General features: G+C 37.4%; 8 protein-coding genes and 1 non-coding gene across 15 annotated transcripts; 4 read left to right on the top strand and 5 right to left on the bottom strand.

Annotated features, from left to right (window-relative positions):
- Nucleotides 1-1,294: 1,294 nt before the first annotated feature.
- On the bottom strand, nucleotides 1,295-6,622 carry LOC104591209 (uncharacterized). The gene is made up of 9 exons (XM_088887317.1): nucleotides 6,473-6,622; nucleotides 6,070-6,192; nucleotides 5,008-5,088; nucleotides 4,777-4,865; nucleotides 4,607-4,681; nucleotides 3,886-3,947; nucleotides 3,748-3,804; nucleotides 2,553-2,747; nucleotides 1,295-1,730 (listed from the first exon to the last, which is right to left on the bottom strand). Exons 2-9 carry the CDS (start codon nucleotides 6,190-6,192, stop codon nucleotides 1,645-1,647), a joined length of 768 nt encoding a protein of 255 aa, XP_088743443.1. The 5' UTR covers nucleotides 6,473-6,622; the 3' UTR covers nucleotides 1,295-1,644.
- A 9,729-nt stretch (nucleotides 6,623-16,351) lies between these two features.
- Nucleotides 16,352-28,815, top strand: LOC104599937 (polypyrimidine tract-binding protein homolog 3-like). 4 transcript variants are annotated; one of them, XM_010262692.3, is made up of 15 exons: nucleotides 16,352-16,604; nucleotides 17,170-17,238; nucleotides 17,343-17,414; nucleotides 17,612-17,688; nucleotides 18,023-18,107; nucleotides 25,710-25,842; nucleotides 26,162-26,226; nucleotides 26,310-26,359; nucleotides 26,476-26,517; nucleotides 26,633-26,684; nucleotides 26,767-26,821; nucleotides 26,905-26,918; nucleotides 27,458-27,565; nucleotides 27,657-27,800; nucleotides 28,187-28,815. In XM_010262692.3, the coding sequence occupies exons 2-15, from the start codon at nucleotides 17,182-17,184 to the stop codon at nucleotides 28,574-28,576; spliced, it is 1,344 nt and encodes a 447-aa protein (XP_010260994.1). In that variant the 5' UTR covers nucleotides 16,352-16,604; nucleotides 17,170-17,181; the 3' UTR covers nucleotides 28,577-28,815. The 4 variants fall into 4 exon arrangements, with proteins under 4 accessions (XP_010260994.1, XP_088744518.1, XP_010260993.1 ...); XM_088888392.1 differs by having other exon boundaries at nucleotides 27,657-27,830; XM_010262691.3 differs by having other exon boundaries at nucleotides 26,764-26,821.
- A 1,283-nt stretch (nucleotides 28,816-30,098) lies between these two features.
- COG0212 (NagB/RpiA/CoA transferase-like superfamily protein) lies at nucleotides 30,099-34,425 on the top strand. The gene is made up of 6 exons (XM_010262693.3): nucleotides 30,099-30,615; nucleotides 30,886-30,976; nucleotides 31,875-32,101; nucleotides 32,617-32,692; nucleotides 33,729-33,854; nucleotides 33,934-34,425. Exons 1-6 carry the CDS (start codon nucleotides 30,184-30,186, stop codon nucleotides 34,083-34,085), a joined length of 1,104 nt encoding a protein of 367 aa, XP_010260995.1. The 5' UTR covers nucleotides 30,099-30,183; the 3' UTR covers nucleotides 34,086-34,425.
- Nucleotides 34,426-35,631: 1,206 nt separating this feature from the next.
- TRNAN-GUU (transfer RNA asparagine (anticodon GUU)) lies at nucleotides 35,632-35,705 on the bottom strand. The gene has a single exon. It is a non-coding gene; the product is annotated as a tRNA-Asn (tRNA).
- A 10,466-nt stretch (nucleotides 35,706-46,171) lies between these two features.
- On the bottom strand, nucleotides 46,172-49,808 carry MEF7 (Tetratricopeptide repeat (TPR)-like superfamily protein). The gene has a single exon (XM_010262694.3). The coding sequence runs from the start codon at nucleotides 49,672-49,674 to the stop codon at nucleotides 46,618-46,620; it is 3,057 nt and encodes a 1,018-aa protein (XP_010260996.2). The 5' UTR covers nucleotides 49,675-49,808; the 3' UTR covers nucleotides 46,172-46,617.
- Nucleotides 49,809-55,738: 5,930 nt separating this feature from the next.
- On the bottom strand, nucleotides 55,739-73,676 carry LOC104599943 (protein LIKE COV 2-like). 2 transcript variants are annotated; one of them, XM_010262697.3, is made up of 9 exons: nucleotides 73,512-73,676; nucleotides 73,206-73,416; nucleotides 69,811-69,863; nucleotides 69,590-69,699; nucleotides 67,247-67,414; nucleotides 59,466-59,563; nucleotides 58,282-58,408; nucleotides 56,114-56,235; nucleotides 55,739-55,989 (listed from the first exon to the last, which is right to left on the bottom strand). In XM_010262697.3, exons 2-8 carry the CDS (start codon nucleotides 73,317-73,319, stop codon nucleotides 56,135-56,137), a joined length of 771 nt encoding a protein of 256 aa, XP_010260999.1. In that variant the 5' UTR covers nucleotides 73,320-73,416; nucleotides 73,512-73,676; the 3' UTR covers nucleotides 55,739-55,989; nucleotides 56,114-56,134. The 2 variants fall into 2 exon arrangements, with proteins under 2 accessions (XP_010260999.1, XP_010261000.1); XM_010262698.3 differs by having other exon boundaries at nucleotides 73,206-73,401.
- Nucleotides 73,677-88,155: 14,479 nt separating this feature from the next.
- Nucleotides 88,156-94,085, top strand: LOC104599944 (ribonucleoside-diphosphate reductase large subunit). The gene is made up of 17 exons (XM_010262699.3): nucleotides 88,156-88,565; nucleotides 88,776-88,837; nucleotides 88,952-89,039; nucleotides 89,576-89,839; nucleotides 89,916-90,156; nucleotides 90,303-90,379; nucleotides 90,477-90,647; nucleotides 90,745-90,837; nucleotides 90,919-91,068; nucleotides 91,167-91,253; nucleotides 91,394-91,558; nucleotides 91,644-91,763; nucleotides 92,059-92,261; nucleotides 92,350-92,499; nucleotides 92,596-92,743; nucleotides 93,498-93,581; nucleotides 93,687-94,085. The coding sequence occupies exons 1-17, from the start codon at nucleotides 88,338-88,340 to the stop codon at nucleotides 93,780-93,782; spliced, it is 2,427 nt and encodes an 808-aa protein (XP_010261001.1). The 5' UTR covers nucleotides 88,156-88,337; the 3' UTR covers nucleotides 93,783-94,085.
- A 21,601-nt stretch (nucleotides 94,086-115,686) lies between these two features.
- LOC104599945 (uncharacterized) lies at nucleotides 115,687-117,801 on the top strand. The gene is made up of 2 exons (XM_010262700.3): nucleotides 115,687-116,587; nucleotides 116,893-117,801. The coding sequence occupies exons 1-2, from the start codon at nucleotides 116,095-116,097 to the stop codon at nucleotides 117,669-117,671; spliced, it is 1,272 nt and encodes a 423-aa protein (XP_010261002.1). The 5' UTR covers nucleotides 115,687-116,094; the 3' UTR covers nucleotides 117,672-117,801.
- A 1,489-nt stretch (nucleotides 117,802-119,290) lies between these two features.
- LOC104599946 (26S proteasome non-ATPase regulatory subunit 12 homolog A-like) lies at nucleotides 119,291-136,296 on the bottom strand. Of its 3 annotated transcripts, none has more exons than XM_088887675.1 (12): nucleotides 135,675-136,296; nucleotides 135,360-135,551; nucleotides 133,938-134,045; nucleotides 133,733-133,837; nucleotides 133,384-133,440; nucleotides 133,077-133,273; nucleotides 125,936-126,035; nucleotides 125,752-125,864; nucleotides 125,480-125,633; nucleotides 125,303-125,380; nucleotides 120,578-120,820; nucleotides 119,291-119,624 (listed from the first exon to the last, which is right to left on the bottom strand). In XM_088887675.1, exons 1-11 carry the CDS (start codon nucleotides 135,675-135,677, stop codon nucleotides 120,602-120,604), a joined length of 1,326 nt encoding a protein of 441 aa, XP_088743801.1. In that variant the 5' UTR covers nucleotides 135,678-136,296; the 3' UTR covers nucleotides 119,291-119,624; nucleotides 120,578-120,601. The 3 variants fall into 3 exon arrangements, with proteins under 3 accessions (XP_088743801.1, XP_088743802.1, XP_010261003.1); XM_088887676.1 differs by lacking the exon at nucleotides 119,291-119,624 and adding an exon at nucleotides 120,386-120,437; XM_010262701.3 differs by lacking the exon at nucleotides 119,291-119,624 and having other exon boundaries at nucleotides 120,386-120,820.
- Between the last annotated feature and the right edge of the window lie 7,883 nt (nucleotides 136,297-144,179).

Below are 144,179 nucleotides of genomic sequence, written 5' to 3'. Positions count from 1 at the left end.
CAGGGGTCCGATTACCGTTTCGAACAGTCTGACCGTTCGACTTGAACGGCCGGCCCATTCTGAAAAAAATAAAAAAACTTAAAAGATTGGAGAAAACGGTAAACCATTCAAACGGTTAACCGGCCGATTCAGCGATTTGCTGACCAAAATCAACGATTTTGGGGGAAAAGCAGTTTTAGAGGAAAACAGAACCGGTCAGCTGACCGGTTCCCGGTTTTTCCGGTCTGACTTTGAAAACCATGATTAACGATGCACTAACGGAAGGTGAATTTTGGAAAATAAAAACTTTAAGTTTTAGACATTTTGAAAAGTTTTGAGTTTAAGAGATGTTGAAAACTCATGGTGAATTTTAGACAATTTCCTTTCTGTATGACCTTAAAAAAAATGACCAGTAAAACTAAAAAGTAAAACAGTCGGCTCCTTTAAGTAAAACTGACGAAGTTTACTTTTTCCCAACCTTTATAACATGGACACAGTACAGAGATGGTTCTGACCAAATATGTGAAATTTTCTTTGCCATAATACAATACATGGACTTTATAACAATGGCTTTCACCAGGAAAAAAAAGTGACATTTTCAAAAAAGGAAGCCGATTTTAAGAAAGCGAAATTCTTAAAAAAATAGTGACAGATATTTAAATTCTGAACTTGCCAGCAAAATCAGTCGTGAAATACTGCGACAACTCCCATGTGAAAATAAAAGACGGAGATCTCTCTAGTCAAATCTCAAGACTGGGCCACATGGTTACAATTAATGGAAAGTTGAAGAGTTAAGAGTCTTAAGACTTGAGACTCCATACACCTTATATAACTACCATGCATTCAAACATTGGCCCCAGTTCAAAATTTAAAAAGCCAGAAACATTACATCAAGAGTAAAAGTTAGAAGAGATTGGAGCTTTACGTACTATAATAGCTGGCGTCCCTTCAAGAGTTCGGCATCAGTCAGGGCAAAGACCATTCGGGCAGCTTTTACTGCCTTGCATTGGGCTGTTCCTTCAAGAATTACTCAGTATACGCTGCTCCTCCCATACAAAGCATCTTCTATTACCAAACTGTCAATTAGAATTAAGATAAAGAGTGGGACAAGCACAGTGAGATCCAAGAGTAACCTGTACCATCGATTTCTTTTCATTACAACAATTCTGCATTTGAAGGTGTGCTTATGAAAAACTAGTGACCAACTTGGTACACGGCAATGGGGCATGTGATGTGATAATTGTCCAATGGGGTGGGGGTCCAAGTGAAGCAAAACGATGTGCTGAGCATTTATTCCTTCCAAAGTGCACATCAATTTTGAACCCAGGAAGAGAAGCGAATTTTGAAATTAAGAATGAAAGAATGTACTGCTCTATTATTCCTATAAAAAGCATCAGACAAATTGTACAATTTTTGACGGGTATAATAAACCAGCATGGTTTTTCTTTCTTTTTTTTTTGTCGACAACAAATCAATGATAATCCTAGAAACCTAACTACAAAAACACAGCTGCTACAGGCAACCATTGCAGCAGCTTACCACTAACAACCGAATGGCATCTCCTAAACATATATCAGTGAAGTCCATTCTCTTAGAAGAAGAAATAACACGACGAGCAGAGCAGGCATCCAGCAGTTCTTTTTTCCACTAACAAATGTTCTAGGTTCAAGCAGTTGCCTGGGCTGGCCCATCTGATCTAAAATAATCCCTTCCACGACCACCACGGCCCCTTCCCCTGCCACGACCACGCCCTGCAGAACTCAACACAGCAATGGTTACCAAATATTTCCATTCTTCAAGTAAATTGCTGCATGAGAACCAAACAGAAATATAGCAGACAAAATTGGAACTCATTTGATACCTTCACATATGCATGATTTTTTATCACTGATATTGATATATCCATGATTTTTCTTCATTAAGGCAATTCTTTAGCAAGTGATTGGTAAAATCTCTCACCACTCACCAGACCCCAGATACACCTCATCTGGCCATGAATTAGCCTTGAATTTTGAACAAGAAATTTACTATATTTTAGAGTTTTAAACAAGTCCAGTTTAAGGTTGAACCTATAAGGTTGCAACCTTTCTGTTAACAGCATTGATATTTTAACCAATTGAGTTAAATAGATGTTGAAGTATTTTCTTTCTTTAAGAATATTAATTTTCATACTCATCTTTGCTCAAGCATGCACTTCATGCTTCAGGCCCTAGAAACCCCTTTCTGCTTTAAGTTACCCTTCTCACTTCTAAAACACTCAGAATTCTATGATTCTTTAAGTTGTCAGTACAGACAAACAAAATATGGCACACCTTCCATTATTATTTTTTTTTGTGCAAAGATCAAATGATCTTGGGGGGAAGTAGATTGGAGTAGTTTCTTTTTCTAGGCAACTAAATTAGGTTCGAAGGAAATGCCATAGACAGTAAATGGTCCATTGACATGGAATCTCATTTGTTACCCCAGGAAACAAAAACAAGAAGATGAAGAGGCTGTTTGATTGTATTTGAATTGTTAGTCGACAATCAAAAGTAAAGGAGAAATAATAATCATAGCTCAATGCAAGAGATTACCACGGCTTTGCACAGATGGTGCATCAGATCCACCATATTCATTGTAACCACCTGATTCATGTTGTACATCACCACCATAACCTCTTCCACGCCCACGGAAATTGCGGCTTCTTCCACGGCCTCTTCCTCTTCCACCATATCCACGTCCACCATCCCAACCTCCATCTCCATAGTCCCCCATTCCATTGCTATTTCCTGTATACACAAGAGCATGAGATAAATAAGGGTTGCATAGCTTCACATTAAGGCTAAAGTAGAATTTCAGTAATGGACTACAATAGGAAATTGAACTAAATATTAGAAGCATAATCATTTGACCCCTAGAACTTGAAAACCATCGCAAGCCAATTTAGCATCACAAACACCACTGTAAGTGCTAATGTAAGGAAAAATTAAGGAAATCAAATTTACCATCAATTCACTGTGACAGCTGATGGCTAATGTTACTAATCAAAAAACACCCTCCTAATTTTTATCAACTTTAAATCAAGATTTGCAGCACACTGCTTTGAGTGGAGATCCATTTTCTCCTTTTTTTGGTAGATCAAGGAATATTTATATCAGCTATTAGGCACATAAACATACATATGAGCTTCGAGCCATTCAGGAGGCTCACCACCAAAAAACAGCATCCACAAAAAGCTTAGAGCAATAGTATGTGCACCAGTATTACAAGACCTAGGAATATAAACAAACTGGAAACTATCAAAATGCTTCTCCTTGAGATCCTGCATTAGCAGTTATCTGATACTTTCTCACCCTCCTATCATGGATATAACTATGCCTTAGATTTTGTAGAGGCATCTTATTATATGAAAGTGTAAAAAATCAAATATAACCATGTGCACCAGTATTACAAGACCTAGGAATATAAACAAACTGGAAACTATCAAAATGTTTCTCCTTGAGATCCTGCATTAGCAGTTATCTGATACTTTCTCACCCTCCTATCATGGATATAACTATGCCTTAGATTTTGTAGAGGCATCTTATTATATGAAAGTGTAAAAAATCAAATATAACCACAAATTCTGATGATAATATTAATAACAAGTACTTGGGTCAAACTATTCAGCATAATCCTTCATGCATTATGTAAAACATCAGAGAACAATGGTCCATCATTACAAGTTCTGAATTGCCAAAATCTTGAAGAAGAAACATCCAAATGCTGTTTTGAAGAGATAGACAATACCTCTACCCCTACCCCTTCCTCGACCACGCCCTCTGCCCCTCATGCCAGGAGAGCCCTCTGGGTTCCATAAGATCAACGGTAAGACTTGTAAGAGACATTTTTAAAAGGAGAATTGAAAATAATGCCTTAATGCCTTACCTCCTTCATAGTCAAATTCAGTCCATGGTTTTACTTGATCAACAGGAATGGGCGGTTGATATCTGTATTAGGGAAAAAAGAAAAAGTGTCCAGAAGTTACAAGAGCAGATCATTCACCAAAAATAATGAACCACATAAGAGAAACATCAGGCCACAGCCATTATGACATTTCCAAAACGGAATAGCAGCCCAACAATAAATATGTTCTCAAACAAGTGACTACGAGTTTCCTGAAACATAAAGTCTAATTGCTAAATACCATACTTGTCAAAAAGTGCCATGTAATTAATAATATTAATTGCAAAACAAGGGCATACTTTAAAGAACATTCCAAAAGAAATGTTCAGTCTCCCCCCACCCAGGAAACAGAAAAGGAATTATTTTAGTAATGTATTCTAAAATAGCCATGTTGTTCCTCAAAAAGCTAACAAAAACCTGATCCGATTTCCCCATACATACATACACACACACACACACACACACACACACATATATATATATATATATATATATGCATGCATGCATGCAGACACATCAAAGAAACTTCTTAGATTGTCTAATTGTAAAAATTGGTTAAGATTTCAAAATTTATAAGTCCTACCAAACAAAGTTTTATATTAGTTGAGAACCAAACAGCAATCATCAAACCAGGGGGAGAGGGGGATGAAAAAGGAAAAGGATAATGCCATTCATCTCCATTGAAACTTTAGTTCTCATTTACCCAGTAGAGGATGTATCTAGCTCCTTCTTGGACAAAGTGATTGTGATCATTGAAACATGGCGGGTAGTTTCTAGGCTGCAAAAAGGGAGAAAGAGAATCATCCTGCATGTTTATAATATTCTTTATGGAATGCATGACTTGGAGCCACTAATGGATCCTTTTGTCCTTACGGAAGTAAGCCTTCTTCAAGTGGCTCCCACATATCAGTTATATCAGTAGATCCAATTGATGTGTTCTGGTGGAGGCCAGCAATCCTTCTCTGGAACAAGAAGTGCATTTTAATCCAAATCTAATTTGAAGAATACCACTCTTGTAGAAGAGTATCATATTAACATAATCAAATACTAGGGCAAAACAAACATTGGAAAAACAAAATAAATGGTAGTGCAGAGACTACCCACCTTAATCAATTCAGCAATCATCACAGTCTTGTTGATGGCTCTACCCATGGCTTTAAGGACAATTTCATTAGAACCCTTATCCTATAGACAAAAAAAAAAAAATTGTTTAGCTAGACAAGCATACCCAACTTCACTTGTGCTCATGGGCAGTGCAGCAAATGGAAGTAATATTCTTATACGAAAAAGATAAACACTAATAAAAAATGGTATGTTTCACCTTTTACTTAAGGACGTAACATTAGGGAGAAAATATAATAAGAACATTCAAATGCCAAACAGGTTGATGCTTTAAGTGCAATACCAAAATGGAGAGGTAAGCCACTAGAGGAAAAATGATATAATAGAAAATGAGAGCATCCACTAATGACTACGAGTAACCAAGACAAGATAGAAAATCTAAATTCAATCAATTAATAACCGGTAGGAAATAATAGCATGGTATATAATGAAACAAAACAAGAAAACTGAAATAAAATATATATATATATATATATGATAGTTGAATTCAAGACAGGAAAGCGTGCAAAAATAGTAAATTTTACAGTATTGCCTATTAAAAAACATAATAAAACTTACAGGTTTTAACTCAACTGAACTCAAATCAGCCTTAATCCCAACTATTTGGGGTCAGCCATATGAAAACCTGAAGTTCCCTACTTCATAAAGACATGATATCTAATTAAATGTTAACAAAATACATCATACTCGTCAAGTATGATCTACCACATTTAACTAATTACTTCGTGCTGGATATTAGTTAGGAAATCGCATCCATTATAAGAAGTGGTGGTTAGTTTTGATGAAATAGATAGTATTTAAATTTAAAACATGAGTTGGAGGAAGATAAGGAATCTTCCAGAAAACTGTTCTTCTTCCTCTTTTTAAAGACTTACATTTGTATTGTTTATTTTCCTTCCATAATTTTTAACTCACATAACAAGTAAGGAAAACCATTCGCGTAAGTAATGTAGTTCAGACATACTTCGGCATAAACTTATTTCAATTGACAGTACAAACAGCTCAACCTTGCCAAAAAAAAATGATAAAGGAAAAAAAAATGACCTGGAGCAAACTGGTCGCGTAAGTAATATAGTTCCTCATCCTCCCCTGAGTGGTTATCCGAATCTCGTTCTCATTTATCGGCGTCTCTGCCCTTGGCTTCTCCACCCTCTGGTATCGATCCATCTAACATCCCGAACAAGGAAACACAAAAAGCAATCAGGAGAGCAAATCACTTCAGCATCAAAGCCTAACTAGTAGGTTTTTCAAATATAAGAGGAACAAAAGGGGGGCGAGGAGTGTTAAATCCGCAACAGTAACCCTCCAAAACCTTAAAAAACAAACTCCGAATACAAGGAAAGCAGATCTGAAACAACAGAAACACTATAAACAGCGAAGAAGCAATTGAGTAAAAAACACAAAACCAGTAAAGAATTAGAGTTAGGGTTTAGGGTTTTGTTGGCACCTCTGTGTCTCAGCGAGTTCGAAGCGAAGGGTATGTCTGACTGACACAGTGAACCCGCTCTAACTCTCCGTTCTCACTCTCTCTCTCTCTCCTTCTCCCGCCGATAGCACACTCTCTGGCTATTTCTTTCTTCTAAATTCCGCTCCAAAAGCCGCAACCGACGCCCTCTCTATCCATTTTATAGCGGGGAGACAGAGACCGCACCAGACGGTTAGCCGGTAGGGCTTGCTTAGCAACGCGGTCGTATCGCCCTCGAGACCGCCTGCTTTCGCTGCCTGCGTGGACTGACGACGTGTTCTACACTCTGATAGGGTGGGGCCCGCATAGTCGTTAGAGAGAGAGTGAGAGACCACAGGAATAAGCTCAGTTTCGTGGCGTGGGTGTGAATGAACGAAGGGAACCACCTAACGCTATTTGCCAGGTGTCATATCCAGGTGTCCCGGAATCTGTAATTTTTAATTGCTTGACCAATTATTATTATCATGCGCTAAACGTAGATTGATTAGGGTTTTTCATGTTGTTGTCCCCATCATCAAGAGTTTTCAAATTAGGATTTAAAAAAAAAAAAAAATGCCTTCTAAAAATATTAGGATAAAGAGCGGAGAGGACAGTAGCGGCGGGTGGTCCTCGACCGTTGTAACGGGGCAACGTCCCTCATTTCTTGAAACAGTAGACAGATTATCCATTATTTTTCGGTACCCTTGGTTTTTTATATTCTACAGATGCCCCTCAACTTTTCTGAAATTACATTTTTATTTTGAAAAACTGTAACGAATTTTCGTATGTAAGGTTTTAAGGTTTTTTCTCATTTACCCAGAAAAAAATGTACCATTCTGTGTAGGTTAATTTTTCACCTTATAAAAAGAAAACAAAATTAATCAACCTATAATGTTCTTAAAAAACCATGAATAAGTGGTTGGAGTAATGATAACATAATGGTAATATAAAAAAATATATAATAATAAAAGAATATGGATAAATACATTTATCAAGAGGAGTGTTATATAAGAAATGCTTACTTAATACTCAATTTAGAAGGAGTACAAATACAAATATCTAGATTCTAGGGTGCAATACATGGTATTTTTATATTATTTTGTATTTATTTATAATTTATTTGTAATCTTTCCAAACTGAGCCCTAATCAAGTAAATAATTTATCAACAAACAATGAGGCCAAAAGGTAGCCAACCTTAAGCTTAGAGCGGGTTGATCAGGTTGGGTTAAGTTCTACCAAACTTTCAAAGACATTCTAGAATCATTTCCTTTTTTCACTTTTTTTTTTTATTTGGTGAATTGAACATTGAACCAAATGGCTGAGCCATCTAAATCATACTCCAATCATAAAAACAGTTCTACGTTAGGTCTAGGCCTGAGATCATTGATACAACTACAAGGGTAATGGATGAGGGTAGATTTGTCCAACACATCAACCCGAATCCAGACCAACTCTACATTGGGTTGGCATTCTAAAGCTGTAAGCCTTTAAACCTTGAATGATATTAAGTTGGATTTAAGTTAGGGTTGTACATGGGTCAGTTCAGTTTGATTTCATTTATTTGTGTCTACCCAATCCAACATTACAACATTGTGAAGTTGATTATTAGGCCAATCAAAACTGAGCTTTAGAACTCACCACCTTGGGTTGTGCCACTCTGGTTTGGTCGGTTTGTTCCATTTTATGAATAATTCAGGTTTATTTGACCTGAATCCCCCATCAAAGCGGATGGCATACCTCTATTTTCAGGTTACCATTATTGAATATTGACTCCATTCTTTATTTCGTCTCTTAGCCAAAAACTGAAAGTATTCTATCATCTTCAATGTCAAAAGATGTCTAAAAACTGAAAGTACTCTATCATCTTCAATGTCAAAAGATGTTTTAACCTTTGGCCAAAATTAAATATCTCACAACAATGACAAATCCAAGGTCTTTGATGAGTGGAGCAGTCATTATCATAACATCATCAACAATGACAAAATTAAATATCCCAACCTAACCCCAATTTTAATATATATATTAAAATTTTCTTTTAGTTTAAGTAAATTTATGTTTCAAAAAATCAGTTAATTAAAAATTTTCGGGGATTCAGGTCGTCACGGTGAACCCGCTTCCATTAGGGATGAGGGATGAAGGACAACTTTCATCCCAAGTAGGAATTGGGGTTGAGGACAAAGACTTATCTCAAAATCGGGTCAGGATGGGGAATATCATCCTCCCCCTAGGGGTGAGAAAGAAAATTAAAAAAAAAAAGAACGTAACAAAAAATTCTGGTTAATCGAAACAGTCAGTTTGGTATTTTTGAAAAACCGAAAGTATCGATTCGTTTTTGGTTAACCAATATAAAAAACCGAAGGGTATACATATATTTAATGTATATTGTGTATATATATATATATATATTATAAATTAATAAATGGAAAAATTCCTTATTAGTACGTTGTACTTTGAGCATAGTGCCACTTTGATCCTCAAGCCTTAAAATGTGACAATATAGTATTCGAACTTTCAAAACGTGCCAATCTATTACCTACTGTTAACTAGCCCATTAACCAATTGTTAAGTGGCACTTGAAAAGACACAAATACCCTTCAAATGTCATCTAGTTCGCTTTAACAACCATCCAAACGTTGACAAAAAATTAACAGACCCAAATCCTTGCCTCTTCTATTCAAAAAAGTTGGGGTCAAGTCTTAGTGGGCAAGGATTTAGGACTGTTCATTTTTTGTCAACGTTCAAATGGTTGAGAAAGAGAATTAGATGACATTCGAAAGGCATTTGTGTCTTTGCAAGTGCCACTTAACGGTTGGTTAATGGTAGGTACTAGATTGGCACATTTTGAAAGTTCGGGTATTGAATTGTCGCATTTTAAAATTCGATGATCAAAGTGGCACTATACTCAAAGTACATCACACTAATAGGGAAATTTTCCTTAATAAATATGCATTATATATAAATATAAATTTATAATAAATTATTTATTATTTAAAATAATATTATATATATTTATATATTTTCTTATAATATATACTATAAATATAAAAAAAAAAACAAAAAACCAATGGTTAATCGATTGACTTCAGTTCGATTTCGATTACTAGTTTTCCAAAAATCAGTAATATTGGTTTGGTTTCAAAAATAGGCCCACGATTTGGTTACCGTGGGCACACCTACTTGCCTTGAACCCACCACATTGCCATTCCTATGTATTTTTACTGTACTCTTTCCAAATTGAGCCTTAGTGAATAATTTTAAGGGGGTTTTGAGTTCATTAAGGCTGAGGTTGAAATCAGGTTAATTACTATTTCCTTGATTTCTTTATTTATTTAAATATTCTTACCAATCAATTAAGTCATTTAGCCACTTTAATTGTTATTAAACAACTACTTAAGTTATTTTTCGAGCTTCCCTATCGGCTTTTCTTTGATAATTGAAAATCCATTCATTAGCCAAAAAGATTACAAATGAAATTAATGTTCAAACCAAACAAGGTCTTAACCCACCAACACCAATAACAAGCATCCTCTTAAGTTGTGGCCCTCTTAGCAGGAATATGGGCCGCTTTATTATAGTTTCTAGCTTTATATACAAACTTAACATATTTGAAGAGTTTGACCACCATATCCAAAATTCTGTCCAACTGGTTCAAAAAAAACACCAAGACCACAGGATCCATGACCATCCATTGCATCAATTGTCAAAATTGAGTAAAAAGGGCAGCCTAGTGCATGAGGCTCCCACCAATGCAAAATATGAGGAGAGAGATGTACACAGCCTTGTCTTTACACATATAAAAAGGTTGTTTCCAATATTGAACGTTGGTCATAATAAAGCAACCCAACCATTGCTCAATACCCATCCTCAGAATAAAATCTAACACTATAAGAAACGAGGCCCATCCTTGTTTCTTTGTGAAAAGAAGAGCTTCATCAATTGGATCTCTTGTCATCCTTCCCAAGATGACCACCTACAGCCGTAATAAAATTTTGTGAGGTAGAGTGAAGACAAAAAAACTATATATTCCTTGCTTTTGATGATTATCTATTCCACCATCACATTGAATTAAAAAAGAATGAACGTCCAAATGAGGAATATCTACATTAGCCTCATTACTTAAATTATTCAGCTCAATCACCTATTGTGAGCTCCATATTGACTGGAGCTGAAGTTAAGTTTGATATTTTATTATTTATTTATTATATTTGTCAAATGATAAAAAATAAGTCATTCAGTTCAGCCATCAAATCATTAAGCTGTGTTTGGTTGCAATGCAAATAAATTTGCACTGATGTAAAGTTGTGGCAGTGCAAATGATTTGAGTGTAAATTCTGACATTTTTTTATTTCAAATCTTAACTTATTTTGTTTGATTGCATTAAAAATTAAGTAAATTAAGACATGATGCAGATAAAACCCAATACAAATTAAATGAGAATTTTCATTTTTTTTTCATTTGCACTCTCATGCATTTGTACTAGTGCAAATAAAATTGCACTACAACCAAACACAGACTTATGAATGACATTTCAACTGTTATAATGACCATTATGACCCTTTAAATATATGTTACACTCAACCCTTTTTAATGGCCAAATTGCCTTTTTTCGATTTTATGTTTTATACACCAATCGATCCATCTCAATAAATATATATAAGAACAAACATTTAGAAGAAGGTGATGCATCAACTCATTAAATATAAGGAAGTCACTTGGGACTTTGAAAGGCCCAAATCAAATATTGAATTTTCCAAGCTCGAACAAGATTTAATCCATCGATACACTTAATTAAAGCACACTATTCTATTATTCACACACCAACAAGAGGGTTGCATCTTTGGCAAGCCAATGGAATATTTCCAAGGAACCTAATAAGCGATGAAACGAGATACAATGTTAATATGTTTTAGATGGAAAAACAATTTATTGCAAGTTGAAGAGGGCAAATCAAACAAAGAGATGGGCTGAAGTACTAAAAAGTTATTTAAGCACTCACAATTTAATAATGAATATGACATTAAACGGAACAGTCGAAAAATGGTGAAATAAGGTCCCATATTAGGGGTGAGCATAATTCGGTTAAAACCGAAAACTAAACCGAGTTTTTGATTTTGGTTTAATTGCTTTTTCGGTCAGGTTCAATTTTATTATTTGGTTATCTGTATTTCGGTTTCGGTTATCATAATTGATAAATCGGCTAACCGAAAAAAACCGATTTAATTTTACTCGCTGATAAGATTAGGGGGCATTTGCATCATTTGAATCTATCATTTACTCAAGGATTCTGAATTCCAATAGCACTGCCAATCTCAATGATAACATCACTCAACAACCTCCCCTAGAAAGCTTCTCAAAACAAAACAAACCCATTCAATGTGGGTCCCACTTGATCCTACACATTACGCCTTCATAAATGATAAACCCCCTCCTCAATCAGTTCGTCACTTCATCTTCTTCTCTCCTCTTGCTCCTTTCTCCCCTACAAACGATAGGAACCAACCGCCCATCTTGGAACCGCCTCATGCCTCCCGGAACTGATCTCCGACACGTTGCAGTGTCAACCCCTTAAGGTTTCCTTGTCCTGTTGAGTATCAATTGCCGAGTGCCATGGCTATGGGCTACGGGTTGTCGACTGTCGCTGCGTCTTCTTTGCCTCTATCAGCTATCGGCAACCGCTGAGGGCTTCTTCTTCTTCTTCTTCTTCTCTGTTTTTGATAGAACACAAAAGGCTTGACTTAATTTCGGTTTTACCCAAAATATTCAAAATAGCCGAAAATTTCCGGTTCAGTTTAATCGATTTTGGTTTGGTTTGCCATCTTGTTAAATCGGTTTTGAAAATTTTGGTTCAGTTTTGAACCGAAAAAAAAAAAAAAAAAAAAAAAAAAAACAGATGCTCACCACTATAGTTGGGACAAGGGTTAGAATATGGAGATAATGATCTTGGCAAGTTATATGAACTGCTAAATAAAGACCCTAAACATTGGCACACCTACTTTGCTTAGATTTTTAGTTGATATCGTTACATCATTTTAAGTCTATATTGGTAGTTAATCTTGGCACATGGCCCAAATCAATCATCTGGTCTTGCAACTCATTTGGATAGTCTAGGGTGGTGTTTGGTGTCATTGATGTTTTCTCAGATATACAACAACCACACATTTTTTTAGTAAATACGTAATTCATTAAAGCATAGAGAAAAAAGAGAGAACAACAACCGAGGAACACAAACATCAAAAAAATAGAAGAACCATGAAATAAAGAGAAAAAAAAATGAACAAAAACAAAAACTAACTACAACCTACTAAGTCTTTCTTTAAAACATTAGTAAGACAAAAAGGGAACATTAAGACCAGATTTTGCAGCAACATTGTTCACTTTCCTTGGACAAAATTGAACCTTAAACTGTCTTCTAGTAACAACTTCTCTGATAGCTTGGCAGATAAAGAAGATTTATGGCATCACCTCTTCATTTAGGTTGTTAATAGCTCGCACTAAACCTACACTATCAAATTCAAAAAGAGCTTCAATAAGGTCCATTTGATCACCTCCCATAATGCTTTTGCTTCAACTGTCAAAGGAGAGGATGTTGTAACCGACCCAAAGCTAGCTACCCAGTAAACACCCAAGTGATCACTCAAAATAAAACCGAAGGTTGCTTTGGACTTTAACAAAAAATCTCCCATCAGAATTGAACTTCAAAATGCCCTGTTGCAAAGGCTTCCGAAACTTAATCTCATTCTTTGAATTATTACTAGAACAACCTTCCATTCTCTACTGCCAAAGATTAGATTTCTCCACCATTAACCTATGAATGGCATGAATTACAACAAAAGGACTTACATTCTCATTTTCAAAGCAACAAATATTCCTATCCTTCCATATTTCTCACAATGATAGAGAAATGTTAGTCATAAAGTTCATATTGTTCTTCCCCAACGTTGTTATAATATTCTTAAACCACTCCCCAAAAGAGGAAAACATTATGCCATGCTCTGGATTTAGGCCAAGTCCTGAGCCCGACCATATACATCTAGGTTTGTCACAAAGCAGGAGAGAATGGAGGATTAATTCCTCTTCTTTCCCACACCTGTCACATATATCAGATTCAACCAAACCTCCTTGAAACAAAGATTTTTTAACAGCAAGAGCATTCATACTGGATCTCCATAAGAAATGTTGAATTTTTTGTTCGATTGGGATGCTCCATAAGCAATTTGAATAGTTTTAATTAAGCACTGGTCTAGGAGGTCAGATGATTTTGTTTCATGCAATTCCTTTGGCAATAAAATAAGCAGCTTTGACTAGAAATTTCCCATTCTTACTTCCTACCCAACACAATTTATCATCCCAAGTGTTTGGAGGCATATCAATGTCTATTATTTTTTGGGCCATAGTCGGAGGGAATAAATAATTTATTTCGAGGCAATCCCACCTCCTATTTTCTTGGTATATAAGTTTTGCAACCACCATTTGGGATGAGGCTTCTAACTTGTGCCCCATCAGTGTAAAGCCCTCTAAATCCGGGATCCAAGGGTCATCCCAAACTCTTATTTCTAACCCACAACCAACTTTCCAACAAATACCCCTTTCCAATATTTTTCTTCATTCGAGAATACTTCTCCATCCCCAATAAGGCTTACTTGACATCTTTGTGTGAAGGAAATGAGAGTTATTATAATAGGTGGCTTTTAAAACTTTTGCCCAAAGACTATAAGAATCTTTGCATAAGCTCCAAGCAAGCTTTGAAAGGAGAGCTAAGTTAAAGGCTCTTGGACCCCTGAAGCCCAGGCCCCCATTAGATTTATTTTTTGACACTTGGTCCCAACTCACCCATCTTATCTTTTTCTTTTCACCTCATTATCCCCCCATCAGAAATTCTTTTGACTTTTACACATTGATTTACAAATTCCTTTTGGGAGAAGAAAACAAGACATGCAGTAGGCAGAGATAGCTGTGAGGATTGATTTGATGAGAACCTCTTTTCCAGCCCAAGAGAGTAAGGAGCCTCTCTAGCCTTTAGCTTGGCTATTCACTCTCTTAGCCAGGTATTCAAAAGTTTGGTTCTTCTTCATACCTATGAGAGAGTGTGAACCCAGATAGATTGAAGGGTTTTCCACTTTTTTGATATGCAGGCAATTTAAAACCAACCTTTTCAGCCTATGATGCATGTTGGAACTAAAGAATACTTCAGATTTATGGTAATTCACCTGTCGCCCCAAAGCTCTTTTAAAGAGGGAGATGGCATCCAAAAAAGGTTACTTGCCCCTCTAAAGTCTACTTTAGAGAAAATATAATTGTCATATGCAAGGGAGAAAGAGAGAGAGAGAGAGAGAGAGATTGTTGGAGCTTGTTTGCAGATTTAAATTCCAGAGAGCTCATTGTTGCTAACCTTGTGGTTCAGGATGACAAATAAAACATCAGAGCAAAGGAGGAACAAATAAGGAGAGAGGGTGTACCTCTGTCTCAAACCCCTCTAAACGGTAGATTTTCTTTGTGGGAGAACCATTCACCAGGATTTGATAAGACACGGAAGTAACACAAGTCATCACCCATGTCATCCATTTGTTACCAAATCCCATTTTTTCCATAGTTGCTTTTAAAAAATCCCACTCAATTCTATCATAAGCCTTGCTCATGTTCAATTTTGCTGCCGTAAGGCCATTTTTTGTTGCTTTTGTATGGGTCATATAATGAACCACCCCATGAGCTATAAGGATGTTATCAAAAATTGCTCTTCCCGGAATGAAAGCACTCTAATTTTCTAAAATTATTTTGTCTAGGACTGGTTTCAACCTGTTGGTCAAGATTTTTGTAATAATTTTATATGATGTATTGCACATGCTAATCAGCCTAAAATGAGATGCTTCTTCAGGATTCTCGACATTGGGGATTAAAGCAATAAAGGAAGAGTTTAAGTCTTTGTTTAGAACTCCATCAAAGAAATACCTGATTTCCCTAGTTAGATCACCCTTAACTACATCCCAACACTTTTGGAATAAGAGATTTAGAAACTCGTCGGGTCCTAGGGCTTTCTTTAAAGCCATATGAAAATAGAGCATCGTTTATCTCCTCTTCCAAGATGTCCTGAAGATCTTCATCAATTTCCCCACTTATTACTTCATTTGCCCCTTCTAAACCCACACTTATATTAGATGGGGAGGAGGAGGAGAATATTTCTCAAAAATGATTCTCTAAGATTCCCTTTATGTGGTCATGTCGTTCAATCCATTCATCATTTTTGCTTTTAAGCTTTAGAATTATATTCTCTTCTCTCCTTTTAATTGTTGAGTTATGAAAAAAATCTAGTGTTTCTATCCGCATGTTTGGACCAATTTATCCTTGACTTCTAACTGTGATAGGCAAACCGGTATTTGGGATCTGGTGCCACATCCCATGAAAGACGATGATCCATTGAGCTACTGTGTGTCTTTCCTCAAATAGTTCAAAGGTGATTTGGGTTTGCTAGATTCCTTTTTAAAAGAGCATTCATGCTTTACTAGGCCTTCTTCTACCCAACTAGGGTTGTTGATTGGAGAGAGTGGGAGTGAGAGAGACAAGTTGTATAAAGGACAAAATGGGAAAGAGATTACAGTTTTTCAAAATTTTCATCACTTGGGTTTTATTTTGAAAATTTGAGGAACAATGAAGGGTAAATTTGATTTTTTTTTCCAATTAACACTTAATTAATTGTAAAAAAACTTAAAGGTACTTTAAGACGATATACAACAAAAATCAGTTGGTTTTCACCAGTTTTTTAAACATAATGGTCATTGGGATGTGACTGAACCGGAAAGGTCCCAGACCATGGTTTAACCGGCCCGACCGAACCGGTTTTCTAAACACTACTTTCTCGAAATAAAAAACCAAATGAAAAGTAGAACTGGGTATATCTTATCCTACCCATGTCGACGCTCACGCTCGAAAACAAAATCCATAGCTAGGGCATCCTGCATCTAAATTAATCTCAATCTCTCCCTCTTTTTCGTCCTTCCTATCAAATTTTCATACACAGAGAGGATTTCTGAAACCTAGGACACGAGAACGAGAACATGCAAACTCGTAGATCTCTATAGCTTTGATTTGAACTCAGATCCCTCTTTAGTGACCTCTTAATCCCGAAGCAACTCTCCCCAGGTAAGCTGCTATTTACTACTGATTTCTGTTAATTTCGTTTTGTGACCTGGTTTTGGATCGTCACTGTGCACCATGCGTGCTCAGTTTCAAGTAAGGTAGTGGTTTCTATAGAGTGTAATTTGAGGCTTTGGGCCTCCAAGGTTGACTTTTTGATCGTTCTAGAGATTGAAAACGATGTTCATGTTTATAATATGTAATTACGATATGTTGTCGAAAAGAGAGACCTTTCTTTCATCGTCTTTCAATGAAACTCTATTCTCATTGATTTTGGGTGCTTGGCTAAGTTGTGGTTTGCTAAGGAGGACATTTTTTAGTGGAAATTGTCTATGCAATTATAATGTACAAGATCTTTTCCTCTCTCCAATTTCATGCATTCTGCCTTGGTAAGAAGAAACTGAATGAGATATAAGTGACGCTGACGGTGTTGGGAAAATGTAGTTACACTTTTCTCGAGCATCTGTTAATTGGAATTTATGCTGGGTGCTAGTTTATCTGCACAAAACTCGAAAACCAAGAAATAAATATTTCAAGATTGAGGATTCACCTACTTTTGGGTTTGTTACAGGGTTCCGCAAAAATGACAGAGCCTTCCAAAGTTATTCACATTCGCAATGTGGGGCACGAAATATCTGAAGTATATCCCTCTCCTTTTCCTGCTTAGCACAGAATCTTTACTACTACTCAAGAGTTGCCTTGCACTTTTAAATTTTAATTCTTTCTTTTTTCCTTTTTTTTTAGAATGATCTGCTTCAGTTGGTCCAGCCTTTTGGTGTCGTCACGAAGCTTGTGATGCTACGTGCTAAAAACCAGGTTTTCCTTTTTGTCCTCATTGTTGAGCATTCCTAGTTTGTAAATGTCTTTCCTCAGTCAGCTACTAATTTGGCTGGGCATTGTTTTTTACTTCAGTATTGCATCTGTGGGCATGCGTTTTAGTCTTGGTAGTGAATGCTTTTTTAATTCAAATGACTCAAGGCTAACCCTTCTTTTCCTCTATCTGTGTTCTATAGGCTCTTCTCCAGATGCATGATGTTGCTTCAGCTGTCAATGCACTGCATTACTATACAAATGTTCAGCCAAGCGTTAGGTATTATGCTATTTAAAATCTTCTTTATTTTTTGTTCCTTTAGATCCTTTAAGGGAAGTGCTAAGGAAACTTGAGTGTCACTACTCAAGTGGGCCTTTTTGTCAGTGCCTTTACAAAAGGACAATGTACCAAGGACACTTTGGTCAATAAAAGTGACTGGAGCTTTGTCCATTTCTTTAGGTGTCATTGAAGTGGTTCAAGTGCCCCCACATGAGTTTCATTAGTACTACCTTTTTGCAGCATCAGTTCTGACAATCTTGTTCTGGCATATTTGCCATCGATGCCATTATGTATTTTCTGTTAAGATCTTAAATTTGGGAGCTTGCCATTTTAGGGGGAGGAATGTATACATTCAGTTCTCTTCGCACCAAGAATTGACGACAATGGATCAGAATGCTCAAGGACGAAAAGGCGACCAGGTTGGTTGTTTGACATTTAATGGATGGCAAAGTATGTTTTTTTATTTGCTTTTGTTTATTCTGAAACCGGTGATAGGGGATGAGAAGAAACCCATAAAAGGATTAGTCTTTCTTGAGCTGAACTTTAACATACTTTTAGATGATGTCTTGTTGTGGTTACATCTTTAAAACCAATAGCAGCTTGTTATCTGTTGATATCCCTTAGAGGTTCCTATCAAGGTTCTTTGTTTAGAACACTTAATCAATTGAAAAGTTATCATATATTCTCATGTATTTCTGCCTTTTCATCAAGGGTGCAAATTTAAGATAACCGTGAAAGAGAACTATAATAGTTCATGAAAGATGAGCAACTGTTTTGAAAGACTGACAATATAGCACTAAGTGAAATGAAATTATTTTTTGATAAATAAAATTATCACATTACTAGCAAGTAAACCATCGAATGCATGTGGTTGAATAGAAATTTGATTAGGTTTGGATTGGCAAATTTGGGTTCTGAGTTTTTTGCATCCAAGCAATGTGGGTTTGAGTCTAAGAGCAGCCACTTTGTTCTTAAAATGCCAAAGGTTAGGACCCTATCCAATCTACCCCTTGCAAGATCTCATATAGCTAGGACCAACATTGGATAATGGCTTTTTTTTTTCTTTACTAGAGACTGACCCATGCACTAAGTACGAGGCCAGTATTCTGATTTTTATTTTGATATATTTATAAAAAATTAAATGTTGTTCGACACCAAATTTCTATGTTATAATTTTAGGTGATTATTTTATTTGATTTTTATGTATATATTTCTTACTTAATTTAAGAGACTAAATTAAGTTTTATTTCTAAATAATACCCCACTTTATGGACCCTACATCATTTGAAATGAGTTTTTGTTTTTTTTTTTTTCTTTTAAGTGGAGTAAACTACCACTAACTTTTTTGAGAATGGAGGTAACTACTATTTGAGTGGGTAGACACATCACACGTGTTTGAGGAAGGAAGCTTTTGTTTGAGAGTGGGAATAACCACTTTTGAGATGCTCTTGAGAAAATAAGATGACGCTTGTTTGAGGGAGAATGGAGATGTTCTCTATTATGATATAGATAGATAGATAGATACTGTGAGAGGACTCTTGGCCTCCCTCTTTTCTCTATATAATATAGATATAGATTTGTATATGTGAAGGAAATTATTTATAACTATGTCATGATAGTAAGTGCATATAGGGCACTAGCTTTAGTGCAATTAAATGGGTACCATAACACCACCTTCCAATAATGAGAACGCCAACATGATATCCCTCCTAAAATACTCTTACCAATGGATGCTTCACTTTCCAACTAAATCCTGAAATGACAGATGGACCCACCGAATTCTTTTTTTTTTTTGGCTCAGAAAAAAAAAACTACTATCACTTTTCAACTAATTGAGAAAAACGATGTTGATAAACGACTTTGTGAGGAAGTGTTGGTTGGGAGGTTAGGTGCGGATCTAGGAATGAGAGTGACAGACTGTTACAGTTATCCTGTTGAAGAGATTCACAAGAAATCCCGTGGGGTTAGGAATACACACATTGTTCACATAACCAAGGTTTTCTTTCGGTTGAAACTTGGTTTGGTTGGAGCAGGGCCCACAAAAAACTTCAAAAGGGTATATAAAAGTAGAGGGGAGAAGGTAATAGCTCAAGTTTCTAAAGAGGCAGGAAAGGAGGATTCTTGGGCTCTTAAGAGTCCTGACTCTAAGGTGGAAACCATCCAACACGAAAAAGAAAGTGAATCTGCTATCAGCTCTGAAGTAAGAATTCCTGTTAGAAGTCTTGAAGAGGAGGAGAGTTCTAGAAGAGTTCCTATCAAGAAAATTGTGGAGAGAGAAGTTGAGATTGGTAAAAGTCTTGGCTTGTTCTTTTTTTGGGGGGGGCAAGGAGTTTGCCAAGAACCTTTATTTTTTATCAGAAATGGTAACTTTCATTAGACAGATAAAGAGAATACACTGTCACCACCCAGTTAAGGGTGCTTACCCCAAGAAAAGTACTTTTTGATTACAGAACAGCTCAAAACAAGTTTTCCCTGAAAGTTGTGTCAGCTAGTCCATTCGCTGACCTCCTTGTCCACTTGAATAGTGCCCCAACCTCCCTTGCTAAGCAGTTTATTTCCCTCATGAATTGTCGATGTACTCAAGCCCCCAAGTTATGTGACTGCAACCACCCTATTAATAGTTTAGAGTCCCCTTCTACCTCAATCTGGTGTAAGCCCCATTTTTTATCCAGCCTTAGACCTTGTAGCAAGGCCATAATCTCTGCTCTCAAAGAGTCTCCATCACCTATCGGACCTGAATACAGTGCAACCAGTCTGCCCTCCCTGTCTCTGAAGGCTCCTCCCACCCTAGAGGGACCCGGGTTTCCTAAGGAACTCCCATCGAAATTCAGCTTCACCCATTGATGTGCAGGAGGGATCCATTGCTCCTTTAACACAGACCTCAATGAAGAAGAGTTTGGCACAGTACCATCCTCTAAACAAATCATCAGCTGAGTAATCTTTAAATAAAGGGGATGCTTTAAGCCAATGAATGACCTTGGTAGATATGTAGTCAATGATTTGCTCCTTAGATCTTTCAGAACCCTGGAAGATCCTATTGTTTCTTTCTTCCCAGATTGACCACAAAACAATTGATCTTGTTGCTCTCTACATTGCTCTCCCCTTCTTCTTTGGAGGTCTAAAGAAGTTTGGATCAAAGAGTCTTACTACATCCGAAGGAGGGGTCCACTTGCATCTGAAGAGAGAGGAAAACCAATTCCAAACAAAGGATACAAAATAGAAAAGGACAGGATATAAATAAGTGTGTAATGGTCTCGCCACAAGCCAAGCAGAGGCTACACATGTGGGGTGAAAGGCAGCAAAAGGCCCTTATTTTTGGGGGTACAAGGTTACACCAAACCTCCTTTGTTGGGAAGGTTTGGTGCAAGTGGCGAGACCATTACACACTGTATTCTGTTAATTTCGTTTTGTGACCTGGTTTTGGATCGTCACTGTGCACCATGCGTGCTCAGTTTCAAGTAAGGTAGTGGTTTCTATAGAGTGTAATTTGAGGCATTGGGTCTCCAAGGTTGACTTTTTGATCGTTATAGAGATTGAAAACGATGTTCATGTTTATAATATGTAATTACAATATGTTGTCGAAAAGAGAGACCTTTCTTTCATCGTCTTTCAATGAAACTCTATTCTCATTGATTTTGGGTGCTTGGCTGAGTTGTGGTTTGCTAAGGAGGACATTTTTGAGTGAAAATTGTCTATGCAATTATAATGTACAAGATCTTTTCCTCTACATGTGTAGGAGGAAAAGAAAGGAGGAAAGGAGGGCAAAATGCCATGGATAGCTTTCCCAGGATACCATAGGGTCAAGACCAGCATCCCACCTGTTTTCTGCCACCCCGTGTATACTCACTATCACTTTGTGCCACAAGTTGTCCTGTTCCAGAGGTAGTCTCCATAACCACTTTCCCAACAAGGCTGTATTCCTTAGCTTTATGTTTCCTATACCCAACCCTCCACTATCTCTACTTCTAGAGACCACCTCCCACTTCACCAGGTGATCTTTCTTTGTATCCCCTGGTTCCCATAAGAAATCCCTCATTAGTTTCTCCAATTTAAAAGCCACACTAGTGGGGATCTTGAAGGTAGAAAGGAAGTAAATTGGTAGGTTTGCCAAAGTCGATTTTATTAGGGTAATTCTTCCTCCCAGAGAGATGTAATTTCTCTTCCATCCTGCTAACCTCTTTGAGAATCTTTCCAAAACTGGGTACCAGAAGCTTTCTGACTTTGGATTCCCTCCTAAAGGCAATCCTAGATACTATAACGACCAATCACCAGCTTCACATCCCAACGCTCTAGCAAGGATTCCTACCTCTTCTTCCGATTTATTAACTCCTACCACACAGTTCTTTCCCCAATTAATTTTGAGATTAGAGGCCTTTTCAAACTGGTCTACCAACCTCTTCAAATTGATTAACTCCTCTTGCTCCCCTCCACAAAAAACAATAATATCGTCTGCACTTCAAATTGCCAAGAAGGCCTTTGAGTAGTTCAAGAGAAAGAGGATGGACGAGAGGTTGAAGAAAATGGAAGTTAAAGAAAGAGGTGATATGTGGGACGAAGAAGATGACAGGCAGGATGAAAGTTTCGGGGAAGAAGTTTAGGAAAGTTGGGCGTTTGGGTTCTGTTTATGGTCAATTGAGTTGGAGTCAGGTAAGGTGGTCAATTTGGAGTTTATCTCTTTGTTCATGTAATTCAGTGTAGGTGGGTTAAGTTCTTTTAATGTCTGTCTTTTCTCTCGGGCGATTTCTTGTCCCCTTTTACCCTTCAAAAAAATTGTTCTATTTCTATCTAACATGCACAACTTGACACATTAGTTGCATGTATTCATGTAATGTGGAAACAAACCGGCCTATTTGTTTTCCTCTTCTTAATGGTAACTACAAGAGAATGATAAAGATTTTTTTTTTTCCAAAATATCAAGCGACTCAATTTAAGTGGTCTGTCTCTTTTTAATTATTTGTTTATCTTTCTTTCTCCCACCCTTCCTGTCTTTTTACTCTTTGCCTTTTTATTTCTATTTATTCTTTTGAGGTTGATTACATTTTATGGAAGTTGAATGAATCAGATGATTAGTTGTTCCCTTAGACATTAGGAAAGAATAGAAAGCAGGTGTATGGGGGAGAAAAATTTTAGATCATAGTCTTTAGTTTTAGAATACATATGTCATATCTTTTCCCTTTATCTTAGTCACTTAAATTTAGAGTGGGCTTCTAGATAGGGCCATAACCCAATGATTGTCCAAGCAATCCAGGGTCTTGTGGGCGATAGACTAGATATGAACCTAACCTTCAGCACTTTTTTTTTTTTTGGGACAAAGTGGCATTTTCAGACTTGAACCTGCATTCTTATGTTTATCAGTTTGGGATTTTGTCTATTACTTATACCATAAATTCTTTTTGAGCTCAAGTCAACAAGATTTGATAAGCTGATAAGCAAATAGCCATAGCAGAGGGTATTTTAGGAAGGAAATTTTGTCTGTGTTTATTGTTGGAAGGCGGTGATACCGAGGCTGTTACATGCTCCTTAAAAGCAAGTGAAATATTCATATTTCCTGTCAAAAGAAAGTGAAATGTGCATATACATGTTAATGAGGGTGGTTGGAGGGATGATTGTTTGATTTCATACTGTTCTGTGGGCACTCAATCTGGTATCAGTATTCTACACTATATATTGTTATATCATATTATGTTTTATTTATTTGATTTTATCATATAATTTATTATTATATCATTTTCCAGTTCTTTTTTATTGAAGATAAATAAAGAAAAAAAGTTTATTACTGAAAAGAAGAATATAACTTAAACAGGTGACAAGGAGTCACCCCACCAAGCAAATACAAGAAGCAATTAAAGGTTTCACTGATCCAAAAAACTTCAGAATACATAAGCCAGAAAAACAATAACTCTTGATTAGTCATTCAGAGTGCGCCAGAAGTCAGCTCCAATGCCTTCTTTCTTTAGGCCTTCAAAATCTAAAGAACCAACACCCAGCGAAGGGAATACAGAAGCCACCCCAACTTCTTGTTTCTCCTAAAAAATCCTCTTGTTTCTCTCCTTCAAAAATCCTCTTGTAAAAATTGTAGCCTATATCCAACATACAGTGAAGGGAATACAGCTCCAGATAATTTTTTTCCATATAACTTCCATGAACCCTTGGTCATCAGCAAAAGATTCCAGCAGTGTCCAATTGTGACCAGACATCCACCTTGAAGAGCTTGAAGTTGGACCAGATTCCTTTCATTAAATTGCATTGGACCAGCAGGTGCAGAATATTATCCTCTTCAGCAAAACACAAAACACATCTGTTTGGAAACTGATAGCCTCTTTTCTTCAATATATCCTGTGTCAGAATGCAACCCCTTGAAATCAACCAAGAAAAAGCTTATACTCTTGGGGGGACTGGTTTCCCCCAAACACCTCTAATTGGTTCAGTCTCCACTTGATTCATTATCAAAACCATTATTACATAAATTTGACTGTGAACCTCCCATGTTTACATTCTTTCCACCATTTGACATTTGAAGCCAAGGGGTCAATCTCCACTGCCTGAAGCCTTGCCAGCAACTCCACACACTCCTCTAACTCCCAATCAAACAAAGGTATTCTAAATTTCAGGCACCAAACCACAAAACCATTACTAGTTGTTTCATAGCAATCAGAAATAGGAAGGAAATTGAACATCATGATCCCCTTCCACAAACTTACCCCATAAGATGACCTCACTTCCCTTGCATCCCACCCACACCACCCCATACTTACATGCCCCTTCTATCCTCCAAAGGGCTTCCCCTCCTTCACAAACCTCCAAACCCACTTCCTCAATAAAGCTTTATTAAAGAAAGATAATGACAACAGTTGTAGTTTGCTCTCAAGAATGAGAAAAGAGTTCCTAGTTCATTGTTAAAAAAGGATTGTGGTTCAATTCGAAATGACTTGTCTAAACATGTCAATGGAAATAAAAGGATTTGTAATTTCCAGAAGAACTCAACTGCAAATGGAGAGTGGTATTAAGATTGAATTGAATACATGCTTATTTTTATGCAACTGTACTTGCACATTGTTGACTCTTTTTTCTTGAGATTTTTTCATGTCAGATCTTGTTTCTATGTCTTATAGGAACAGTGATATGCCTATGAAAGCATGACTATTACACTTGCATGAAGTGAGTTATGAGTAAAATATACTCTTTGTCCTTTCTAGTGATTAATCTTAGGATCCTAAGCTGAAACCTTGAAGGTTTTTAATCAACAATGATCATGGTTATGATTCTGTTTAAATGTCAATGCTAGGGGTGGATTCCTTGCTTCGAGGTGTTCATGCAGGGTTAATTTATTTTAGATAAACTCATAAAAATTCATTTTAGATAAGTTCAATACTCTGTTGTAATACCTATAAAAATTCCTCTGTTGTGATAACAAAAAATTCCAACAGAGCACAGGGCCTATCTTTTCTTTGTAAACATGTTTGCAGTTTGTGTTATGTCAATAGAGATGAGTTGTCAACTCCTGAATGCTTGTTTTGCATTATCTATATATGTATATGTAGCAGAAACCTTCTCTTTTGATTCGTTAACAAATGTTTTACTGAAAATGTCTGAGGTATGAGATGAGTTCATGCAGCCTAGTTTTCTTACCAGAGGAGAAGACAAGAACAGACCAGAACCTGGTCATTATAAAAATTGAAAACAGTGACTTTCTAGCCATTTGTTTATATTGAGAATAACTAACTCTTCATGCTTCATTATACAAACAGTGATGACCGAACTATACATTTAGCAAAGAGAATGATGGAAACTATTTATGATTTTTTTTTCTTTATTCCTTTCCTCTCTTGCTTTTCCTTTTACTTTTTCTTTCTATCTGAACTTCAAATTCTTGTTTTTTTTTTGTTTATTTATTAACATATAATATCATGTAATCTCATTTTTTTTCATTATTCTTTCTCCTTTCCTCTGTATATTCTTCTCTATTCATTCTCTCTGTCTCTCTCCTGTCTCTATGTTGGTCTGCTGTCGGGCACTCTCAGGATACACAGCCCAATCGAATTCTCTTAGTTACAATCCATCACCTGCTCTATCCTATAACAGTGGAAGTGCTGCATCAAGTTTTTTCTCCTCATGGATTTGTGGAGAAGATCGTCACATTTCAGAAGTCAGCTGGTTAGCTTCTTCAAGTCTTCTCTTTCTCTCTCTTAAATTTCAACTCATTTGACTTGGGAAGATTGGCTGGATGGGTTTTTCATTAGTGTTAATTTTGAAGGTCCTTAAATGGTTCTTCCTCTCTTTGCATAGTGTGTGTGATAGTTTTAATTAAAAAATTGTTGTGATGTAAAGGTGGCCTTTCCTTTTGTCTTGAACTGTATTGGAAAATTTCCTTGTTGCTACCCTTCTAATTATTCTAGATCACATTCACAAAAAAGAAGAAGTGAAAGAATTTGTTAATTTTCTTTTCTTTTCTTTATTTGTGTGAAATTCATAGGTTTTCAAGCACTTATTCAGTATCAATCACGCCAGAGTGCTGTTTCAGCAAGAACTGCTCTTCAAGTATGTAAATAGTTTACCATTCAAAAGTTAAAATTGTTACAAGAAGACTAGAGGAGCTCTAATTCCTGATCATTTCTTTTCAGGGTCGTAATATTTATGATGGTTGCTGTCAACTAGATATTCAGTTCTCAAAGTAGGTCTTTAAGACTTGAGCAGTACATAATTTATTGGTGTGTTTTTTTGGGGTGGGTGGGTTGTTTTAGCTGCCAGGAATGAACTCATGTTAATTGCTGCTTTTTTGCAATCCAGCCTTAGTGAGCTACAAGTGAACTACAATAATGAGCGGTCAAGGTGTGTCCACAGTGTCATGTAGAATTAAAGTGTGCTGCTTTGAAAATCACCTTTTTTTTTGTTTTTATATGAATATGCTGTTAAGTTGGATTCTTTTTTATATATATGTGCACAGGGATTTCACAAACCCATCTCTGCCTTCAGAACAGAAGGGAAGATCCTCACAAGTATGTTGTCTAGCTTATATATATTCTGTAGTTTGCCTTTGGTCTGCATTTAATAATCTTCTTTTTTCTACTTGTGCAGCAGTCTGGGTATGGTGATGCAGGGGGCATGTATTCACTTCAACCTGGAGCCAGGGCAGGTACTAATTGTTTTTCTTTACTTCTTGAGGGTCGCATTGTTAATTTTCTGATTATTTACTAATGCTTATATCATTTTTTTCAGTTGCATTCCCTCAGGTGAGTGGTCCTTGGATTATGTTTTTGGACGTGTCAAGGTGGACTTGTTTTGAACTGTGGGTTTACTACCTGGTTGTCTGTTTTAGAAGTGCTTTTGATGTTTGTACAAATGACTCTTGCTCATTGTTTTATGTATGATTTACATGTCATACATACGATGTGGATTGGGGTCCACCAAGCCATGGATTTCTGCTGAGCGAAAAGTTGGTCTTGTTATTCACTTTGGTATACCATATCTCCTGGAGTTTCCATTGGAAAATTAAAATAAAAAAGAAAAAGAAAAGAAAGAGGCAATCTGTGAATTCAGTTAAGATAGCTCAAATGGGTTGAGAATTGCTTGGACTTTATGTGTGGGAAATAATTGGATGGTGGGTCTTGATTTTTGTCACATGCTCCAAGTATGCCCACAGGGAGTGAGTGGGGGCAGTGTGGGACCTCTGATTTATGTACTTTCTATAATTACTGGCATGTTAAGTATGCTTTAGGTGGAAAGATCATCCCACATGTGTGAACCATTTTTCCCTTTTGTTTCATTCTAGATGGGGAATGCGGCAGCAATAGCAGCTGCATTTGGAGGAGGATTGCCTCCTGGGATTAGTGGTACTAATGACAGGTGCACCATCCTGGTCTCTAATCTAAATTCTGATGTAAGCCGTCTTTATTCTTGTTTTTATCGCAATTATTTATATCAATGCTGTTCCATTTAGTTCATGTTTGTTAACTTTTACTTCATCTCAGAAAATTGATGAGGATAAGCTCTTCAATCTGTTCTCCATCTATGGGAACATTGTGAGGATCAAACTTCTTCGTAATAAACCAGATCATGCACTTGTTCAGATGGGAGATGGTTTCCAAGCTGAATTGGCAGTTCACTTTCTGAAGGTCTGTCATGCTGCTATTATTTTATTTCTGGTATGAGCTCAGTAATGTTGTTATTCCATCGTGTAATTGCATGCACCAAGTTGCCAATACTTGTATAGTTGTCATTTGCATTTTTGGACACCTAATTATTGGGCACCTTTGGTAATTCTTTTAGGAGATACTTTGTTGCTTTGTGTTGGTTTGAGACAGTTTATGTCTGAGAAATGGTTTGATCAACCATGCCTCCAATGTCTGCATCATGGATGAGCGGTTTTGTTTTGGTTCAGCTTTGTTTTGTTAGATTTGGCTATTTTGTACTTTATTATTGCCTTCATATTTCTAATGATTTTTCCAGTTATTGATTAAAACTAAAAATAGAAAGCATTGAACTATTTTCTTGGATATAGGGAGCAATGTTGTTTGGAAAGCGATTAGAGGTGAACTTCTCTAAGCATCTAAACATTACAGCAGCCCCAGACACACGGGAGTACTTGAATTCAAATCTTAATCGCTTCAACCGCAATGCTGCAAAGAACTACCGGTACTGTTGCTCTCCAACCAAGATGATTCACCTGTCCACCCTACCCCAGGACATCACAGAGGAAGAAATCATTGCCCACCTGGAAGAGCATGGAAACATTGTCAACACCAAGCTCTTTGAGGTGAATGGGAAAAAGCAGGCTCTGGTCCTGTTTGAAACAGAAGAGCAGGCCACGGAAGCTCTTGTGTGCAAGCATGCCAGTACCATTGACAGATCAGTTATCCGGATCTCCTTCTCTCAATTGCAGACCATCTAAAGAGAGCCCAAGATACCTTGGGAAGATGGAAGTGGTCCTATGTATGGAGAAGATAAGTGGGCAGCAGATCTTCTCTTTAGTATTCTGTGTGTGTGTGTGTGTACTGGTGGGATTTCTTTTATGTTTTTCTTTGTCTCCACTCTTGGTTGGTTTTTAGATTTCTCTTTGTATCGCACCTGTTGCCATGGGGCAGTGGAAAATAGGCCATGAAGTGAATCGCTTTTCTGGCTTTCCCTTTCTTTCTTCACTTGTAGTATATACCCTGCATACCATATCACCATACAAATTTGTCATTTTGCTGATCTAAATTAATTTTGGTCTATAGAGTTACATGCTCGAACATCTGTTTGAATCCCTGTAGTACTTACGTATTTCTCGTTCAAACGACCATTTTAGTAAGGCTGCGTTTGGGAATGCCTTTTTTATGGCGAAATGGGCTTCTTAAAAAGCCACTTTTTGAAACGTTTTTTTAAGTGTTTGGCTGGTTGCCAATTTTTTTTGTTCAAAATAGCTTCATGCAAACATGAAAAAGCTAAATGGAGGTTTTTTTTTAACCTGTGCTTCACTGGCTTTCGGCTTTCTTAAAGTAAAAAGCACAAAAAGGCTATTGAAAAAGCACTACCCAATGATAATTTTCAACTGTAATAAGAGATTAACAGTCGTGCCTATTGGCTAGGCCGATATACTCGGGTAAGCAGCAGCCCATGCGAATGCGAGGAGTCAAGAACTCCAAACCCCAAGCTCAATCATCTCTTTCTCTTATCAGATAGTTGAGACTTGAGACTAGAGAGGGCTCTCTTGCAAATGACACTTCTGTTTACGCAACTTCTCTACCTCTCTGACTCCGATGTATTGGATTCTTGATATGAGCTTTTGTTGGAGTGCAGCCCGAGTTATTCATGATACAGACAGTTATCAACGGTTGATCTCTATGATACAGAATTCGTAATTGAGACCATGGTTTTTCATTCTTGATCAGTTCTTCTCTCCCAAATCCCAATGGGCTTACGAAGATCTATGAAAGCAAGGTGCATCAACCAACCACAGAAAACATCTTTAATGTTATTAAAATAAATTAGAAGAAGTACACCTTATAAAAAACACGAATCAATCAAAATAAGTAGACCATATAACATTTTTAATATAATTGATTGAATGTATCGCAAATATTCACTATACTACTATAAGTAGACTTCACCATCATTATCATCCACGCCTTATGCCAAGTGCTGTATCATCAATCTATCTGTTCTATTTAAAACCATATCACCTCTTAAACGTTTTAAGTTATTTCTACCGATGTCCCTTTTGTCCACCCTTAGCTCTTCTAACGGTCTAACCCCTTGCACTTCTAGCAAGTAGCAAGTAGCAAATCACTTCTTCTAACGAGAGTTGTTGCTGGTTTTTTACCCACATGACAAATTGGACTAATCGGGTCGGTTTTACCCACCCGTTACTTCTCCGTTCCATTCAACGTCACCAGTAACGTGATACTTAACTTGCCACACTAATCTAGGCCGTTGACACCTTAAAATCTTATCCTTCGTTCTTGTCCATGCATAAGCCCGGCATTTGCTTCCAGGTGCTTGAACCGAATTTACACGTTCATGGACGCAAATCACATTCGATTTACCTCTGCAATTACGTTCAGAGAATCCCTTCTGAAGATACCCCAGAAATACTCTGCTCTCTCTTTCAGCTTTCACTCTGATAAGAAGAAGAATTTCAGAAACCAGAGCTTGAATTCTCAAACTCGGAGGTTCTGCAAGCTGGGCAGTGCCAGCACGGAGAACTTCGACGAGGCAGCTTTCGAGGCCGAGAGGCTCAGACTCGACTCAAAGGCTCGAGAATCAATGGCGGAAAAGGCCGAGAGGGAAAGGGAAATCAGCAACGACTCGGAGGACGACCCGAAATCCTGGAAATGGACAATTCGTAAGAGAATTTGGGATATGATGGAGGCAGAGAACATCGCCCAGAACCCTCGTCCTGTACATCATCGAATTCCCAATTTCGTTGGGGCTGCTGCCGCTGCAAAAAACGTGAGTTGTCTTACGGTTGCATTCTCTAAGTCCATAGTGCAGTAGTGCTTGTTCTTTCTTTCTTTCCTTTTCCTCCTGTTCATTTATTTGGGTAAGTGGACATTTGGATCATCTTTCAAGTTTCCCTGATACTGGAAAACTATCCTTATTGTGACTCGGTCGAGTTTGAGTTAACTCGGTAATTTTACTAAACATAATTGGCCATGGTATAGTTGGCAGGTATCGTATCCATTCTGACTGGTTTTCTTGCTGTTGTGTGTATTATGAAAGTTAGGTGGACTAGAAGTGTTTCGAGTGGCAAATTGTGTGAAGGTTAATCCAGATTCGCCGCAGAAGCAGGTCCGGTTTTTAACACTATCAGGTTAGTGGGAATATACCTGTGGCTGTGATTCACCAATTCCTGTAGTAAGCTTTCTTCTTAATTCCTTGTATCTGCTGATTTAGTGATTGATTCCGTTTTGCTTGAACGTTGGAGACAAAGTTTGATTACAGATCATATTCGCTTTGCTAGATTAAACTCCACTCTGAACTTGTTCATTTAGAGTTGTTTTCCCTATTAGCTTTTGTCTGTTGAATTTGCTAATAGCCTGCTTGGATGCCACTTAAAATGAAATTATTTCATTGTGGTTTCTTTTCTCTTTCGATAAAACAAATCACCATCTAAAATTGGCAATTTCCCATTGTTGATGAAAGATTTGAATGGGTTCACTCTGGGTTTTCAAGAAATGAGCTCATTTGTAGTTTTGCTAGTTTTCATTTCAACGGCAAGTGGATAAGAATTTTTCATGCTGAAATATTTGAGTTGCATTTTCACTTCTTTTACAATGAAAAGTTTTCATTGTTATTTACATTCTTGATGGGGGTGGAAAACAAAGTTTTCACTGTAAAAGAGGCAGAAATAATAGCTGAAATATTTCACTGAAAAATTTTCCATCTATTTCATGGAGAAAATTGCAGCCCATGGAATGGATTATGGAAATGAAAGTATATTATATGATCACAATGTGATGCAAAATGATAATGAAGTGATTCCACCTTCACGTGGCAACTGAACGGGCTTTAAGGAAATATATATTTGGCGGTTTTGGTTTTAAATAAAAAAATATTGTACATTGAATCGGTGGAATGATCCCTCCTCTTTTTCACATATATCATGCTTCTTCTTGCAACCATTGATGAATAATCTCTTTCATGAGTTCCTCAACTTCGTGTAATATTATTTTGATGTAACATCTATGACTTTTTCTATCTGATTGTAGGAGGAAAGAAGTTGTTGACCCCTCAACCCCGTCTGAGGACCGGATTTTTCTCGGTGCTGGAAGCACAAAAGTTATCTCCTAATACTATCAATGAAGCCTGTACCTCTGTTGGGGTTGCTAAGTATGGAAAGCCAATTGGTCTAGATGAGAAAATCAAGGTGGATCTTATAGTTATCGGTTCAGTGGCTGTGGACCCAAGGACTGGTGCACGCCTTGGCAAGGGTGAGGTAATTATGCACATCCTCCAGGTTCCTAGTAATAGCAGCCATGCTATTTCTTTCTCTTCTTGTAAGATACAAACCCCTTGGCAAACATATGACAGTATGAGTAGAAAGGGGTAATTAAGAGAACTAACATCCTTATTGTTTAATTATAATATCATTGTTGTGCTACTAGGAACCTAGTATTCCTTTTTTTTATAATAGAGGTTTTGGTATTGCTTTTGTGCCTATATAAATATGATAATTTGAATAAGAGGCATTGCAAAGTACAGAAGCATGCTTTTCATGGTTGAAGGAGTGCAATGTTGTATTAATATCCTAGACTAAACTCTCCCATATTACAAGAAATTATTATCAGTACTCTCCTATGATCTTAAGATATTCAATTTTCTTCCATGAAGCCCCAGGTCCCTCTTTCTTTTATGTCTACAATAATTGCCTTAGGATGACTTTACATTTGTGACCATCAAAGAATAAACCTGATTTTCCACGAGTCAGTAGAATCTGCTTTTGTGTTGTAGGGTTTTGCTGAACTTGAGTATGGAATGTTGCGATATATGGGAGCCATTGATGACAATACCCCAGTAGTCACTTCTGGTAATTGGAGTCTCTCTTACTTCCCTCTATATATTTATTTTATGATTTACATTTTCGCTACCTCAAAAGTGAGCTCCGATCTACCCACAAACTGTTCCTACAACCATACTCACTACAGGCACACATTGGGAATTTTTCCCTTGCATTCATGGGGAGATGTTCCTAATACACAGTGGTAATGTCTTGTGGGTATGGATGGATGTGGGAACAATTTGTGGGTGGGATCAAAAGCAGGATCCAGCAGGTTGAACATTTTTTTTTCTTTTATCAGGGTTGGAATCCTGTTGGTAGGTGGTGCATATCAGGCAGCTTTTTTTGAGGGTTGATGTTTCTCCTCAATACATACGAGGGGCTCAGCAGTAACCTTACTTATCTGAAACATTACATTTGCATCACGAGATATATATTTTTAAGTTCACCTATTTCAAGAAAGTGGTAGAATTTTGACAGAATGTTCTGTTTTGTACCTCATCTCACTAATTCTTTGCATCACAAGTTGCACCCGGTGGACTGAATACAAGAAGTTGAACAGGGTTGCATGATAACAAAAGGTTGATGAGAAAAAGAGGGCTGATCATGGGAAAAGTGGCTTCTCAACATTGTTATACAATATTATAGGAAGAACAAAATGTTAGTAACCATTTTGAGCATCAATAAAAATCACTTGATTGGATTTCAGGTCTTTCTGACCTTTTTGTTTGGTGTCCTCTGAGGAGTTTCATACATGTTCATCAGACCCTAGAATCTGTTCTATTGGAAAGAAAAGGTCTATGGATTATGCGGTTACCATTGTCCAATCATGTCCAGTTTTGGTATTGGATGCACCTTCTGTGTGGAACCTCTTAAAACTTTGTTTCCCTGTTCCTCTTACTACTGCATCTACAAGGCTGTACATGGCTGTCCCACCCATGATTTGTACATTTTATTTTAGTTCAGAACTACCCATTTGAGTATGCTGTACAGTTCAAATATTTGATCAGTCTTTGATAGTCCATGTTACTGTATGTGTCAATCTGATTGTTTAAAACTGATGCAGTGCATGATAGGCAACTGGTAGATGATATTCCCGTTGAGAAGCTGTTAATACATGATGTTCCTGTTGACATTATATGCACTCCTACGCAGGTGATCTTCACCAACACATCAATACCAAAGCCTCAAGGTGCACTTTTCTCTAATTCATCACAATACTCTTTGGATCATATTGGAAGCTATAACCTCATTCTTTGAGTTAACTGTAGGAATTTATTGGGACAAACTATCTCCAGAAAAGCTTGGTCAAATCCGAATTCTCAGGGAGCTCAAGAGTAGGGTTGAGCGAGAAACTGGCCAGAAACTTCCTTCCGGGCCCTCAGAAAAGTTACCTCCCACTTCTCAAAGGAGGCGACGCTAAGAAGAACTGCGTAACCATTCAAGTCTTCAAAATAATTTGTTTCGTTTTTCTTTTCTTTTTTTTTTCACCTTCCAGTGGGGTGTGGGGTGGGGTGGGGATATAATCAACTGTATGCGTGGGGTTTTTTCATCTGTAAGTTAGCTCCTATCATGTTCATGCTCTATGCCTTGTTATAGCTTTTCCCCTTCCATTTTTTGTTGGAATATGACCAGAGGGGTTTTATTGGGAGGCAGCCTGTAATTAGTATTTGGATTATGCAGGAAGAGAGAAACAACTACAAAACATGATCTTCTAATGCTCCTGATTTGTTCATTAAGAAGACCCATCTCTTGTCTGCTCACTTTTTTACTTTTCATGCTTATTATCACCCAGAATTCCCTAGAGTACGAGATACTTCATTTCATACACTATCTCAAGGAAATTATCCGAAAAAAATAAATAAAAGCAAAGACTTCATACGTTATAAAGGACAAAAGCTCAGCCTTGACCAAGGTTCAGACTTCAGAGTATTGATAAATTGCGTATCGGTAGTTTTCAACAAGCCATACTCAAGGTTTTTAAAACCGGACTGTACAGGGAACCGTTATGGGGACCGGTTCCCGGGTTCAATGGTTTGACCATTCGGTCTGAATGGATGGCCCGTTTTGACAAAATAATAATAAATGGCCAAAAATCATTGTCTAGGTCAATGGTTTGACCGCCTAGGTTTACAGTTTGCTGATTAAATCAATAGTTTTTGGCCAAAAAAAGCAGTTTTGGGGTGAAACGGAATTGGTTACCTGAATGATTCCTGGTTGTTCTAATCTGACTGCCCAGTCTGGTCTGGTTTTGAAAACATTGACCATATCTTTCTTTTGCTTTATATCTTTTACTTTTTGGTAGATTACTGAAACATCTCCTAAAGTTTTTGACAGTTGCTTAAACCTCCTCTAAAGTTTGGTAATTGTAATCACCTCCCCTGAACTTTTTGACTAGACTTGTTCATGGGCCGGGACAGGCTTTCACTCTTCATTAATGAAATTTTTTCTGCCCGAGCCTGGCCCTCATAAAAAGCCTAAAGCCCGAAGCCCAACCTAGAATACAGAGAGAGAGAGGGCGGACCTGGTCGGGCTTGCTGCCGCCACTGAACAGAGAGAAGGTGCACATTGAGATGTTAGCCTAAGTTCACCAGAGAAGAAAACGATTGAGAGGGAACAAAGAACTGAGAATGAAAAGTGAGAACTGCTGGTCCATTTGTTGGAGAATTTGAGAAGACATGCTGGGCTGCTAATCCGTTGCTAGGGTTTTGGGAGAATGAGAAATGGAAAATGATGACTGCTGACTGCTGAGAATGAGAACTGAGAATTGGAAAACAATGAACAGAGAAGAAAGGGGAAAGTCAGGCTCAGGTAGGTCTTTGAGAGTTTAGAAATTAGAAAGTAGGGTTGTTTCATAAGAATGCCCAACCCGACCAACCCATGAAGAGGTCTATTTATAGCAGTTATAAGTAGACCCCTCCCTTAAGAGAATTTAAACTTGTAACTTTGAGTGATTAATAGTTTAACATCGCTAGAGAAAGGGCTTGAACCTTTGACCTTGTGGTTAACAGCCACACGCTCTAACCAACTGAGCTACTCCAGCTTATTAATTTAATAATTATCATTAAATTTATTTCAACGGTATTTAAAAATGTAAAATGCATTTTTTTTTAACTCACCACTCCTGTACTCTCAGCATTGATACCATTTATAACTCAATATGCGAAAGCTTGAAGAAAGAGAAACGTGCTGAAATAAGTCTCCAAAATAAGAGTTCAGATTGTGCCCTATAGAGCACGTCCCACATTCACATCTCAGCGTGCACGTAGAACATCTTCCCATACATGTCATGAGAAGATATTCCCCATACACGGTTGGAAATTTGGGATGTGCTCTAGGACACACATGCAAGGTTCAAAGTGGGTATTTGGCATCTGATGTAACCATTTTCGGTCACGTATCATTTTTTCGTGATGTGTCAATTTTTTGCCTAAGTACCTCGTTATCTTGTCTGCTTCCGTGTGGTCGGTGACTCAGAGGCTGAAGTGGAGCTCCCTGGTGGCGAACTGCCTGGTGGTGAGCTACTTGGTGATGAACTGCTTGGTGGTGAGCTATTTGGTGGCAAACTGCCTGGTGGTGAGTTACCTTGATGAGCTACTGGGTGGTGAGCTGCCTTGATGAGTTGCTTGGTGCGCTGCCTTGGTGGCGAGCTCCCTAGTGTAGTGCAACCCGACTGCTCTCTGCATGAAATGATCTGCTCCTCTTTGTAAACGGCGGCAATTGACGTAACCTGCAAGAACTGAATCAGAGAACCCAGGGGTGTCTACCCGGCGAGGTCACTCCGATGGCTAAGTTAGCACTCTGATGGTAGAGAGCTTGAAGATGATATTAGAGAATGAGAGAGCTAGAGAGCAGGGGTTACCATCATTTTTCCTCCTTTTCCCCTCTGGGGGGTGAGGTCTTTATATACTGGAGTTCTCGTGGGTTAGTGTAACAGTCACTGGATCCCTACTATGATGGGACCTGTTGCATGTTAGGTGGGTGAAAAGCCTTCAAACGGTAAGACTCGTCACATCCCGTCGAAATCGGGGTACAGTGGTGAGCTCCTCGGGGTTGTCAGGCTGGCGCTTGTGTCAGGCGGCCAGGTCGGCGCCTGGGCCGGGTTGTCAGGTCGACGCCTGTGTCAGGCGGCGGGTCGATGTCTGGGCTAGGTTGGCGCCTGTCAGGCCACCAGGTCGGTGCCTAGGCCAGGCTACCAGCTCGCGCCTGTGCCAGGCCGTGCCTATGCCAGGCTAAGGGTGAGCTACCTATGGCGAGCTGTCTAGTTGTCAAGAGGCTACACAGTTGGCATGAGGTGCGAGGTGTCACAGTTTCACTGGAGGTCCAAATCCGCCCTCATCAGCATCGATGCCTTTGTTGAGAAAATGACACACATCAAAGAAAGCAATGCTTCAAACAATGCCCTTTTGTTTGGTACCATTTTTTCTAGAAAAAATATTGCTCTAAACCATGCCTTAAAAATCGGGAAAGTATAATCTTGAGCAACACCAAATTCAATATTTTCTGATAAAAGGACATTACTGTCAGTGGTGCAATGATGTGGCATCATCCTAGTCGTTGGATAATATAGAACAATTGTTGAAAACGTTGCTGCTAGTACTAGTACCAAACAAAACCAATGCTATTTTTTTCAGAAAATGCCTATGTGGCAGCACCGGTTCCAAACAAAAAAAAACTTACAACTCCACATGACCAACACCATTTTTATGAAAAAACGGTGTTTCGAGGTTTAACCCAGTTCAAGGGGGTAGAAGGACCTTATACCGACCCCTCTAAATCAGTTTCACAAATACAAAAAAAGAAGAGCGAGGGCCGATACGTCCCCACCGGCATATCAGGCTGTATCAATATTTTGAACTTTGCACCCATGCAAATTCATGAAATTAATCAAATCAATGCAGCTTTGCAGAATTGCACCAAAACAAGCAGGATGTCAATTGGCTTATTGGCAATTAAAGTCTTTGGCTGGTTGTGGGAGAGGCTAGGGATGAATCACACCTGCACCAGGGTTTATGGGTTTGGAGATGGGTTACCCCATGAAGAAGGAAAAAATATAAAAAAGAAAATAAAATTAACAATTTCACTCATGCAAAAGGCTCCTAACCCTTTTAAAGGAAAGTGAACCTTGTGTTCAAATTTATGTACAAAACCTTGTATTTTATATTATATTATTTTGTATATATTTGTAGTGTAAAAATTTATATTCATAATCTTAGGCTCAATTGGAGGAACACAAATACAAATATATAAAGTGCAAAATCTTATATTTTATATGTATTTGTATAGCACATATTTGTATTTATACTCTTATGCTCAGTTTGGAATACAAATACAAATGTAAAAAATGCAAAACCTTGTATTTATAAACAAGTCTTATGATTAGTGGGAGTGCTGAAGATGCAGTTGGTTTGGCATAGTTGCACAATATTGAAGGTTTACTTGCTTAAATTTGAAGTTATCCCGCTTCTGGTTCTGGCTGTCCAGTGATTGGTTTTAGTGCCCACCAAGTACATAGTTCTAATCTTTCTAGAGATATTTACGAGGTATTCATCTCCAAGGAAAATAGAGAGAATGGTGGTTCAGCATTCCGGCAACTCCTGTTGTTCTTGAAAGAATTAAAGATAAAAGATGAAAAGATGTGTATAGATGATTTTAGGGGCCATAATTACTTGATAAATTCTCATGAGAGCATGTATTTAAGTATGAAAAAAATGTCAAAGTTTAGAACTGTACCCAGTCAGTGTACCCCTCCTAAACCCCCACATAGCTTGGCCATGGATTTTTTTTGTTCACACTTCGCAGTAGTAATATTATCAGAATCACGAGTAGGGCTCTATAGCCTTGAAATTGAATATATTCCATTCATATTCTCCCATTTGGACAGTTCCTAGTGAATCACGTGGGCACTTTGACACCCAGTTAGATTACACTCCCAATTTCCTACCCAGTACCCACATCCATACCCAGACAACACTATAGCCATGTATTGGGAGCATTTCCCTATGAACTACAGTAGTGCCATGTGTATACCCATTTTAGGAAGAGATCCGCTTCAGTAGGTGCAAGGCCCGTTTGATTAATTCGAACAGCCTTTATAGCCTTGCATTGGAAACATTTCCATATTATTTTTATATTTTATTTCATGGAAAGATATTCGCAATGCAAGGCTATGATGGTGGTTTGAACGGGCTTTGCACTGACTGAATCCCATTCCTTTTAGGAAACTCAGGTTTTGTCCTAGTGACTAGTCATTTTCTGTCTAAAGTCATGGCATAAATACATAATGGTGGTCTAAATTATTATATTACATTAGGAATTTCTCTCATTCTTGGCATGAAGCTTGGTCAAGAATATCGCTTTGTCTTGATTCTGGGTACTGGGTACTGATGGGTACTGATTGGACCTCACGTACAGTGCACCCTGCTCTGTCCCCACCCCATGAGCCCCCCTGTAATGTGTGTGTGTTTTGGTAAGAAACCGGATTCCGTCAGTGCAAAGCCTGTTCGAACAGCTATTATAGCCTTGCATTGGGAATATCTCCCCATGAAATAACACATAGAAGTATGGAGATGCTCTGTTCAAACGGGCCTTGCACTGACTGAAACTGATCTCGGTTGATAACATGCAATATGTGTTATAATACCAAAAAGAATAAAAAAAAAATGTAGGTATATGTGCCTCCAAATAAGATTACCCGGTACCATATATCCATCCATATGGGCCTCCAAATGGAGTCAAATTATAGGCTGTGTTTGGTTTGAAAGAGAAAGTAGGAAAAGGAAATTTTGAACCCAACAAAATCAAAATGTATTTGCTTGATGAATTATATTCGTGGGATGCAGTCAAGAGGAATGTAAGATAAAAGTTTGGGCTACACTTGTTTACAGTGTTCTCTCTTAATCCAATTCAGTTTCATAGCTTCGGCTTCACTGCTCAAAATACTATTCAGGCTTTCTTTGTTGTAAACCAAAAATCTGCATTGTCAATGGGAACAAAACCCATGGAGCTTCAAAATGTTCTGATGTCGTGTTTTTGTTAATACTTGTATCTCGTTCACCTTAGACGGTCCACTGCCTTCCAATGGCTGAAATTCTTCACTACTACATGACCTATAGACAGCCCAGCACTGCTTTGTAAACTATTTCATAACTTCAAGCCCCAAATATGCAACATTTAAAATTGCTTGTGGATCCTGTTTTCTGAAATTGGGATATGTAGCAGGAAAGTAATAAAGAAACAGAAAAGGGTCCATACAGGCTACCAAAATGATACCGCTTTTTTACGGATAAAATGCTACCAAATTTGGACAACAAAGTGTAGACCCCCATCATGATGTAACTGTTGCCACTTGCAAAAAAAGAGGAACACTCTAAACAGAATTCATATTTCGCACATTTCATGTATAAGATGAAAAGATGTCTACTAGCAGTCTGGCCAGCCAGACATTCATTTCACGGATTCAAAACCTACCTAAGCCAAAATATTTTAAAGAATTCCTTAGTGAATCCTCATTTACGCACTGCCTCTGAACTTCGATTCATACTCATGGGGTTGCTGCAAGAAAGACAATATTATTTAAGACATGACCAGAAATACAGATAAAACAAATAGATTATAGCAGTAGCAGTACGACAAATACAAAAAACTTGAGAGAATGGGTATTACTGAATATAAATGCTCAAACTCGACCTCAAGTTTTTTTTTTTTTTTCTTTTGAGTTTTTTTTAGATCATAAACTTTTGGTATTAGATTTAGCTATGCTTTTTACGAAACTAGGAAAGTATTCCCAATTCTGTCAAGCCTGAAAGGGAAGATTAGAATATTACAAATGCAGTGGCGTATTAATCACTGAGGTTCTTGGAACAGGTTCATATGGACTGGCCACATTGTTCTAGCTATTTTTAGATAAGAAACAATTTGAGCAACTGAAAAAGATGGATAAAAGAAGATAGACAAAGGAAACCAAAGGAGGAAATAGGAGGCAAGCATGATCCTTGGAAGATTACCATGAACACAGCTGATATCAAGCTACACGCAAACCATCACATATGCATTGAACGTTGTGTACTAGCTGCTGCTGCCACAGTTTCAAACCGCAAGTAATGTAACCAGCACTTCTACTTGCGGGAAGTGCAGCATCACTTCCTAACAAGAAATTTTAGCAGGCAGGAATTAAAACAATGTGCGATGGCATTAGTCCAATCCATCCCAAAGAGGAACAGTGAATATTGAAAAATACTTGCACATGAACATTAAAAATAGAAACCATATCGGGAATGCAAATGCATGACAATACTCACTTGTCCACATAGATGTGCTTGACAGGGCCGAATTTGGAACATTCTTCTTGAACTTCCTCTTTGATGTCCAAATCAAAATCAGGATCCGTCTGCATGGTGAATTTGAAGCTAAATACTTCCACAAGTAGAACCACCAAAACAAAACAAGTAGATCACAAACCTCAGTAGCTGGATCAAACATATTCTTCAATAGCAAGCACTTGCTAGGATTTCCAATGGGTTCAGTAAATGGGGATGTGACAACTAATGCTGGAAGAGCTGAAGCAAGAGTTGCTGCTTGCCCAATCATAGGCAGGCTGACAGCTTGTTGATTCGGAGCCAAGCCATTAAGTAATGGCACTCCAACTGACCCTGCAATACTGCAAGCAGGCAATATGAATAACTTCTAAATAAGGAATATGTCACTAAGCAGAAACGTAGAAACAAGCATACTGATCAAAAGAAGAAAGGAAAAGGAGGTAAACCTTGTGGCAGTGCCAGTACGATCCAATTTTTGCATAAACACTGCTCTAGATCTAGCATCTAAAGCAACATTTTCAGAAGATTATTCCTATTTAAAGACAAGTAGCCCTACAGCATAAAAATTCAGACCTAATCCTATATAAAGTGATTGATGACATGGTTAAAGACCAAAGAATCCATATTATTATATACTAGTTTAAGAGCATGTGCTATGCACGTATGCAAGTATTAGCCATATATGATATTTGGTATTTGGATTTAACTTTTTATGACCTGCGAGGAACCAAAGGCAAGTATCTACTTTATATAGTATATAGATTAGCATGGGATTGTCCAGTGTCTTGGCCTTTCTAGGTTCATAGTATTAACATCAGCTTAGTTACCCTTTCCAGGTTATTATTCAAGTAAAAACTAAAGTCAATTCAAGAAAACTATGAAACACTTAAGAATAGTGGGGAATTACAAAGCATTTATGATTTATCCACAAGTTAACAATGAGGCTTATGGATCAACATTCATGATTCCTACTGGTTTAAAATTGCATGAACACTTTATTGAGAATAGCAAATTGTAGCCTTCTATTGTGATTAATTGACATGGATACCAAAGCAATAAATGTGCATCAGAAATTATCCTGAAAACCATCCTAATTTAGGCAAGGTGAACCAAATTGACCTCTCAAGAGTCTACCATAAAACTAACATCTCCCATATTCAGAAAAACAAAATAACAGGAATGTTTTACTTACCAAACCACCTCCATCATCATCGTCATCATCGAAGTCAGTAGCATTTGTTCCAACATCCTGCACTGCAACATGATCTGTGACAGCTAAAACCTGTACATGTGGACATGTAAGTTCTTGTTGGCAACATCTACCTTCAGAATGAGCTAGATGACACAGTCATACAAATAGTATTAGTAGCATTCAACTTGGAGAAGAAAGACTAAAATTACTAAATACTAGCATGCTAAAGGAGGTGAAATCCTTGCTTCCAAACAACTAATTACCAACCTTGATTGTTCGACCAGCATTCTCCAAATTCCCATTCAAACTTTGAGCTGCCTTTGCATGTTCAAGCTGTGCAAACTGGAAAACAAATAAATAAATAAATACCATGTCTAGGGAATTGGGAGGGAAGGAAAACAAGTTTTTGGTTACCAAATCTTCAACTTCATATGCACACTTACTTGAACAAACCCAAAACCTTGCATTTTCCCATCTCAAGATCTAATGGTAGTTGCACAATCCCAACAGGAATGGTTCAAAAACCTGACACCATCCATCATGAAAATTTTGTACATGTAGGAGAAATAAGTACTGCAAAATGCAATCAAGGGATAAAATAGAAAGAAAAGGAATTCCAGCATGTGCAAGAATACTTGTATAAAGGATTAGGCATGAAAAACAAGAGCAATATACAGAGAATGCTCATTAGCAATGTACATGGCATACAGATCAGCTACAACATCGGTAATCCAGTTAGTACTTCCAGTATAATTTTCGGTTATTTTATTGATTTCTTGCCTAAGTTGTAAAACTTGGGGTAGCAAGGACCCTCTACTCCACAGGTTTGAGAAAGTAATCAATGAGGATTATTCTCTGTTATTGGGTAGATTTACATGCCTCATAGAATTATGGATGAAAGTTAATCAGGGAGGCTAAATTTTCAGCTATTGGATTAAACCATTCATGGGAAAAGGTGTGAGGACCGGAAAAGATTGACCTGGCTAACAAGATTAGCTAAAATTTTTGTCCAAAGAACAGAGCTAAGTTTTTTTTTTCCAAAGAAGGTAAGGTAAATTTATTGAATTAAGAATAATAGTACAATAGGATCCCCCCAAAAAAACAACTCTTGGGGAAGGATCAGACAGACCATACACCATTACAGATGCCAGAAGTTCCTAGAGATCAGCCTAGCCCCAAGATGAGAGACCTGAATTCCCTTTACAGCCAAGACCCAAGAGAGCAATTTTCCAAAAGAAAAGGCAAACAGCTCTTCTGGATCTTTGGAAATGCTGTGGAAAAGCCTTTTATTTCTTTCTGCCCAAATAGTACTGATTACGGCAGCCGCAGTAGATCGCCACAGACTTCTAGCAAGCTTTGACAAACCCTGAACCAGGCAAGACCCAGAGCTGAAAAGTAGTGGTTCCAGATCTTGGCCGAGATAGAACAGTGGAGAAACAGATGGTTACTATCCTCCAAGCCTTGGCCACATAACACACATAGCAGGTCTTGGAGCTGTAAACCTCTTTTTGATAAATGAACTTTGTTTTCACTCAGTTGCATTACTTCACGTAGTTAATGTAATGTAAAACATATTACATTCCTGATTCTACGAGCTGCCTTTGTGCCACACCCCTCAAGGCAAGCCTAAACAAGTCCACGTTAGCTCTTAAATTCTTAGTTTTCACACAAAAAATTATGTATACAAGTACAAATGGCAAGGGCGGGACAAGGCAAATTTGGGTATCTCCATTCCTTACAGGGATAATGGGTGGGTTTAGAATTTCTTGTCCCATCGAGGTTTGGGGTGGGGCATTTGAGTTCAGGGTTAGGGACGGGGCAGGCAAAACCCGGCCCCTGCCCTACCCTGTTGCCATTCCTACTTTTATGGTTGCAATTGGTATGTGGTTACAAGTATAATCCAAATTTGATTCATTCATAATTAGATCAAATATGAATACATCCCTATTCCATTCAATATAATCTAATTCGATTCAATTTAAATATATATGCTCACATATACTTAAAATTTATAATATATGTATTTTTGAAGTTGGTCTTAATGTTGTATTTAGAGATGGCAATTTGATCCGTCCCCATGGGGCGCTGCCCCGCCTCGGTCGGGGCAGGTTTTTTGGCCATTAGTTGGGGTTTGGGGAAAACCCGAAACTCTAGAGGTTGGGACAGGAAATACATATAAATTGTTACTATATGCTAATATATATTATATTATAATATATAAAATAGTTCTAGGTAGGTTTCAAAAAAATAAAAAAATAAATTTATAAGTATACAAGTAAGAATGATCAAGGCGGGATGGGGCAAAGTGGGGGATCCCCATTCCCCACGAGGATGGGGATGGGGTTATGATTTTTAGCCCCGCTAGGGTTCAGGGCGGGGACGATGTGGGGAATTTCATTTCGGGGTCAGGTACGAGACAGGCAAAACCTAGCCCCACCCCGCCCCGTTGCCATTCCTAGTTGTATTTTCACTAAATTATCATATATGCAAGTTGTATACAAGTAATTTTCAATTCATTTTGTTCATAAAATATAATATTAAAGTCATTTTTCGTTCACTTTATTAATAATATATAATAATTTGATCATTTTTAGTCTAATTTATTTATACTATTTAATATCTGACTATAATCCGAATTCAATTTGAATCTGCTAGATATCTGAAGGATATGATCTGATTCAAATTTGAACATAAACGAATCAAATTTGGATGTACCTATATCCAATCCAATTCAATCCATTTGCAGCCCAACTTCCTTTCTCTTTCTTTTCTTTCAAACCAAACACAGCCTAACTGTAAAATATTAAAAAACTATAAATATAAAGTCAAAACCCTCCACCTCACGTTATGGATAAAGTCAAATTTTAATGCTTTTACACTGCTAGTGTGCTACTTTGACAATAATTTTTAAATGAAAAAAAAAAAATCATTAAGACACAAGGGACTATGGGAGTTGCAATAGGCTGATCATTTTCAGCCCAGCCCAGAAAAATGGACCTGGGCTCAATAAAGATGTCACCAACTCCAGTTCCCCTAAAGATATTATCAAATGAAAGCTTGATTCTGGAAACTAATGGTGGATGCAATGGCATTGCAATGCAGGTTCTGAATGAGAAGAATGAAGACTTTTCTAGCAAATGCCTGCTAAGGTCATCAAGGGGAAATGCTTCTTCTGAATTCCTTGGCAACTAAACTGAATGAACTTCCTGTACTTTATCTTTGACGCTCATGTACTTACTACATATGGAACAAGTTAATTGTTTTATCCCATCTGGTCAGCTGAGCTAACCAATCAAAACTTCTTTCTTGAAAGTTGAAATCAACAAAAAAAGTAAAATATTTATAGCGTCTCTTTATGGGTTTAACGTTTTAACTAGCTAGGTTGACCATTCAGTTTCAATGATCTGGATTTTTTTTGTGTAAAAAGGAGCTTCCATTAACACAAATGTAAGCTACAACCAGGAAACAACAACAAGACAAACAAACAACAAAACCAAAGGAGAGGAAAAATAAAAAAGAGGAAACAAACACCTAACTACCAGAGAAACAGAAGCTAACATCAGACTTCAAAACTTCAGAAAGCCAGAGAGGGGCTGCATCAAACCTCTGGAAACTACCCTTCACACCACGAAAACAAAGAGTTTTATTGCAAAGAGCAATTTGCAAATAAGGAAGTTATGCAAGATTTCTTCCCCGTGGATTATGGGTGAAAACGAGATGTTTGATAGGAAGCAGTGATGGTGTAATTAAATCATATGATTTAACAGTATGAAGTTGTCATGATTAATCCATGACCTAATGACTTTTAACTCCAGTAACACTTAATACTGAAACCAGTATATCGCCAATAAAACCCATACAACACCAAGTCCCAAGTTCAAGTACATCAAATGGTTGAGACCGGAGAGCTCTTGCACAAATGACAAAATAGTACCATGTACAAAGGAAGCAGAAGTTTAGAGTGCGAAGAAATATTAGAATAGATACAATAGACAGCCATAACAAAACTTGTTTTAGATTAGGCAACAAAAATGTCTGTCACTCAGATAATTTACTGTACAACAAAGCCAAAATCTTCATCTCTTACATCAAAATCCATTGAAAAATAAAATGGGGATGACGGAAACTGTAATTCTACAACTTGTCTTTCATCTGTTTTATCTTCAAATGGAATGGCTTTTGTTCAAAACTCAATTTACTGGGTTTACCCAAAAATAATGTCAATGCCCATTCAATTAATCAATCAATTACCAGTAGTCCCCACATGAACACTTTCCATCACTAAAATGATGAAACCTGTTGGAGTCACGTAAAACTATTTAGCGCCCAACAATCTTGGATATGTATCTGAAGGCAGAGTGACAATCACCACAGACACGAAGGTTCTTCATGATCCTAATAGGCAATGCTGATGTCCGAATGAGAACAAAGGAAACTGCAAGTTTCTAACTGTGACAGATAAGCAGTTCTTCTTTGTTCTCTACTTCAAGATCATACAGGGCATATTTTGTCTGAGGCACATAACCAGCATTTCTCATTTTACTGTTCAATTCCTGCAACTTTGCATAAATCTCCTCTGAATCTGGGTGAGATTTATCTCCAGCTACAAAAACATGAACCCCATCCTTAATGGTCACCCAACTACAGCCAGCTTCTTTCTTCACTGCTGCCTCCCTCATTGCAGCCCGAGCCTCTGCAACATCTTCCCACTTACCACCAGAAGCATACATGTTAGAAAGGAGGACATAATTCACTGCATTTTGAGGTTCCAATGCCAAAAGATTCTCTGCAGCCCACCTCCCCAGATCTGTTTTACCACCATTTGTGCGACAGCAAGCCCCTAGTACAGTTCTCCAAATAAGAACATTGGGGCTCACTGGCATGCTTTCAATGAAGTCCTTTACCATACTGAGCTCTCCAGCTCTGCTAAGGAGATCCACCATGCAAGAGAAATGTTCCATCCTTGGAGTCAGACCATATTTCTTGCTCATGGACTCAAAATGCTCAAAACCTTTGTTAACTAACCCCACATGGCTACAAGCTGACAAGACACCAACAAAAGTAACATGATCTGGTGGTTTTCCTTCCTGCAGCATCCTATCAAACAGCTCTAGTGCCTCCACGCCATGCCCATGTCTTGCATAACCTGATATCATTGAATTCCAAGAAAACTCATTTTTCATAGGCATCACCCCGAAGACCCTTGAGGCATAGTCTATCCTTCCGCATTTAGAGTACATATCAACAAGTGCACTCTCAACTACAACATCAGATTCCAGGCAAGCCCTTATCCATCGAGCATGAATTTCCATGCCACGCTCTAATGCTGCAACAGAGGCACATGCACTGAGAACTGTTGCAAAAGTGAAACCATCCAGTCTCTGTCCCTTCTGTATCATAAACGAAACCAAATCCATGGCCTTTGTCAAGAGCCCATTACGTATATATCCAGAAATCATGGAGTTCCAGGAAACTTCATCTCTCCTATCTGACATTTTTGAAAATATTTTCTCACAATCATCCATTTCCCCACACTTCCCATAGCAAAAGAGAAGTGCATTCTCTATGGTGCTATCATCTGCAATACAATGCTTTAGCACTAAGGAATGAACTTGACGCCCCAGCTCGTGAATTGAAAGTGTTGTTATTGCTGCAAGAACATTTAGGAAAGTCACTCTGTTTGGACTCCAACCAGCTCGCATCATATCCAAGAAATGCTCTATGACATGGGGAACATAAGCTTCTGTATCAGCTAATGCCCCAATGATGGAATTCCATGAAACTTGATCATACTCTGTCATAAGAGAAAACACTTTCCGGCAATCAGTGAGATGGTTGGCTTCTGAATAGAAGGCAAGAAGCGAATTTGAGACTGAGACATCCAAATCAAGACCTGATTTGATTCCTTCAGAATGAATTTGTGCCCCCAGTATGATGTTCCCCAAGCTTGCACATGAACTCAAAGCGCTAATTAATGTAAAATTTGAAGGCACGAATCCACTTCTCTTCATTCCTTGAAAGTTCATCACTGCCTCTTTGAAACATCCATTTTGATCAAGACCAGAGATCATGGAGTTCCACGACACCAAATCTTTAACACTCATGAAATTGAAAACCTTGCAGGCATCATCAATGGCAGCACATTTGGCATACATGTTCACCAGCCCATTTTCAATGGCAACCTTTACATCATTGAGGCCTGTTCTGAGTACAAACGCATGGACTTCTCTACCCTTCCTTTTCCCTTCTTCTGGCACCTTAAACTCAGCACAAGCACTAAGAAGAACTACATAAGAATCACAGTTTATCCCCACCAAGTCTTTTGTCTCAATGAAAACCCGGGTTGCTGCTTCTCCTCTTTTCTGCCTCACCAAACCAACCATCAGTCCATTCATGGAAACCACATTTCTCTCACTCATTTTTTCAAAAATCTTTCTAGCTTCATCAAGTAAACCAACCCTCGAAAATCCACTAACCAAAGCGCTACCTACATACAAATCACTAGAGAATCCAGATTTTACAGCTCGGGCAAACATCTGCTCAAGTAAACACAAACTACAATCACTGGAAGTTGAATGAGCCGCAGTTATGAGGCTGCCAAAAGTATATTCATTAGGTTTAGAACTGAACCCAGAATCCTCCAACTGCATTTCTGCGAAGAGCTCAAAAGCAGAAAAGGCATATCCCCTTTGAGAATAGACAGAAATAATGGAATTCCAAGATATTGAATTTTTTATCTGTATTTCATCAAAAACTCTGCGAGCATATACTACTGATTCCAAGCAGCAACTGCCATACATTGAAACCATGGCATTTGAAACTACAACGCCCAGCATGTACGGGGTTTTAGAAATTAGAGCATGGACTTGCATTCCAAACCGAAGCTTACCAGGCCCAGAATCCTGACAAGCTCGGAGTACACTACCAAATGTATAGTGGGTTGGAAGATATCCGGCACAAATCATCGAGCGCAAAAGAGCACATGCTTCATCAGGCATGTGCTGATGGGTATAGCCAGATATCAAGCAAGTCCACGTAACCGCATTTTTCTCCGGCATTTCACCAAACAACCGGTGGGCCGATGCCACATTACTCGTTCGAACATATAGATTAATGAGCGTATTATATAGGAATAAATTACCGACAAACCCATTCTTGATGATTTGAGAATGGAGTCGTTCAGCATCTTCAGGATTAGAAGAACCTTCACACTGACGAACTAGGCACTCGTATTTCTCAGAATACGAAAACGAATCACAAAACGGTTCTTCACTTGGAGCTGGTGAAGAGGTCGAAATTCGAAAGCGTAATCGAGACTTTTTGTACCGGTCAATCAGCTTCTGCAGAGGGATCAGTGAAGACGGTGAGGTTTCAAAACTCTGATTATGGATTTTCAAATTTACAAGGTTTTCTGCTGGAACAGATGAAGTTGAAAGGCTAAGGTTGTGAGGATTCAGATTTGGTTTTAATCTGAAAGCGAGTGTAAGAAACCTGCAAATCATAGTAAGGTAAGCAGAGAGGATTTGTTCATGGTTGCCGCGCCTTTTTCAATTTGGGTTGGTCGGCCATTGATGAGCTAAGGCAGGCTCAGCCTTCTTGGCTAGTCGCGCTTGCTCGGTTCTCTCCCAAAATTTGCAGGCTCAAGCTGGTTTATACTAACCCGATTTTTAAAACCCGGTCCTAGTCCACTCCATCCTGAACCTGAAGGGAGGTAAGGTCCCGGCTGGTTGTAGGCTTGTAGCGGAGACTCGGAATGGATCGTGGAGCTCCGCCTTCACCCGGGTTGGGGTTATGGGCATGGGTGATGAGCTATCCCCGCTTTGTGCCCCATAAAAAAACACAGGAAGGTGCTAGTCTAACTCATCATTGATTCTCTAGGGATCAAGCTGTCATGGTCATGGACCAAATCAATTCACCCAACTAGCCAACTTTCATTTTCCTTTCTATTTTAGGTTTGGATTATGGGTGCAAGTTGGATGGGCTGGGGTCGGGTTTATGTCTTTATGGCCAATCCATGCCCAATCTTAAGATTTGGGCCTAAGGCCCGAGGTCAAGCCTAATCTTTTCAATTCAAACCTAATTCACACTGTAATTTGTACTTTGATGCAGTCAGGTTAGATTTGGCTCAGGTTGAGTTCAAATTGTTTAATGAACTCACTCTAAAATTTAACATATATATATGTATTTATGCATATATATATATATATATGTGTGTGTAAATATGAATATATATATATATAGTTGAATTGGACTCAAGTTGTGATAAGGTTGAATTGGATCCAAATTACCTAAGGACTAAACTTGGGGTTCAACCTAAAAGATAAAAACCTAAAATTTTAAACCCAAGGATCAAAAATTCAAGCCCAACCCATGTAAAATTTTGGGCTGGACCAGTCTGGGCTTGGATTGAACCCGCCCTAGCACCCCTACTTTGGGTACGGCAACGTCCAAAAAAAAAAAAAAAAGTGGTCACTCTCGCACTTAGAACCTACATTCTCACCCTTCTCAGATTGAGACTTTACCATTACACAAAAAATGAGTAATGTGATTCAATTAATTGAATTTGAGAATCAAAGCGCTGTAATGATAACAAAAGTTGTTTGATGGCCTCGAAGAAAATTAATCTTCATTGTGGGGAGAGAGGAAAATAAATAGATTAGATTTTTTGTATGGTGATTTGAATGTGAAGGTGAAGCCAAAGGCAACAGGTATTGGCATAATAAAGGTACTAGCGGAGGGACCCTACTTCGCAGGGGCTGGAATGAAACAGTTGATCCATTCATCTGTTGACTTGGTCTTTGGCCAAAAACTGTTGAATCGGTCAACGATCTATTGATTTGAGTGGTTGAACCGTCAACCCATTAGTCAGTTCAATGGTTTTTGGATTTTTTTTATTTTTTCAATGAGAACCATTCAAGCAACCAAATCTGTTTTATCCTAATCTCGGTCTTTAGTAAAAAATCGTTGAACCGGTCAATAATCCATTGACTCAGGCGATTGAACCGTTGACCCATTCAATGGTTTTTAGTCTTTTTTTTATTTTTGTTGTCAGAACATGCCATCCGTTCGAACCGAACAGTCAAACTATTGACCCGAAAATCAATGGCCAGAACAGCTCCGTCTTCAAGTCGTATGAGTCACACTCTCGAATGACATAACACGTATGGTACTGCTTAATGGACCTCAAACACTCAAATTTTGCCTATAATTTTTTTGTTAGAACAAGTCATCCGTTTTTTTTTTTTTTAATTGGGTACCGTCCAGGCAACCAATTCTGTTTTACCCCAATCCCAGTCCCTGGCCAAAACCCGTTGAATCAATCAACGACCCACTGACCAGAGTGGTCAAACCGTTAACCCGTTGACCCATTCAATGGTTTTTAGCCTTTTTTTTATTTTTGTTGTTAGAATGGCCCATCAATTCGAACCAGACAGTCGAACCGTCACCCCGAAAACCAATGGCCAGAACGGTTCCATTTTCGGGTCGTATGAGTCACACACTCAAATAACATAACATGTATGGTACTGCTTAATGGACCTCACACACTCAATTTTTTGCATGTAATATTTGTTATCAGAATGGGTCATTCATTCGAATCGAACGATCGACCGTCGACCCGAAAACCAGTGGCCACAATGGTTCTGTAATTTTTTGCTTGTAATTTTTTGTTGTCAGAACGGGCCGTCCATTCGAACCGTCGATCCAAAACCAGTGGTCGGAATGGTTCCGTTTTCAGGTCATATGAGTCACACGCTCGAATGACATAACACGTATGATACTATTTAATGGACCTCACAAACTCAATTTTTTGCCTATGATTTTTGTTGTTAGAACGAACCGTCCATTCAAACCGGATGATCTAATCATCGACCCAAAAACCGATGGTCATAATGGTTCCATAATCTTTTGCTTGTAATTTTTGTTGTTAGAACGGGACATCTGTTCGAACTAGATGGTTGAACTATTAATTGTCAGAATGTTATTAACAACATTTATCAAAAATAGTAAGTAATTATACTATTTAATAAATAATTATTAGTGATAGTTTTAATAATATAGTTTAGTTATTTTTAATATAAAAGTAAATATTAAATTTATGAATAGGATTTATTAATAATATTCATTAAATTAATAATTACCAAAATTAAATTAATTAACAGTATTTATCAGTAATAGTAATTATAATATTTTATTAAATAATCAATAACAATACTTTTAATAACATTTTTAATTATTTTTAATATAACAATAATTACTAAATTTATTAATAGTATTTATTATAACAATATTTATAATTTTAATTTAAAGTAAAATTAAAGTAAATATCTATTTATTAACAATACTTATAATAATAGTAATTATTAATTATAATCACTAATTGTATATTTATTAAATTACTGTAATAATCAGTAATTTATAACAGTATTTATAATTTAAAGTAAATATATAGTTATTAACAATATTTATAATAACAGTAATTATTAATTATAATCATTAATTGTATATTTACTAAATTACTCTAATAATCAGTAATTACTGTTATAATAGTAACAGTAATTACTGTTATTATAATTAATAGGATAGGGGTGCTCTCATGTGGGAATCTATTCGTACGAGTAGATTCCATTTGTTGCACGGAGAGAGCATCCCAATCGTGTGTGTGTGTTTGTGTGTGTGTATATATATATATATATATAAAAGATCATTTGGAATTATATAATAAAGGTTCATGGTCCAGGCTTGGGCTTGTCTTTTGTCAAAATCGGAATGAGCCTGGCCCAAAGCCCAAATTCAACATAGTATTAGGCCTGAAACCCAGCCCGTAAAAAGGTATAATTATATAACTCCTAAAAGAGTAAACATGGTTCAGCATTATTGGTGTTTCTTGTGCCTCCCAATGATTTCCCAACTATGGTACCACTGAGAAAGTAAAAGCAAGGTTCAAAATATCCATACGCCCGATACACCAATATCGATACTTTTTTCATAAAACCGATTCAGGGGACTGGTTTAAGGCTCCTCCACCCCCTGAATCGGTCAGAACCCCGATACACCCTCTCTAGAGGCGTATCGGGGAGCTCCCAGAATGATACGTATCGGCCAATACGTGTCGATACTTTGAACCTTAAGTAAAAGGTAAAATAATAACAGGGTGATATGCAGATGGATTTAGCATACTCTTTGGGTTTGAGGGGATTTACAAACTTCAGGAGAAAGCAGTCTTTTTACAGTAACTGTTCATGACCATTACATGAAGACAAGCTACTAAAGATGCCAATAGATTATAGAGATAACTTCAAGATTACCCATGGAGAAAACCTTCATCATAAAATATGATAAATGTGCTAGTGATTGAAAGGGGCTAAATTCAAAAATGTGAATTTTAGTCACTATTTTAAAAAATGGACTAGACCGGATAGTCGAACAATTTGGCCTAGGAACCGATCAGGTCATCAGTTCCGTTTTTTGCCCTAAATTGCTATTTTACACCAAAAAAAAAAAACGTTCAAATGGTCAGAGAACCACTGACCCAAACAATTTAATCGTTAAAATGTTTGACCCAATTAACGGTTCTTAGGTTGCTTTTACACTAATTCCAATTTTTTTATTTATTTCAAAATAAAAATTGGAAAAAAAAGAAACTCCCATATATCATAATCTTATTCGGTTATTCCCATTGGCCAAAATTAGTTAGGATTTTTAGTTTTCCATTTTGATTTTGAGTTTAATCATTTTTGTGATTCTTTTAAATTGTAACAGTTAAAAAAAATTGCAACTCCAATGAAAAAATCGAAAAATCAATGCAAAATATGAGAGATTAAACACCAATCTTATATTGAAATATGAGATACATCAATAAAGCAAGCAATCTGGGATTTGAAAGAGATTTAGAGAGATGAAAGATATGTAAAAAGAGGGCAAACAATATTGTAGCGACGATGATTATGATGAACATGGAGATAGTTGTCGTCAATTGTCCCTTTCTTATTCTTTCTCACTACCCATATTTAACCAACCGCCCCCTTCTCAAAGTCCCACGCTCCTCTCTCATATATATATATATATATATATATATATATATATATATATATATATATATGTGGTTAAGATAAAAAGTTACACTATATTTTATATCTTACCGATTTGACCCGCTCAAAATGGATGGTTCAACCACTGACTTAAAAACTAGAAGCCAAAGCGATTCCATTTCTAGGTCGGTTTTTAAAACCTTGATTTTAGTCAAAAAAAAAGTTCTACAATCTTACTCATATTTTTAATAATAGTGTGAATATGAAACAATAGATATATTCAAATTTTTCTATATTTTTTTCTATTTTTGTGTGTAAAAAAATAATTCTAATGTCACACTTACTATTTGTTTAATATTATAAATACATGATATTATACGTGCCCGAATGTTTTTTTTAATTTATGTATTTTTATATTTTATTAATTTCTATTATTTATTTATGACATTAAAGGTTAACACATTTAAATTACAAGTTGAACCATTTATTATTAATTTTTATATTTCAATTTTGGTCAGTTATAAATTATGTATTTCATTATCACCCAACTATGACGTTATAGGTTGATCAATTTGATTTGAATGGTTAAATTGCTTAGCCACCACTTAGATAAAGAATGATTTTGATTTTTTAGTCAATTTTAAAATATATGGGTTTATATTGTTAAAAAATATTGACATAATTCTAATTAATAACATTTATTAGTGAAAAATAACTTAAAATATAGGATTTAATAAGAGGAAACGAGATTTAATACCTTATGTGTAAGATTTAACGAGATTTAGCATTCTTTCTCAAGCAAAAAAATAGAGGGTAATTTTAATCCAAAAAAAGTTACACACTTCATCCACACTTTTATATAAAATATAGATAAATAAGCATTAAATAAAAAATGTAAAATGACATTTTGCTATAGTTTGTTTTCCAATTACTGAATAAAAGAAGTGCTTTTGTGTCTTTTTAATCAAATAAGCATTACTAAATGAATATGTAAAATAGCAATCTTGCCTTTGCTTGTTTTCCAATTTAAACTTGAGAGATGGTGCATTTATTGTCCAGTGAAATTTCCATAAGCCAGGGATACTCATTCGCACTTTAATACATAGTATAGATATATATAGATATCTGTGCATAGTATTCTCTCTCACTCTCACTATAGTATTTTTGCCCTTGATTATAAACTCCAGTTCTCAGTAGAGATGCCTAATCCTACTCCCAGCTCTTACATCTTAGGAGTTTATGCACACCATCTAATTCTATGCAACATTTCTTAAGAATGAAGGTATTAAGGTGGAAGATGAAAGATTTTAGAGTTTATTCTGATCGTTACCAACCCAGAGAAAAAAACAGTTCAACCTCAGATCGATTTTTAAAACATTGCTTCGGAACAACAAAAAAAATAAATTTTGATTTGATACAATCTGTTTGAAGCCGAATTTGGCTAGGCTAAGCAGTTAGTGCTGCAATGACCAATATGGAACCGCGGCTCATCCCACAAATGATTACAAGCAATACGAGAGAATACTACTATCCAGAATTCAGTGGTAACTGGTAAGCTTTCCTTCTTCTCCAGCAGGGAGGTTTTGGGATTAAACAGAACATTTCTACACGAGCAATGAAAACATCGACTCCAACATTTAACTATCCTCTACACTACAAACATATGATAAATGATACAACATCCAACAAGATATAGAAATGCACAAAAAAAAAAAAAAATGAACCCACCAAGGAAATTCCCATCAATTACAGAAGTGAATGACTTTGTAATATTCTAACCCTGTAAACCTGCCACAAAGAAACTACATAAGCATCGGTATCATCACTCATCAGATAAGAGGACAAGCTTCAAAGCAGATATTATCATACTCGCAACTGAAGCAATGAGACAGAAACTAGAGACTAGAGTTACCTGAAATGCTAATGCCATATATTATATTATTCTGTTAAGAGGGATCCGATCGGCCTGACGAGAAATCCTTTCTAGGGGAGATATCACTTGTGGCATTGTCATACCTCCAGAAACTATGATCTCTGAATTATTGAGAAAGGCATCCGAATTAAATTATATACCCTTATAACCATATAATATAGTCTCCTACTGGAACCAAATGAAAAAATTTACAGACCTAGAATTAGAAAAATTTAAATTACAGATTATGAAACAGGGAAGTGTTCAAAAAAGGATGTCAAATGGATAAGACGGCCCTCTTGGTGGATCAGACAGCCTTCCACCAAAAATCCTAATTACATGGTAGCCAGCAAAGCTATCAACCAAATTTGTTTGCACTTTTTCTTCAGATTTTTTTTTAACCAGTATTTTGGTTATGTACCTTTTTTTTTCCTTTTCAAATTTTTATGCTTCTTCTGTCAAAAGAGTTTAGTTTAGGGCTGCAAACAGATCAAATCAAATCAGATATAGCCATATAGGAAGATCCAAATTTGATTCATTTATATTTGAATTCAAATCAGATCTTATCCATCGGATATAATATTGGATTTAAATTGAATTCAGATTGCAATTAGATATTGAATAGTAAGGGAAATTTATGGTTTGCCCCACCTCGTAAATTTTTATTAGTTTTTTTGTTCTATTTACCAAAACCCCCCACCTATGATACAGTACCACCCCCACCCCCTTGTATTTTGATAGATTCCCCCACCTGTCACTGCTCCGAACTGTATAAACCAATAAAAATTTATGAGGCGGGGGAATCAAAAAAAAACCATAAAATTAAATAAACTAAACTAAAAATAATCAAAATATTATATAATTATTTTATTAATGGGTTTTTTCATAAGATATTTGAGTTTATAGTAATCAACCCAATTTTAGTTTCAGTCATTAAGGAATATGCCAAGTGGCTAAATTGATAAGGTCTTTTCCGTCTACCCCCTAGCCTTTCCAGCCCCTTCAACTTGCGACAAATAACTACTTACAGGTGCAGTTGTTGGTCTTCCATGCACGTGACCAAACCACTTAAGTTGATTTTCTATCATTTTGTCAACTATTGGAGCTACTCCTAGGTTCCTTCAAAGACTTCATTACCGATCCTATCTTCCTAGTTTTTCCACTCATCCATCTCAGCATGCGCATTTTTTGGACATGTTTCTTGATTGCCTTGCCCAACACTCTGCCTCCATACAGCATAGTTGGCCTTACAACTGTTTTATAGAATTTTCCTTTTAATTTAAGTGGAATTTGCCTAGCACATAAAACTCCAAATGCACCCCTTCATTTTTCCCATCTTGCTCCAATGCTAGATGACATCCTCCTCTATCTCTCCCTTGTATGAATTATTGAACCAAGAGTACCAGAAAAGGTCACATTGAGTTACCCCCCAAGGAGATTTCAATCTTCTAAATAACTTATTCACTAAACAACAAAGCAATAAGTCATTCGGTTCAGCCCCTCTAGCTGTTACCAAACAGCTCTCTATACTCCTTCCCAGTGAGGAACAGAGAAATCAGTAAAGCAGGGGCTGAGTCAACAAAACAACCTAATCCAGTATAGATGTTAAGTCAGATGGGAGTGGGTCAGAGTTACAAATTGTTATCTAATATTATCACTTTTCAGAATGGTTTGAGATTGGCATCAAACTGATCCAGTATAGATACATGTGCGCATGTATACAGGATATGAGAGCAATATATAGGTGTTGCAAGTGGTTCCATGTCTATACATTTTTATTTGGCACTGATGGAATTGGCCAAGAATCAATGTCAGTCCCACCGAACATGTGTATATATGACATGGTCTTGGAAAGGAAACTATTATTCACAACGAATAGAACCTGGGTCTCATTTATTCAGGTTGTGTAGTGTTCAGATCATCTCCAGGTTAATACTATCCAGTTCAACCCAGCTGTTGATAGCCCTTTTTGATGAATTTTAGAAAAGAAGCAATTATACAGCATTTGATGGAAGCTATAGGTACAAACCTATCCTCTCTTTCCTTAAAAAAATGAAACATGAATACAAAGTACACAGTACAAGCTGGAAATGAAAACCGCCATTACCAAAATAACCATGGCAACAAGATAACACTTGTAGCCAATTAAGAAAAAAAAAAAAGCATACCTATTCCTTCTCGAATGGATAGATTTGGTCTGATGATCTCCTCAGAGTTGACCAAGAAAATGTCGCCAATGTATAGATGATTTGTTGGGACATAAACACTACATAGCTCTTCATCACCATTATCTCTCTGCAAGCAGAAACAATCAAAATGAGCAAAAGAGATAACACATTGAGAAATCCTCATACTTTTTCCACTCTGTTTACTTCAAAGCAATCTTGGGATGACAGATCAACAGAGAAATGTCAACATTCAACAACCATGCCAATTCCGTGTCAGTAATTAAGAAAGGGATAAAGTCCAGATTTCCAGTTTCATACCATTTGAGAAGTGTACAAATGGGTGTACAATTAGTCCACAATGTGCTTTGTGAAATATGGAATTAATTTGTGAATTAGAGATCTCATTATACAACAAGAAGAAATTATACTCGTGATCCATCTTTTTACTAATTTAGTACCTTCATCAGTACTAATATTCTCCATGGATGGTAACACATGGCTTTAGCATGGCACTTTGCTGCAGTTACTACCTTTCACTATCTGCTGGAACATTTTGAGAGGAAATGAATTGCCAATTTCTCTATGTTCCACATTTAGTGCAGGGAGAATATACTTTGTTTCTTATTGCAAGTATTCCCTCGAAAACCCAAATATGTTCCTTTTACAGGTAAATATACTAACAGAAATAAAGAATGATCATCACCCCATGTAAATTGCATGTGCACAACACTTTTAGCTTAGAGATAGGTAACTTCTATAGGCATAAAAAATTATTAACTTGTTCAATAAACCAATAGGCAACATTGACACATACTTTCAATGATCATTTACAATAGAAGATAGTTCAGCCAACACATGAAACCAGACATAACTTCATTTCTACCTTGAATTGTTTCGAATGGATGTCTGATTTCATCTATTATAATGTCAACTACATTATTGCAAAAGGATGAAACATGGATTACTTCAATACCAAAACAAGGTTATCCCCTCAACAGTTGGCATGAACAAAAAAGTCATTAGACCAATAAAAAGGCAAACAAGAAGTGGCAGGCATGATATACTATAAATAATATGGGACAATCAAAAAAATTGAGTATCATATGAAATTCAAGAAGCATCTTTAAATAAACAAGTACAGAATATTTTAACACATAAATTTTTATGATATATCTAGCAACTACCTGAAGGACAACGGACGATGTGATAAAACCAAATGCATATTCACCAACACGTGGGTGACGAATGATTGCAACCTCTTTAAAAGCAGTTGTGTTTTGGTCTGAGAAAAATAGGCATTATACCACGTCAGCTTAAACCACAGGTTAGTCCAAGTCAATTATATCAATTACTTATTCCACACAATATCCATTATCCACACAAGTAAAGAGGAAAATGTGACAACAAGGAACAATTACATCAGTTTCTATGAACTAAGAAAGCATTCCCTTTTGAGCAAGGCAACAGAACTTAATTCATGATATGGTGCATCCTCTGATTTTATTATGGTAGAAAAAAAAGGGAAAAACAACCAAGCAAACAAAAGAAGTAGATGCCTTTCAGAAGCAACAGTGTAGATAAATCTAAAGATGTAAAATTTAATAATAGCATGTTGAGATATTTAATAAAGAGATTGAACAAAACCAGCAATAATTCAAGTTAGTAAGATAAAGATGTGTTGAGATCATTTATGAATTAGGGTTCTGAGAACTGATAATTTTCCACATTGAGGGGTTGAGCACAATATTTAGTTTTCCGTCACAAAGATTACACATGCTCAAATGTCCTCAAATTACTAATTGTAAGATTTTATTACTGCTTTTCTTTATTTCATAACCTACGGGAACTTGCTGAAGGAAGAATACACAGGATGAGAGAGAAAGAGCCCCTCTAATACATGCTTTTTCATTTGCATTCTCAACTTAAGACTAGCTTATGCCATCCACAAATCAATAAAAAAAAAAAGAGATCCATTCATGGGAATGGAAGATAAAAAATGCTAATCTGTTATGGACGCCTTCCTCGGGAAGACGTACCATCGCCGCCGGCAGCAACAGGCCCCGGGCCCACCGCCAGCAGCAGCAAGGATTCAGTGATGCTCATCCTACCCAGTTCAGCAACAGCAGCCTTATCTAGATTAGATTAGCTCATTTTGCTTGTTCTTATCTCTTATCTTATCTTGTTAATAACTTATCAGATTAGGATTAGCTTAGCTTAGCTTATCTTGTTAGTAGCTTATCAGATTAGGATTAGCTTATCTTATCCTTAACAAGATAGAACTGGAAGTCTCCCTATTCAGCAAGGAGACTCCCTTTGATTAGGACTCTTGTATTCTCCTATTTAAGGAGAACCCATTATTGAATGAGATATCAAATTATTCAGTCAAGAGTGAGTTAGGAGAGTTGGTGATCTCTTGGACAAATCACCAAAGGCGCCAAGATAGGTTCATCACGAGCAGGAAGGAACAAGGGAAAACAGGAGGTTTTCCGACCCGTGACGAGATCCTATTCCCGGGCCCTCAACAACTTGGTATCAAAGCAAGGCGTCATGGGAGATCTGGAGCAGCTACCTTCCAGGGTCCACGACCTCGAGCACCAACTCGTGGAGACCAACTCCGAAGTTCATGAGATCAAAGGTGAAGTGCGAGAACTGCGACGACTAATGGAGATGTTTCTTTCCAGCTGGGAAAGGAACTCTGAGAGAGGGACAGCAGCTAACGACCGCCGGCCAGATCTTTCGGAGTCTTCCGGCGAACAGCAGTCCGTCGGCCATGGAGCAGCCATCATCCCCAAGTACAGCAGGCTGGATTTCCCATCGTACAACGGCAACGGAGACCCCCTAGGCTGGCTGTATCGCTGCGAGCAGTTCTTCCGGAATCAACGAACAAATGACCAGGACAAGGTAAGCCTAGCCGCCTTTCATTTAACAGAAGAAGCACAACTTTGGTTTTATCGGTTAGAGCAAGAAGAACCCAGGCTCAATTGGCCCCAGTTTAAATCCTATTGCCTTCTTCGGTTCGGACCCCCATTGACCAGCAACCCACTGGGTGAGCTAATTAACCTTAAACAGACCGAAACAGTTGCTGAATACCAGCGACAGTTCCAAACCCTCCTCGCGAGGGCATCCTCCGTGCGACCAAACCAGCAAGTGGATATGTTCACAGCAGGGTTAGCAGAACCCCTGCGAGTGGATGTCGAGATGCAGAATCCCCCAAATTTGGTCACAGCCATGAACTTAGCCCGCGCATTTGAGCGCAAGCTGCAGCTCAGCCGTGGAAGTTTTAATGTGGGTCGTCCACCGAACTCGTGGGTGCCCCCAAGACCAGCAGCAACGACCCCCTCTTCTGCTACCAGTCGGGAAATGAAGCCTCCCACGACCACCACCTCTAGAGCAGTGACAAGTACAGGCAGTAACATGGTCACTCCTCCCATCAAGCGCTTGACCAGGGCAGAAATGGCAGAGCGCCGAGCGAGAGGTCAATGTTTCAACTGTGATGACCTCTACTCGGCAGGACATAGATGCAAGAGGCTTTTTTGCCTTCTCATAGATGAGCAAGAGGAGGAGGAAGGGGAACCCGTCACATTTGAACCAGAGATCTCTCTCCATGCGATCACTGGTATTAAATCCTCTTAGACCATGTAGTTACAGGCACAGATCGCAGGTCAGCCGGTGCGCATTCTCGTCGATTCAGGGAGCACACACAACTTCATAAGTGAACATGCAGCCCTGCAATTAAAACTACCAATGGAACTCCGGCCACGACTACAGGTAGCCGTCGCAAATGGTGAAAAAGTTCACAGTCCAGGGATTTGTAAGGACGTCCCAGTACAGGTCAATTCTGAACTAAATCTTGTTGATTTATTTGTACTCTCATTGGATGGGTTCGATATTGTTCTCGGGGTCAAATGGTTAATTACCCTAGGCCCGATTTTGTGGGACTTCAGCGCACTCACCATGACCTTCCACCTGAATGGCAAGCAAGTTTCATGGCACGGCTGTAGGGTTAAAGAAAAGACACCGCACACTCCAGACAGAACCGGCAACCATGGAAAAACTTCTCACCGAGTTTTCAGATCTGTTCCAAGAACCGAAGGGCCTTCCCCCTTCCCGAGCTTGCGACCATCGTATTCCTTTGGTGGCGGGTTCAGCACCAGTCGTTGTCAGGCCTTATCGCTACCCTCACTTACAGAAGGATGAGATAGAAAAACAATGTACAGCGATGCTGAACCAAGGGATCATACGCAAAAGTCACTCCCCCTTCTCTTCGCCGGTTCTGTTTGTGGCGAAGCAGGATGGAACGTGGAGGTTCTGTGTTGACTATAGAGAACTCAATGACCGGACGATCAAAGATAAGTTCCCTATTCCCGTTGTGGACGAACTGCTGGACGAGTTGCATGGTGCCCAGTATTTCTCTAAGTTGGACCTCATGTCCGAATATTCCCAAGTTCACATGGCTCCCGGTGACGTGAAGAAGACTGCTTTTCGCACCCACCATGGCCACTTCGAATTTTTAGTCATGCCATTCGAACTCTCCAATGCACCATCTACATTTCAGGCACTAATGAACGAGGTATTCCAGCCCCATCTGCGCAAATTTGTTTTAGTTTTCTTTGATGATATCCTCGTTTACAGCAAATCATGGGTAGAGCATGTCCACCATCTGAGGACCGTTTTCGTACTCCTACGCCAACACAGCTTATTCCTGAAACGGTCCAAGTGCTCCTTCGGGGAACGACAGGTTCTTTACCTCGGCCACATCATCCATGGGCAGGGTGTAACAGTTAATAGTTCCAAGATTCAGGCTATAACAGAATGGCCCAAACCTCAATCCGCCAAGGCCTTACGCGGGTTCCTCGGTTTAACGGGTTACTACCGCAAATTTGTACAGAACTATAGAGTGTTGGCAGCCCTGTTAACCAACCTGTTGAAGCGAAACTCCTTCCGGTGGAACGACGCAGCTGATGAAGCTTTTCTGTCACTGCGAAATGCACTGTCTTCCACCCCTGTCCTGCAATTACCTAATTTCGCCCTCGAATTTACAGTCGAGTGCGATGCTTCCAGAGTGGGTATCAGGGCCGTACTACAGCAGCACGGGCACCCGATCGCTTTCTTCAGCCGCAGATTGGCCGACCGGCATCTGAAGCTGCCAGCTTATGAGCGCGAACTAATCGGCCTTGCCCGAGCCATCCAGCACTGGCGGCCGTATTTGTGGGGGCGGTCGTTCATCGTCAAAACTGATCATTATAGCCTCAAATACCTATTAGAGCAGCGTGTCACCACTTCCCCTCAGCAGCATTGGGTTAGCAAACTGCTCGGGTTTGACTTCCGGGTGGAATATAAGGCGGGATCCTCTAATCGCGCAACCGATGCCTTGTCTAGGCGAGAAGAAGACGCGATGGTTCTATGTAGCATTTCCCAACCTCGGATCTCTCTGTTTGACGACATTAAGAAGGCAGCACCTCAGTCCCCGGAATGGTCGCTCTTACTGCAGAAGATCCAGACCAGCACGGCCAACCCCAATTGGTCACTTCACGACGGGTTGGTACTGTATAAGGGACAAGTCCATCTTCCAGCAGACTGCCCGTTGATTCCCACCATCATCACCAGCATCCATAACTCCACCTATGAGGGCATTCAAAAAACACTACACCGCGTCCGGACTGATTTCCATTGGCGAGGTATGAAGACTTCTATTCGAGATTTTGTCCAGAATTGCTCCACATGCCAACAACACAAATGGGAAAACCTACACCCAGCAGGCCTCCTCCAGCCCCTTTCCATCCCATTGCAGATCTAGGCCGACATCTCCATGGACTTCATTGAGATCTTCCCAAGGTAGGGGGCAAATCAGTTCTCTTTGTGGTAGTCGACCGCTTCTCTAAATACGCGCACTTCATTCCTCTATCACACCCGTACAGTGCCACTTCGGTTGCCCTCGCCTTCTTTACACATATCTTTCGCTTACATGGGTTGTCGGAATCCATCGTCAGCGATAGAGACCCGGTTTTCACTAGTGCCTTCTGGAAAGAGTTATTTCGACTACACGGCACCACCCTGGCCTACTCATTAGCTTACCGGCCACAAACCGACGGTCAGACGAAAGTGGTTAACCGCACTATCGAGATGTATCTTCGTTGTTTCGTAGGTGATCAACCTCGACGGTGGTTGGAATGGCTTCCTTGGGCCGAGTACTGCTACAACACAGCCTACCATTCCTCCCTCGGCATGACTCCCTTTCGCGTCGTTTACGGCAGGGATCCTCCCCGCTTGCTGTCCTACGAGCCCAGATCTACTCGCTTGGATGCAATCGATCACTCCGTACAGGACCGTGATGCCCTCCTCGCCGACGTCCGCATTCGCTTACAGCAAGCCCAACTCCGCATGAAGCTCCACTATGATAAGCACCACCGGGAACTGTCGTTCGATCCAGGACAATTTGTTTGGTTGAAGCTCCAGCCCTACTGGCAGCGCTCCTTGCGCCACAAGGCTGCCCCGAAGCTGGCCCCTAAGTTCTATGGGCCCTACAAGGTTTTGCGACGGATTGGCAGTGTGGCCTACCAGCTAGAATTGCCAGAGACTAGCCGAATTCATGATGTCTTCCACATCTCCTTGCTGAAACCATTTACGGGTGTTTCCCCGGACCAAGTTCCCTCCCTGCCACCCTTGAAAGATGGCAAACTGGTCCCCCAGCCTAAAACTGTCACCCGCTCTCGTTTCAATCGTGGAATCCTTGAAGTCTTGGTGGAATGGTGTGATCTACCACCAACAGAAGCCACATGGCTCCCATTGGCAGAATTCCAAGCCACATATCCAGCTTTCGAGCTTGAGGACAAGCTCGTAGTCCAGGAGGGGAGTAATGTTATGGATGCCTTCCTCGGGAAGACGTACCATCGCCGCCGGCAGCAACAAGCCCCGGGCCCACCGCCAGCAGCAACAAGGATTCAGTGATGCTCATCCTACCCAGTTCGGCAACAGCAGCCTTATCTAGATTAGATTAGCTCATTTTGCTTGTTCTTATCTCTTATCTTATCTTGTTAATAGCTTATCAGATTAGGATTAGCTTAGCTTATCTTATCTTGTTAGTAGCTTATCAGATTAGGATTAGCTTATCTTATCCTTCGCAAAATAGAACTGGAAGTCTTCCTATTCAGCAAAGAGACTCCCTTTGATTAGGACTCTTGTATTCTCCTATTTAAGGAGAACCCATTATTGAATGAGATATCAAATTATTCGGTCAAGAGTGAGTTAGGAGAGTTGGTGATCTCTTGGACAAATCACCAAAGGCGCCAAGATAGGTTCATCACGAGCAGGAAGGAACAAGGGAAAACAGAAGGTTTTCCCTGTGGACCGACCCATGACGAAGCCCGGGAATAGGATCTCGTCACGGGTCGGTCCACAAGGAAAACCTCCTGTTTTCCCTTGTTCCTTCCTGCTCGTGATGAACCTATCTTGGCGCCTTTGGTGATTTGTCCAAGAGATCACCAACTCTCCTAACTCACTCTTGACTGAATAATTTGATATCTCATTCAATAATGGGTTCTCCTTAAATAGGAGAATACAAGAGTCCTAATCCAAGGGAATCTCCCTGCTGAATAGGGAGACTTCCAGTTCTATCTTGCTAAGGATAAGATAAGCTAATCCTAATCTGATAAGCTACTAACAAGATAAGATAAGCTAAGCTAATCCTAATATGATAAGCTATTAACAAGATAAGATAAGAGATAAGAACAATAAGATAAGAACAGGCAAAATGAGCTAATCTAATCTAGATAAGGCTGCTGTTGCCGAACTGGGTAGGATGAGCATCACTGAATCCTTGCTGCTGCTGGCGGTGGGCCCGGGGCCTGTTGCTGCCGACGGCGATGGTACGTCTTCCCGAGGAAGGCGTCCATAACATAATCCACATGGACGTATCCCAGGAGTGAAACTTCAAGATCTTCAAAAGACTCTAGAAGTGCATTTGTGTGTGCTTCTTTCATGGTTCAAACTCAGAGAACCCATTAGAAAGGAAAAATGCATTCTGACTAATTTTGATCATTCTCAACAAATCCAATCCAAGGTTCTAAGATGACCTAAGCGGGTTGTGATAACTTTTCACTACCAACAGTTGGATTTCTCTGAAATAGTTTTTACATTCATTTGGATCTTCTTTGGTTTATATAACCACACAATGCTACAGTGTTTTGCATCTTAAGACTTGAGACTTGAGAGGTCAAATCCATTTCACCATAGACTTGAGAGGTCAAAGTATACATTGATTGGCTGAATGGATGGCAGATGCCATATAATGCCAGTGAAGCATCAGGTATGCCAGCAAGGTACTAATACTTCTGCCATATATCAATGGAAATCACAACAAAGTCTGTCACTGTGTTACATAGATAAGTATATAAATACCCTTCAACAGAAAACATTATGATTACAACCATTCATAGGAATGAAAAGCATTAGAATTAAAATTTATCTTTTTCTTTTTTTATTGGAAATGGTAACTTCATTAAATAACTTTAAAATAACTTTCCAGATTTAAGTACAGCTGTCAACCCCTAAGTAGGTGTTGAGCCCCAGTTATCTTTCTTACAAAACTGCCCAGAACATACTCTCCCTCACATTCCCTTGTTTAGCCAACGTGTCAGCTAAACCAGTAGCTGATCTCCTTGTCCATTTGAAGCATGCACCGATCTCCCTTGTTGTATTGTGGATTTCCCTTATGGGCTGTCTATAAATCCAGGCTCCCAACTTACCAGATTGCAGCCACTCAATCAACAATTTAGAGTCAGAATTAAAATGTATCTCATCAAACAACAAATAGTAATATTCTGCAGTTCCTAAAGCATCCAAGACTGATATGAAGTCAGTGGATTAATTGGCACTTGGTAGGAGTTATAAAAATGAACCATGTAAAAGCCTTAAAGAAACCAAATTTGGATAATCAATAAAATAGTTAAATATAATGGTATGGTACCTGGAGAAATAGCAGCACTGATTTGTTTTGAGGCTGAGTATATATGCCTGACAAAGGGCATTCGCTTTATAAACCATTCTCCAACCCAAAAAACAGTGGCACCCATCCATGACGAAACAAATACCCCAACAAAAAACACAAAGAGTAAAGATGTGACAAACCCAAGGCCTGCAAATATAAAATAAAATCCTCAATATGTTTTATCTTTGAAGTAGAGCTTAAATCTTAGATACAAAAACCTCTCTTTCAAACATAGCAAGGTTTTAAAATCGCTGTTGACCCGGATGGTCAGACCATTTGGTCCGGAAACCAGCCAGGGATCCACGTTCAGCCCCAAACTGTTATTTTCCCGTTCAGTTTGACCGTTCAGTGCCCCACTGACCCAGGCAGTCGAACTGTCAACCCATTCGATCTAGACTACAGTTTTCAGGCCAATTTTTATTTTTAAAAATTTTAAAACGTCACAGGCTGAACTATTTGGACTGGATGGTCAAACTGCTAACCCAACACCAGTGACCAAAGCAATTCTGGTTCTGGGTCGATTTTATATATATATATATATATATATATATATATATATCAAATTTGATATTAGTGGAGGGGGCAATGTGAGGTTTTAGGAGGATAACTGGTGGCAAGCAAGGTTCATCAAATTTATTCACCCCTCTATGATCCATTTTTATTTTATCAATATTTTCCCCCCTTTCTTTTTGGCCCCTTGTTATTTAATTGGATCTTCTTGTTTTTCTTTGATTTCCTTGTTCACTTTTCTTTGTCATTCCAATAAATTTTTCTTACCAATTGAAAAGAAATAAATCATCTCACTAACCTAGATGATTAGATGTTTGGATCAACTTGATAATGTTACTCCTGGATCGACTTGATAATGTTACTTGGAGTAGGGGGGGACCAAGAGATATGCACTTTTACACTTTCCATAGAACTAGATGCCACTACTAACCATCCTCCAGGATACCATCTGAAGAGAAGCACGAAAACTCCTCTAGAATCTTGATCCAATAAATTAGTCGGTCCAATCTCAATCATATTATTGTATCTTTAGATTGGCTTTTGTTTAGAAAATTTCTGGTATTTCTTTCTTTTCATAACATCCACAGAATAGCAGATCACATGCATCTCCATAACATTTCCCCCCTTTCCTTCCAAGAGAGTAGAAGCTAGTTTAGAACAAAGCATCCACCTCTGTTGAGGGAGCAACCTACAATCAAATTAATTAAAGAAATGCTCCCAAATACTGCTCAAAGAGATAGTGGATTAATAAATTAATTGTGGTTTCACAGCTAGCCTTGCAGAGGAAGTAGCTTTTTTGGCGACAAATGCCAATTTGGTCTTCTTTTCTGCGGAGTTTTACTAGTATTGGTCTTCTTTTTTCATTTATCAAAAAAATGGCATACTTCCCAGCAGAAAGCTCTAATTTTGGGAAGTGTAGGCCCAACCAAATTGCTTTGACTGGTTGCTTGACGGGACTTATGTCTTAAAGTTATGGCCCTAAATAAGAAAGTGCAGGGGATTAATACAAGATAGTTCACCCTCTAAATTCTCCTATCATTTTCATTGTGGTAAAAGCAAATACCATTTAAAATTTCTAGCAAGAGAATGGCCCCTACAGCTTCATGGTACTTAAGCCCTCTACAATACTCGAAGTCCCACAAAAGTTGTGTAGATGAAAATGACACAAAGCAGTCTATTTAGAAGGTTTTTATATGAAGAGAAAGTATGAGGAATTTGAGCATCAAAGAAATAGAAAGCAAGCATGTATTACAATTAAAATTGATTTTGAATAACTTCATGGAATTAAACCAATTTTTAAAAAAAAATGATAATTAGCAATGTGAAATGACTTTTTTTCTCCATGGTGATAGGTCAATGCCAATATGGAGTAAAACTTCAAAATTATAATGAACCATAACTCCCCATTTTAGGCTAAACATCAGCATGGTAAAGATCCTACATATACATAGATACCAAGGTACACATGATAGGTCAATGCCAATATGGAGTAAAACATCAAAATTATAATGAACCACAACTCCCCCATCATAGAACTGAATGCATATTCATTCACCAAAGTACATGTGGAAAATTTCCCCAATAACATATTAGAACAGCCACTCAAAGCCCCACGTAGATTCAATAGAACTAGATTAGCATCTCCTTTTAAATTGATTAAATTGAGCCCAATTTATAACAAAACATTGTTAGTTCAAGTGGCCTAGAATGAAGAAAAGGACGCGAGAGCTTTATTTTTTTGGATCAGCAAAGCAAGAACCATTTGTCACAATATATATCTTCCAAGAGGCAAAAGATCCCAGCTAAACTTACCAAATATGTCAATGCCAAGCCTGGCATATATTGGACTGAAGAAACTATCAACAAACTGGATAAACCACCATGTAACAAAAAAAGTAACTGCAACAGGAAAAAGAACTACACTGCAATTGCATATGAAAATTTGAAGTTAGGCTTTTCTTTCTTGATAAATAATTTTAAGCAACGTTTGGGGAAAAAAACTGTAATGAATGCCAAAGAACTGCACTTATTACCATCCAGTCATGAACTTTTTTGAGACCCAACTCTGAAGAACAACAAGGCAAGCCTGATGAAGTGCAAGATCAATAGCATAAACATGTGATTAGCCAGTTTTCCATATCAACATGAAAAATAAGGCAATGAAGTAAAAGAGAAAATGCCAAGTCACATTTACACCATATATACACATGTATACAGGATGTTTGTTTGAGCTCTCTTCTTATTTTGATATATATGTCCTCTCTTAATTTTTTAGAAGGTGAATATATTCATTAAGGCAAAGTATCAAAGTGTAAACCCATGTACACTAAAGATCCCTCTAGTGGGACCATATAACCGTGTAACCCAGTTAATCTTGCTAGTTTATAAACAGAGTCTCCACTTTAACAATTGAATTATGGGGTACTCCATGGAAATTCAGTGTACATGGATAAAAAGAAGTGCAAATGCATTGGCGATGGGCTAGCTAAGCAGGGGGTGAATAGAAGCTCTATCTTTTGGGCTGTTTCGTAATTGTTCTATGGTTGGGTGTACATTGGACAGTAGGGAGTTAAGATTCTTTAGCACCTTCCCTTGTAATTCTGAATTTCTCAATCATTAATAAAATTCATTGTTATTGGTCAAAAAAAATTATGGGGTACTCCATTAAAATCTTTATGAACAGACAGCCAAGAGAACAAGGTACCAATTGCTCTCTTTCCTATTGCCTCCTCAGAGCTGTGTAAATTTTCAAAAAAAATAGGCATTCCTCACCCTCCAAATACTCCAATGGATAACTGCTGGAATAGCCTGCCTCTTCCATAACCTTTCCCCTTTTGCTCAACAGTAAACTTTACTAATTATACAAAAAGAGTGGTATAATCAATAAGAATGTTACAAGAACCTCCAAAATTAGGCCTAGACTTTGCCCAATCCATTATGCTATGAGGATCCCCTTCAACCATAAGCTCTCCAGAAGTCACTCAAATCCATTCCCCATCCAATCTGTCATAACCAGAGAATCTCCTAAAGCCCATAGAAACTGTCAATCTGTAGTGTTACATTGTCCCTCCTAAAGGACCTAAAAAGACATAATTTCTTTGTCAAGCATATATCAAATTTCAACACTCTCGAGGGGCACATTGCATATGGCATTATTCCTCTTCTTGCAAGTTTGGTATGAGAAAACGCACAAATTTTTGATAAATGTATCATCGTCATCAACCATGATTCAATGCCTTATCCCAACTATATGGGGTTGGCTACATAAATCCTGTTTCGCCAATCCTTTCTATTTATTAGTGCTTAAATCATTTCTTACTACTTCTACCATGTCCTTTTTGGTCTACTCCAAGCTCTTCTAGCCCCTTCAATGCATAACAAATCACTTCTTCTAACAGGCGCAGTTTGTGGTGTTCTATGCATGTATCCAAACCAACTTACAGCCCGTTTGGTTCATGGGAATAGGGGTTTGGAATTGGAATAGGAAAGGACCATTCCGCTTCAGCTGTTTGGTTGGGCGGTATCGGAATCCCATTCCCATTCTTGGTGGAATCCATTTGAGGGAATGGGCATTCCCTCCCCCTCCACTGGGAATGAAATCCCATTCCAAATCCTGTCTGAACCAAACAAACTATGGAAATAGACCATTCTGATTCCGATTCAAAAAGATTTTGATTCTGATTCCGATTCCAATTCTGGCTGCGACAATGGATTCCATTGTCACCTATCGGAGCTACTCCTAGGTTCCTACAGAAAACTCCATTCTTAATCCTATCCTTTATAGTATCACATTCTGCCACATTAATTTTCTGCACATGTTGTTTCTTGCCGCACTCATTTATAGAATTTTCCTTTTAATCTAAGTGGTATTCGCCTATCACATAAAAGTCCAGATGCACCCCTCCATTTTGCCCATCCTACTCTAATTCTTTGGGTGACATCCTCCTCAATTTCTTCTTTGTCATGAATTATCGAACCTAGGTACTAGAAATGGTCACATTGAATTACCTCTTGGTCTCCACTCCTAAGTGCATCTATATTTAATATTAAAAAAGGTGGGCAGGGGCAACCCCCTATAAAAGTAGGTACAATTGAGTTCCATCTTGGGCATCTAGAATACATAACAAATTCTTCCTTCTCCTGTAAATACACACACACACACACACATTTGCTTCTACCATTTATATGATGTTGGACCTCATAAGAATGGTAAAAACTATCTTCGGAGATGTCAACAAAGTATCTATATTTTTCAACTTGCCAGATCAGAGTCCCAGATACATGTCAGGTTCTGATTCCCAAATCCCTGATCTAAAAATTCAGGTTGCCAATAGATTATCCCTCAAAGCTTAATTTAATGGAATTATTTTGAGGCAATCACAACTACAATTGATTTCTGGAAGGTTAGCATCTTGCAACACTCTCAATACCAGTACATCACCGTGATAATGAGACCAATGGATACATCTTCCAAAATCTCAAAATTACAAAGGCAATGAAGAACTCCAAAATAAATCATCTCATACACCACAAAGATACATCACCACCTTATTTTGCAAGATTCTAGCATTTTCCTGACAGGCAATCTATCCTTCTAAAATAGCAACAACTCGGCATCATTTGCGTTCCTCTATCGTGGTTAGGCCATACTTTGGCAATAGTTGCTTTGTTTCTTCTAAAAAAAAAAAAAAAAAACAAAAGAATACTACCCAAGGAGGGTCTAGGTTCCCCAAAAATAACCATTAGAATTGATTTTACATTCCGAAGCATTAACCGTTCGTTTCCAACCCCCTTCTCAAGTCAACTTTTTTAGCCTTTATACTATTACTCTTATCATTTTCCTGTACTAGAAATGCATGAGACATAAAAACAGCATAATCTGCTCCAGGCTCCTAATACCAAAAATGAGCACATATGTAAGCAGATAAAAAAAAGCTCCGCTTTCTGGGCCTTAATTCTATTCTCTTTTCTTTCAAACAGACTGATATATTGCTGCCACTACTTGACCCTTTATCTCTTTTTCTTCAGATGTATCTCTAATGTCTATTTATGTGCACCACCACCCCTGCGAATCCATGGACTATAATTCTTCGGGAACTCACCTTCTACCTTTCAACAATAATAATCTTAGAACAGCATTGTCCCAGCCCTAGCAAATCTACACTTTGATTGGTCAAGCCCAACCGACCAGAAGCCTCTATACCTTCTCAAGTAAAATACAGCCACATTGTATATTTTGTAGTTTAAGAATATAAGGTACCTTCCAATTTTAGAAAAGTTATCAGATTCAAAGATAGGAATAACATACAAATCCTGTGTTTTAAAAACAAAAAAAAAAATACTTATTGTAGAAAAGAAAGAGAGGAAAATTGAATATTCTTGGTTGGTTCTCCAGTAGAGGAGATACAACGAAACACGTCAGACTAACCTTTCGAGTGGAGGAGTTGGGGGGATTTGGAGGAGACTTGGCAGGATCTTCGGGATCTTCGCCACCGCCGCATTGACTTAGAGGAATCGACGTGGAGTCCTTTTCTTCGGCCATTTTCCGTTGCAGGGAACCCAATCTACTCCAATCTACCCCCTCGAGAGAAAATTTAGGCGCAGAGAGAGAGGGGGGGTGGTTTCTGCGATCGATAAAACTTGAGACAAAAGAGAGATAGCCAGATAGTGCTGTTTGAGAAAGCAAGTCGTAGTTGATACTTGATTAAAACCCACTACGAAAAATACGAATTACCTCCGAAGTTGTGAGTTGTCAACGGACTCCACTAGCGAGGGAAGGAGGGAAGAAAGCGTCTAATCCAAGTCTTCGATAGGTCACATGACTGACGAAGGCCCGAGTCCCCTCGCGACGTGTCGCATCCCGCTCTCGCCGGCCGAATCGAGCTGTATATAATGTGGTAATGCCACAAAAATGAGTCTAGCGAGTATAATGAACACTTGTGGGATCCGTGCGATTCACGAACTTTATTATGGATAAATTAATATTAAATTTATTTTTTTGTTAATTTAAAATTTAAAAAAATTCTTACATTATTAATTTTATTAATAAATTTATAATGGTATTTTGTTTTATTCATTTTTATTATTTATATTAGAATTTTAATGTTAATACTTTAAACGGATTTTAAAATCAATAATTTTTAATATATTTATTACTTTTATTAATTGTACTTTTTAATTTATTATTTTCATATTTGTTAGCTTTTATTATGATTTTAAATATAATTTTAAGGATATTAAATTATAAAAATTAGGAAAATTTCTTGATTAGTACCCTCTACTTTGGGGGTTGTGTCAAGTCAATCCCCAAACTTCAAAATGTATCTATGCAATACCCTATACTTTCAAATTGTGTCTAATAAGTCTCTACCGTTAGTTGACCGTTAGTCAACACCGTCATGTGACACCATATGTGCATTAAATAATTTTAAAATGGCAAAATTACCCTTTATGGTATTTTTGTGACAACTTTACCCATTTCGTTGAGTGTTAAAAGAATGAAAGGGGGAGAACGGTTATGAAACCGAACACCGAACAATTGTTGAAGCTCCCTCTCCCCATACATGCAAAAGAAGAATACGGGAACTCAACATTAACGAACACAACAATTCTTTGCCACTCACTGCATCTAAAGCGCTACTATTTCAAGTTGCTCGGCTCTTTAATTAGTTTGTGTGGAACTGGTAGACAACGAAAAGGGTAAATCTCTTAAACTACCCCTATTGTTCACGAAATTGACAAACTGTATCCTTACTGTTTACATATTGTCTTAAGCTATCCTTAAGTTTTATGACAATTGACACCCCGATAAACACTAACGAAAAAATGAAATACCAAATTTGCCCTTCACTATTCATCAAATTTTCAAAATAAAACCCAACTAATGAAAAACTCCAAATTTCCATTTTTCTTCCAAATGCAAACAAGGGTTTTGTGGAGGGGGACACCATGCTCTTGTTCCACCCATTTACAAGGAACTTACCTAGTGGAGCCAGCCCATATCGTTGTTCGCCATCATGGGTTTCCTTGGTGAAGATCTTCATGTACACCATGTAACGCATTAACTTGTGCAGGTGTTTACCGGTTGCACAGGAATTTGAACCCCCAGTTCAGAGAGTGTATGGTTCTCCATGAATCAAATGTTCAGCCAGGTCTTCTGTACCAACATATACATTGATAAAAGCTTTTGGCGTCAAACTGTGTGAGCCTCCAATGAACTTTGATCCATCAACAAAATCTCCCATACATTCAAAAATATCATGAAGAACATTTTGGCTAAAAAGAGTGTAATGAGGGCCCCTCATCTTCGTGACTCTATACCTCCCATTGCTGGAAGGAAATCCTGTCTCCAACGTCGGTGATGGCGTCCGTATTTTGGACCCTTGTCTCCATCTATCTATGCAAATATGTTGATTCGCCTAGGACTTGAAAAGACCAAATCTTCCATACATTCAGAAATATCTTGAAGAACATTTTGTCTCAAAATAGTGTAATGAGGGCCCCTCATCCTCGGCGATTGCAGGGCTTTGGTTGTTCGTTCCTTTCCTTCTCTTTCCTTCTTTTGGAGCCTTCGATCGAATCAAAGTGGGGGCCTTGATCGGTTACTCTACTAGTGGCATGTTTGTTCATCAATTGGGCGCACAGGTGAGAGTTTTAATTTATTGCAAAGTATCTGTTCAATCATTTGGTCCAACCTCTTTATTCTCTCTAAATCCTAAAATGGGTGTATGTGAGTTGTGTTGCAGGGGTCTCTGGGCTCTTAGCAATCCCACCAGCACTGCTAGTTCTTAACGATACCAAAATCACCACCGCTGCAACTTCCAAAAGTGACGGTGAACAATAAGGGTATTTTAGAAATTTTTAAATAATTACCACTCACGTGATGTCACATGTGAACTGAGTGTGACGGAAAATTAATGGCAAATGAGGTTTTAGACAATTGTCAAAAAACTTAAGGGTAACTTAAGACAATATGTAAACATTAAGTGTATATTTTGTCAATTCCGTTAATAGTAGGGGTAGTTTAAGAGATTTACCCTACAAAAAATTAGATGACACCCGATGGGTATTTCTATCATTTCACTTATCCGTTAATGTTTGATGACAGATAGGGGCCTATTAGACACAATTTGAAAGTTTAGGGTATGCAGAGACACATTTTGAAGTTTGTGAATGACTTGACACAACCCCTAAAGTACACATTTTGAAGTTTGTGAATGACTTGACACAACCCCTAAAGTACACATTTTGAAGTTCAAATACACGTTTTGAAACTAATAATTTATTACTAATGTTTTTATATTTTATTAATAAGCTTGTATTAATTAGAAGGGAAATTTTCTTAAACTACCCTTATGGCATATCTAATTGACAAACTCTATCTTTATTGTTTACATATTGTCTTAAAGTACCCATTATGTTTCTGACAATTGTCTAAAACCTTCATTGTTGTTAATTTTTCGTTACACTCCGTTCACATGTGATATCACGTGATTGCTATTTTTTTAATTCATAAACTACCCTTTGCATCCCCATTCCCCTCCTCTCATTGTCCCCACTATATGGCCTTAATGGATTCCAAGAAATCAACTACCAATCGAAGTTGCATCGTTCTCAAACTTCCATAAGAACTCTGTTAATGACTTTGAATTGGGGAGGTCACCAAATAATTCCTCCCATAAATACCCAAAAACCCATAAAACACACACACACACACAGAGAGATGGCGTTGCAGTCCTCTATTAATGGATTATGAAAAATTAATTGCAAATCGAAGTCGCATCGTTCTTAGACTGCCATAAGACCTCTATTAGTGGTTGTGAATCAGGGAGGTCGCCGAAGAAGTTCACCCATAAATACCCATAAACCAAAAAAAAATACTAGCGAGAAAGAGAGAAATGGCTATGAATCAAGGAGAAATACCCAGAAACCCAAACGATGCACTATCTTGTCGTGAAAACCAAATTAGGGAGGCAACGATGCCAAAAATACTCAAATACCCAGGTATAGCTTTGAATTGGCAATGCCAAATCAGGGAAGTTGCCAATCACCGAGTGAGGGTAGGGGAAGCCCCCAAAAAATAGTTTTTTTTTTTGTTCCTTACGGTGGAAAACAATGATGTTTCAGGAGAGAGATCATGAGAAGGAGAATAAGCACAATAATGTCGTAAGCTTTGATTCAGTGCTTTAAAGGGATTATGCTAGGAACTTTGTTCGAACATTATGTCAAAAACAAGTTGTAAGTTGCAATAAAATTAACCTTACAAATTAAAGGGACTCCCCTTTGTTTTGGTGCTTTAAAAGGGGAAGTGACAGAACAGGGGAAGTGAAAGAGAATGGGATAGAGAGACAATGAGAAAGAAAGAATGGGAGATATGGAGATAAGAGCGAGAAAGAGGTTACCAAATTTGTAGCAGGAAATAGAAAGTTGTGTCGTCTGAAGGAGCTTTAAGTGAACCACCGTCACTGGTTTGCCACTGTCTCAAATCAATTTCCAATTGTGGTGACTCTCTCATTGCTCTCTCTCTCTCTCTCTCTCTCTCTCTCTCTCTCTCTCTCTCTCTCTCTCTCTCTCTCTCTATATATATATATATATATATATATATATATATATATATATACATGTGTGTGTGTGTGTGGAATGGGACCCCTAATTTGGCATCGCTACCTCCATGAAAACCTATATTATTTCTTCACACTTTGAGCTACCCAAAGGGATGGTGGTGAAGGGGGCAATATAGTTATTGGGTTTCGACCATTCAACCTATTGAGCATATTGATAATAAGCATTATGAAAATGATGCATACAGTTGCAGCGGAAAGTGGATGGGCAAATTTGACATTTTGTTTATTTCCGTTATCATTTAACGACAATATCAATTGTTAGAAACAGTAGAGGTACTTTAAGACATTATGTAAACAGGAAGGATTCCACCACATGTTATAAGGCTATAGCCTAGGTCTAGGCTTGACACGAGTTCCAAACAAAAAACATAAGCCCACACATAGCCCTACATGGGTCTAGGCTAGGCTTAGCAATGTAATAGCCTAGGCTCAAGTAGCACCAAGCCTAGTTTTGAACCTATGAATTTTATGTATAAACTAGTGAATGCATACAATATGTATATAAAAGTTATTTTATACATTGTGTAATATAAAATAGGGCAAATTTCTTAAACTACCCCTATTGTCTAGCTAATTGATAAACTCTACCCTTATTATTTATATATTGTCGTAAAGTACCCCTACAATTTTTGATAATTGACTAGTTACTCCCCTACCATCAGGGTTCCGCCACATTTCGCTAACATTCCACACCATGAGAATGTTATATTTTGAGAAAATTGACAATGATACCCTTGCTAGTGGATGGGAGGATTTTTGGCTATTTCTCAACGAAGATTGCAAATTTTAGGCTCACTCGGTTGAAGACTAACGATGCTTGTGAAGCCCTGCTAGAAGTAGCCAACTCTCCTACAGCCAAGATTACTAATGACTCCTAGGGGAAGAAGAAAAAAGGGATTGGAGATTAGCAAGGAAGGTGCAAGTGGAGGGGAGGATTTTAGGTTATTTTTTAGCAAAGATTTTGGAATTTGGGTTATTTCTTAGCAAGGGAAGTGCTAGTTGTGGACATTGTTGGATGAGGAGAAGATTCAAAAAAGTGCAAAATACCAGGGGAGTTGTGGTAGGAGGAGTTCTACGAGGAGCTTGATCTGAAAAAGTGTTGATTGGTGGTTAGACGGACTTAGTAGGGAGCTACGGAATGGTCATCGCAATAGCTAGGATCGGGCAAGTGGAGAGATAATAGGCAAAACCAAGAGATTAACCCATTTGGACTATAAAATGTTTGTCTTTTGTTTACATTCCTAACATGGGAACTGAACGCAAATATTCTCTACAAAAGCCGAAATCATATTAATTGAGCGCTATTAATAGGTACTGTATAATGGCTTTCCAACATGGATTATTCAACCACGCAATTAGAATCCATTGTTGCATGATTAAAATTACATCACGTATAATTTGGCGATGTATATGTTTTGTCATACAAAATTTTTAAATAAATTATTTAGTATATTTTTATTGCAACAAACCATAAAAAATGATTGCATTTATGTGGTGTGGTTTGGTCAATGGGATTTAACCATGGAGGATGTGAAGTATAAGGTGGTGTTTATTTGTGTAATCATATTGTAGATCGATCCAGTTTACAAGTGACTGTATTGCCATTTATATGCCCGTGGGTAGTTGTAGTCCATGATATATTGTGGAATAGGACCGTCCATAATCAAATTTATCCTCATCATTATTATCTCATGGACAATAATCATCTTAATCATCTACAGTTGTTAAAATTGAATAAATCTGATTCCATGCATTACAATTTGTCTCAATCTATCTCTCTCTCCCTACCATTTAAGCCCTAACATCTCTATAGTTATTTCATACCAAACACAAGGGAAGCCACATTTCTCCTATGTTAATCTACTATATTATTTTAATTTGTGCTACTAAGGTAGATGCCATTATAAAGCCATTAATTTAGTCGATATCGGACAAGTATGTGGATTGCTCTAATCTCTCTTGCTTTCCATCTACAAACAAGAGTCAAACTCGATTATCTTTCAGATTAGTTCCATCCTACATTCTCTTTCGTCAATTAACCACCATTACATCACTCCCATCCACCTTTCTCAACCATGTATATGTATTGACAATGCCCAAATGTTATTTGTTTGGAATTTGTGGTGTTTTCCATTATTATGCACTAGTGTCTTGCATGATAAATACGTAATTAGCTTGAAAATTTTTGTGTCTTCCATGACAAACTATTACATTGGAACGGTGAAATGATATGTTCTTTATGATTAACATGCTATTATCTTAAAACTTTTTGTTATTTCCATTGAGTAGCCACCTCCATACAAGCGAAATGACACATAAGACATTGTGAAAAATATAACATAAATTCAATGATAATTTGTTAATTATGATAAGTCATTATTTCTATTGTCCAAAATGATAGAATCATCCAAGTTTATTTTATTTAATATATGAATTTCCTAAACATGATGCTTATATAGTCTCACACACGGATTATATGACATCATCAACATAGAGCATTATACATTACAAAAAAATACACATAATTATACAAATCGAACATTACATTACTTGCATGTCATGACTTCAATATACTCTGTACCACTTTAATTTCATGCCTCACTATAGATGGTTTATTCATATTGTTTAAATATTGGTTGTAATTTCATTTTTTTCATATGTTTATTCACACACCAGTATATATGGCCAATTGAATCAATATTTCGATGTTAAACTTGTATTGGACCAACCTTACTCAAAACTAATAATTAGTATATAACTTTTTTGTTACACTTCATCATAGTTAATATTTTTCCTATAATTGGATTTTTTATTGTAAATTTTCTTTTAAATAATAAAGATTTCCCATTCTTTTCATAAATGTTATCGACTTTCATTCATTTATCATTAACCTTGTATCGGATTTTAACATTTCAATGTAATATTATGATGATTTTTTTCACAATAAACCATTTTTTGTAATTTTATTATTATCTTCTGTTAATAAAAATGATTTTTACTATTAAATAAATTCATATTTGACATATTTTATCCACTAATATAGGTCATATATGACACATATGTTTTTTTTTATATTTATTATTAGTTACATATTAATGTTTTATTTTAGTAATTATTATATTGTTATGATTTTTCTTGTTTATTGTGTGTTTAAATATATGATTTTTTTTATTTATTTATGATCAACTATATACATCATCTCACAATGTGTATATTTGTTCACACTACACTATTAACACCCCTTTAGTTGTTTATATAGGTGTGGACTTTATCAATCCACACATTTTGTCTACAAGTTAGAATATCTACAAATAGTGGCATGGTATAGATTGGTAGTCCATCTCATTTAATATGGTGTGAGCTAACTTAGACCACCCAGTATCTCATTCATGTAATAAAACACCCCATAAATTGTGATGTGCCCCAATTCAGTCAATGTTATAATGTAGACTTGTTAGCTATATCTCAAATAAACGTTTGTTACAACCCAAACTATTTATAAATGAGCACAATATACAACAACCCCTTAATATTTTTACAGAGCAACTCATTTGCAATCATGGTTCAAAAAATGCTAATGTTATCTCATAAATCCATTCAAACAATTAAAACACGCCAACATAAATCCACCATTTTACTATTTATATTTTTAGCATTTTTTTTGGGGGGGGGGGATTCTCTCAAAAAGTGAATAAGTGTTTACAAAATGACACATTTTTTAGACTACTTTTGATGTTTAACTTATTGAGTAACTATACTCTTATTGTTTAACTATTATCTTAAAATACCCATACTATTCTTGACAATTGACATCATTGTTGAGTGATGAGGGAAAAAAACAAAATGTTAAATTTTCCCTCCACTACCACAATTTTTCAAAATAAAATCCAATTAATGAAAAATTTTCAGGAAGATAGGAAGCACATCGCTACTCCTTCTCCGGCTCTGTGTTCGTTTTCATATCCGTCTCAACCTCCGTTTCTATTTTCATTTTTCGTTTCCATCATCGTCCCTGTCTTCGCTTACATCTTTTAAGTTAGAGCCACCGGATTTTGAGATTGGATGGAAAATAACAAAAGAGATTCAGTTGGAGAAGCCGAAATGATACGTGATTGTCAATTTCCTATAGAAATTTGAGGGTTTGATGGAGAGAGACTATGGGTCGTTAGAGCTTCTAGCAAAGACCGGAGGAACTGTAGCAGATAGAGTGCGAGAAAAGTAGGAGGTTTTGAGAGAGGAATGCATATTTTGTTGTGGTTGTATTTGTTATATATATATAACAAAATTCTAAATGACTTTAAAGATATCTTGGACAATCAAAAACTACTAAAACGACCTTCTAACGGAGATGATCCATGTGGCCCTCCTTTATGGGTGCATGTTTTATAGAAAACAAGGTTTCACATATTCAGGTTCAAGGCTTGGGGTTGAAGGGGCCTCTCCCTCAAAACTTTAACTAACTCAAAATGCTCTCAAATTTGGAGCTTTAAGGGAACAACTTTAGAGGGAAACTACCAACATTCAATGGATTGTCTCAATTAGAGTATGCTTACTTGGCTAATAATGAATTGACACGGTCCCTTCCAACTTTGTCGATGGTTTTACTAGTTTGTAGGTCTTATCCTTGGATAACAATCCATAAAAGGGCATCTTATGGTGGAACCGTCTTGCCCAAATTGAAAAGGGAAATTTTCGGCCATAAAAGGGTAAGTTGGGGATTTTTAAAAAATACAACAACCATATGATGTTACATTTTAACGGTTTATGACGAACCATTAATGATAAGGGTGGTTTTATGCAATTATTATAAATAGTAGGATTGGTAAAAGATAATGGTGAGCTTTCATTTTATTTGGTTAAAAACCGAACTGAATAAACCAAAAAATTTAAAACAAAAAAAATAAAAATAAAAACCAAATTACAATAAAAACGAAATTTTATATTTGGTTTTCGGTTATTTTGGTTAAAAATCGAATTTAATTAATATATATATATATATTTATATATTATAACCTATAATATACATATATTATTATAAAATATTATGAAATTTAATTTCATTATAATACATTATATATAATATATTGATATATAAATATATAGCATATTATATATTATATATTGTATATTATGTAATCAATTTTAGTTAATTCGGTTTTTTCGTTTAAATGAATTTCTAAATATGAAAACCGAAACCAAAATTTTCGATTCAGTAATTCGGTTTTAATCAATTAATGCTCACCCTTAGTAAAAGACAATAGTTAAACATTAAGGGTATATTTAGTTAATTAGCTAAATAGTATGTGTAGTTTAAGGAATTTTCCCTTTACAACATGGGGCATTAAATTGTTTTTTCCCTCCAAGTGATAATTTATTGGTTGTTTGAATACTTGTCTTATAATTATTTTTCTAATGCTACATTATAAACATTTTCCCTTGCTTTTAATAACCTATTTCATACACCAAATCGCCATTTTATTTTTACACCCGACACTATATGTATCATAATGTACCACAAATTAGTTTTTCAACTCACCATTGCCCAAGTGGTTGAATGGTTTAAAATGTCACTCGATTTTAATTTTGGGTCATGTTTTCCTAAAACCTATACATTGACCAAGAAATCCATTCACTTGGTTCGAAAAAAAATAAGAATTCAACTTTTGGTAGTTAAACCATAACTAGTCACAATTCATATGTTATACATTATATGTACTGAAAGTTTTTAAATGCCATAACTTTGCGTACAAATACTTGATAAAGATGATCTTTATGGTGGTGTTTGAAATCATTAGTGTTTATTGAATAAACGTTTTCACATAAGCACAACTTCAATATTTCCCCATTATGTGGATTTGTATGCATAGAGATTAGAGAATTGCAAAAGTATGCATTGATTTATGTGCATGCTTATCGTCGGAGAATTTTTTTTAGTGCTTCCCCTAATGATTAGGCATTTATTCACTGTTTTGTCAATATGTTGCATAAATGACGCGTAAGTATCAACAAACAAATTCATTATTGCTTTTATCGATTTTACAAACAAAACAAATACAAACGTTTAGCGAACACCCACAGTTCTAAACACATAGTATATCATTTTAGGTAAATTTTTGAGATCTATGTATCCTAATAATTAAAGGCACATCGCTTCATTTTTTATTAAAATATTGTTTTTTTGCCTCAAAATCCAACCGTTTAGTTTTCTGCATTTAAAAACCTATAATTTGAGATAAAAATATAAAGTAAACATAAAAATAATATATATATATATATACATATATTATGTAATTATATCATATTTTATTATTATAATACATATATTATTTGTATAATATAATTTTATGCTTTTTAAAATTTTGTTCCAAAATGATATTGACTAATCTCACAATCTCTTACATGTATGCTCATGTGTTCATACACACACACACACGTCATCACTCCTTTATATTTTGTGTCTATCTCTTTCGTATTTACTTTGTTAGCATATTTTTTCATATGTAAAAGTGATCATGGGCATGATCAATCTTGACCCTGGACTTAAAATAACAAACATTCATATTATGGTTTATAATATTTTTGACACAATTGTGAACATGATTCAAAATATAAAGTAATGAATATTGATTTATCTCATTTTAATGTCAAAATCATGTCAATGCATTTAACATGATGGATAAACATGCCACTTTTGAATTTACCTACTTAATTCGAAATAATTTGTTTTTATTATGAATGAAAGCTTTAACTATTTGTTTGTGTATATATATTTGGATTTAATACTATTATGTTATATAATGATAATATTTAATGTTTTTTATGAATTTGGTTAACTAACTAATTAATGATCACATGTTCATATAATATTTAAGTTTGTTTATTGTTTAATTTTAACATGTTAATAAAATTTATTATTTTATTTTTTGTGTTAAATTGGATTATGTGTGTCATTTTGTATAGATTTAAACAAGTTAATCATAATAATTCAGCTTATGTAGGTTGTGTTATATTGGTAAGGTTATTCATGTTAATTGTGTAATAAATAGGTTGTGTGTAATTTTACATGTATGCATATAATATTATACAAATATATTTTTCAATTCTCCTAAAGAATACATTAAAAACTCAAATAAAATCTAGAATGTAAACCAATCATATTTTTATTTGAATATTGGTTTGACCTTAACAAAAAAAAAAATAATGAATGGTTTGAAAGATTTATCAGCTCGATCATATTTCAAATCAACCATTTATTGACCGATTTGACCATTTTTTTTTATATATTGTTTAGTTTAAGTTTAGACCAAACTAACATAAATTGCAAGTGATGGAGGGAATGGTTTAGTATTTTGTGTCAACGACATATTGAAAAATAGTATTATCAAATTATAAGTCACTTAAACAAATTTTTTGCTAGTTTCACCATTTGTGATTAACTTTAGTATTGAAAGTGTGATAAATAAGGTGTTTTGGCATATAGGGCATAAACAAATGTTTAATGAAGTTATAAATACATGAGTGTTTTTGTGCCAATTAAAAGGCGATATATGGTGCATGAGGTAGGGCATTGGCAACTTGAAAATATCATGGCATTTTAGTAATTTTTCTTAATCAATTAAATAATGGATTTGTACCTTGTAATTACACATCTATCAAACACTCCAAACTCATTTAATGTCCAATGTAAATCTTGTAAGGTCCACCTCATAGTAACTGCTAGAACAACATGAATAATAAAAACAATTTGTTGTGGAAAAACGTTTGAATCATGGATTAAATAACCATATTGCATATAATAGTTAAGGAGATATAATGTACAACATTCTTAAACACTTTTATCTACTAGTTATCATTTTTCTTTATCATGGCATGTTTTGACTTATTCACCTTTACTAACATTACTATTGAAGTGATTGCCTTTATAATCAAACTCTAGGGCCTTCAACAAATGTGTATGTGTATGCGTGTGCAAATAAGATTCATACTGATGAAGGATAATTTGACACGACCCATGAAACGACGACACGTGGACGCTGACTCGGCGTAAGCGACAGCTCAGTATCGTGGTCCAGTGTGGCTAAGTGATAGGTCCCTAAAGCAGTTTGCCACATGGTAGCGGGGTAAAGAAGGGGCTCGCCACAACGCGGGCTACGGGTCTCCCGAGCTACCTCAAAGGATACTTCGAGGTAAACTTTAGCTTGCGAGCTAAGGAAGTCGGCTCGCCTGAGCTCCCGAATAAGGCAAGTCATCCGATGACCAATTCTACCAAGGGTACTTATGAAGCATTCGAAGCTCGTTGCAAAGTAGCTCGCGAATGGGCCGCACGAGCATTCCTCATTAAGCTTCCATTCAATAAGCCGTACCCGTCAGACTGGGCCACGTCCCTAACTGACGGCGCAGTCCTTGTCCTTTCGACAGTTTGTGCCCACGTCTCTTAGTAAGCGGAGCCGTGCTTGTCACTTTGGGGATGTGTCACTCGCCCGAATAAGGGGTACATCCCAACGGCCACCTATTCAGCCCTGGCAGGTAACGGTTGTGGCAGGGACCCAGTGGCGGTTATGACCGATATCGCAAGAGCGCTCCTATAAAATCCCTCAAGGCAAAGGAGAAAGTCTCTCTTGAGACCTATAACCTCTAAAATATAGTGATAAAGCGCGACCTCCACTCTTAGCTCTCGTTTTCTCTCTTTACTCCCCATACACAGTACTAACTTAAGCATCGGAGTATTCCCACCGGGCAAGTCCCCGGGAATCTTTCATTTCATCTTCTCAGGTGCTGCGTGTCGCCGACAAGGAGCCAGCCAACCGCCAGATAGGAGTGCCCGGATCGCGCCGCATCACATACAATGAACTGTAACTTTTTTTTTTTGTTTTACCCTTGTTGCAAAAAAACCACAACAATTGTCTTTACGTGTTAGTAAATGTCAATTAAGCATTTTCATTGCCATATCATATGATTATTGTTAGCAACAATATAAAAAATGTGAAAACACCATTTTTTTCCATGTTTTCATTGCCATATCATACCACACATTATTGATTGCCTGTACATAGTCATTTTTCATTGTTTTTTCTAAAAAAATCAGATGAACAAATAACTTGTCTTAAAAAACTCAATATGCGAATGTAGCATTGATGTGTCACAATTTTATAGAAAAACGACATTGACCCCAAACATCACTGAAAGTGTCATGATTCACTTTGGTGCAAGCAAGTGGTCATGATCTCCAAGGAGCTACTTGAAGAAGCATTTTTATTGGCGAAATAAATGATTAAACACATATTGATGATTGTTTTTTGAGTATTCTTAGACACCTATAATATCATTTGATCGGATATTTCTTAGAAAAAAAAACTGAATTAGATGGTAAAAATTATATTCTTACTATATTAACTTTGATTATAATTGATAACTTACAGGCCCGCTCAAATACAAAACACATATAAAAGGGAATCCTTATTTGCTTATCACATAATGCACTTTACAATACATCCCATGACATGTCACAATCCCAAATCGGGAACATATTCCATACTTGTATTACTCAAGGGAGATGTCCCCAATACATAGTGCGATGTGGGTGTGAGGTCAATGTAAGGAATGTTTTATGATGAGCAAACCCCATTCCACTCAATAGGCCAATAGTTCAAGATTGACACTCCTATTTGAATCAATAACATGGCATAACTCGTCCTAGACTCCTCCCTTGACTAATGTTACAAATAAGTTGGATCAAGTCCATTAAAATTCAAATTCAATATGGTAAGAGCTAGATTCGGATACTTCCAATTAATCCCAACAAATCATATAATATCAAATAAGTCAATATGTTTAGTTAAATGAATTGAATTGAGATATATCATAATCCGATCCGATTCATTAACTATGAAATATTATTTACATGCATATTTTATGTATTATTTATATAATTATATGTTATATATTATATATTATAATATTATATAAGCAATATATTATATTGTTTATATTATACCTTCAAGTTTTATCTATTACATGTTTAATTGAGTTGGATATCTGATAAGATATTACAATTAAAATTCGAATATGCTCTCAAAAATCATGCGGTTTCTTATCAAATTCATATTAATCGGGTTTCTTAGCAGATCGGACGGGATATACCTTCACCGAATCCGATCCGATCCGTTTGGCAGTTGCTGACACGGCCACACGTTACATTGGCAACATCTGCCAGTGAATGTATCATGCGAATACTGAGAGTCTGAGTTGTTATCAATGGACGGTTATAAATGATGTGTGGGTATTAAATATGGAGAGGGTTCTTGTGTATAGGAGAGCGGAACTTCGCACGATGATCAATAGCAAAAGATTCCAATCTGACGCGCAGATTTCAGTATCGGATATTAATTCGGTGAACCGTGCAAAATACTCCATCACGACCCAAACCGCGCCATCCTCGTCGTCTTCATTCATGATAAAAAGTCAAGTTACTGGGGGTGCTACAAAAACTTGAGTGGAGATTCTCCATCACATCTAGGCATACACGTGTGACAATGTAATGCGCCAGGTATTTTTATTGACCAAAATGTACCTGGATTATTGTCCTTTTCTCAGGAGCATTGACTAAAATAGCCACATGAATGGTGGTCCTCACAGCTCGCGCCTCATAAGTGGTCTCACTCACTCACCCCGCGGGAAGCCGTTTATCCGCCACCAACTACACACACACATCACATATTGGCGGGAACTTCAAAAACCAAAGCAGAGAGGGAAACCATTCGGATGAAAGAAAGAATTCAAAATCTCTCCCTAAGTCCTTAGGGCTTCCTTCTCACGCACACTTCCTTCTCTCTATAAATCCATTCCTTCTCTCCTCAATTTTGCTGCAACTCCCCCTCCTCTCACAGAGAATCTATATTTCCTTTCTTTGATTTTAAGGTTTCTGACCAGGATTGAAGATGTATGTGGTCAAGAGAGATGGTCGCCAGGAGGCTGTGCATTTTGACAAGATCACCGCTCGTTTGAAGAAACTCAGTTACGGGCTTAGCATCGAGCACTGCGATCCGGTTCTCGTGTCTCAGAAGGTCTGTGCTGGAGTCTACAAGGGTGTCACTACGAGTCAGCTTGATGAATTGGCTGCCGAGACCGCTGCTGCCATGACCGCTAATCATCCTGATTATGCGTCGGTAAGTCTTTGGTTTATGGTCGCGGTGGGTCTGTGCTTGTCTCTTTGAGTTTGATCATATAACTCTGTATTGTAAGAGTCGTGTGTCTGTATTTGGATGACTATGCTTGTTTTATGTCTTTTATCTTCGAGAGAGATGAAGGGTCTTGGGTTGATATATTCATTTTTCTCTGATGCTATTTTTTTTTGGGGTTCATTTGTGCTCTTGTAGCTTGCTGCTAGAATTGTTGTCTCAAATCTGCACAAGAACACAAAGAAATCGTTTTCAGAGACGTAAGTTTTTTTCTTTCTTTCTTTCTTTTCTTCTATTTTTCTAACTTTTTATCCTCACTTTAACGTTTACCCTTTTACTCCAAAGAGCTTGTCTGATCTGAGTTGTTGATGCAGGATCAGGATCATGTACAACCATTTCAATGAGAAATCTGGACTGAAGGCTCCCCTTATTGCTGATGATATTTATGAAATAATCATGAAGGTACTGCATAAAATCTACAGTCCTGGAATACCAGAACATAGTTAATACTTTCCTCAGGAATTCCTATTTAGTTGTGCCCATGTCGGGATGAAGACAAGATTGTAGTGTCATTTAGGTTTTAGGAACATTTCATTATAATTTCTGAATATACATGGTCCCAATTCCATATAAGTCATATATTGGACTCTGTTTTCAGTGGTTCCAGTTTCCTCTGACCCTGATTTTAGTCATAGATCCATGACACCGATTTATTCTCTAGGAAGAATTCTCAATGACATTGATTATGTGGCTCCTGCTGTATTAGCAGGAGCCGAATATATGTAGCTTTGACAGGTAATTTTTCTTTTGGTCTTAGTGTTTTAGTTGTCGGACAGGAAACTATTTCTTTCTTTATTTATTTTACTGTGCTAATTGCCTGTTATATACATTTCTAAAGTTAGTGTTTTTTTTTTTTTAATATGGTCGTCTTTGAATTTTGATGGATATTATGACTCTAGCATTCTAAGTACGTTGAGGTGACTTTCTACCTGTCACAGAATGCTGCACGCTTGGATAGTGAAATCATATATGACAGAGACTTCGACTATGATTACTTTGGTTTCAAAACCCTCGAAAGATCGTATCTATTGAAGGTTCAGGGAAAGGTTGTAGAGAGGCCACAACACATGTTGATGAGGGTTACTGTTGGGATCCACAAAGATGATATTGAATCTGCCATTAAAACATACCATTTGATGTCTCAACGTTGGTTCACCCATGCTTCACCCACTCTCTTCAATGCAGGGACTCCAAGGCCCCAAGTATGTTTTATTCATTTTCGTGCACGTCTTAACTCCGTCGTGCATTATTCCTAATTTTGTTAGTTGAATCTGGCAGTTGAGCAGTTGCTTCCTTGTGTGCATGAAAGATGATAGTATTGAAGGAATATATGATACCTTGAAGGAATGTGCTGTGATCAGCAAATCAGCTGGAGGAATTGGTGTTTCTGTTCATAATATTCGTGCCACTAGTAGCTATATTCGTGGTACAAATGGGACATCCAATGGTATTGTCCCAATGCTGCGTGTGTTTAATGACACTGCACGCTATGTTGATCAAGGAGGAGGCAAGAGGAAGGGTAAGTATTGCTTGTATAATTCACTTCCATGCATGCATGTATAGATGCGTATTCAATGTATCATGCATGTATTGCTTGTATAATTCTGAATCACAGTTTATTGATTGATCTTCTCTTTTCATTCTGTTTATTCATGTTTGTTATAGGCGCATTTGCTGTGTATTTGGAGCCATGGCATGCTGATGTCTTTGAGTTTCTAGATCTCAGAAAGAACCATGGAAAGGTATATATTTATGCGTAGCTGAGCTCAATCATATTATAGTTGTTTCTGTGCTTGTTCATCATATGTGATTCATGTTTTATCTGTTGCACCACGACAGGAAGAACATCGAGCAAGGGATCTATTTTATGCTCTTTGGATTCCCGATCTCTTTATGGAAAGAGTTCAAAGTGATGGGCAATGGTCCTTGTTTTGCCCCAATGAGGCTCCTGGGCTGTCAGACTGTTGGGGCGAGGAGTTTGAAAGATTGTATACTAAATATGAGAGGGAGGTAATTACAGTTACTGCTTCTCAGGCTTCGTGCTTTTTTTTTTTATTTTGAATTGGAATATGATGAACGATCCCTACATGACATTTTTCGTACATAGGGTAAAGCAAAGAAGGTTGTCTCTGCACACAGTCTGTGGTTTGAGATTCTGAAAGCACAGATTGAAACTGGAACTCCTTATATGCTTTTCAAGGTATACTAGGAATACCCATGACTTGTATTTTTTCATAAAGGTTCCTTCAATTTTGTCCTTGACCCTGGCCTATTTTTACAGGATACTTGCAACAGAAAAAGTAACCAACAAAATCTGGGGACTATCAAATCTTCAAACCTGTGCACTGAGGTTATTGAGTATACGAGCCCGACAGAAACTGCAGTTTGCAATTTGGCATCGATTGCTTTACCCCGATTTGTTAGAGAGAAGGTGGGTTGTACACATGATATGCATTTGTTTCAATTCCGTTCTCATGGTTTCTTGTATCCTGGTGCTTCAGCATACTAATCGTGTTTTGATTGTTGCAGGGTATTCCAGTGGAATCACAGCCATCTAAGCTGGTTGGAAGCAGGGGGTCTAAGAACAGATATTTTGACTTTGACAAGTTGGCAGAGGTTTGTCTGTGTTACCATACATATATTATCTACTTACCTGTTATCTTCTTTTGTCACATGCTTTTGATGTTGCATGCAGTTTTTGGTTTAAGAAGTGGAGTGTAATTGATATTCTCACTTTTCCTGTGATATTGTGACAGGTTACTTCTCTAGTTACATCAAATCTCAACAAAATTATTGATGTAAACTACTATCCTGTTGAAACTGCTAAGAGGTCAAACTTGCGGCATAGGCCAATTGGGATTGGAGTTCAGGGTCTTGCTGATACCTTCATCCTGCTTGGCATGCCATTTGATTCACCAGAGGTAATGGAAATTTACAATAAATTTTAATTGGTACCTTTTTAAACTGGTTTGCATGTATTTATTAATTGTTTGTTGATATTTACAGGCTCAACAATTGAATAAAGACATCTTTGAGACCATATACTATCATGCTCTTAAAGCTTCTGCAGAGCTAGCGGCAAAAGAAGGCCCTTATGAAACATATCATGGGAGTCCAATAAGCAAGGTTTGTAATTTTGAGGGAGAATTACTATCTGAAGTTGTGCTTTCCTTGTTTGCTTTTGTCCAAATTTGACATGTTGAACTTTTCCATTCCTCGATTTGTAGTCAAAATGTTTTAGTATTTTACTATCCCTATCTGGGCTGTAGCTGTGGAAGTTGCCTTCTGCTTCTTCTGCCCCTACTTTACATGACAATCTTTTATTAACCAGATTGTTGGTGTATGGATGTTGTGCACCAAAAGGATGGTTTAGTTACATTGTGTTTACAAGTGTGGGAACTTAGACTATGGCCATGTGCAGGGAATTCTTCAGCCGGATATGTGGAATGTAACACCATCAGATCGCTGGGATTGGCCTGCTCTTAGAGAAATGATCTCCAATAATGGAGTTAGAAATTCTCTTCTTATAGCACCAATGCCCACTGCTTCAACTAGCCAGGTTCTTGGCAACAATGAATGCTTTGAGCCGTACACTTCTAACATCTACAGCCGCAGAGTACTGAGGTTTGTGCTAACCCTCTTTCAAGTTACCTTTTCCATTTAATTAACACTTGAACTGTCAACCTGATTTTTTTTCTCTTCAAAACTTCAGTGGTGAATTTGTTGTTGTGAACAAACACCTTCTTCATGATTTAACTGAGATGGGGCTTTGGTCTCATAGTCTCAAAAACAAAATAATTTACGAGAATGGTTCTGTTCTGAAAGTCCCAGAGATTCCCGATGATCTTAAGGCTATTTACAGGTATTGATATCTCATGTCCTTTTTTTCTCTGCTTTCTAAATATCCAATGTCTTGCATTTCAAGAAAATATTGCTGATCTTTTTGTACAACATTTAGGACCGTGTGGGAGATCAAGCAAAGGACATTGGTGGACATGGCTGTTGATCGTGGGTGTTATATAGATCAGAGTCAGAGCTTGAATATCCACATGGACCAACCTAATTTTGGCAAGCTCACTTCCTTGCACTTCTATGCCTGGTCAAAGGTATTTTCTTCTACACTATGCCTGGTTCTCTACAATGTGTTGCATTTTGGGGGGAACTAATGAGAACGTTCTGTGATCATGTTGCATGTGACCCTCAATGAAATGCCAACGACATTTGAAATAAAGAAATCAGTTGACGTGATGCCTTTAATTTCAAATGCTGGTGTGCTCACAATTTTTTTTAGGGGTCTCTGGATTGTTCTGTGACCACTGTTGCAGGAATTGTGCTCTTGAACCTAGGGATGGGGTTCTATATGCTCTAGACCTGGTTAGTGGGAGCAGGGACGCATGTGTGCAGTTCTGCACTCGTTGGTATTTACTATGTGGAGAGCCTGCACCTCAATTGGAGAGATGCATGAGTGACGAACTGAACTGCTGGGTCATTGCCCATCTTTCTGGTGGACTATAAACATTACCTAATGCTTCTCTCTTACATGTGTATATTTGGGGAGGTTCAGACTTCAGAGGTTATGGTGGGGGCAAAATCATGGATTCCACCCCATATCTCATTTTCTAATTCTTTACTTGATTGTTATGCTATTTTAAAACATGGTTGTCCATCAAAATGGTTGCTATGTTTTTGGATTGGTGTTGGCTTTCAATTGGACCCTTCAATGTCAATGGTCCATAAAAGATACATTTCAAATGCATTCTGTTGTGCACATGACATGTCACATGTTGTGGTTATCCCTTTTGTTTCACTTCACTTTTTCTAACATATTTAATGAATGCTCCTCCCCTATGAACATCCAAGGGTTTAAAAACTGGAATGTATTACCTGCGATCACGTGCTGCAGCAGATGCCATCAAGTTCACTGTTGATACCTCCCTTCTCAAGGTGACAATCAGTCCTTTTTACTTGTATTCAACTTTTACTACTACACAGTTAATTTATTTATTTATCATGTATTTATCAAACCAAATCTATTTCTGTGCACTACAGGAAAAGGGCAAGCCAGAGCATGATGATAATGCTGGCATGGCACAAATGGTCTGTTCTCTGGAAAACAGAGATGCTTGTATGTCTTGTGGAAGTTAAGCTTAATTTTGTACATAGTATGAGTGAGAATGCAAAACATAGGCCAAGGCCCAAGGAGATTTGGCTCAGCTCTCTTTACAGTTTACAGGACAGTGGGAACACTGGGAAGTGTTTGCGAAAAGGTTGGGAGATGAGATCCAAGGCCCATCTTATCAAATACTATAGTTAAACTTTCTTTGTATAGTCTGAATCCCTTGAACTGGGGTGATGGTGATATGTACCCGTTGTGTATTTGTGTTTGCTTTTACTGGACCCATAATGTCTACATGAGCAATATTAATGAAAGTGGTGCATTTGCTAGTATCTTCTTTATTGGTCATTACATGGACCGAGTTGCCTGAGCTTACTTTAGTGATTCTGTTCATGCTCTGTATGTGAATGATGTGCCTAAGCATGGATCCCTTCTGCTCTTGGTTTGTAATGCTAGATAGATTGAGTGGGATACATATATTCTTCATTCGGTTACTTTCTCTTGTATGGGATGATCTCCAAGCGTACAATGAGGCTTAAAACTAGGTATTGGATCTAGTGCTCTGGCCCAATTCTAAATTTGATACAGTTCAACTTGAGCCTGAGATAGTCTCCAAGACTCCGATCTGCTACCCACATCTCAATTGGCAACATCTCCCTATGATTGACAAGCGACGTATTTGGTATTCCCAATGCACAGCTTGTATCTCTGGATAAATGGCATCATGTATGTGCCATATCATAGAAAGTGGTGATTCAAAGTTCAAACAATGCGAAGGAAATTGGAAAAGTGTGTTATAGAGTAATGCCAAATTCAATGTTTTTTTGAAAAAATGGTGTGTTGATGCAAAAATACATCAATGTGGCATCATCCTAGACGTTGGATAATATAGGTCAATGTTGAAAACATTACTGCCAGCATTGATACCAAACATAACCAGTGCTGTTTTTTCAGAAAGTACTTATGTGATAGTATCGGTTTCAAACAAAAAATGACTGATATGGTGCTTACAATTCCACATCTCAGCACTGTTTTTATGAGAACAGTGTGATATTCCCAGCACCTATGCCAAACACCTACCTGATCTTAGTTTGGGATGAGTTCAAAGGCCTGATTCCAATCCAAGTCATAAAAAGCCCAGCCTGAGTAAAGATGGTTGGGTTAGGGTATATATTGGCCCAACCCAAGTTCCACGCTGCTATTTATGAATGTCAAAGTAAAATTGAGGGTCATTTATTAGAACACTCCTTATAATTTTCATTTATAGTTTGTAGTCTATTTATTTAATTGACCTGTGGTTAAGAATTATTTGTTTTGCTATCTAAAAAGAGTAACCTGATCATCTCAGTTTAGTGGAAAATGTTCAAGGGCATGAGCCCATTGTTGTTTATTTTAAAAATACTCCAATAGAAAATAAAATTGATCAAATAGAGTCAAATAATGGTTGCTCATGTGTTATTAGGGGAAAAAATGAAAATTTCAAATTTCTTTTGATTAAATTTGTTCAAAAAATCATTGCGGTCAAAGTTATTATTTTCCACTTTCATCCAAAAGGTTGACTAAATAAATTGATTGTAAATAGTCAGATATTGAGATGAAAGTGGGTTATTATCAAATTTGAAACAAGTTGAGGAAAATCAAGTATTAAAATTCAAAGTCGTAATAGTAATTCAACTCTGTAGAGTTGATAATCTTCTATGATTTTATCAGTTTCCGATTTTATTATTATTTTTAATTAGAAGTCAGATATTGAGAAAGAGATAAACTATCAAACGGCGTTGTCAACTCCATTGGATTGTTTTGTATTGATTGGCGCCAATCTGAATCCAACGACAGCATCTTCAAGTTCTGGTTTTGGGCCAATTTAAAAGAAAAAATAGGAGCTGTTGAAGAGAGATTCATGGAGGAATGTAGGTAGACTTTGATATTGCGAAACATTTGTAGGATTAATTCAATTGAATTGATGAGACCGACTTGGACTAGAGTTTTGGCGACAAGAACAGGTAAGGGCTAATGGCGATTGAATGTGAATTAATGAAGTGAAGAGAATGGGAGTCAAACACCGTGAACCAAATTCCGGTACATTTTTGTACGACCGGACCTAAAATTCTAAAGCATTTGTATGTCCGATCAACAATTTGGGTCCAAATTTATAGCTGTCGGAAGCCAATAAATTCATCAGTCAATGGCACACTGAATTAACCCATCTAATCCCTTAATTTTTTCTTCGTATTGACTGATACGGATCCGTGACATTAATCAATACTGAACGGTATGAGTTGAGAATTGCAATAATTCTCCACCATTTTTTTCCTCTTTTACTCGCTAGTAATTATATTACCTCTTAGGGCTCGTTTGTTTACGGATAAGTGTAGGGTTCACAAAAAAGTGATTTTTTCTCAGGTGTACAAATTACTTATAAATTGGCCAAATTAAATTACATGGAGCTAAAAATGTCTCTCTCTCTCTCTCTCTTTTTAATAATAAAAGTAAGGGCTACACAAAACAGGGGTAGCACGTCCCCACAAATCACTATAATAAATAAACGCAAACGGTAAAGGCAACTTACAAAGATTCAGAGATATGCAGCTATCACCCGGCAACTGGGCTTCATGAGCATGGTGAGCCAGTCAATCCACAGCCTGATTTACTTTTCGGTTGGCTAAAATGTCTCTACCAGCACATAAAAGTCAGGAGTTTTGTTGGAAAGTTGTCTCATTTATTCAGCTAATATTTATGGTCAATTTATTTATCCAAATAACAGTTCCCAGGATAAATATAAACAATTTCCCTGCAAAAGAACAATGGGTCTGTTTGGTTTGCAGTCAGAATTAGAATCAAAATCATTTTAAATTGGAATCAGAATCGGAATAATCTATTCTTATAATCTATTTGGTTCACAGGAATCAGAATGAAAATTGTAATCAATTGAAATGGGAATTTTCCTGCAAAAGAACAATGGGTCTGTTTGGTTTGCAGTCAGAATTAGAATCAAAATCATTTAAAATTGAAATCAGAATCGGAATAATCTATTCTTATAATCTATTTGGTCCACATAATCAGAATCAAAATTGCAATAAATTGAAATGGGATTTCATTTGCAAAAAAGGAAGAAAAAATGACCATTCTATCAAATAGAGGAATGAGAATGGCATGCTGATTCTGTCCAACCAAACAGTTACAATTGAAATGAGCCATTCCAACTCCGATTCCAGACCCTTGTTACTGTGAATCAAACAGGCCCAATATTTTACTTTTGGAGCCTTTACGAGAATTCTAATCAATTATCATTAACTATTTCCCTACAATGTGTAACTCATTGATTAGCACACTTTGTCCTATCTCCTCTGAAATAATGTATGGAGGACATATCCTCAAATTTACGTTGGAGGAAGAATGTAATTATTCTAGCTCAGATAAGAGGGTGTTTGGTATCAATGTACTCTATGAGGGTGTTCGTTATTAATGTATTTCATGAGCGTTTCATTTTTAACTAATTTGACACATTAGAGAAAACAGGAAAAATCCACCAGTTTATATTGGACAGACTGCTTTCTGGAAAAAAAAAATATTGTCGTTAAGTGATTATGATACTAGAAAGACATGATATTGGAAAAACTTATAACCAATCAATTGATATCATAAAAGTACGAATCAATCAAGTGAGTTTTCACCTAAATTCACCAAATGTTGTAAAAAATCTTTCCGCTATCATGTATGGTTCTTTTAAATCACCATGGAGTTTGTGACTTGGTACATTGAAATTCGAAAACAGGCAACTTTTCTTCGATGTTATACCAATATACCATTTTTAGAATGAAATTTTTTAATAATAAAGCCAAAGCAATTTAGATGGACAACCATCATGTATCTCCCCCAAATAGACTTACAGTCCGTTTGGTTGCTGAGAAGCTATGGAATGAAAAGGGATGGGATGAGAAGGGAAAATTTATTTTCTCATTTTGGCATTCCAGTGTTTGATTGATGAGAAGGGAAATTTACAATTATTTCATCTCTTCATCCTAGACTGCACCAACTTTTTGAGATATGATCCGCTTATATCTCTGCAACTCGGTTCCAAACCAGCAGTGGTGGTTTCTTCAGCAAGAATAACAGTAAAGGTCATGAAAGAAGTCGATTTCTCAAGGAGGTTTTTCAATCAATCAAGATATCTCTCCTCTATTTCCTCCTCTCCCTCTTTCTTTTTTTCCTCTTCTTCTTCTTCATCTTTTTCTTCGCTTGCCTTTGGTATGCTACTTGAACCAGAGGCAAGCGACCATTTTGAGTGCACCTCCACCGGACCTCTGACATCGTTGACGAGCTGATGCCGCCACTACTATTTCAGTTCGATCATTTCAGTGCGCCTCCACCGGACCTCTGAAGTCGACGGCGATCTGATGACACTGCTACTATTTCAGTGCTGACGACAAACTGACAACGATCTGACAATGCATTCTAAGTTAGGGAAGGAACAGTGAGAAATAGTGCTGAAGATGAACTGACAAACACCTCTACTATTTCAGTTCATTTACGACGAACTGACAAATTTCGCCTATGGTTTCCTTTCTCACGGGGTCACACCGTTTTAGTGTGATGCCGTATTCCAAGTTTTGGGAAACCATGTCTTACTGTTTCTTGGTCCATCTCACAAAACAAACGAATGAAAATGGGAATCTAAAGAGAATATTCCTATTTTCTCTTATCAGTCGCACCAAACAAATTATTAGTATACATTTGGAAGGGTTTTTGGGACATGACTTCTAACATTCCAAATTGGGCCAACACAGAAACCGCGGAAACTATTTTTAGTAAAATTCTGGAAAGTCAATATTGGTGTTCTGATTACAAGGAACACAACTGTAATATGAAGCTACTTCAGGTAATTTGCCCTAAATATGGGGGGGGGGGGGGGGGTACTCACCATCACGATTCAATCAACACAACTTGCGTCCAACACGGGAATCGTACCAAATGGGCTCTTAAAAAATTAGCACAACCGGCGGTGTGACATTCTTGATTACGGGCGTTCTACAACGTGAGTTGCTTTTCTTGTTGCCGGTTCTAAAAAGAAATCAAAACAATCTTGTTTGAAAATATATTGTTTCTTAAAACAAAAACATAAGAAATATGTTCTTGGTTGTGTACATGTTTTTTATTTACAAAACTAAAACAAAAACATATTCTTGAATTTGGTTTCAAAAACATGTTTTCATCTGATTATTCAACATCATGTTCTATAAATCATATAATTTTTATACTAAAAGATATGTTTTCGTTTTAAAAACTAATATTTTCTTAGTTTCAAAAATATGTATTGTTTTTCAAAACAAAACCAACTTATTTTCCACTTTGAAAACAAATACAGAGTTCAAGAACATGCTTTTGTTTTTTTTTGCTGATGTGATAATTCCAAAAACCAATGAAAACAAAAACATTCATGTTGTAGAATACCTCCTAAATTAAACGATATGCCTGTAAAACACATTTGAAAGTGTAATGCTTATGAAGTGAAAGCACTCTTATTTACTTGACGTTGGATGGCTGTTTATACAAAGAACTGAATTTCGCCATGTGTTTTGAAGACGTGGATCAAACATTTTAAAACACAAGCCATGATTCAACAAAGAAAAAAATGTAGAGCATATTCGTGGTTGATAATCACATGCTTTCGAGTTAACTATGGCTGTTGGGGGCCAACAGCCTATGCTGTTGAGAGCGTTTTTAGGTGGACACGTTCACCAATTCACGCCTATGTTTATGTTTATGGTTAAAAAGAAATATGGAGCAATTACTATTTTAGCCCACTTTATGGTAATGTGGCATTCCCAAAAATGTTCTCAACAAGAAAGGCTGTTGGCCCCAACAGCCAAAGTTTTTTCCCTTGGTTTCATTTTAGAAAGTGTGTGACCCACTTCTTTCTTTTTCCATTTTTTTGGGAACTACAATGTTAGAACCAAGGTTTTAAAAATCGCAACATACCAACCGATACATATCATTCCAATAACATCCCAATACATGGAACACTACAAATCCAGTAGTTTCATTCCTCTTCGTCTATACCGAATGGATATGGACCCGTATTGGGTCGTTTCGGGTCTATGTCGACCTATATAGGACTGATATCTTTAATGTATCAGTCCATAAATATTGTAATATTAGATGATCTCTCTCTCTCTCTCTCTCACACACACACACACACATAATTAAGCCTATTTAATATTTCTTTGTCTCTCTAATAACTCCTAGTTTTAAGGAAACTTACCCTAAATAACTCCTAATCCCCTATAATTTATCTCTCTCTTAATAACTCAATTTTCTCTTGATTAATTATTAATTACTACATTTATGACAATATTCAAATTCAAATTTTAATTTGACCCGCCATTAAAGCAATAAATTTGAAGTTGACTTGTCATTCAACAAACATATTTAAAACTACAAATAAGAAAGGTAATGAGAATTGAACCCTGGTAATTTGATTGAAACAAACATAAACAAAACACTACACCGTATTCAATTGTTGATTATACTTGTATGTATTATTATTCTTAAGCAAATATTTTTCTTCTTAATGGATGTTCATTAATTAATGTTAAAATTGATTATTAAAATTTATATAATAGTAAACATTAATATAAGTTTTATTGATTTTCTGAAAATTAATACACATTTTACTCCTTCCATTATCTTCAACAATTACCAATTTCTCCCTATATCTCACATTTTATATAAACTATTGAAGTATGGGTTTGTATGCTTAAATAACTTGTTTTCTTTATAAGTATTTAAATAACATATTTAAGGTCATATAAAATTTATATTTATTGTTATTAATGTATTTTTTAAGATTTATATAAGTTTCCTAATGTATTCATCTGTATCTTGATTTTTCGTATGTGTTCATGCGCATCCAAAGTGTATCTCGAAACGTATTTTAAAATTATCTTTCTGATACACCTTATGTTTCCGATACTTTAAACCTTGTTAGAACTCACCACCGGCCAAACACTCTTGTAATAATTTGGAAGTAATTACATAAATTAGTGTTTTCAATCCACCATTGATCTAGATAGTTGAATCGTCTGACCATGGCTTTCTTTTTTTTCCCTTTTTTTTTGGAACTACAATGTTTGAACTCACCCACCAGCCAAACATAGTCATTTGGGAGTGTTTATTAGACAAATCATTGTTTTTAATCCGCCGTTGATCCAAATAGTTGAATTGAACCATTACCTAGCCTTGATTCTAGGTCCAGTTTAGTTAAAACCTGAGATTTGGTCAAAACCAATTGACTTGGTAAAAAAATGCCCACCTTGGGCAGTTGAATTGTTGACCCGTTCGACCCGGTCACCAGGTCATGGATTGCACACTAAATGTGTGTATAAATTTTCGAAGGCCATAACCTTGTGCTTGAATGTCTAGTTGGGGTGATTTTGTTTTTTAAATTTTGGGAAACTTGTGCTTGGATGTGCAAATTTTCCTATTATTTTCACTATAAAACCCCTTTTTGGCCTCAAATTGTAAAGTTTACCATTTTTTACAAGTAAAAAAAATTAAAAACTGAATTAAAAATATAACTTAAATATAAAATAATGCATATAATACATGTAGAATATAATCAATTATACATTATTTATTGATAAAATGTGTTTATTTCTCTATACATACATACATACATACATACATATATCTGTGTATACATATGCATATATGCTGATGTGGCATGGCCTGACCCGTTTGATCTGGACAGTCAAACCGGTGCCCTATGGCCTAGAGACAAAAACGGTTAGGCCTCCGAATTAATTTTTAAAACATTGGGATAAATAAGAGATTATCGTAATAAGCGCTTCTTTCAAATGTGGGTAGTATAGGCATTTTAAAATTTATGTGGTGGGTCATGGTAGGCCAAAAATACAATAATCACTTTTAGTGTGTGAAAAAAGCCAAAACTTTGAACTAATTTATTTCCTAAAAACGCTTATTCAGGCCTATTTCCCCAAACACATGTAAATTTTTATTGGTGTGATTCCGGCCAAAAATAAATACCTTTTCTAATAAATGATTAAAAAAGCACTCCCAAACGGAGGCCTAACAAAAAGGCAAGAAATAATCTATTTCATGGATATTGAACATAGGTAACCAAACACAAAAGTCAAGATATTTATTGTTTCTTCAGCTGATCAAAGTATTGGCAGTGCTTCTCTGTACGTTTCTGCTTCATTGTGGGTGGACTTGCTTTTATTCTACCATGTTCAATAAATGCTTGAAGCCTTGAATGTGGTTTTAATCTTATACCCAGGCCAAGTTGCAGAAAGCCCATCCCAACCTGACTTAATAGCTCAAGTTCGATTGACTAATTCACCCAGCTATATTTACGGTGTTTCTGCTTTATAAACCCAAGTGGGAAAAAGCAAATAAGCAAATAAGCAATCGTCATTTTTATGTAATTGTGTCTACAAACAGTTGCAGAACAATGGGTGTCGCAACTCGCAAGGGCAGGGGTGCAACTTGGGCTGATTTGAATTGGACTTTTATCAAAATTTAAATGGGCCCAATTTGAAGGATTAAGTTTAAAACAATGTAAAATGAATAGAGAATGAGTAAGAAATCTGGACTCCCAATTTAAGCGGGTTCGAATTGAAAAATTATAAAAATTTGAATGGACCAAACCTGAAAACCGTCCGGATGCAATATAAATTCTTTTTATTTTTTATTTTTTGTTTCTTCATGAGTCTACACAAAGAGTGTCTGCCGGGTGCTTGAAAGGATGCTTCTGCCCTTTGCCCTTCACGAAGGGAGTGAGAACGAATTTTGTCTCAGCCTCCAAGCATTTATGATTTTAGCAGTTCTGACATTTTTTTAAATTCAAAGTCAAATAAGAGATACTATCCAACAGCGTTGTCGACTCCATTAGATTCATGTGGAGAGGGTACGTTAGCTTTGATATTGCGAAACATTTGTAGGATTAATTCAATCGATGAGACCGACATGGACCAACCGACCACGACCAGTGTAATACATTTAGGAATTTTGGCGACAAGGACAGCGCAAATGGCGATGTAATGTGAATTAATGAAGAGAAGAAATCAACTCTGTGAACTAATTACCGTACACTTACGGATCGGACCCACATTTCTAAAAGCGTTTCTCTGATGTCTGTCTGATAATAAATTGGGATCAAACTTACAGCTGCCGGAAATCAACAACTTCATCGTCAACGGTAGACTGAATATAACCCATCTAATTCCTTACTTTTTCTTCATATTGACTGATACGGATCTGTGAACATTAATCAATACTGCCAGTATGAGTTGAGAATTGCAATAACACAGCATTTTTTTTTTTATCATTTATGAATAGGAAAATCGGTCAAACTGTGAGAAATTCTCACTTATTCAGCTTATTTAAATAATATTTTCAGGATAAACAATTTTCTAGCAAACAGGGCCTTAATGTTGGAGCAAGGCAAGAAACAATATTCAAGCCAAACACCAAAATCAATATATTTATTGTTTGTTTAGCTCAGGAAGACCATGTTCAAGATATTTATTGCAAATGCAAGAATATTGGACCTCTACATAGTCTTTTTTTTTCCTGATCTCATCCCAAATCAAATTCCCGAAAGCCCATCCTAAACTGACTTAAAAAACTCAAGTTGGGCTGAGTTGATTTGGTTGGCCCAACCCAATTAAGTTACATGCTTTAGATTGACCACCCAGTTATATTTGTGGTGTTTTTATTGTTTTATAAATACTAGTGTAAGAACACGTATTATACATATAAGTGTAAGGAAAGGCATTAAAGTAGAAGTATAAAGAATATAGAATATGTATTGAACAATCTAAATAATGTTATTAATGAAAGACAAAATATGGAGCTTACCAAGGATGTGTCATCCCAAGAAATTTGGGACGTAGTTAACTCTATGGGTGAAACTAAGGCACCTGTACCAGATGGCTTAAATGCTTATTTTTTCAAAATAATATAATTGGGGAATCAGTTGAGAATACTGTGGAAGTTTTTATTTATTTTCATTCTGGGAAAATGACAAGAGATCTGAACAAATCTTTTATAGCATTGATTCCTTTGACTGACAAGCCAGATAAGACTGATAAATTAAGGCCCATCAACTTGTGTAATACAATATATAAGATAATAGCTAAGGTTTTGGTAAATAGACTAAAGCCACTTTTGGGAGATACTATTGCTTCATTTCAAAGTGCTTTCATTCTTGGTAGGCAGATAACTGTCAACATTTTGATAATTCATGAAATGATGAATACTATGAAAAAGAAAAAAAAAAGAAAAGAAGGAAAATATGGCTTTATGGCGTGCAAGATTTACATGGAAAAAGCCTATGACAGGCTAAAATGGAGATATATTAAAGAAACACTACAAGAAATGGGGTTTAATGATAAATGGATTAATTGGATCGTGCAATGCATTACTATAGTCTCATACCAAATTCTTATTAATGGTTCCCCCACAAGAACAATTAAACCTACTAGGGGTAGGGGTATCGGTATCAAGCAAGGGGACCCTCGATCCCGCTACATATTTGTTCTGTGTAACAAGGAACTTTGCAAAATGATATGCAATTAGGAGCAAGTTATAGGTTTTAAGGCAGCCAGGGGTGAACCTAATATCCTAATTTTGCAATTTACAGATGATTGCTTCATTTTTGCAAAAGCAAACATGGATAATGCCTTAAGAATCAAAGAAATTATGGAGAATTTTGCTAGTACTTCAGGGCGAAGGCTAAATTTTGGTAAATCTACAAAATTTTTCTCTAAAAACCTCCATAATCGGTTTAAAAGGATTATTTCAAGGGTGATGCAAATCCCTATGGAAAAAAAGGAGGAAAAATATTTAGGGGCCCCCATTATTGAAGGAAAGGTAAATAGAAATACATTTAAGGGGATTGGGGAAAATGTGGAAAGAAAACTAGTTGGATGAAAAAAAAAAAAAACACTCTATCACTTGTGGGTAGAATGACCCTTATAAAGGCATCAATAAGCACTCTCCCTGAATACATCATGAGAATATTCAAACTTCCAAAAACAACAGTGGAGAATGTAGAGAAAAAACAAAGAGAATTTATCTGGAGAGAAAAAAAAGCCATTAATCTAGTTAAATGGGATACAATATGTAAATCAAAACATAAAGTTGGTTGGGGAATTAAAAACCTACTATGGGTGAATAGTATAAGCCTAGCTAAACTAGGATGGATAATTCTGACCCAATCAAATAATCTATGGGTCCAAGTGATCATAAGTAAATACCTGATAAAGGAAAACTTATGGGAAGCCAAGGCTAGAAGAAATATCTCCTGGGCATAGAGGGGCATTCTGCAGAGTAGAGAGATGTTAAAGAAAGGAATTGGATGGATCATTGGAAATGGGAGGTCAATTAAGTTTAGGGATGATTTATGGGTGGGAAATCACCTAATTAGAATGATCATGACTTCGAGCCAAGAGGAGGAAAAGCTCATGGTAAATAAATTCATCACTAATGAAAGGAAAAGGAATAAGAAAAACAAATTTCCAGAAAGTCTCCCCGCCTCTTTGGGAGAAGATTAGAGCAATTCCCATTCCCTCAACCAAAGTAAATGACTTGATGATATGGAAGCCGAGTAGTACAGGTCAATATTCAATAAATTAAGTCGGCTTATACAAGTTTACATCTGCGCCCCCATAACGTTCCATAGAACATTCCTGAATATCTCTCGATGATATCATCATCAGGAGATGTTCCTAATACACGGCAGGGTTGCGCTGTGGGATGTTGCGAGGCGCCCCCTGTGGGGAGCAGATCTGAACTCGACTTATACTATCATGGAAGAAAATTCGAATGATAGTAGTATGGATGATAGACTAAAAATGGTATGGAATTGAAATGCCCCCCAAAGATTCAGTCCTTCATGTGTATTTAACTCTAAAAGGTAAGATCCCAATGAAGTTGAAATTAAAAGAATGGGGCCTAGTTAATAACTGAGGTTGTGGCTTATGTGGCAAAGAGGAGAATATGGACCATCTTCTCCTTGAGTTCAAATCAACCCCCCACCAGATTGCCCCCCATAATGTACCACAGCACATCCCTATCGTGTATTATGAACATCTTTCAATGATGACAACATCATCTCTGGTATCATCATTGGGAGATATTCCCAATACACAGCAGGGATGTGCCGTGGGACGTTGTGGGGGGCTGATTTGATCTCCTCCAATGCAATGAAGCCAAAGAAGTATGGAATCGTGCTAATTTTGAAAAGGCAAGGCCTAACTCGGAAGAACCCTTCATGGTACGGTGGGAGAGGCTATGGCCAATAGAAATAAAAATAAATGGATGTGTCTAGAGATTGTGAGTATTATTTTATGGAATATTTAGAAAATAAAAAATGATAAACTTTTTCAAAATAAGGATATCTTGATTAATCTGACTATAGAGAAGATCAAAATGGAGCATTGGGTGGAGGAGAAGGCCCATATTCATACTATCCAAAACCAAACAATAGGATGGGAACATCCGGAGAGGGGTTATATGAAAATTAATTTTGATGCGTCAAAAAACTAGTTTGGCAAGTGTGCAATTGGGATCATTGCTAGAAATGATTATGGGAAAACAGTTTAGATTGTTTATCGTGATATTGGTGAATGTTCATCCAATGAAGCTGAAGCTTAGGTTGCCCTTGAAGTCCACAATGTTGTCAAATTCCCCCATTTGAAGATTATAATTGAAGATTGCCTTTGTAGACATCAAATTGAAGGCTGGTTCTTTGATGTGTTAATTGATTTGTTCTTGTTAGACAGTTTTGTATGCTCTTAGCTTCAATCAGAATGATGTACTTTATGAGTTTATTGTAAATGAATATACATATTTGATTCATGTTCCCTTGGTATGTTTCTGTGTAATACCCTTAAACTGGACACTTAATGAGACTCGTGTTAGTTTAGAATGTTCACAGCCAGTGGGTCGGTCTGGGGAGACCTATTATGACAAGGCTGACACTGTAGTGCCACCAAGTCGGTTGGGGTGGCTTGTCTCAGCTGCCAGGGTGAGACCCTAGGCACATACAATGTAGGATTAATTGAATATTTGAACAGGACCAGATTTCCAGTATTGCCCTGGACCTTGGAGATTGATGGGCAAAACTGGAAAGTTACACCCGACCCCTAGACTCGATTATGATACTGCACTAGGTGTCGGATTGGGCTATCTTTGATGTACCAATCAGTGAGATCCTTAGCGGGGGTCAAAACCTGGGTATGTTGGGACAGTCCGAGAATTCATCTGAGTGGGTGATCATAGTGACAGGATCAGCCCCTTTGTCGGACAAAGGTAATGATCGGGGATGCACTCTCACTGATGGAAACCAAGACTGCCGGCAGCCGATTTCAACCGTTGAGATTTGTTTTGCAAAATATATTTTATATAAGATATAAAAGTATATATATATGGTTTCTAAATTGTTTGCAAGAAGGTTTTAATTCCCGGGATCCATGTGAGTGGAGAGTGCAACACTGTTTCTTGTAGCCGAGGGAGAGGTCCTCTCTTGTCGGGCAGTGTATGATCATTATGGGCTGAGAGGTTAAGTGTAAGACCATTGAGGATAATGCCTGATGAGCTAATCTTGCATCTGCCCACAGTCCTTGGGTGTTACAAGGTGGCTTGGCCCAGGGACCACTTAGTGTAAGTGTTGGGCCCATAGAGCTCATTTGATGGGTTTCAGGGGGTACACTGTCTTCAGTAGTGCATTCGGCCAGGCCTTGTAACAAAGGATGGGCTGAACCCATGTGGCTGATGTGTAGATCAATGCTTGGGTCCCACGCCATACAAGGAAGCCCAATTGGGCAGCAATTTGGAAGGTTTTTTTGAGTACATAACCTTAATGGGCCTTAAGCCCATTTCGAACTGGGCTGATTTGATCAGTCATCTAAAGGGGGCAAATTCTGAAGTGGGTCAGCTAAAAGGATTGGGCTTAGACCCTATCCACTCAGAGAGTCCAAGATCTAAATAAGATTTAGATATGAAAACCTCCTAATTAGATTAGGAGACAGCTGATCTGATCTACAGATAAGATAAGGATTATCCCTTATCACCAAGGGACTTCTAACCCAAATATGATTTGGAATTAGCAACTCCTAATCTGATTAGGAGCTGATCCCTTTAAGATTATAAAAGGGGAAGGGGGCGGCAGCCTTGAAGAACACAATAACATCAATAGCATTCTTCTCTTTAAGAAAGAGAGATTAAGAGATTTCCTGCATACTGCGAATTCTCTTCTGCCGCCACCTTCCTGCCATTGCCATTCCTTCCGTTCGATCTCCAGTTCTTGGGAGCAATCAAGATTGGATCTTGATTTCAATCTTTTGGGAAAAGATTGATTGGAGCTGTACTCACAAGCCGTCCAGTTGATTCTTGCGAAGGGTCAAGTTCTTTTGAAGAACATTGCTGATTCTGCTCCATCCTTCATTGCGCCATCTTCAGTGGGAGCAGATTTTGGATCCTTCCTTGGGCGTGAACACCTCCATTGGGAGATAGTATTTCTCCGTATCAGGTATAATCCTCTCCCACTCCTTTTGGTTCAGATCTGGTTCAGTTTATGGTTCAAGATTGATCCTTGAAAATATGATTTTCTAAATAGGGAATACGATTCCCAGTTGAAGGGAGAGATAAAATTTTCGAAATTCGCCCTTTATTCCGCAATCTTTGGGCGTCCATAGGATGGATCTCTCATCTCTTCAATTCTAGTATTGGCGCAGAATCAAATCCTACAACCAGTAATTTGGAGAAAAAAAGGTTCAGGAGGAAGTTATTAATGAATGGTGCATACCACTGAATACAAAAACATACTTCCTTTGTGGATGGATGAATCCATTGTGAAATATCAGAAGATTCATTAGATAATATCGATAGAGGTGAAGTAACAACAATATGGAGGTGACCTATGTGCATGCTCTGAGGGAAGCAAACTTTACATAGGATCGTCTTGCTAATATTGGTCATAGGCTTGCTAATAATAAAAATAACAACAACAAATCATAACTGTGCATAAATTTTTTTTATAGTCTTTTACATTTCTATCTAGTTTTAAATTTTTATTATTTAATTATGACATTATGAGCTGTCCTATTTGAAACAATAGAAAAAATGGTTTTTATTTCTATGAAGTTTTAAATTCTTTACTCCGTTTTCATTATCAATAAAAACAATTATTGTCTATGACACTTGTTTTTGTATAATATGATCTCCCGAATGTAAAACATATTCCTTTCTGAAACAGTTTTTAACTTTGTATTCCATTTCCATCATCAATAAAAATAATTCTTATTTATCACACTTATTTTCTTTATATGATGGCTATATAATATTAGAGATGTGCTAAATTTTCTACTAAAATTTTTTAGTTTTTGTATTTCATTAGATTCCTAGGAAGACCCCTCCATTAATACTCCCAACGAACTTTCAAAAAGATTCTCATGTGACTGTTTTAACTTTTTTAAATCCTCAAATTACCCATTTATGGAGTGATTTTTAGTATTTTTTTTCCAATTTTCATTTATTACTGTTTTAGTTGATATTAATTGAATGTTGTGCTTATTGCAATTCCAGGTTTCCATGGAAATTTCTTTCTTTTTTTTTTTTGTTGCAATATCCACTTGGTAGGTCAAAGCAAATTCAAATTTGCCACCAAAAAATTGCTCCTAGTTTGAAGATTTGGGGCCGGTTTCACATACCAAAAGTTTAGAAAACTAACCATAATTAATCATAAAAATGCCAAATAATTACACCACTTGAATGTCTTTATAAATAAACATTAAATGCAATAGTGAATTAGCTTTTATCGTCAACTGTTTATCCCATTTAAGGTTGAATAATTGAATAACGGGACTAGATTTGTCCACCGAAATAAAAATCATTCAATGCAAAATTAAACACCCTTGTTTTCAAAGTAAATGACCTTTTTAGCACTCTAACACAGCTTTTGGAACGTTAGCCATGGAAATTTGTCAAGCAGCTTTAGGAACATTTTGCACTATAAATTCTCCAAATGGTTTTGGAATAGAGTGCACTCACTAGTCACACTTTATACATTCATTCGTTGCCCTCTCATTCAATTCTAAAGTTATATATGAATCTACAAAACAAATCTTCATTCCAAATTACATGGGGAAAGAATATGAAGAAACATTCTTGTTTTTATTCTTATTCTGAACTGATTTAAGAATTTGTTTACACTCGTCCTTAGTTGGTATAGGGAATTAATATCATACTTCCTTTTATATTTTTTTTGGTAAATTTCCTTTGGTTGTTTTCGATAATATATATATTATTCCTTTTTTGGGGCGCCCATCGCTTAAACCCTGATCCCCAACCCCGGTGATGAAGGGGGATTGGATCCAAGGTGTCTCCACAGCAACCAGCCAAGACCTTACGAACTGGCAAAATGATGTGGTCCTTACTCCTTATCAATGTGGTCCTTACTCTTGGGTTAAACGGTCCAATCATTTGGTTCAAATGGATGATTCGTTCTGATTTAAAAAATAATAAATAATAAAGAACAGCAAAAAATCGTTGTTCGAATTGACGGTTTGACAGTTTGATCACTCAGGTGAGCAGGTTACTGACTAAATCAATGGTTTTTGGCCAAAAATCAGTTTTGGGGTAAAATGAAACTGGTTCCCAGTTTTTTCGGTCCAACTATCCGGTCTAGTCCACTTTTAAAAACCATGATATTTACAAATATGTAAGGTACAAAATCTTGTATTTTGTATGCATTTATATTGTACATATTTATATTTGTACTCTTTTCAAATTAAGCCTGAACAGGATATATCAATATTTTATTTGCCTAGTAAATAAAATAGAGCCTTATTGTAAGGATTAGGCTTCCTTTTAGGTCAAAAATAATTGTTTGTTTTTGGGTAAAGACTTGGTGATAAATACATTTATTTCACCAAATGCCAACCTATTTTGTAGCTGAGACAGATGATAGTGGCATGCGTTCATCAAGTTTGGCATGACTTAAGCATGACAAATCAGCTTGTACCGAGTACCGTTGAAGAGACATGAGATTGAGATTTGAGGTCCGTGAATCCAATTTGGACTTAACCTAACTGGTCCAATCAACAACCCCTTTGCCTAAGAGCATGACAATTCAAAGCAAAAATTTGGTTTTGAAATTTCATTAACGGAACAGTAATTCAATTACTCAAAGCTCATTTTCAAAAAAAAAAAAAAAAGAAAAACTAAAAGCTGATAACCTATTGGTGAAAGTCAAACTTTGATAAAGAAATTGACACCCAAATTTCAGCTTAATTTATTTGCACCGGTTTCAAATGTTGTAGTCTTGTAGATACCACTAGAATTTTGTTGGGGGAGTTTTGGTTTTGAGCAGTGTTTTCAAACCGTGGTTGATCCGAATGATCGGACCATTTGGCTTGAGAATCATTTACACAACTAGTTTCATTTCACCCTTAACTTGGTTCTCGGCAAAAAATCATTGATTTGGTCAACGGTCCACTGACCTAGGCAGTTAAATCATCAACTGTTTTGTCTGTTTTATATTTGAATTACTTGTTACTTTTTAAGTTGAAACAGACCGTCCATTCAAATCGGATGATGGAACTGTCGGTGGCAAGAACGGTTCTGATTTTTGAGTCAAAATGGAACAAGCTGCTCAGAAACAAGAAAAAGAAATCTGGTATTCAAATTTGATTTTTGATATTGTGAACAAGTCCGTTACGCACTCAGCACTGCTACTACTGTCAAGTCTCAACTGGTTCTGGTGACGGGAGGTTTGCTGAACCTGGCTCAGGTTGACCAGCCTAACAAGTTAGAACTCGGGAATTCTGGCAACGCGCTTGGCGCAAGTGGACAGTGTCAATTCTCTATAAGATGGGGCTTTTTGTAGGCACTCCAACAGTGAAGTGGTTTGATACTTATTGTGAGAGGTATGGAGTGCGTGGCAGTATGTCCAGGGAAAGCAACAAACTAACCCATTCCATCAGCCTTGATCATAGCTAAAGCAACCACAAAATGATCAAAGCTTTTTTTTGTTGTTGTCTCTAGTTCAGAAGGACCCCGAAATATTCTTGAATTTTAATGAATTGCCAAGTTGTTCATCTCCTCCTACAGCCTACTAGTGTTTGAATAAATGCCAAGTTGTTCATCTCCTCCTACAGCCTACTAGTGTTTAACGTGTGCAAAGGGTTGGCCTATTAGCCCATTATTGGCCCAGGTTGACTTTGACTTGCATTATCTATCACATGCTTTGGTCTATGGTCTCAAAGCTAACTACTGAGTTCTGACCTGTGAATGGCTGAATTCTGCTTGGTGGGGTCTTCGGAGGTCCCTGGCCCATGTTCTTCTGTTCACATTGCTTTCAGAAAAGTAAACTCTGCAACTGGTGAAGCTCTGCTTCTTGTGTGGGCACCCATACTCTTCCAGAGAATATGGGAAATGGATAATTCATCTCAGCTACTGAAAGTCTGAAACCCAGTTGCATTAATTAAATTCCCTTAAAATCCATGTGGTGGTTTGGCGTTGAAGCACCATAAATTGTCTCCCATATCCAACCATGGAAGCAATAGACAGCTTCTAACAATTTTGAATTTAATCAACAATTGTGAAAGGGGGTTTGATCAGAGCACTTCCAATGGAGCTCTGAACACAGAAACCAGTAGAAACTAACAACCCACTTGGGCTCTTAGACTGAGAAAATGAATCTACCATGACAAATTTGTCAAAAGCTTCATGGTGGGACTCTGAGCCCTTGCCATGGAGTGTCAATGTTTTCAACTTTTACTAGTAATGCTATAAACATTCTCATGCTGCTCTTCATCTTCACATCTATCTCAATTGGCTTCTGCATTCTGGGGTTTTGGAATTTCTCAAAAGTCCCATCTGTTTTGTTTTTTCTGCCCTTTGAATTCTAGCATTGGACTCTGCTAATTTTAGACTTTCCTCTTCTTGTAATATTTTAAATATTTTTTCTCATACAAAGACTGAACTAATATTTAATTAAGAGATGAGGAGTCGGTCCATTTCATTTCTGTTTCGAAGGTTTTCTGAGTTTGGATAAATCTCCCATGCAAATTGATCATGAGTTTGCACTTGCTTTGATGATGCAATCCTTCATAGTCACTAATCACACCCACCCAACTCACCAATAGATAGATCTGAACGATCGTAGCCATCCAACAGTTTGACCATTACATCAGTATTCAGCATGTTCTATATAAATATAATATTGAAATGTTCACGTTCTAACCACCACGACCACGATAGTAACGGGTTGACCACGGAATTCATATATAAAAAGTCAGGAAATTGACGGTGATGATCTTTGGATCATCCGAATATCATGGCCCATGAGCATAATGGAACAGTACCACAGATTCTAACCTTAATTTATCAAAGATGAGAATTTGCCACGTGTTAAAGATAAGGACTGGTTGACAAGAATATCGCTTGGTTCAATAAAAAAATGAACCGACAAAAAAAGTGAAAACAAAAAGGGAGGTTGGTTGGTGACTTGGTGCACGTGAGCCGAACCAGCGTCGAACACGAAACCAACGTGCATGAATCCACACTGCTCCACGTCACCCACGTACGACCGTCTATATCAGATGAATCGAATATATTTCCCATTAAAAAAATATTTAGTAAATTTAAAGTAAAGAAGTCTGATTAGTGATCATGCGCGAAAACACAAAAAAGGATTATTCCCACTTAAATCTGTCCGGGTTCATGTCGGTCGGGTCTAGATCCATGATCCATTTATAAAGGGTCCCATGGATCATGGTCTCCTCGAACCGGGTCCACCCAATACGCTCCATTTTCGTAGACAGGGTAAACCCATAGATTTTATGGGTCCCACCATTTCTAACAGGTGAATCGAATTATCAAACATCACCGATGGTACCTTGTCATAGATTGTCAAAAATACTAGGGAGTAGGGAGTAGGGAAATATAGGAATTTTGACGTGTATTGGATGAGTCTTCTAGGTGGGCCCCATATAATTGATGGGCCCATGGTTCTCGATGAGCCCAGCCCAGGCCCCAGGGATGTGAGTTATATCCATCTTAGGAGTCAAACTAGTTTAAATAAAGGGACTGCTGTCCTACCTAATTGTCTTTTCCATTTCGTGAAACACGTTTTTGTTTTCTAATTATTTTATTTTTTGTTTTTAAAGCAAACAATAATCTACTATACGCCCGCTCAGGCGTTCACACCATATTGACGGTAGACGTTTGGTAACGGACATTGGATCGTATGACCGTTGGTGATCGTTTAGTAACGGCTGAATTCACTGAATTGAACTACTTATCAGCTGAAACAATCAGTTCAGCTTCAGCCAATGGAAGGTTCCTTACTTCCTTACCCTACAAAACTTCTCCAACCGTCCAAGTGTAAACAACAGGAATTTGAAATGCAAATAATCTGTATTACGGCACCTGTGCTCTATTTAATGGTGGATCCAGATCTTCTCAGAAAGTGAAACGTGGCAACCAATGGCTCCAGACCTTGAAGGAACCCTAGACAAGGAACTATCTTGTGGGGCCGTGAAAATCATGTGATGAGGGGCATTTTCGGAATTTCATATAATTTGTTATGGCCCATAGGCCCTATACCATTTCCCTGGGGAAACCAAAACCACGTATGATAGGTTGACTCCAGTCAAGGTTGACTAAAACCTGGATCGCCCTCGTCGTTATCAATTTGACCTTACAACTCCAGTCTTCAAACCAAGCATGTCCCACTCAAGTCTTGGTGCGACAAGCCACACCAAATCATCAATCAATGGATAATGTAGAAAATAAAATATCCATCACCGAAAACGCGTTTCCATTTTTTCTTCTACCCTTTTCTAGTCGGCCCTGGGCCTGGGCCTGGGCCTGGCTTTAACTCGATATTCCTCCTCCGTGACCACTGACCCGGTTAATGGTTCTGACTCGGGTTACAGGTGACTTACTTTTACTTTGAATTAGAGAAGAAACCGCAGCTAAACATGGAATAATTCTCCTTAACCGTTCAATTGGAATCCCCTCCTACCTCAGAAGTTCGAGAATGGTAATGTGAGGCTTCTAATCCCTTCTTGTCGATTTAAAAAAAAAAGAAAAACAAATCATTGTCAAGTTTGACAAATTTTTTTTATGGCCACCAAAATGGAATCAGTATAACTGCTAGTAGCAGTAAAAAAAAGGGTTTTTTTTATTGTTCAGTCTACCCTAGAAATCTGAGCCTTTTTTAGCCCCACCGTACAGGTGGGATGAATCTGACCATGAATAAAGGGTTTTTTATTGTTCAGTCCACCCCAAAAATCTGAGTCTTTCTGAACCCCACGATACAGGTGGAATGAATCCTGACCATGAGTGGATGCTAAATTCACAAACCGGATGCCATTTATTTGGAGGAATGAGAGCTACTAGCTATAATTTCAGATTTTTGAGGTAGATTACAATCTACTGATTACACAGGCATCCACTAAATTATTTAAGCTTTGTTAAATGTCCAGGGCAACTTCAAGAGCTGATGTATGATACGGTACAATACATATCATACTCAACCATGCATCAGATGAACCGGTTGGTTGAACCGTCCAATTGTGGCAATGATGTCCGGCTTGGGTTTTAACTTAAAGCAGTAGAAACGCCCCGATGAGATATGAGAAATACAATACTAGTTGGATATGGTAGAATCAAGTGGTGTGGGGGCCAAAAATGTGGTGATTGATTTATCCTTGATGGACGGTTGTGATTGGCCTCATCTTTTCTCCACGTGGCAAAAAACAGCTACTAGAAGGGTTGGTGCCAAGTAAACCTCAAAATCAGAGGCCAAAAGTCCAGCCCAGCCCGACCCACACAAGTGGGCTCATGTCGGCACCAGAAAACCAATTCAAACACGAACTCTTTTTTCGCTGTCCTCCCATCCAAACAAACACCGACATTCGCTCTGAGAAAAGGATCAAAGGCTACAGAGTTAATTCTCGCCACCTTAATAATAAACCAGTCAAAACCATGGTGTGAACATAACACCACCATGGCATCTTCGCATTTTTTTTTCTCTCTCTCTCTCTCTTATAAAAAAGATCGAAATCAGGAATCGAAAACACTTGCAGAGAATTCAGTTTTTTTGGTAATTAATTAATATTTTTTACAAAGCTCTCAGAAGACTGATGATATGACGGCGGCGTAACAGAGTTTGAAATTCAATCAACTATAGTTTATATAGCCGTTGATTGCAAACGAGCTTGAAAGCGTCGTTTGAAGATCGCCGGAACACGAGTCAAACTGGGTTTGAGTTTTGGTGATCGAGTTTCCGCAGAGGTTGGTTACATGTGCGAGCTGAAGGTGGCGAATCCAAGAGACACAGATGAGTTTGCTAGATTTCCGGCTGGGTTTGATGTGGGAGATACAGATGAAGGGTTTTCTCAGGCACCACCTGCACCTTCGGTAACACAGCACGAAGGGATTGTATTACAGGGATACTCGGGACCAATGTTTTCAGGTTACAGCCGTGCAAGAGAAATGTCAGCCATGGTTTCAGCTCTGACTCATGTTGTTTCTGGAGAGAGGAGTGGTGGGGAATGGGCTTATCAACCAGATTTTAGTGGCTCTGTGGCGTCAACCATTGCTTCTGGTGCGACTACTTATGCTTCTGGTTCGCCTTCTTCCTCTTATACTTCTTCTTCTTCAATGAGCGGTGGAGGACAGAAGAGAGGGCGTGATGAGGAGAGTACTGGTCAGTTGCCTGAATCCGTTTTGAGGATGTACAGAGGCTTTGGTGAATTCAGGACATCATTAGGAGAGTCATCATCTGTTTTGCCGGGTAAATATATATTTCAGTCAATACCCATGTATTTTTCTGTTTTCTTTTTAACTCTGTATAATTTTAAGATATTATTTTCCTTTTATTTTTCTATTTTTTCTTTAATAAAACTTAAATAGTTTGGAATATTGCATGCACTAATAGAATTTCAACACTATAACATTATCTGTTATAAACTATTGCTATGGTTTATAAAATGCCAGTTCAATATATCTTTTCCAAATTCTTTCCTTTTTTGTTCTGTCTATTCTTATGTTCCTTGGAGAAACCATTGCTAATGTTTTTTGTTTTTTCTTTCTCTGCAGTTAAACAAGAAGGTTCGAGCATTATAAGCACCACAACTGTAGGGACTCCATCAACCACCACCACCACCGCCGCCGCCAGAGATGAAACCACGTCCCAAGGAGAAGTAGGAGAGAGGAGGAGAAGATACAGAGGGGTGAGGCAGAGGCCTTGGGGGAAATGGGCAGCAGAAATAAGAGACCCACATAAAGCTGCCAGAGTTTGGTTAGGCACATTTGATACTGCTGAAGCTGCAGCCCGAGCTTACGATGAAGCTGCTCTGAGATTCAGAGGAAATAGAGCGAAGCTTAACTTTCCAGAAAACGTTAGGCTCAGTCAATCTTTATCCAATCCTGCCGCGACCCAGTTAACAATTTCCCATTCTCCGGCTACCCTTCTCCCGGTTCCTCAGATTTCTGAGCCATTCATGCCACCTCAAACCCAGCAGCAGCTACAGAGCTCCGATATTGCGAGGGATTATTACGAATACTCTCAATTACTTCAGAGTTCCGGGGAATTTCAAAGACAACCCACAAGTTTACTAGAGCAGATGTTTTATTCTTCTTCTTTGGCAGCTTCTCTACGACCATCTTCTTCTTCTTCTTCTTCTTCCCCCCTTGCCTCCTCCGTTTCCTCTTCAATGTTATCTAATCCATTTCCTCTATTTTACACGGATCAACAGATGGAATATCTGAGACAAATGGATACTCGTGGACAAGGTAACACTTCTGGCGGTGGGTCAGAGTTCCCGACGCCATCCTGGACGGATTCCGGTCACTATCCGTCTTCTTCCTCTAGTTAATTTTATTTTCTTTCCTATGATTGTTTTCCTGCTTTGACTCCTATTTGTTTCTGTGTTGCTTGTTTAAGGCTATAATGTATTCTATAGATTTGTAAAAGGTCTATTTTATTCGATTGAGCCATCCATGTAACTTTCTCTGTCTTTTTTTTTTCCTAAAAAAATGATAAGATAGAAGAACAGGAATTAAAAGAAACAAACGTGATTCAAAGACATAATCCAGATCTCAAGAGTTAGTGATATTATATACCTGAAGCTTTGATGTTACATTGTTTCGATCAATAAAATATCGAGTCAGACGTCATCTCGTTTAGCTGTCTCCTCTTTAGCTTCCATGCAAGATTAATTAATAATTTGATATTCACCGATACCGTAATGGTTTCTGATTACTTCTTTACTTTAAACTTCTCAACGCTTGTAAAGGGATAATAAAAACTAAAGAAGAAATGCGAAACAAATGAAATAATTCTAAAATAAAAAACTCAGATAATGGTTTCACTCCCCTCTAAAGCCCAGAACCAAATGACCCCATTTGACTAAAAACTGACTACATACATGACACATCTTTTATGGGCCAAATTTATACCCAACTACAATCCAAATTTGAGCCAGGTTTGACTTAGCTCTCCACTACTCCCATTATATAATAATTAACAGATAAAATGCTTATGGGGGAGAGTGGATCAGGTAAAGGATCATAAAAGGGAGGGAGTTTACCAGAAACCAAAATGGATTATTTAATCATGGTATTTTCTCCTTATAAGTTACTTACAGCTGCAGTTTACGTCTAGGCCAAGTATTCTATGAGGAAGAAGCTTGTATTTTACTGAACAGTTGAATCACTTCTGACGTGGAAGCACACGTGAAGAGTGAAGTAAGAGATTCATGATCCCGTCAAAAGAAAATGGTCACGGGAGGCCACGTGTGGCTTTCATTAATCCACTGTTGCTACGTCACGGTCATGGATGTTCAAAGACTTCAGACGTACACACTTTGATAACCACCTATTCATTCTACACATATGTTTCTTTCCTTTCTGGATTTCTCCCTCTCTAAAAGCGGTTAAGGCCCCCTGTCTCGTCTTGAAGGGGTTAGGTTGTTCAGTGTCCACCAACCTATTTCGAGAAAGCGAGATGCTTACTTCAATCCCACGTCTGGTGCACTAATCAGATCAATCTGGATCAGTGGTGGATAGCACAGACACGACTGCTCCAGTGCTCTTCTGGTGGGGGTCACTTGGTCACCTGGGACAGCTGGCCAGATGGGCTTGGGGCTACACTTGTCCGGTTCGGGCATGGACCAGAAACTTGAGATTTTAATGGGATAGATAAAATCAGAAGAGCCAACCAGTTAGGCACTTGATACCTGGCAGTGGGCCTGGTGTGGGATACATTGACCTGAAAATTGGGTCACACATCCACTGCACAAACGCACAAAAACGAGACATTAAATAAAAGTGGAAACGACCTTTTCAAATTTCCAATTCTACCTTCCCTAGGAGGAGGTTTGAACAAAGCCTAGGGAGGGAAGAATAGGTTTGGCACCAGTGCACAAATGTCAAATGGAGGAGGACATTTGTTGCAATTTGGATTATCAGTCTGGTACATGCATTATCAGTCCAATTAGGATCAATCAGCAAGATAAATATTCAACAGACAAGAAGTTAGATTTGACTACAAATATCTAATCTTCGCCATGGAACCAAATTATACTTAATGGTTTCCCAACTTTCCTTGTATAGGTACAGTCTCGGGGCCTTGCTTGGTTTGTTATGGCAAGGTAATTGGAAAAATTGAACGCAAAACAGGTTCTGGATGTTCTCTAATTGTGGTCCTTGTAACGTAGGTTACTAAGCAGGAGGAAGCATTTTGCTGACCGACGATGCCAACGAAGTCTGGTCGTAATACAAATCAGACTCACTTGTCCAACAAGATAGGAAGTGGTGTTAGAATGAACCTGCAAGTTTTTATGGATAAAAACCCAGTTGAGATATTCATGTTGCACATCTAAGAAATTAGGGATTTGATATTTGCTATATTAAAGCCTTTTGCAGTTCAATTAATCCTAACAACGATTGTGAAGTCCAAACTCCAACGTAATTTAAATAATAGAATCGCCCATTGATAGCTCAGAGATTCTTACTGAAAAAAAAAAAATCAATGTAGAGATAATATCAGCACCAAATTTCCATTTCAGTTTCAATAGAATCTGGATTGTGCATTTTAAAGGGGCTCCTCTTTTTAGCTGTCTCAACTCTCAAGTCTCAACGTAATCTCTATTTTTAGGATCTAGGCATAGTAAAGCTGATTAATTTCGTTTCACCTACTCATTTAATATTAGTCAAAAAAACCTGGGGTGGCTATTAAGTTGAAATAAATGCGTACTTGAGAATCAGAACACACCACAATAGGTCCCAAATACGTGCTTAACCAAGCAAAAATCATTTCAAAGACGACTGTTGCATAATTACAATTGCAATTTTTTAACCATGAACATTTGAAGGTGGAAACCTGAAATAACTCTTACAAAGCTAAAGTAGTGCATACCAGATTGCCAAAACTCCATCAGAAAAAAAAAATGATTAGGCTGATATCATAGGCACTCTTTGGGACACATCCAATGGTGGATCCCAGTCCTATGATATCAAACAAGTAGAGAGAATTAAAGGAGGCAATACTGCTACAGCATGCCCTGTAGCCCTGATACCGAGGAAAAGATTAATTATAAATGAGCTAATAGTTTCTTAAAAGATTTCTCATTAATCAACACCTGTTCATCAAATGTAAAATGAAAGAAATTTCAAAATTTATAGTAAAGATATGAATGGCTTTTACCAATACAAACATGTTTCATAAAGATCATGTCTCACAAATACAAGAGAGAGAGAGAGAGAGATTAGAGAATCATACTTCTTAATCAGTGGAACTATCAGTTTAGACTTTCAGAGCAGCTTTGTGAACCATGGTTTCCTTGTGGATTTGGTGGCAACTCTTCTCAACAAGATCAAGCAGCTTCTCCAAGTTCATTGCCCATGAATTGAGAATGTCATTACTATCCTTTGCTGTCTGGAAGCAGACAATTCCCATTGGCCGGTCAATTTTTGCAATCAACGACTTGGAGACGACCATCTCTGACAGGTGCTTCTCAGCTTCCTGAAAAGCAGCAAAAGAAGATTCGATAAATGAACAAAGCTGTTAGTTGAATTCTTTAAACAACTAATGCACATGGATGATGGTAAAGGACCATATCATCAACAGCTTCAGAGACTGATAGCTCCAAAAAGGTTTTGTATATTTTTTATTTATTTATTTATGGAACAATGAAGTTGGTATTTAAGAGAAAATAAGATACAAGGTGTACAAGGAGAAGAAAATTATCACCTAATACAACAAACACAGAGGTCTCACTCTACAAACATCCTTTTTTCTTGATCAGTAATCAGATCAAAGAGAATGTATCAAGAAATCACCAGTAGAAGTATAACCGCAAAGAGGAAATAAAATAAAAGGCCGGCCAGTTGATACTCAGTAACCAGACCGAATGAATCACTAACTAGTTAGTTGATACTCAGGAGGCGCTTGACTAGTTGATTAACAACTAGCCAACCATAACATCATTTTAAAGCTTTATTTATTTGCTTCACCACACTGATAACAATGGGCAGTAACATCCTATATTGCATGTTTTTTGTAAGTGAATTTTTGTAAAATATAAGGCTGGCAAGCATGAGAATGACAGTTGAAGTCTGAGAGAATCCAATTTGTGCTGAGAAGTGTGAGTTCCAGATGTTAGGTTTGCATCCGCTCCACCCTTTCCAAGACCACAGACGGTCAAGACCAGCATTGAGTAATACCCTTATTATTCTTGTATGTTAACAACACTAAACTGTCACGAGAAAGGCCTTCTTGTATACTAACCTTACCCAGCCGTACAGATGAGTTGCTACAAAAGATTGGTTGCAATCAGATCTAAATTTCTAATATCCAGCATGCAACTTAAAGAAAATTTCTTATTAGGACACAAAAAGGTACGATGCCATCATTAGAGAGTCAAGGGATATTATGAAACAGCACATCTAATGGTTGGAGTAACTTGTAAGTCACAAAACATACAGATTTAGGATTAAACAGAGAAAAAAATACTATGAATGAACTATGGATGAAAAATGAAATACAGCTGGTTAGTTTCCATGATACTAATGCTGAGCAGATATTTAGGAATGAGAAATCAGATGAAAGGATAAAAAAGAAGAAAAATAGTTGCTGTACTGAAGGGAAAAAAACAAACAATCATCATCATCATCTAAGCTTTGTCCCAACTATATGGAATCATTAAATTGTGGGTGCTTAAATCATTTCTAATTACTTCCACCCAAGTTCTTTTCAGTCTTCCCCTAGCTATTCTAGCCCCTTCAACTTGTAACAGACCACTTTTCCTAATAGGTGCTGTAGATAGACTTGTATGTGCAAAAAAGAAAACATAAAATTACCAGAGACAATGGTTTGGCCTCCATTGACAAACTTAAAGCCAACTCAAAACGAACCAGCAACAACTCATAATTGTCTTGAACCCATGAAGACCATTAAATTTTGACTTGCTCTTAAAACAATTCTAAATACCCATTACTTGATACAGTTAAATTCACCATAAACAGCTCCACATTAAACTAGAAATTAAGTAGGCAGATATCCCATCACTGACATCCTATTGCTGAAATGGTCATAGCTCTCCTGAATTTGCATAACTAAAAACTCCATATGGTGACACTAAAATCAAGTAAGAAAACAAATTCTGATTGATGGTTGCAATGGAGTGGCAACTGCCTACCAACAATCAAGTAGCTAAGCTTTGATGGCTGTAGCATGGGCAATCTGAGCAATTTTGGTATAGATGGGGTCTTTGCGAACAGAAATGGTTAGGTTCTTGCAATATACCTGGGAAATGCAGGAATTGAGAATTCCACTAGAGCAGAGTGTTGACAGTATTATCACAGCTACAGGGGTTGAGGATGGCAAAAATACTCAGCTTGAGAAATCTGATAAGTTGAAGGAGACTTTAGGTTGTAGTAGGCTGGATGAGGGGAAAACAGTTTTCTTGGCACTACAGACACATCACTAGAGAGATAAGGCAGTAAAGCTACAGAAGTGGTGGTAAATGTCAACTGGGTGCAAACATGGAAAACTCGATGGCAAAATCAGGGATGAATAGGTATGGAATAACTTCTTTTTGTTGGAGGAAAGTTGGGAGGCGCTCCAGCTGCAGTGGTTAAGTTGTTTGACTCAGATTGGATGAACTGTTCAACACATAAGCAAAAGGTTCAGTGGCAATGTGTAAGTAGGGCGATGCTATGGAGAATTCGGTGTGAAAGAAATACTAGAATTTTCGATAAAAGATAAAAGAGAGTGGAGGAGCTGATTGAGTTCACAATGATAAGAGTAGCTCATTGGGCAGCAGCTATATGTGATGGGTTCAAAGGAGTTTCTTTAAGAGGTTGGCAGGTTATTGCTGGCTTCCAAGTCAGAAGACATGAACACGTGGCTGAATGGACTGCACCAACAGTTGGGAATCTGAAATTTAACTTTGATGGGTGCTGTCTTGGAAACCAAGGGGAGTTGGGTGTCGGGGGACAAGGGGTCACAGTGGTAATATCCTCCCGAGCTATTCAGGATCAATTGGTTTAGGTAACTAACTCATTAAAGGCTGAAGAAAAAGCACTGATTCAAGGTTTAAAATTGATTAAGTTGAAGGGAACGAGAAATATGGAGGTGGAAGGGGATTGTCAAACTATAATCTGTTGGATGATCCAAGATGCAGTACCTTGGAAGGTCATATCGCTGGTAAGGCAGACACATGCTCTAGGTGCAGCCTCGAATATCTAGTTCAGTTGGGAACCTAGAAGTGCTAGCATGCTTGCAGATGCTTTAGCAAGAGCTGGGGTGATTAAAGAACAGCAAGAATAGGGTTGTCCAGGGTCGGGTTGTAATCTATAACAATTGATCTTTGTAAGTGGTTTGTTATGCACTTATGCTTATGTTGCGCTTTGGGCTCTCTATTTATGGGAGTGTTCTGTAATCTTTGGTCTGTTGCCTAGTTGGGTATGCAGGATGATGTTTCTGTTTTAATAAAATTAATCAGTTAATTATCAAAAAAAAAGTTAGGGGCGAATAAGGCACAATTGTATTGGCCAAAATATACCACAGTGATGTACATTTGGGGTTGTATAGGTTATTTTAAGTAATTGTCTGTGTAAGACAGTGGATTTAAGTAATATAAATCTGGTTGACCCAGTTATTTGCTTCATAAAATAACCTATACAAGTTTATTTGCATCAATTTAAATACTAGAACATGCTGGAATAATAGTTAAAGGGCAAAATTGATGAAGACAATATATATATATTATTGATAATTGATGAAGACAAAATATAGGAAAATTTTAGAATTCCGAGAGTCCAAAACCATTATAAATAGGTCCCTATACCCATATGTGGACCCATTATTAAGACACCCATTAAACCCATTACGAGGGGAGGGGAAACCCACACTCTCTTTCTCTCTCTCTCTGTCCTCCCTTTCTTTGCCCCATTCTCTCTGTCTCTGAGCCACTGACTCGTCCCACTGCCATTCCCTCTGGACTTTCGGATTGACCGTCACTACCTTACCCCACTTCACCGGCTTATAGTCTGGATTCCTAAGATGACAATTGAAGAAATAAAAATCAACCTAGAAGACATCAAAATTGACCCAAAAGCAGGGGGAAACCCACATAATGTGACTAGTGTATAAGACCTTGCAAGAAGTTTATTTTGTTCTTTTGTTTCTTTCCCGTTCTCTATGGCTAAATGAGCTAATACCAAAATATTTGTCTAAATATAAACACTCACAAAATCAATATGCTGACATCCTAGAGAAATGTGTAATGATTTTGAAAATACAATTATTCAAAATTCAACAAAAACAATTACAAGGGCACATCCTTTTTTTTATGAATGATTAGGCAATTCTATTATAGAGAAAAAAGGAGAGTACAATCAGCCTTGGAGGCACAACGCACGAGATGCTACCTCCCCATAGGGATGAGTACAGACCCAAACACATATCAGAGTAATAAAGACTATAAGTTATCCCAATACAAAGATACCCAAAAAATCCCTTGTTTAGCCAGAGAGTCTGCCAATGCATTTGCTGATCTGCTGACTCACTGGAAATTGACTGTCATGTTCCTTGTAAACCATTTTACTTTTCTCAGAAGAAAAGTATAAACAGAACCATCCTAGTAGCAAATAAACAAGACAGAAAAGGAGAAAACAATTAAATATGATAAATCGTCCTTATAAGGGATACATACCAATCAATCTATGATGCGTTTCACTAACCTAACCCACTGAATGGACAATTTGTTACCCAAGGTAATTGGAATCATGATATTATTAAACTACCTCATGGCAGAACCATGATACACAGAGAATGGAAGATTCACAATGAAGTATATTTACCAAAATGACCTCAAGATGAATGTATAAGATGAGAATACAGAACCTGAAGACACCTTTTCGATAAATGAAAGAAAATCTACAAAATTAAAGAAATTGAATCTACCAAAAAAACTTAAGAGGTAGTATGTCGGTAACAAACCTGGAGAGTGAGACACAGCAGCTCTGCAAGTCTCTTCAATTTGATCCTAGAGTAATATTTTGACACGACTAATATGTTCTGAAAGCATATATGTCAACTAAATTAATTTGAATATCTAAAATCATAAAATTTTGAAAAATAATATGCCATATAACTGGATGTGCACAAGCCAATTACATGCTCAATAATTCTCTGTTTTAGATCCTCTGCTGCTTTCTCACCCAAATGACCGCCAAGCATGTTCTTTTCATTCTCAAACTCATACTGATATGTCTCCCACAGTGTATTCCACTGGATCACCTCCATTGTGGTAAGCTGTTTCAACAGCAACCTGAGATGGTAGGCAGGCACGTAAAAGAATAGATGAGTAAAAATTGGATGATTTCTTGGAATAAAGCAGGAATTGGTATTTAAAAAAAAAAAAAACATCAATGTCACCAAATATATACCTAAATTTTGGAATTTCACCTAGATTCTTATCCTCCAAAGTAGAGTTAAGAAGGCTTGACTGCAATGGATCATGTGGAGACAGAACTAAATACCAGCAAATTTTCCGTAGGACCTGCAAGTGGGAATAATTGTCAGGAAATGCCAAGGTAAATAGGGAGACATGAATTCAAAAACAGTACTTACTGGTATCCACTGTGCCGGATCTTCTTTGACAGATGGAATCTCATAGGTTGCCTTGTAGCTACGACAGATCTCAAGATAATCATTGTTATGGGAGTGGTACCTACATCAAGGAAAAGAATCCAACTAAATAGTTTGCTTTATATTGGGATACCAGATATAAAGTCATAAATAAAGTTCAAAATCTACAGCCATTTTTACCACATAATCCGACAGTGTACTTAGATTCAAGCTCCTCAACCACTTCTATTGGGAATTTCAATAATACATTATCAAAAAATAAAGCTTAGAATCAAAAGCACAGTTGAGCTACCTAGTTTAAAATATAAAAGGAGAGAACCAAACTCATATACCATTAACTTCTAACCACCCAAAAGAATCCTACAACATATATCCTATCCCAAACCTATCAAAACACTGTTTTACAACTTCCTAGACCTGCATGTGTGTTAACAAATAATGGCTGGCTGAAAGAGAGCATGAGAAAAAGAGATGGAGAGAGGCCTTGGGGGCATATATGGTGGGGTAATTAGATGTTATCCAAATATCTTCATCCATAAAAGAAGACATATTTCATCCTTTTTTTTATCAGAAAATATGTATTTTATTAAAATTCAGATTGTAAGCATTTTATACGACTTTTTTTTTATCAATAACAGAATGTTTTATTAGATTATAAAAATTGTGAAACTTTGAGTACAAGAGGGGAGGTAAAATATCTTAACTCCCCCACAACAGAGAACAAGAAGGAAAGCTAAAAAGTGGCCCAAAACAAAGAATCCTTAAGCACCCCTTGCTTGGCTAACCCATCAGCCATGGAATTAGCACTTCTCTTAACCCAACTGTACTTCACCTCAATATCCCTACTCAGCCATTTAAATTTTTTCTTTTCATTTCTGTAGCTCCACAAACCATTGCTGTCTTCCTTCAACCACCTAATTACCACCTCCGAGTCCCCTTCAATGATCAAGCATTTTATACAACTTGATGATGGGACTGTTGATCCCCTTTAATCACTCTATTCACCCCCCATTACAGTGTAGCCCAAAATAATTGCTGTCTCAATGCCCCCCCCCCCCCTGTTTTGCTAATCCATCAGCTAGCCCATTTGCACTTCTTCAGACCCATTTAAATTCAGCCTCAACCTCCTTTGCAATCTTCTCCACTTCCCTAATCACATGTTTAAATGTCGATGGGGTGTGGCTGCTATTTGTTGCCCATGAAATTACTACTTTTGAGTCCCCTTCCACTTCAACATGTCTGCATTCTAGTTGTTTGGCTAGCTTTAACCCTTGTAATAATGCCAATAGTTCAGCCTTCAGCGAGTTTCCGTTGCCAATCGATCCTGAGAACATATCCAATATCCTCCTGTTAGAGTTTCTTAATACTCCTATTCCTAAGATGCCTGGATTTCCATATGAGCACCCATCAAAATTCAGCTTTACTTTATTGCCTTCAGGTGGTTTCCACTCTAACCTTACTTTATCTCTTACTCTCGAAGATTGTGATACTTTGGACCATGTTCTTAGAATATCTACGACTGAAAAGACTTGAAAGCAATCCAAGGGTTTTACCCAATGGGCTACTTTCACCTTGATACTATCAATCACTTCCTCTATTGTTCTAATCCCTCTTTTCTTTCTTTGTCTCAAGAAATCATGATTGAAAAGTCCTACCACATCTTGAGGGGGAACCCACCCACAGCCAAAGAGAGTACAAAAGAATTCCCAAATTTGATGCACAAAAGAACAAGATATCATTAAATGAGAAAGGGTCTCATCACTTTCCTTACACAGTGAACACACATGAGGAGAAAGGCAAATATACGGCCTTCTTTTCTGCAGCATATCACAAGTGTTTACCTTACCAAGGAATACTTCCCAGCAGAAAGCTTGGATCTTCGGGGGAATAGGCATGCACCAAATTTCTTTCACAGGGAAAATCCCACCTAGAGGGTTGGGGGAAGCAAGTACTTTGAAGAAAGAGGAGCAAGAAAAGAGGTCGTCCGGAGAGCCTACCCAGATTCTAGAGTCTTCCAACAAAGGGTCCAAGTGGATCTTCCCTAAGAGGTCCAGCAAACGGATTAAGGATTCACACTCATTCTCCCTTAGTCCCCTTCTAAAGCCCAAATTCCAGTTCACACCAATTGGACACGGTGATCCCAACATGGATATAGCTTCCCCCTTAAGGTTAGATAACGCAAAGAGATCAGGGAATTGGTCTTTTAGTGGGGTTTCCCCTACCCATAGATCTTCCCAAAACAGAATTCTATTACCTTGCCCCACATCGAACCAAATGGAATTGAGGAAAGTAGGGTAGATTTCATGAATTGCTTTCCAAGGGGAAGTTGAAGACCTGTGAGGGGAAACTTTTGCATCCCAGCCATTTCCAGCCACCCCATGAATACTCTCAATCACTTTGTGCCACAATCCGTCGCCCTCAAAGGGAAACCTCCAAAGCCACTTACCTAGTAAAGATGTGTTCCTTAAAAGGATGTTCCTAATTCCCAAACCCCCTTGTTCCTTGGGTTTACTTACCTGCTCCCACTTGATCAAGTGATCATTCCCTTCCTCTCCTGGGTCCCATAGGAAATCTCTCATATACTTCTCTAAGCACCTTGCTACCTTAGAAGGGATTCTAAAGGTTGAAAGGAAATAGGTGGGCAGGTTTGTCAGCTTCTGACTTGGGATTTCCTCCTAAGGGTAAACCTAGGTAACTAATAGGCCAGCTTCTGATCTCACACCCCAAGATCTCCGCAATCTTATTAGTTCTCCTTCCTCCAAATTGATCCCTACGATTCCACTTTTGGTCCAATTTATCCTCAGCCCTGTAAATCCCCCAAAATTATTCAACAGCACCCTCAAATTTTCTACCAACTCCACATTGTTTCCTTCACAAAAAATATGGTGTCATCTGCAAATTGGAGATGAATAACAATCACTCGGTTTCTACCTACCCTCCACCCTCTAATGAGGCCTTGAGCATCAGCTTTTGCCACCATTCTACTTAATGCTTCTGCCACTAGGGTAAACAAGAATGGGGATAGAGGGTCACCTTGCCTAATTCCTCTCTTGGTCGGGAAGAAATCCTTTGTTGTGCCATTGATTAGGATTGAGTAGTGAGCTGAACTTAAACATCCTTTGATCCAAGCCCTCCATCTATCTCTGAATCCGAGTCTTTCTAAAACTTTTAGGGCTTCCCAATTAACTAGGTCATAGGCTTTTTTTAGATCTACTTTACAAGCGAGCCCCTTTTCTCTACCCTTTCTTCTTTCCCCAACGCATTCATTAGCCACCAAGATTTGATCCACAATCTGCCTTCCTTCTACAAAAGCTCCTTGAAAAGGAGAGATGATCGAGGGCAACACTTCTTTTAGTCTTTCTACTAAAACCTTTGACAGAATTTTGTAAACACTCCCAATGAGATTTATTGGTCTAAAGTCTTTAGGAGATTTGGCCTCCCTCTTCTTTGGAATTGAAGTGATAAATGTGGCATTTGCTCCTAGTGATACCTCCCCTTTGGAGAAAAAATCATTAAAGACTTCCAGGATGTCTGATTTCACCATATCCCAACACTCTTGACAGAAGGACATGGAGAAGCCATCCGACCCAGGGCTTTAGATTTGTCCATTGAAAAAATAGCTTCCTTGATTTCTTGCAGAGAAAATTTCCTTTCTAGGGCATGAGATTGTTCTTTTGACAGAACATCCCCTTCCATCCCTGGAAATTCTAGCAACACTCCGTGTGGGCTTGAGAAAATTTCTTTAAAATGATTTACAAAAATCCTTGTAACCCTCTGACTTTCTCTTACCACTTGTCCCTCTTCCTCCACTCTCAGGATTAAGTTCTTCTTTCTCCTTCCAATTGCAAGAGAGTGAAAAAACTTAGTGTTTCCGTCCCCCTCTGCAAGCCACTGACACTTTGATTTCTGTCTCCAACAAATCTCCTCCTTCCGTACTCTCTCTTCTAGTTTTTGCTTTTGATTCCATCTTTCCCCTCTTTCTTCTTCTGAAATGACTCTGAGAGCCTCTTTCCTATCTTTTATTTCATCCTTCATTTCTATTACTCTTATAGTCCACGCTCAGAGTCCACTTGGGGCTCCACTGTTGAAATTTAGATTGCCTTGAACCTTGGTCCATATTCCCTATGTTTGATGCTCATCTCTTCTGATGAAAAACAATTGCAGGATAAGCCATATGGTTCATGGTTCTTTTCATATTCTTTCCCTAGGGACCTGGTTTATGAAAATCAGAATTGTTACTATTTTCATATTCTTCTCGTATTACATAAGTCCCTTGGCATGCTTTATACAACAAGGAAGGGAATACCATTTTTTCCCATGTTAGCTCCTTGCATGTGGCTAGATGAAAGTCAAATCATTAAAAGAAAGGCATAAAGAGACTGATGGGGGGGGGGGGCGCTCCTAAAGGTTCTTTCTTTTCGTAGACTGTAGTCTTAAATAAGATCCTTAACAATTGATCATTTTTATAACAAGAGGAAAAGTGGTGGATAATTGTTTTATGCTTTCTTAATGGAATTTTTGCATTGCTACAAGTCTGAAACAATGTTTTAAAAGGCACGGGAGGCATATGCCTGGAGGGGCGCCTGCCCGAAGGCGCATGACAGAAGCATCCAAACCATTGAGGCGTACGCCTCTTGTACAGAGGCGTGGACAAAGGCACACGCTTCCAGGGAGGCGTACGCCTCTGGCACGCCTTTGGAAAGAGGCTTACGCCTCCCACGTGTGTCATTTTTATACATTTAACAGATTACTTGTTTTAAGTTTTTTATGTTCTAATTGGTGGGGCCACGATTATATCATGGCCCCCATTGTATGCAATTATTTTTTAAGTGTAAATGAGGGGGAAATATCCCTCTTTCGAACCCAAACTTTAGGGCTCGAAAGAGAGAACTGAGTCTGAAGTCTGAACTCTGTGTCTCTGTGAAACCTGTGCGAAGAACAAGTCTCTACTCAGCTTCAACTTTCAACCTGCAACTTCGAGTTTGAACAATCTGGTCTGGTATGTGTTTTTTTTTCTTTTCCTTTCTTCTTGTTCTTCTTCTTCTTTCGCATTTTGCAACCTGCAACTTCTTCTTCTTCTTTTTCTTTCGCACTTTGCAATCTGCAACTTCTTCTTCTTTCTTCTTCTTCGAGCAACCTGCAATTCTCAGATGTGGTGATCTTATTTTTTTATTCTATTTTCAATTGCAATCAAAGAGAGGTTGCTGTTGGACCAACCGACCAACCTGGGCGGCTGTGTACCTGTGACAAAGCTGCAAGCCTGCAACGCTTTTTTTTTCTTTTTTTGGGATCAATAAGCTTCAACGGTTAGTACTTAGTAGTTATGTTATTCATTTCTTTTGTATCTTTGTTTCTTTTTTTTCTTGATTTTACTAGTTTTGTTTCAGCCTTCTTTAACAGAGCTGCATGAATAAATTATGCTACACAGCCATGTTATGTAATCTGTTGATTCTGTTCTTCCTATTTTAGTGATATATATATATATATATATATGTTTTTATGCTTAAAATATCTATTTTTATTAATATACCCACTATAATTATAAAAAAATACATACTTGAGGCTTACGCACCCCTGTGCTCGGGAGGCTTACGCCTCCCACGTTCTGAACTACGCCTCACGCCTCCGGGTAGTGGAACGCCTCGCGTCACGCCTCTGCGTTTTAAAACACTGGCTGGATAGAATTGGGTTGACTTGTAGGCTAGAAAAAGGGATGGATAGGGTCAAGTTGCATAGGGATCCTGCCCTAGAGGGTAGGTGGCTGTACATGTGAATAGTGAGTAGTTAGATTTTTGAGACTTGATGGCTACTCTTGACCTAGTTTCTCATTGTACTTCTTTTCACTTACTAAATAAAGTGTTATTTATTTGTAGGATGGAAGTCAGGTAGCCCAAATTGAAGAACCTCTGAAAGGAAGAGTTTCCTAATTGAAGCTTCGATGCAGAAGATAGAGAAAAAGCTCGTGTAGTGTTCTTCCATATTAAAAGACACATAAAGCTGAAAGCATACCATTTTTGGAATCAATCAAGGAACATTACCTATTTATTATTCTGTTTCTCTATACAGGATTTTATACATGTATACAAGGTTCAAAGTAGCGGGCATATTGTATCATATCTTTAGGGGTCTGATACACCTGTTTACAGGTGTTTTTGGGAACCCTTTTTTAATGAATAAAATACATATAAATGTATATAAAATTGAAATTTGAGAAAAAACTAAAAAACATTAAAGGCACATGGTTTAAAGTACCAATACACCTCTGCCAATACACAGGTTTATCGATACTTTGAACCTTGCATGTATATATATATATACCCATAAAGGAAAGGAAAGGAAAGAATAGGCACATACACCGAGGGGATTTAAAGGTTCACATGTAAAAGGATAAAGTTTACTAAAATATCAGAAAAAGCAATGTCACTTTAATTTTTTCCCCAGTTAGATCTTGTACCATGAAGTGATCTCATAAGCTCAGTTGCAGTGACATTGGAATCAAGTTAAGGGTTTCAGTGAACCTTTTAGAGTCAAGTAGCATTTGAAACATCATGCCTTTTAGATCACAAATAAGCATTACAACGTGTTGGATGTTAAAACAATGACAAAGGAACTATGAGCCCTGGTACAGATACTGATATTATATATATATATATATGGAAAATGGGGATATAACTCTCCATTACCTAAAATCATAGAAAGAGATGCATATCACATCTAATATGTTCAAGTCGTGATTTTTTATCTAGCATTTAAAGCTGAGTATCATTTTTCAATACTTGTAAGTTGTATCAAAACCAAAGTTGTTAAACTTCTAGTGTATACAGACTTTTTAATGTATTAATTATGTATTTAATTAAAACATAACATTGTACATATTTTAAAAGTGTAAATGCTATAAAGTATACTATAGAATATTCGGTACCACATTCACATCAGATACATATCATGTCCAATGGTGGTTCACCCATACATGTACAGGGCTACAGGTATCCAGGTATCAAAACCAGAAAGACCCAATAAAACAGCCACCAGAAAATTAGATAACAAAAAGTGAGAAGCATTCAACCATATGCAGTTGAATTGCAAACAAAAATGTAAAGGGGTTATGCAGATAGAGAAATACCTTATCATTAGTCCATAATAGATCCGCTTCAACTCCAATAATGAAGGTATGTCAGCAGGAGGCTCTTCAACAACACTATCACCTTCCTTGGGCTTCTTCTTTTCTTTGGAAGTATCAGCATCAAAAACTCGTGGACTAATCTTCCTTGAGAGGATCTGTGCACGAACATAATCCTGGCGGTCTAGACACAAACGAACCTGGAAAAGTTCAAATTTCAGCAAGTCAGCTGGAAAAAAAAATAATATGAACAAGGACATCCTAAAAACTAATAATACTCTTAAAAGGTTCCACTAGTGATCTTTAATACTTGTTCAAGGATGAATGCTATCTTCTCTGTTTTTGCCATTGCTCCAAATGTTTCTACCTGCAATGTGAATAAGTGAAAGGTTAAATCAGCATAAAAGCTGCAGATTTGTGGATTAAGTTATTTTTGTCCAGGTATTTGAGTTTTGTACTTGCATTAAGTGTGAATGCAAGTAGATAACCAAATATAAGTTCATTGCCAATAAATCTACAAGTCCATTCCTTTTCTCCCATTGGATAGAATAGCAATGTAGAAGTTACCAAACTTTTATAGTTCCAGACAATACTTACAGATACTGAAAAGTGAAATCTTAACAACTGACATCTTTATTATAGTTCCAGACAATACTTACAGCAATTTCCTGCATCAAATCAGCAGCCTCGGCTATAAGTCCTTGTTCTTCCTTGATTTTAGCAAGCTTCTTGATCAGCCGTGCCCTCTCTATTTCCACATATATCTAGACAAAGACACAGATAACTCAAATAAACCTAAAGAAAATAAAGAGGGATTACAAAAGGACAAGATGCAGCAAGACAACGTTGGGCTTATTTGTTCACCTTTCCAGCAGACACACTGTTTAATGTTTTGATGAGTTCTACTCGAGTTTCAATATCAGGTGTCTGATCAATGTATTCCATTGCCTTCTGGACCATTGCAGTCACTGCCTGTGTGAAAATAGAAAACCACCTCATGAATAATAGAAGTAAATGCATAGCAGCAAGGCAGCAACAATGTCACAAAAGAGCTCCCTGTGACAATAGCATAATGCATAAATCCATACGCCCCACAATACAGTACAGCTACATCATAAAAATATTCTTGAGAAAAGACTCCTAAATATACAGAAAATAAGCAACAAGGCAAATAAAAGCCATCCAAATTAGTGGCACCATGAAACCTTCTTTGCAATCAGTGATTTTAAAGGCATGCCTGGGCGCACAAGCGAGGTGCATTTTAGGGTAGGCGCCTCGCCTAGGCATGTGCCTGATGCGCCTTGCACCTTAGCTCCGAGAACCCCCTATTTACTAATGTTGTTCGTTCATTCACCTTAATAAAATATATTCTTAAAAGGCAATTAAAATTATAAAATCATTATTTTTTGTGTGAAAATTAAGAATTTAAGACCCTAAAATGGACTTGTTTGGGCTTGCCTTGAGGGGCGTGGCACAAATGTGGCTCGTAGAATCAGGAAATGTAATATGTTTTACATCACATTAGCTACTTGAAGTAATGCAATTGAAGAAAAAAAAGAAATTGTGGGTTTTACATGCTTGAAAATGTTTTATATGTTTGATTATATTTTTTAATTTTCACTTGAATATGCTTTACATGTTATGTTTATGTATTTTAATTTTAATAATAGGTTTTTTAAAACATTAATTTTAAAATTTAAGTTTACATTTTTATTAATATTATGTTTAATATTTTTTTGCATTTTTTAAAATTTTTAACACTGATTGCAACAGAACATCTCTAAATAACTCATTAATTCTAAAATGTTTGATCAAAAAAATTAATTCTAAAATGCTTCCTTTTTCCTGTGTTAAGCATTGCATCTCGGCCTTCTACATGGTAGAAAGTCGAAACTTGTATTTAGTTTATCATGTTAGACTATCACTGCAAGGCTAGAATGATGTGAATGAACAAACTTTTATTAAGGTTACATTTACTCGATCCAAAGGGGGACAAAAACAGGGCTGAAATATTTTAGAAATTAAGTTTTTCCGCAGCTTCAATGTTAGAAAACGGAGTCCAAGGTGCACAATTAATATTTTTCCTCTTCATTAACCATTGGAAAGGAATTGCAATTTGCAAAATTTTCAAATAGGCAGATAATGTACAAAGGCCGAACAAAATCCAGTCACAGAATCACAGAAATGAAGTTCTTTCCTCTTTCATCAGATGCAGTAAAATCTTTTAATCAATTTAGAAGCTATGAAATTTCCAATGCAACTATTTTTCTTGTTTCTCTTCTTTACCTGTTTAAGCTGACCCCTACGCTTCGACAAAAGAACGATCTGGTCATTCAGCGTCTTCCATGCTTGAGCTTGGAAGCAAAGCTCCAGAATGTCAACAACGGCTTTCTTTGTTCCCGCAACATCTCCAGCAAGCCTCATCTGCTTTTCCACATTCAACAGAGATTCTATAGATGCCTCTAGGTTACCTCCTTCCTGCAAAGCAAATCACAACATAGCAATTTTACAATTAACTGAACCGGGACCGAAGATGTAGCTCAAGATCTGTACACAAAAAATAATAATAATAATAAGTTAGAAAAATAAGAAGAAACTCACCATTGTCTGAGTCGATTTCAAGCTCCAAAATCAGCGAAGAAAGTAAGAGTCAGAGAAGCTCGAATTCGACTAAATTTACAAGATAAAACCGGTTACAGGGAGGGGAGGAAGAGTAATTTCAAGGAAAAATAAAAGCAAGATTTGGAGCTCAGAACAGAACTCCAAGGGTTGATTCCTAGCTGTGGTGAAGAGAAACTCGAAAGGAAGCAACAATAACCCTCGGGGAGGAACAACTTTTGGGAAAGAAACTCCATGGTTTAGGGGACTACGATTTAATGTCTATACCTTGTTGAATCGTTGATCTTGCTAATCTAGGTCGTTCAATAAATGGTCCTGTACAACCTTTTATCTTGATTCTATAAGCATGTATTGTGGGACCTAATCATTGACGGTGTGGATTCATGTGGTCTATTGGATAAACATATATAGTTGGAGAAGGTCGAAAAGCTTCCGAAATTCACTATACATATATTAAGCTGCTTTCGTTCATGACCAACTTTGGCTTTTCGACTTTTTTAGGTTATCTTGCAAAGCCAACAGCCGCAACTTGAAAACGCCATCCCTGCCACACCCCGCTTGCCCGCTTGGCCTCTCAGGTGATCGGGGTCCTTCAGGAGTGCTTAAGCGCAGTAGCTTTTGGTTTCGAGGTGGGTCTTGTAGTCGTAGGTTCGTACGGATTGATTCGTGTGTTGGAGAAAATTCCGGAGAGCACAAATCAAATCGGTCGAACCAACTGATGGTTGGATATCTGTTGTAGGCTAGTGGTAATATCTACGAATCTGGGATCAAACCCGGTTGGCGGTTGCCAATAAGTTGCCACCAGGGTTGTTGGGTTGGAACGGGATCTGCTCCTCACACTTGGGCGCCTAACATGCACATCCACCGTGCATTGGGAACATCTCCCGTGAATAATAACTTAAAACTATGGGAGATGTTCCCAATGCATGATAGGATGTGCATGTGAGACGAGTATGAGGAGCAGATCCGGTCTCTGTTGGGTTAAGGGGATTGGGGATGAGGATTTCTGAATCTGCTCGGCTGCTCCTCACTCCAACCTCACAATACCTCTAAGCCGCACATCGAGGGATCCAAGTATCATCCTACCCGAAAGGTGCCAACTAGCAAGTTGGTGGGTAAGGTTTCCTATTGGTCATAGAGACTTGGAATCCTGCCTACACCTGGTTGGGGGATGGACTATATAGGTTGAGTAATGTGCGGTTGTATTAATGTGTGGGTAGGATTCTTGTGAGTAGGAGATTTAAATTATACATCGGGAGCATCTCCTATATGTTGTGTTGTTATTTATGAGCAAGGTTTAGCTTAACGCTTTAATTGTTCAACGGGTTGTGGGACCAATGGTCAAGGTTAAAAAAATCGATACAATACGCTCCGTATTGGGCGTATTATATTGTATCTTTTGGGTCCCAAAACACCCCACTCTTTAAAAAAAAAAAACATTTTTAACTCCCCAAAACCAAAATTTGAAAAAAAAAACTAAAAAAAAAGGTTAATTCCATGTGTATCTAAGTACCGATATGCCTCTATCGATATGCAAAGGCGTATCGATACTTTGAACCACGCCAATGATAAGGTTCCAAGTCAGTATTTAAATACATGGGTCCCACATCTTTATACTAGGGCTCAAGCATTTATTATTGGCGTAGAACCTCATCATTGGTTCGACATCCCGTTGAACAACTAAAGCGTTCAGCTAATTCAAATTCGTCTTTCATAGGGAGATGTTTCTAATATACAATGGGGCAGGGTTGTGAGGGGTAAATCCCGATTTTACTATCCCATGTTGAAGCAAAAAAAAAAAAAAATCAATTAAATCATCAATCATTTAATCATCAAACATTTAAAGGGCCTTTGTAAAAATTCATAGTGTAAGTTTAGGGATGGCAATTTCTACCCTACTCGGTGGGTACACACTCTTGCCCTCCTTGAGAGGGTGGGTTTTTCTGCTTGGTGAATGGGTTTTGGGATTTTGCAACCCATACAAGTACGGATAGGGTACAATATAGGCGAGACCAGACTCTCCCCAACCTGCATACTGTTGGAAAAAGCATATAAACTTTATGTACTGGGTTTTGAATTTAATAATATTTTAAAATTTACATGAAAGATAATTGATAGTTTATGTGTTTCTTACATGCCTTAATCAAATAATTGGAAATTTTGTTGTTTATTTGTGTTATTTTACTTATTTATTACTTATATGTGATGAGAAATAATAAATATGAATTTAGATGCAAGTTCTAAACCCAAACTCGCCTCCACCATTGAACGTGGTGAAGATAGGGTCGGGGAGGGTTTTGCAATTTTATGTTTGAGGAAGGTTTGGATTCTCAAAATCCAACCCACTAGGGTTTTAGGGTGGGTATATGTTTAGAGAGGTGGATAGGGTCTATAATTTACAAAACCCTCTTGAATCCAATCCGTTACATCCCTAAATAAGTTAGTTAATCGGATAATTTACCACAATCTATATATTCTTATATCACAATGTTAGGCTTCACAGAAAGTGAATTTTTCATAGAGTATTAATTAACGCTAGCCAAGTAGCCAATACCATCCTAGACAATAATGATCCCTTTCCTACCTCTCTCTTTGCCCACGTGAAAATGCACGTGAATGTTGGCATTGAACAACATTCTCGGGCAACTTTTGTCCGGGAAACACTTGCCCAATTAAACGTGCTTACCTAGGTAAATGAAAATGAACGGAAATGTTTTCAATGCACGGGTAAACTTGTTTTGTGTCATTTGCGAGAGAAAGCCCATAATGCTTGTGGAGGAGGGTGGTTTTGGATTTTGAAATTTGCATTTAATCAACATTGCTTTAGTGATGAAGTTGCTTTGGCATTTTTCAGCGGAGCACAAGGGAATTTGGATAAAGATCTTAAAATCGAAGTATTGGCAAACTGGCTCTTTCTAGGTCGTGGAAAGAAAATTCAGGTTGTTCTCATATGTGGTCACACATTATGGATGTGAAATTTGTTTTATTATGGGTGTTCGTCGGTTAATTGGTAATGGTTGGAGCGTCAATATCATGTTTGATCACTAGGTTTTTTCACATGAGTCTTCGTTATTGATGTTACAAAGCTATATCGTCCCAATTATGTTGGTAACATTGAGAAAATGGCAAGGTTTTTTCAAAATCTCACTATAAGCTAATTTGGAAATGAACCCCGGCCCACACAGGAAATACAAGGTTAACTCCGTGTATAAAGCTTTAATTCAAAACAAACCCTTTTTTTTTCAAATAATGCCATGGCTATCCCAAAATCTTAGTTTAAAAAAGAGGAGAAAAAAACCTATATCCACAAATCATGTATTCTATTTATCCTCTTGGTAATAAAGCCCTAGGATCTCTCGAGCATGCCTTCTTCTCATGCCCGCCTGTTTAAGCAGTTTGCTTCAGAAGTACGATGCCTTTCCAAACATTGAAGTCTATTTCTCCTACTTTACAAGAATAACTGTAGTATGCATCGTATGGATATGTGGTCTAACTCTTGTAATGGATCTCTTATTGACATGGGAATTACTTACCTTTGGTGAATTTGGAAACAAGGTGCAAGGTGGCTTTTGAATGCAAGATTTTCTCTCATACTTTTGTGATTCATCTTGCCCATGCTACTTATAACCCATGCTTGCCACATTTACAGTCCATTTCAAAGTCCAATATAGACATTGGGGTTGTAGGTTGGCAAAAACTATCCAATGTCTGCTAAAAGTAAATGTAGATAGAGTTATCCACCAATCATCTAGTGGCACAGGGGTATTATTTTAAAGGGAAAATTCCTGATCAGTACCCTGTACTTTGGCTCGAGTGACAATTTAGTCCTTGAACTTTAAAATGTGACAATCTAGTACCCAAGCTTTTGAAACACGACAATCTAGTACATACCATTAATAGACCAGCAGTTATGAATATCACGTGACCTAATGTGGGTACTTAAGACTTTGAACATATCAAAACTACCCTTAGAAATAAAATACATTGTTCATCATCTTCTTCCTTAAGAAGATGAAATAGAGCCCAAGCTCTAAGTCACAAACACTTGCAACGACTTTGCTTTTCTCGCAAAGTCGTTGCTAAGAATAGAAAATTATAGGTTTTATAAAACTTATTTTTATTTTTTAACTTAACATGGTAATATTTTATTCCTAAAGACAAAAGAGAGGAGAAGAACCGAAAGCTTTGTCTTGATACTTGAGAGAGAGAGAGAGAGATCAGTGATGGTGGCCAGAGACTTTTCTTTTTTTCCATTTTTCAGATAAGATAATTATAGTAGTTAAAGGAAAACTTTTCTCTCAGAAATTGCCTTGGTTTTGGTCTAAAGATGACGAAATGTTTAGAGGAGAAGAAAGACAAAAGTATTGTCACATGGATGAAAATTTGACAGTTGGTTCTTATTTTAACGGATGGTTGATAAAGAAAATTAAGTGACAGTTGAAGGGCACTTGTCTTTTCATATGCCACTTAATGGTTGGTTAACAATAAGTATTAGATTATCGTGTTTCGAAAGTTTAAGTACTAGATTGTTACATTTTAAGGTTCGGGGACCAAATTGTCACTCAAGCCAAAGTACGAGATACTAATAAGAAATTTTCCCTATTTTCAAATACCACATTAGAAACTTCATTTTGGGAAGAACACTTTCTCAGTTGAAAGATGTTATAAAAGTCAAAGCTTTTACCTTTTAAGAGGCCTTACTCTTAGCTCATAATCCGAGCTTGTCTTCTTTTCACTTAGAGTGGTGCTATATCTATTGTTCAATTCCTGTTAGACTAGATTAGGGCTGTCAATGGGTCAGGTCTACCTGATAAAACCGAACCGATTATATCAATTTTGGTTCCATCTATTGTCCTCTTAGGTCGGTTCCGGTTCTAGAATTTTTGTGCCGATTATTATTGGGTCGGGACCAGCTTTGGCTGTACCGATCCGATTAATTATACATATAACGTTGACATTATAGTGGACTGTAGGATACTATTACAAAACTTCACCCACATACAAGTCATTCACACTCATCGTCGATGAGGCAACACACATATTAGCTCAACGTGGGTGTTCTTTGTCTACCAAATGTTTTACGTGGTCCTGTTGCCCACTTTCTCCTTGATATACCATTCAAAAAGATCATGGCTTGTACTGATTATGTTGGTAAATGAAATTGTCTTTTTTTGGCTTCAAAAAATTTTATATTATATTTAAATTGTTTTCGTTAAAGTTCTATTTGTTTTATGGTGGAAGTAGAGACATGAAAAAAAGATTTTGTGAACCCATTGCAAATTTCATTATTTATCTTAAAAAAGTAAGCTTACAAAATTAACAAAGTGGTGGGATTTCATGCTGCCACTACAATGGAAAATGGAATGACTAAATCACCTAGCTAGTAATTCCATCATCTATACAACTATTAGTACTATACTTGCATTGGTTCTGGTACAGGTCATAAAAGTCAGATTTGATTGTATATTGTTAATTCATATTTCATATAATCTTCACCCTTTAATTGCACACATGCATAGCACGTACCCTTCATTCGTATAATGAAATGGGAATTCATCACTATAATAGATAGAAGTTTTAATTTCTTTAAAAAATCACTTTAATAGATAGAAGTTTTAATTTCTTTAAAAACCCATAAAAACTCCATTTTTGGGTAAAGTATATTTGAAGGCAAAACCTTTGGTGCTTCTATTGCCTCACGCAACAAAAGACAGAGTCCGGCTTCGGTCCAGCCTCTTTTGGTCCGCGCATCGTTCGTGCATTCAGAGGACTCGCCGCGTGTCCTCCGAAGCGTGTGATGTTCTGAAACGTGCGGAGGGCTTTAACCCCCGTTAGTAGCCTCTACCGTTAGTGAGTTAACTTAGACGCGAGTCTCTCTTCGAGTTCTCCTCTCTTCTCCTATCCTCTCCTTTGTCAGATGAGTCTGAACCTCACGCTCACTCCTCTCCGCCCAACGGCGAATGTAAAACCATCACCGGTGGTGGATTACCGGGGCAACATTTTTTTTCTTTACTGTCGACCTGAAAACCGATGGCCAAAACGGTTTCATTTTCGGGTCGTATGAATCACACACTCAAATGACATAACATGTATAATACTGCTCAATGGACCTCATACACTCAATTTTTTGCTTGTAATTTTTGTTGTCAAATTGGGTCGTCTGTTCGAACCGTTAACTCAAAAACCGGTGGTTAGAACGGTTCCGTAACTTTTTGCTTATAAATTTTTGTTGTTAGAATGGGTCGTCGGTTCGAACCAAACAATCTAGCCATCGACCCAAAAAACGGTGGCCATAACGGTTCTATTTTTTGAGTCGTATGAGTTACACGCTCAAATAACATAACACGTATGATACTACTTAATGGACCTCACAAACTCAAATTTTTGCCTATAATTTTTGTTGTCATATTGTCCATTCGAATTGGATGATCAAATCATCGACCTGAAAATCGGTGGTCAAAACGGTACCATAATTTTTTGCTTGTAATTTTTGTTGTTAGAACGGGCCATCCATTCAAACCGGACGGTTGAACCATTGGTTGTCAAAACGTTATTAACAACATTTATCAATAATAGTAAGTAATTATACTATTTAATTAAATAACCATTAATGATAATTTTAATAAGATTATTTAGTGATTTTTAATATAACAATAATTATTAAATTTATGAATAGGATTTACTAATAGTAATCATTAAATTAATAATTACCAAAATTAAATTAATTAACATTACTTATCAGTAATAGTCAATAATTATAATATTTTATTAAATAATCAATAACAATACTTTTAATATCATTCTTAATATAACAATAATTACTAAATTTATTAATAATATTTATAATTTTAATTTAAAGTAAAGTTAAAGTAAATATCTTCTATTTATTAATAATATTATAATAACGATAATTATTAATTATAATAACTAATTATTTATTTATTAAATTACTGTAATAATAGTAATTATTAAAATCGGGTTACTAAATTTATTAGCAGTATTTATAATTTTAATTTAAAGTAAAATTAAAGCAAATATCTTTTATTTATTAATAATGTTTATAATAACAGTAATTATTAATTATAATCACTAATTATATGTTTATTAAATTACTATAATAATCAGTAATTATAGCGAAAGGGAGAGCACCCTTTCGTATTACTATATATATAGAGATAATTCGTGGTTGTTACACTTCTGTTCATGAAGACGCTATCAAGTATTTGAAGCAACTGAAAGAGCGAGTGAAGATATTAGAGGAACAGACAGTCAAGAAAAGAGTGGAATCTGTGGTGTTAGCCAAGAGATCTCTGATCTCGGCCGGTGATGACAATTCTTCCTCCGATGAGAATAACTTGGGTGGGGGTCGCTCCGATGATAAGGCGGCACTCCCGGAAATAGAAGCGAGAGTGTCGGACAATAACGTGCTCATAAGAGTTTTGTGAGAAACAGAAAGGAGTTGTTGCAAAGGCACTGGCCGAGATAGAGAAACTCCACCTGACTGTTGTCAACAGCAGCGTCATCCCCTTTGGGAAATCAGCTCTCAATATCACCATAGTTGTTGTGGTAAGTCCATCCATCACCATCGCCGAATCAATTAATTTATTAGTGTTGCTTTTATCTTGAACATTCTGCTTTTCGAAGCCGTAATCTGATTTCTCATTCTTTGTTCAATCTTTAAAAAAAGGGAACCGTTTCTGATTAATTGTTGTAGATGGAACCCGAGTTCTCCATGAAAGTGAAAGATATTGTGAGGCATCTCCATTCAGCTTTTAGACAATTTATGTAAGAAGAAGAATAATAAGACGAAAAAACAAAAAGAAAAAGAAATGTGTTATGAAGGCTCAGTTCCAATTGGTTTTAAACAGTGTATAGAAGAAGGATATCTTTTTTTGGCTTCTTCGTGGGTAGAAGCTAAAAGATGATGGATTAAATGATGGTGGGTGGCTTACAGGCAGTCAGCTTAAGGTCCTCCATTTTTTCTTCATAAAGAAGTAATTCAGTAAAAGAAATCTGAAGAAATAAAACAAGGCCTGCAATTCTGTTGCACACATAAACACATATTTTCAGACCATTCACCATTTGCTTATCCCTTTGTTGGCTCTGAGTTTCGTTTTGCAGGAGGGTTTTTTTGTTCGTCCATTTGCTGTGGTCTGTCTGTTTTTTTGTACAGTCAACTTGTTGACCGCGTTTATGTTGGGCTGTGGTCTGTCTGTCTTGATCCGCCGCCGATGATGATTGTATAGTCGCCCATGGTGATGGTTTTGCAGTGGAGAGGAGCGAGCGTGAGGTTCGGACTCGTCTGACAGAGGAAAGGAGAGGAGAACTCGAAGAGAGAATCGCGTCCAGGTTAACCCACTAACGGTAGAGGCTACTAACAGGGTTAAAACCCTCTGCACGTTTCAGAACGTCACACGCTTCGGAGGACACGCAGTGCATCTTCCAAATGCGCGACTGTGCGCGGACAAAAAGAGCCTGGACTGAAGC

Source organism: Nelumbo nucifera, chromosome 5, assembly GCF_055504915.1.
Source record: "Nelumbo nucifera cultivar China Antique chromosome 5, China Antique-T2T, whole genome shotgun sequence".
NCBI lineage: Eukaryota > Viridiplantae > Streptophyta > Magnoliopsida > Proteales > Nelumbonaceae > Nelumbo > Nelumbo nucifera.
Note: the sequence above shows the minus strand (reverse complement) of the source record. Positions and strands in the feature narration are given on the sequence as shown.

What these genes read in the sequence shown, in the direction of transcription:
- LOC104591209 (XM_088887317.1), bottom strand. Translation starts at nt 6,192, where the DNA reads ATGGATCGATACCAGAGGGTGGAGAAGCCAAGGGCAGAGACGCCGATA. An exon ending in CTTGAAGAAGGCTTACTTCC is followed by an intron (nt 4,682 to 4,776) that starts GTAAGGACAAAA and finishes CCCTTTTTGCAG; the next exon opens with CCTAGAAACTACCCGCCATG. An exon ending in CTAGATACATCCTCTACTGG is followed by an intron (nt 3,948 to 4,606) that starts GTAAATGAGAAC and finishes TCCCTAATACAG; the next exon opens with ATATCAACCGCCCATTCCTG.
- LOC104599937 (XM_088888391.1), top strand. Translation starts at nt 17,182, where the DNA reads ATGACAGAGCCTTCCAAAGTTATTCACATTCGCAATGTGGGGCACGAA. An exon ending in TGGGGCACGAAATATCTGAA is followed by an intron (nt 17,239 to 17,342) that starts GTATATCCCTCT and finishes CTTTTTTTTTAG; the next exon opens with AATGATCTGCTTCAGTTGGT. An exon ending in AAGGACGAAAAGGCGACCAG is followed by an intron (nt 18,108 to 25,709) that starts GTTGGTTGTTTG and finishes GGGCACTCTCAG; the next exon opens with GATACACAGCCCAATCGAAT.
- COG0212 (XM_010262693.3), top strand. Translation starts at nt 30,184, where the DNA reads ATGGACGCAAATCACATTCGATTTACCTCTGCAATTACGTTCAGAGAA. An exon ending in CCGGTTTTTAACACTATCAG is followed by an intron (nt 30,977 to 31,874) that starts GTTAGTGGGAAT and finishes ATCTGATTGTAG; the next exon opens with GAGGAAAGAAGTTGTTGACC. An exon ending in TACCCCAGTAGTCACTTCTG is followed by an intron (nt 32,693 to 33,728) that starts GTAATTGGAGTC and finishes AAACTGATGCAG; the next exon opens with TGCATGATAGGCAACTGGTA.
- MEF7 (XM_010262694.3), bottom strand. Translation starts at nt 49,674, where the DNA reads ATGATTTGCAGGTTTCTTACACTCGCTTTCAGATTAAAACCAAATCTG.
- LOC104599943 (XM_010262697.3), bottom strand. Translation starts at nt 73,319, where the DNA reads ATGGCCGAAGAAAAGGACTCCACGTCGATTCCTCTAAGTCAATGCGGC. An exon ending in CCAACTCCTCCACTCGAAAG is followed by an intron (nt 69,864 to 73,205) that starts GTTAGTCTGACG and finishes GCACTTCATCAG; the next exon opens with GCTTGCCTTGTTGTTCTTCA. An exon ending in ATCCATTCGAGAAGGAATAG is followed by an intron (nt 56,236 to 58,281) that starts GTATGCTTTTTT and finishes TCAATAATTCAG; the next exon opens with AGATCATAGTTTCTGGAGGT.
- LOC104599944 (XM_010262699.3), top strand. Translation starts at nt 88,338, where the DNA reads ATGTATGTGGTCAAGAGAGATGGTCGCCAGGAGGCTGTGCATTTTGAC. An exon ending in ATGGGAGTCCAATAAGCAAG is followed by an intron (nt 91,764 to 92,058) that starts GTTTGTAATTTT and finishes GGCCATGTGCAG; the next exon opens with GGAATTCTTCAGCCGGATAT. An exon ending in TTGATACCTCCCTTCTCAAG is followed by an intron (nt 93,582 to 93,686) that starts GTGACAATCAGT and finishes TGTGCACTACAG; the next exon opens with GAAAAGGGCAAGCCAGAGCA.
- LOC104599945 (XM_010262700.3), top strand. Translation starts at nt 116,095, where the DNA reads ATGTGCGAGCTGAAGGTGGCGAATCCAAGAGACACAGATGAGTTTGCT. An exon ending in GTCATCATCTGTTTTGCCGG is followed by an intron (nt 116,588 to 116,892) that starts GTAAATATATAT and finishes CTTTCTCTGCAG; the next exon opens with TTAAACAAGAAGGTTCGAGC.
- LOC104599946 (XM_088887675.1), bottom strand. An exon ending in TAGCATTCATCCTTGAACAA is followed by an intron (nt 133,274 to 133,383) that starts GTATTAAAGATC and finishes GAACTTTTCCAG; the next exon opens with GTTCGTTTGTGTCTAGACCG. An exon ending in AACAGAGAATTATTGAGCAT is followed by an intron (nt 125,381 to 125,479) that starts GTAATTGGCTTG and finishes ATATGCTTTCAG; the next exon opens with AACATATTAGTCGTGTCAAA.